The 144,179-nt window shown below is 36.9% G+C and overlaps 2 protein-coding genes and 1 pseudogene across 7 annotated transcripts; 2 read left to right on the top strand and 1 right to left on the bottom strand.

The window, feature by feature from the left end:
- The first annotated feature begins 33,868 nt into the window (after positions 1–33,868).
- On the top strand, positions 33,869–127,090 carry CAMSAP2 (calmodulin regulated spectrin associated protein family member 2). Of its 5 annotated transcripts, none has more exons than XM_081299509.1 (18): positions 33,869–34,903; positions 57,834–58,093; positions 84,177–84,338; positions 89,880–89,963; positions 95,345–95,377; positions 98,649–98,790; positions 99,013–99,152; positions 107,438–107,531; positions 109,798–109,891; positions 112,187–112,269; positions 112,692–112,761; positions 113,479–115,681; positions 119,181–119,317; positions 119,783–120,003; positions 121,400–121,472; positions 122,452–122,567; positions 123,640–123,758; positions 124,143–127,090. In XM_081299509.1, exons 1-18 carry the CDS (start codon positions 34,765–34,767, stop codon positions 124,446–124,448), a joined length of 4,476 nt encoding a protein of 1,491 aa, XP_081155635.1. In that variant the 5' UTR covers positions 33,869–34,764; the 3' UTR covers positions 124,449–127,090. The 5 variants fall into 5 exon arrangements, with proteins under 5 accessions (XP_081155635.1, XP_081155634.1, XP_081155638.1 ...); XM_081299508.1 differs by having other exon boundaries at positions 121,373–121,472; XM_081299512.1 differs by lacking the exon at positions 57,834–58,093 and having other exon boundaries at positions 121,373–121,472.
- On the bottom strand, positions 48,956–49,756 carry LOC308651925 (small ribosomal subunit protein eS1-like; annotated as a pseudogene). Its single transcript has one exon. The product of its transcript is annotated as a small ribosomal subunit protein eS1-like (transcript).
- An 11,119-nt stretch (positions 127,091–138,209) lies between the features above and the next one.
- GPR25 (G protein-coupled receptor 25) lies at positions 138,210–139,384 on the top strand (the record flags this gene model as incomplete). Its single annotated transcript, XM_081300330.1, has 1 exon — positions 138,210–139,384. The coding sequence occupies one exon, from the start codon at positions 138,210–138,212 to the stop codon at positions 139,293–139,295; it is 1,086 nt and encodes a 361-aa protein (XP_081156456.1). The 3' UTR covers positions 139,296–139,384.
- Positions 139,385–144,179: the final 4,795 nt, after the last annotated feature.

Raw genomic sequence — 144,179 nt, 5'->3', positions numbered from 1 at the left:
AGGATTTTCTCTTTTATACTCTTATTGATTTAGCAATCAAGATTTCAGTCCTTTAGAGATAAGATAGCTGGGCCGTGAATCAATTTGAGTCATTTTAAGGATTTGAAATAATGTAAAGCAAGCCTTAACTCATAGCATCTCACTCACTAAAGGTTAAATATTATATCCTAATTTCTATTTCCTGACTCTCAATTAGTCACAGGAAGAAGTCTACTGTACCCTATTTCAGCACAAGGTGGTTTAAGTGTAAGATTGACATTTGCTCTCAAGGAAAGCAATTAATCATATTCCATCTTGAGAAACTACCACAATACACAGAAAAGTGAAAGGCATTACCTGGTGCGTTTTACTTGCCATGTTAATTGTCTGGCTAAGTAGGGAAGAGAAACTCAGAGACTGAATTACGTAGGCACCTGCCATCATCTGAATCGGAGTTTGCTTATTCCACTGATAAATCAGTCAACCATTCATTTTCCTCTTGGTTGTTTAAAACTAGAGCAACAAATCTAATGTCTCTAGTGCTGGTGAGTTCAGGGCTCTGACCTCAGTGAAGGACCTTGAGGAGGCAAAGTCAGACATTAAGAGTGGGCAGAACAACCCAGGATACAGGTGAAGACCACAGGGGCCTGAGGTCAGTGACCCAGAAAAGGGGTCTTGGGAAGCAAAGACAGAAATCAAGGAAAGGTCAGTAGCCCAGGAAAGAAGCAATAACTGGACACCATAAGAAGGATCTGCAACTGTGAATCTGAGATGGAGTGACTGATTCTGATCACAGAGCTTGAGTGGCACATGGCAAGTGGCAGGCAGAAACATCTTATGGTGTGTCATCTCTGAGTGTCATTAGTTACAAAATTCAGATGGAACACCTCAGCTGTCACTTCTTGCAATACAGAATGTTCCAGAGTGTTCTAGTTAAAGACAACAGCCAGTCCCTGATTCAAGAAAGGGAGTAGTATGTTAAAGGAACCAGGGAGATCAGTGTGGCTGGAGGTAAGGGAGTGCAGGGGGTGGGATGGGAGTGGGGGTGAAAGGAGAGGTTGCAGATCATACTGGACCATCTAACTGTTGAGAACAGTCTTTTGAAGGGTTTGCAGCAGAGAAATGATATGATCCAATTTATACATTCAACAGGATTTCTTTGGGAAAATTATATATTAAGGGACTGCAAGAGAATGAGGGAAGAAGCAGAGACTAGGTAGGAAGCTTTCCCAGTATTCTGAAGGGAAACAGATGTTATTAGTACAAGTGATGAGTACAATTTACCCTATTGCTCCTCAGTGAGCAATACATTGGAAATCATATCGTCAGTGATTCTTACTTTGGTTTTTTTTTTTAACTATAACAATTATTCTACTCAGTGGGGACTAATACACCAAAATGTCCAAAGGAAATAATTGCTTTTCGTGTGTCCTAATGAGATAGGGGGTCCTGGATTTTCTTTTACAGTCATTTTCAAGGTGAATTGTTAAGTTAAAGAATATGATTTAATGTTTACGTCTTTGCAGATTCTTTCACTTAAATAAATATTTAGATTAACTCTTTTCTTTCTTTTTTTTTTTTTCTTTCCTTCTTTTGATACTGGGTATTGGACCCAGGGCACTGTATGACTGAGCTACATTCCCAGACCCTTTTATGTTTTATTTTGAGATAGGGTCTCACAAAGTTGCCCATGGCAGTCTCAAATTTGGCAATAATACTCCTGCCTCAACTTCCTAAATTGCTGGGATTGCATGACAGCACCCGGCTAAATTTATTCTTGAATCAGAAAAAAAAAATTGTCATAGCCAATGTTCTGATTTGAAAATATGGTCAAAATATTCAAAATATTATTTTCATTAAAGAAAAAAAATGAAGATTTTCTTTGAGGGGCTCGGATTATGACTCAGCAGTAGAGCGCTTGCCTTGCACGTTTGAGGCACTGGGTTGGATCCTCAGCACCACATAAAAATAAATAAACAAAACAAATGTATTGTGTCCATCTACAACTAAAAAATTTTTTTTTCTTTGGGTCTTCATTCCCTTTGAGGCTTTGTCTTCTTTCATAAAAGACTTGGCTTGATTTGTGCTTCTGCCCCAGACCCCAGGAAGCTGTCTGATGTAACAGATGCCTAAAGATGCAGAATCAGGAGACACAGCCAGTCTCTGACTAACAGCATGATTTGGGACAAGTTGCCTCTCGTTAGGCCTCAGGCAGTCAAGTGTATTCACCCAAGCTGGGGCTGGTGACCTGCCAAGCTCAGGATTCAATAGTAGTTGATGGGGTCTATTATTGAAATCTAAACAAAGAAAAATCTTCAGATGAATTAAGTATACTTCTAAATCATCTACATTTACTTACATATTTTTGTTAGGCAGCTTCTACATCTTTTTTTTTTTTTTTTTTGAGTGGGAGGAGGGTACCAGGGATTGAACTCAGGAGCACTCAACTACTGAGCCACATCCTCAGCCCTATTTTGTATTTTATTTAGAGACAGGGTCTCACTGAGTTGCCTAGCACCTCACTGTTACTTAGGCTGGCTTTGAACTAGAGATCCTCCTGCCTCAGCCTCTTGAGCTGCTGGGATTACAGGCATGTGCCTCCATGTCTGACTCCTACTTCTTTTTTACTATCATATTTGCTGACAGCTAAGATGTGTCTTTCTCTCAGCTGTTATATCTCAACGTTATCCTGAATTTAAACAGCTCATATCTTGGACAGGGAGAATGAAGCCATGTGGGTCTTGTACATTTTCCTATCTTTATTCTGCCCTTGGAACTGCTAGGTCCACCTTAGCCTACTAACTGTAGGACCTATCTCACGGCAGGTGGAAAGCACGAGGCAGCGGAACTTCAAATTGGACCCACACTTCCAAGTGAAGAAAAGACCACTACAAAAGCTGGCCAGGACCTGTGGATGTGGGGTGAACTGGGCAGGCATTTTTGTCTGCTCTGAGATGCCAGGGCTGGCATGAACCAGACATGCATCATTTAAAACATGCTGATGTGGAATTAACAATGCCCAGGAAGGCTGTACTGAGGAGGATCTTTTGTTTGAAGATAGCGATGACTCAGTTTCTGAGGGAGCAAACAGGAATGATGAAGTGAATCCTCTGGATACCAATAGAGACAAAGGGCTTTCATCCTCCAGAGTTGGTAATTTTCTTGCTTTTGAAGAAGAAAGCTAAAATCTTTTTATCACCTCTTAGATGTTTTGTGACTGATTTTACTCCTTTTATATGCAGTGGTATACCAGTTTTTTTTGATTCATTCAATTCCCCCCCTTGGCTCATTAGAGTCTAATAATTCATTACATGAAATAACATCACAACATAGATATCTTTTCAAATACATTACTTTTATTTTCCTTGTGACCTCCCCCCACACACACTTTTTTTTTTAAACTTGAGATATTTGTTAGTTTGCATGAACTGGTACTAGGGTTCTTCATTTCAAGCTTCTCAAACAGATTTATATTAGGTTAATCTCAGTAAAAATGAATTGACTGGAAGTTTATCAGGAGTTCATGGAATCAACAACAAGGTTTAGGACCCAGCTTTGGAATAGGCCAACTACAAAAATTTACCAAAATCCAGGAAGCAGAACCCAGAGGAGCTGTCTCATAGCAGAGATCCTCTGTTCCCTCTGTGATGATGGGGATGTCAACAACCCTGAGTGCTTTCGGTCTCTTCATGCCTCTGATCAAGATTCAGATTTGAGTGGAGAGGAATGGTAGTAATTTTGTTAGACTGGGTCCTCAGAGATGCGCAAAGATTGACATGCAAAGATTATTTTAGGAGAAAAACATGGGAGGAAAATGGGGAAGTGCCGCAGTCTGGCTGGGCACAATTCAGGAGCCACTTGTCAAAAGAAACTAACTTTATTTTTAGAACTACAAACACCAAACAAATCAGCTCCTCAGGAAAAAACCCTCAGAGCCCAACTGCCACCACCGGCTTCCCACAAGCCTCTCACCCCCACACAACCCTCCCCACCTCCCACAATCCTCCTGTTCTTGAGGCCGATTGGATGGGTCGTGTGGGCGGAGCCAAAGAAGTCCCCCAATGAGCAGCTCCGTGGAGGAGCCAATCAGCTAGATGTTGCTGGGGCCGCTGTGAGCCAATCATCAGCTGGCAGTCTGAAGGGCAGGGAAACAGCCCAATGAACATCACCGCAGAGGAGCCAATCAGCTAGATGTTGCTGGGGCCACTGTGAGCCAATCATCAGCTGGCAGTCTGAAGGGCAGGGAAACAGCCCAATGAACATCACCGCAGAGGAGCCAATCAGCTAGATGTTGCTGGGGCCGCTGTGAGCCAATCATCAGCCGGCAGCTGGAAGTTTGCTGGCAGCTGGAAGTTTGCTGGGGCCCCTTTGGCTGTGGCTCTCAACAGGGAAGGATCTGGAAGACTGGGAGAGTCCTTAGATCATGATGCAAGTTTGACCCTGAGTAAAGGAGAGAGGTTAAAAAAAAAAAAAAAAAAAAAAAAAAAAAACAGGGTGGACCATCCTAGATTCTGTGAAATCCAAGGAAAGTTTGGAAAGTCCTTTGGGGAATTCTCAAACCAAAGCCATTAGGGGAGTTTCGTATCTCCTGAGAATGTGCTTGCTATATGGCCTGGGAGCAGCCAGAGAGGAATGTGATCTCTGGGCAAACATGGCCTTATGTCTCAGTGAGCAGCAGCTGAACTTGGTACCCTCCCCCTGAAAAAAAAAAAAAGATGTAGGAGCTGCTCAACAGAAATATGTAAGTAAATACAGGTGATTTAGAAGTATACTTAATTCATCTAACAATGAATTAAGTAGCTGGGGCAGTGGTGCCCATTCTGGTTAGAGCAGGGAAGTCCCTTGGTTATAGTATCAAAGATGAAAGATGTAATTATCCAAAAGGAAACGAGGTTCTGCTAGGAAGGGGAAATGTATGCCAGGGGACCAAGATACAACAAACTGCACTGCATGTAGCTACTGTTAGAAATTCCTTCAACTTCTCATACTTTGCTACTTGTTTTGGGCCAACTTTAAAAAAAAAAGTTATCTAGCTAGGGGCTGGGGCTATAGCTCAGTGGTTGAGTTCTTGCCTGGCATGTGTGAGGCACTGGGTTTGATCCTCAGCACCATATAAATAAATAAATAAATAAAACAAAGATATTGTGTCTATTTACAAAAAAAAAGCAAATGTATCTAGCTAGGCTCAGTTGCACTTGTAGTCCCAGCAACTCAGGAGGCTGGGGCAGGAGAATCCCTTAAGGCTCATATCATGGACATGGAGAACGAAGCCGACTGGGTCTCCTACATCTTCCTATCCTTATTCTGCCATTGGAACTGCTAGTTCCACCTTAGCCTACTAACTGTAGGATCTGTCTCATGGCAAGTGGAAAGCATGGCACTTTCAATCTTTTTTCTTAAATAAGTAAATGGAGTTCTAGACCAACCGAGTAGACTTTGCCAGGCCCTGTCTTAAAAAAAAAAAAAAAAAAAAGTACCTATTTCACCAACATTTACTTTTAGGACTTCATAGAGCTGGGTGCAGTGGTGCACACTTGTAATCCCAGCAGCTTGGGAGGTTGAGGCAAGAGGATCACAAGTTCAAAGCCAGCCTCAGCAACAGCAAGGCACTAAGCAACTCAGTGACACTCAGTCTCTAAATAAAATACAAAATAGGGCTGGAGATGTGGCTCAGTGGTTGAGGGTCCCTGAGTTAAATCCTGGGTACCAAAAAAAAAAAAAAAAAAAAAAAAGATTTATACAAACTATATAGTGTATTGGAGTTTTCCTTTTAGTCATCAATATTTGTTGAAATTTCTACTGGTATTTATTTTTTCTAGAATATGCATTATAAGTGTTCTATTTGTCAGTAAACATGTGTTTTCTTGCCTGTTACTGATATTCAACATTCAACATAAAGTTTTAGCTATGGAATTTTGTACTTAGGATTTAGTCAACTATTGGTGCATGTCTAGAAGATACTTAACTTTGGATCCTAGTATTGTGTATTATATTTACATGATTAAAATTAAAATTATTATTTTAAAAAGACTTCGAAATCACCTTCAGTGCATGTATTATTGCAAGTACTTAATTTTTCCAAAGAAAATTTTCTTCATAAAATTGGAGCATTTTAAAAAATTTTATTTTTAAACAAATAGAGCACAACTTTTCATTTCTTTGGTTGTAATAATGTAGAGTCCCACCATTTATGCAATCATACTCATACATAGGGTAATAATGTCTGTCTCATTCCACCATCTTTCCCCTACACACCCCCCTCCATCCAAAGTTCCTTCATTCTTTCCTCGTCCCCCTTCCTCCACCATTATGGATCATCATCACTTATCAGAGAAAACATTTGACCTTTGGTATTTTGAGATTGGCTTATTTTGCTTAGCTTGATATTCTCCAACTCTATTCATTTACCATGTAAATGCCATAATTTCATTCTTCTTTAAGGCTGAGTAATATTCCACTGTGTATATATATGATAGTTTCTTTGTCCATTCATCTATTGAAGGACATCTAGGTTGGTTCCACAGTTTAGGTATTGTGAATTGATCTGCTATAAACATTGAGGTGTCTGCATCACTGTAGTATGCTGATTTTAAGTCCTTTGGGTATAGACCAAGAAGTGGGATAGCTGGATCAAATGGTGATTTCATTCTAACTTTTCTAAGAAATTTCCATACTGCCTTCCAAAGTGGTCGCACCATTTTGCAATACCACAAGCAATGAATCAGTGTACCTTTCCCCCCACATCCTCTCCAGCACTTATTGTTGCTTGAATTCTTGATAATTGCTATTCTGACTGGAGTGAGATGAAATCTTAGAGTAGTTTTGATTTGCATTTCTCTAATTGCTAGAGATAGTGAACATTTTTTTCATATATTTGTTGATCACTTCCTTAGCCCATTTATTGATTGGGTTATTTGTTTTTTTGGTGTTAAGTTTTTTGAGTTCTTTATATATCCTGGAGATTAGTGCTCTGTCTGAGGTGCATGTGGTAAAGATGTTCTCCCATTCTGTTGCCTCTCTCTTCACTTTATTGTTTCCTTTGCTGCAAAGAAGCTTTTTAGTTTGAATCCATCCCATTTATTGATTCTTGATTTTATTTCTTGTGCTTTAGGAGTCTTACTAAGGAAGTCAGGTCCTAAGCAGACATGATGAAAATTTGGGCCTGCTTTTTCTTCTATTAGGTACAAGTCTCTGGTCTAATTCCTAAGTCCTTGATCCACTTTGAGTTGAGTTTTGTGCAGCATGGGAGATAAAGGTTTAATTTTATTTTGCTGCATATGGATTTCCAGTTTGACTAGCACCATTTGTTGGAGCATGTTTTATATGTCAACAAGTGTAGTGGCTTGGGAAAAGAAACCTTAAAACATTCATCAAACTTGCATTTAATGTATCATGAAACTATAGTGATAAGCTAACTCAAAAACTAACAAGTTCCTAAGAATTTGGTGAGTAAAAATTAGTATTCTAAATTTGTTAGATAAATAGTGGAAAAAATCAAGTGTACTCGGGAGGCCTGAGTAAAGTTGCTGGATCTCTCTGTGAAATTAAATAGGGGTCTTTTGATGAACTCATTGGCTTTTGTACCAATTAAACTACAGATATAGAAATACAACAATCTTAGGTGACAGGCAGCTGTTTATATTCCATGCATTTAATATTTTCTACATATAAGTGCCATTTCTGAAACATCCAGTAGCACTGTATGATCTGTGCATTTTACCTGAATAAGTCTGCCTTTTCCAAATAATATGTACAACAGTACTACCCAGTTGAGTTGGTGTCTCCTATTTCTGAGAACTGCCTCTCCCTTCCCACTCCTTGCTCATTGTTGGAGGTTGGTACCTGTTCCATGCAGCCAATCAGATTTTTTTAATTTTAGAGATTCAGATTATGACACTAGTCAAGATCACTTTCAGACATGTGTAAGAAGTGATTTAAAGCCAGGGCCGGTTGTGGGATGTTTGGCCATGAGCACACTATAGCAAAGGTCTCCAGAGAAAGGCAGAAAAATCAAAGGCAACACAAGAAGCCATATATTTGGGCTGGGGTGGTGGCTCAGCAGTAGTGCACTCGCCTAGCATGTTCGAGGCCCTGGGTTCAATTCTCAGCACATTAAAAATAAGTAAACAAAATAAAGGTATTGTGTTCAACTACAAATAAAGAATAAAAAAAAAGAAGCCATATATTCCCCAGTAAGAAGTATTGAGTCTAGTTTTTAAATTCCTGGTTCTAATCTTTTCTGTAGTTCTATTCTTGGAGTTCCTTGTGATAAACCTAATTATGATGTTTATAAAAACCCATTTTATAATATATATTTTAAAGATAGCTTGAGTAGGTTTCTATTATTTAAAATTTAAAAACTGACCTGATTAAGGAAGCCTTTCATGTCATTGTGAATGAGTATTTAGAAGTGATTTTATCCAAGAATCATTTTTAAAACTTATTGCAGTTTTTTTATTAATATCTTTGTTTTATTTATTTATTTTTATGTGGTGTTGAGGATCGAACCCAGGGCCTCGCACATGCAAGGCGAGTGCTCTACCGCTGAACCATAACCCCAGCCCATTATTGCAGTTTTTATTGTTTAGTATAGATTACTTAATCAAAGTTGTATCTAAATGGAAGTATTGGATATTGGCTATTGAAAAGAACAATATAATTTCATATATCTTACTTAAATGTATAAAAATTTTTAATCCATCCCATTTATTGTCAAATTGTCATATCCTGGTCTATCAAAAATATCCTCCTCTGAGCCAGGCGTAGTGGCACATGCCTGAAATCCCAGGAGCTTGGGAGGCTGAAGCAGGAAGATCATGAGTTCAAAGCCAGCCTCAGCAACAGTGAGGCCTTAAGCAACTCAGAAAGACCCCGTCTCTAAATAAAATACAAAATAGGGCTGGGGATGTGGCTCAGTGGCTGAGTGCTCTGAGTTCAATCCCTAGTACCAAAAAGAAAAAGAAAAAAAATCCTCCTCTGAATATTGAATAGAAAAGTAATTCCAAATTTCCTTTAAAACATACTTTAGAATTTAGGTAAAACAATGATAATTGATATTTAACATTTAGAAATGAACTACAAAATGCATTAAGGTGGTTTTCCTCATCTCCCTTATTCTGTATTATAGGCAAGCACAACAAAAACCTTCTTTTAGTTAGGATTAGGATAATGGCAAAAATATTAATTCTTCTTGTAATAGCTGACCTGTTGAGTTATTTAATTTTCAGGGCTGGGGGTGTGGTTCAGTGATAGAACATCTGCCTAGCATGCTCAAAATTCTACATTTGATCCCACTACTAAAAAAAGAGAGAGAGAGTGAGAGAGAGCGAGCGCACACTAGAGAGAAGAGAAAAAAAGGAAGGAAGGAAGGAAGCCAAAGCCAAACAAACTAAAACCCCACAATTTTCCACGTAAATGTTATTAGAAGACACTTGAGTGTCACGACGGGGCAAAGTTGAGATGTATGCAGTTGAGGGGAGAAATAAAGAATGTCCACGCGCTTCTGCCTCTTTCAATGCTTTATTCACTCAAAATACTCAATACAGTTTCACTCTATAGGTTCTTAATCAAGAAAATGACAATCCTTAATGCTAGGAACTGCAATAAACATAATCAGTTCACAGCAAACAATTCTAGATTAATTAATTCACAGCAAACAATTCTAGATTAATCTAAGCACTGCAAAACACACTTAATCATGATAGGCTAATGACAGACATTCCCTCTGCATGCTAAGTTCAAAAGTCTTAAGCCTTAGGCTTTATGTCCAGCAGATGCACACTCAGACTGCGGTGATCAGGTTGGAACCAAGGCAGGCTTTTCCTGGGGTGTAGTGGACAATCGGTTGAGGAGAGGGTTGTAGGGAGAAGTTGCGGCTCTCACCAAGGTCCAGACGAGGTGGTAGAGTTTAAGAGCGGTGAGGATCACCCAGAGGCTCAGGAACCATGACAAGTGATGGGATGTCAGGTCCTCATCAGGCTCTCCAGCTCGAGTGCATCCTTGTTTCGGCTGGCCAAATCCCTGTTCATTGGCTCTATTATTTATTCTAAATTTTGGGACTTTTGATCCCCCCCCCCTTCAATCCTTATCAGCTACCACTGGATTTCTCAGTGACATCATTTACCCTGGGGTCAGAAACATCTGGTCTGGTGGTCTCCACCCTGATCTTCTCACCTTTTCCTCTTATCAGGCATGAACAGCCTGCCAGGGGCTTCACTCTGTTTATCAGGGTGAGGGGAAGTCACTTGTTTGAGGCCACACTGGATAGCTCTGTGGGTGTGCCTTGTGAGACTGCAGATTTCAAACTGGAGTTTTAAAAATGGAGTTGCTTAGGCTCAGGCCTAAGGCCATCCTAACATTGAGTAATTATTTGAATAAATGTCCTAAATTTAAATAAATATGAAATAACCTTACATCACTTATTTTTAACTGGCAATATTAAAGGATCTATCCTCAGTTCTTTGTAGGTGACATATATATCAAATGAGTCTGACTCAACATTTTGATAGAAAGCATCAGGAAATTTTATGAACTGTTTACCAGTAAATGCTGTTTACCTGTAAATGCTGCCTGCCTGGGTGGAACTCTCTGAATCTTGCCTGGTTTGGGACGCTACCCATTCCATGACTTGTTCTTTGTTCTTATACACTCTGCTAAATTTAATTTGATTTAAGTTTTTTTTCTTTTAACTCCATGGTCTATTCTCTTTTTGAAACTGTCTCCTTGCTTAGCTTCTTGAGAGAGAATATAATGAGGTGGCTGAGAACACAGGTTCTGCAGCTAGACTGCCTCACTTGAGGCTGGCTCCAAACCTTACCACCTGCATTAACTATGTCAATATTGTTTGAATTTTCTGTGCTTCAGTTTCATTGTCTTCGCAATGGAAATAATACTACTTACCTCAAAGGGTTGTTGAAACATCTGAATGACATAATACATGCAAAGCATTTAAATATAGCACTGACAGACTTTAAATAGCTTGTAAATGATTGCTGTTTAATCTAGTCACATTTCTGATTCATATATGAACTCCTGATTGGGCCTCAGTTGTCACCACAGGCTCCTCTTTTTCCCAGTTCACCAAGGATTTGGTTCACAACAATTCTCTTAAGGCTTCTTCTAACTTTAGATATCTCCCTACAGCAACTCTGTCCTTCAGCTTAAATGACTGTTTACATTTTGATGGTTCTGTGGTTTAATCAGACATCCTAGCTTCTCTCAGGAGCTCCATTTTCCATTTTCAGATGATTACTACATCCAGAGGTACCACAGATACTTCCAACTCAATGTCAAAAGGCAAGTTAATTTCCTTCTCGTCTTCGTCTTTCTAAACCTCATGTATTTCCATAACCAAGGAGAATGATAGAAATCAAGGAAGGGTGTTCATTACTAATTTGATAGAAGGTATTGTGACACTATAAGCATGGCCTTGGGCCTTGAGCCTAAGCAACTCCATTTAAAAAATCCAGATTGAAACCTGCAGTCTCACCAGGCACTAACAGAGCCCCCCAGTATGGCCCTCAGGCACAAACAAGTCACTTCTTCCCACCCTAATAACTCAGAGTGAAGCCTCTGGCTTGCTGTCCTCGCCCTGATAAGGGGGAAAGGCGAAAAGATCAGGGTGGGACCACCAGACCAGATGTTTTAACCCCAGGGTAAACGATGTCACTAAGCGACCTGTTGGCAGCTGATAAGGGTTGAAGGTGGGGGGGGTGTCAAAAAGCCCCCAAATTTGGTATAAATAGTGGAGCAAATGAACGGACATTCAGCCAGCCAATACTGATATCCTCATGCTGAGATCCTGATGAGGACCTGGACTGACATTGCGACACTTTTCATCCTTTTGCCTGCTTTCTGCATTTTCCTCACCGCTCTCAAACTCTACAGCCACGTCTTGACCCTTCTGAGAGCCGCAACTTCTCTCTACGACCTTCTCCTCAACTGGCGGTCAGTTCCACCCCTGGAGAAGCCTGCCTTGGTTCCGGACCTGATCACTGCAGTCTGAGTGAGTGAACATCTGCTGGACTTAAAGCCTAAGGCTTGAGACTTTTGATCTGACATTTGAATTTAGAATGCAGAGGGAATGTCTATCATGAGCCTATCATGATTAAGTGTATTTGCAGTGCTTAGAATTAATCTAGAATTGTTTGCTGTGAATTGATGATTGCCGCAGTCTTGGCTGGGCACAGAATCACGAGCCACCACACAGCTTTGTAGATTCAAACAGCAATTCTTTATTCCCGAACTCACACCGGCCTCCACACACGTTCTGGGGCAATCCCAGTTCTGCTGCCACCCAAATCACCTACTCCACGAGGCTCTCTTTCCCAAAATCCTCTCTGAATCTCACGAGAGCTCAACGGGAGTTCAGGCAGCAGGAACGCCCTAATCCCGGCAGCAATAATCCTCAACAATAGAACTTCCCTAAAACCCAAGGTCTTAAACTGGGAACGCCTTAAACCCAAGGACTGGGATACTTCCTCAAACTGCAGGATACACCCTAATCCTGGATCCACCCTCGTCCTTGGGCAGGGTCACCTAACATGCAATGTCAACAGCGAAATTAACATGGGGTACGCTGGCAAGGAAATTTCCTACTTGGTAATGGCCCTCAGCAGATGATGTCTATTGCAGTGCTTAGCATTGAAGATTGTCATTTTCTTGATTAAGAACCTATAAAGTGAAAGTGTATTGAGTGATTAATAAAGCATTGGCAAAGACAAAAACTTTATTTCTCCCCCTCGACTGCATAAGGGGCACTCTAAGCCACAACTAAGCCACATTCCCCAGCCAAGAGCTTCTTGATTGCGGAAACAGACTAATTAGAAAGGGGTGCCTGGCAATATTGAGAAGCTAGTATCAGTCAGTCTTTCCATTGAACTACTCAGATTTACTGAGCTATCTTCTTGTGGAGCTATCAAATGTGGAAAAGAAGGAGTCTCTAGACAATCTGTCTCTCTTGAATAAGAAAGGAACTTACAACCATTTTATGAACACAAAATAGTACAAGATTGGAAAAGATATGCTAGGTAAATGATAATAAAAATAAATTTCCACACTTAAGACAAAAAGCAAGGTGGGTAACTATCCAATGATAAAAAGAAAAATTTCCAGAAATATTTAATGATATTAAACTTACATGTATCAATATCACAGCCTCAGAATATAAAAAACAAAATTGTTCAAACTATGAGGAGAATGACAAATCAATAAGCATAGAGGAAATTGTAATATCTCTCCCAATAACCAAAATACAAAGTAGACAAAAATTAGTCATAGCTGCTTGAAAAACAACACTTTTACAAATAGGCACGTACAGAACCTTGCCAAACATAATTAAATTCCATTTTCTTGGACTGGGATTATAGCTCAGTGGTAGCATATTTGCCTAGCATGTGTGAGGCATTGGGTTCGATCCTCAGCACCATATAAAAATAAATAAATAAAATAAAGGTATCGTGTCTATCTACAACTAAAAAATATATGTATTTTTTTAATTCCATTTTTTCCAAAAACACATGGAAACTTTACGAAGTAGATCACAGAGGAGGCCACAATAAAAATCTCAACAAATATCAAAGAATCAATAATCAAACATAGGATGATCTCTTTCTAGGATGGAATTAACATAGACTCACTAACAAAATTAATGAAAAAAGATATGGGAGAAACAAAGAGAGAAACACAGATACACACAAACACACACAAAAAAATTTTTTTAAAAGATTAACAAGATAGACACACTTCTGGCAAGGCCAAGCAGAAAATAAGAGAAAAAAGCACAAAAAAGCAATATCGAGGAGGAGAAAGGAGACATAAATACACATAAAGCAGAAACAAGTAATGCCAAAATTCTAGGAGTAAGTTCACATCAATACATCTAAAATGTACATGAAATGGAAAAAATTCCTAGAAAATAACTATGATCTAAACTGATTCAAGAGAAATAGAATGCCTTAATAGATATTTGATCTTTAAATAAATAAACTCAAAGGTTAAAATTCTTCCTACAAAAACACTCTCAGGTCTAGATAGTTTCACAGAAAAGTTCTATCAAACCTTCAACGAAGAGATGACCCTTTTTTATATATTCTGTTCTAGATAACAGAAAAAGAATGTTTTTCAACACAATGTATGAAATCAGTATAATCTTTATGCCACAATCAGACAAAGAAAGGAAGTTTAGAGGTAATCTCAAGTATGAAAAGAAATAAAAATATATGGATGTAGCTCATGCCAGAATTGATAATATCCATGCATGGTTAAAGCAAAACAGAAATTCTTGGAATAAAAAGCAACTTCCTTAATCTGACAAAGGTTGCTCCCAAAACTCTGTATAAACAGGATACCTAACTGTGAGTTGTTAGAAGTACTTCTCTCAGTCAAGAACAATCAATCCATGAAAACCTATTTTCCCAACTTATTTTATTTTCATCAGCATACCGGAAGTTTGAGTCAGAGAGAGAGAGAGAGAGAGAGAGAAACAGACACAGAGATGCAGAGAGGAAGGAAGGAAGGAAAGAAGGGTGCAAAATTTAGAAAGACAGAAAATAAACTAACAATTTCCAATTACCAAAATTATCATAGAAAATCCAGAAAAATCAATGAATTATTAGAATTAATAATAGAGTTTTTCAAAATTGAGCTGAATTTTTTCCTTTTTTTTTTTTTCTTTTTGGTATTGGGATTGAACCCAGAGGTACTTTACCACTGAGCAAAATTCCCAGCCCTTTTTATTTTTTAATTTTGAGACAAGATCCTGTTAAGTTGCTGAGGCTGGCTCAAACTTGTGATCCTCCTTCCTCAGCCTCCTGAGTTGCTGTAATTACAGGTGTGTACCACCACGCCCAGCTGAGTTGTATTTCTATATACACCAATATAGCAGTATTGAAATCCATAGCTAGGCATGGTAGCACAGGCCCGTAGCCCCAGCATTTGGAAGGCTGAGACAGGAAGAACACTTGAGTCCAGGAGTTTGAGACCAGGCTGGGCAACATAGTGAGACCCCATCTCAAAAACATATAAATAAATCCTTAAAATTCTTAGGAGTGAATCTAACAAAACATGTCATAAAATGTTTTAGAAAAAAAATTCTGAAACTAACAGGAAGAAATGAAAGGAGACCACATCATTGCAGAAATATACCTTGTTCACTGGAAGATCCAATATTATAAAAATGTACCTTATTCTCCCAGTTAACCTTGAATTCAAACTTCCAGCCAAAATCTCTGCAGAGTTTTGGTAAGTGGATTCTAAATTTGATATAAAAAGATGATTTTGAAGAAAAAGAAAAAGGAAAAAATGTTTTCTGTACCAAAAAAATATCACTTATTAGAAAGCTATGAAAATATGGCTGTGGCATTAATGCAGGGAAATGGATCAACAGCACTAAATAAAGTATCGAAAAATAGGACCTTTCATACACAAAACCTGCATACAACATTAAAATCAGCAGGGAAAGAAGAAATTTGTCAATAATCAGTGCCAGAAAAAAATGATTAATTATATGGGAATTAAAATTAGACACCTACCTCACAAAATCTACAAAGGAAAATTCTCTGTAGAATAAAGATGACTTTAGAAAAGCAAAATTGACAAAGGATATGAGCAGGCGAGTTGCAGAAAAAGAAATTCAATTAACACAAAATTAAAATGCTCAGATTCACTCATAATCAGAGAAAGGCCAATGACAACCAAACTGAACTAGCATTTCATTCTACCAGAAAGTCTGACGATGTCATCAAACACTGGTGTAGATGTGGAACAGAAAAAATTCATGAGCTGCTGGCAGGACCATAGATTGAATCAGCCACTTTGGACAGCAATGTATGTGCATGTTCATAATTCTTAGCAATTCTCACACATGTGTGCCCAAGGAAGCAATTACAAGACTATCAATTCTAACACCATTTGCAACAGTGAATACTTAGGAACCATCTAAATATCTACTAACAGTAAAGTGGATAAATTGTGGCATACTCATAAAAAAATTTTTACAATAATCAAGATAAATCAATTTGGGCAGGGGCTGGGGCTCAGCAGTACAGCAATCACTTGCCATTTAAAAGGAGTTTGAGTTGATCCTCAGCATCACCAAAAAAAAAAAAAAAAACAAACTAACTTGATCTAAATGTGCCAACATAGATAAATCTCAATATTCATGGAAAGATGGTACGATAACATTCATATGAAATTTAAAAGCACAGTGAGTTTTATTTGTTAAACATTCATATGGAATAAAATTATAAAGAAGTGAAAAAAACATCTGGTTTATTACACTGCACACGTGTTAGTCAGGGGGTGAAAACATAGTTTGCTTGGAGATGTACATATTCATAACTCTTATCACCTCCTTCACATGTGCCCAAGAATATATGGCAGTGGGGGTGCCTGTCAGTGGTAGAGCAGAGGTCCTGGGTTCAATCTGGGGGTGGGGCACAAAGTATTTAGATTTAACATAGGTCAAGATTTTAAGATTATTTTTGTAACTTGCTGGAGATTGAACCCAGGACCTTGTGCATGTAAGCACTCTACCAACTGAGCTAAATCCCAGCCATTGAAATATTTCAATATAAGAACATTTTAAATATGGTAAAATCAGGACTGGGGTTGGGGCTTAGCAGTAGAGTGCTGACCTAGAATGTAAGAGACCCTGGGTTCCATCCTCAGTACCACATAAAAATAAATTAATAAAATAAAGGTATTGTGTCCAACTACAACTAAAAAGTAAATATTTAATAAATAAATAAGGTAAAATCAATCCTGCCTGACTTATGCCTTCAAATCTTTTCATTATCATCTTTATATAGTATGCATGATGTTAGATATGTTTTTCTACGACTGTGAACTTGAGTAAAAATGGCCTATGAAATACTGATTTTTTTTTTTTTTTTGGTGATGCTGGGGGTTGAACCCAGGGTCTTGTGCATGCAAGGCAAGCACTCTACCAACTAAGCTATATCCCCAGCCCCCTGAAATACTGATTTAATAACAATTTTTTTTTTGATAACAGGAATTGAACTCAGAGGCACTAACCACTGGGCAACATCCCAGCCCTTTTTATTTTCATTTTATTTTTAGATCATTTTATTTGTTCTAATTAGTTATACATGACAGTAGAATGCACTCTGACACATCAAACATATATTTTATTAGATACAGAGTCTCAGCAAATTGCTCAGGGCCTCCCTAAATGGCTGAGTCTGGCTTTGAACTAGGAATCCTCCTGCCTCAGCCTCTGGAGTCGCTGGAATTACAGGCGTGCGCCACCGTGCCCAGCACATTTCTTACTTATAACAACAACAACAAAAAGCACATTTATTACGTAATGCAGTGTTAGTTCCATTTAGAATCTAGTAAGGAACTCATTTGAAAGTAAGCAGTGCTTTCTGAAATTGCTTCTCTAGGGTTAAGAGTACAGACAGCAGTATTTAGAACAAATGAAGGAATGATCAAGGAAAAGGTGAAACAGACCGAGGGTAGAGCTATTTGAGATAAACTGCTGAGGAACCAGCAGACAGTAAGCAGAAGAAAAAGGAAAAGAATTAAAAGAAGTGCATGCACAAGACAACAGTGACAGAGTAAAGGCCACAGTTCTTTATGGAGGTGAATTTAGGGATGGGGTGTAGCTCAGGGAAGAGTGCTTGCCCCATGGGGGTGGGAAGGGAGAAAGGGTAGACTCAAGCTAAATGTGACTTTATTACTGAGGCCATAGAATTTTGTCATTACTATGGTCTTCTTCAGCACCTTATTGCAGAATGAGGAAATTGAAACTGAGGGAGTTTCAAGTCCATCCCCCTGCACCCCCCCTCGGCAGTGAATTTGGGAGCTAAAGTAGAACTCACCCCGACTTGAAGGCGTCTGGGGGGGGTGACTCTTCAGCTTCAAGCTTCACATGGGTCTCCACATGCTGCGGTGAAGGGGTGCTGGGGGAGAGTGGGGTGTGAGAGAGGAACACCAAAGACTCAGTCAGCGCAGGAAAACTACAGAAATAGTGGCCGCAGAGTGACATGATTATTAACTTTTTATGTCTGTATAATCTTGTTTTTAAGTCTTAAAAAAAAAAAAGTCCTGTGGGGCATGATTCCGCTGTCCTAGGTATTTTAATGGACAAATGATATGGAGAATTTATAATGGAGAACTAAAAATGGAACGTTGTCAACTTGTGTGTGTGTGGGGGGGGGGGGGAATTAGAACCCAGAGTCTATGCTAAGCATCTGGTGGGCATGCCTGTAATCCCAGCGACTAGGGAGGCTGAGGCAGAAGATCACAAGTTCCAGGTCAGCCTCAGCAAGTTAGTGAGTCCCAAGCAATTTAGCTAGACACTAAAATAAAAAAGGGATAGGGATGTGACTCAATGGTTAAGTACCCCTGGGTTCAATCCCAGTGCAGAATGAATGAATGAATGAATGAATAAAATCATATGCTACACCGCTAAGCTACAGCTCCAACCCTATGTACTAATCTATTTTGTGCTATCTTTATTGTTTTGTCCAGTAGAAAATTTTCCCTAACAGTCCTTGACAGTACAGTAAGAATTAAAGAGGAATCTTTTCTCATGAGACCCTAAAATAAGATTACAATCCACAAAGAAGGAATGACTCTATCAACAATCCCATTTTGATCACTTATTCTTTTTTTTTCAGACTGAAATTATGAAATTTGAAAGTAATGGTTTTTAATGTTTGATTTTCTAATTAAGAAGTGATTATGGGGCTGGGGTTGTAGCTCAGTGGAAGAGCGCTTGCCTAGCATTTGTGAGGCACTGGATTTGATCCTCAGCACCATATATAAAAAAATAAATAACATAAAGGTATTGTGTCCCTCTACAGCTAATTTTTTTTTAAAAAAAGAATGATTATGTGCTTGAAGATAGAACACAAAATCAAAGAAAACAAGCCAATTGGTTGTGCAACACGTGGAACTTGAATTTTCTTAGTTTTATTAAACACAAATTGTTTCCTAATGAATCTATGTGCTGAATGAAGTTCTGATCTGTAAAAAGTCTGGTACATAAGATGATGCCAGGTATCGTGTTGTTTCTTTCTACGCCTTGGGGTTTTTCTGACAAACCTCACTGACAGCTGTAGTGAGTTTCCCTGGTGAGACTCAAGCATCAAGTGGCTGACTAGACTCCTGAATGAGTCTTTGTTTAAGCAGTCGCAGATTCATGCTGCAGGGAGGGCACAGTCCTGCCCGACATTTGCCATTTAAACCTCTCTTGGCTGAGATTTAGAACTTGGCTGGAACACTTTATTCATCATACAACTTGGTTTCAAAGGGTTACTTTTTACAAATTCAGAAAACATGTACACACACACCAAGTAAAACAAATCAAACATTTCATGTACAACCTGATTTTCTCCCTCCACAAGTTGTGTTCTCACTTTGGGAAAGGATGCAATTAGCAGAGTGGGTGTTTTCAACAAGACCTTTGATTAAAAACCAATCATACTTTTAGCATTTGTTACATAATGCAGTGTTAGTTCCATTTGGAATCTAGTAAGAACTAAGACATTTGCTTGGAAAAAGTGAGTAGTTTATTTTCAGAGAATTTTCTCAAAGAAAAAATAACTGGGATTCTACTGAATCTGTTTTTTTTTTTTTAAAGCACCTTGTAGTAAAAAAAAAATCTCTTAATCTAAACTACAGTAATTAATTTATTTTAAAAAATAATGCTGCCGGGCTGGGCATGGTGGCTCATGCCTGTAATCCCAGCAGCTCAGGAGCCTGGGACAGGAGGATCGAGAGTTCAAAGCCTGCCTCAGCGACTTCCAGGCACTAAGCAATTTAGTGAGACCCTGTCTCTAAATAAAATACAAAATAGGACTGGGGATGTGGCTCAGTAGTTGAGTGCCCCTGAGTTCAATCCCTGGTACTACTACTACTACTACTAATAATAACACTGCCTGGAGTGGTTGCATATACCTGCAATCCCAATAGCTGGGAGGCTAGGGCAGGAGGATTGAAAGTTGGGAGGCAGCCTCAGCAATTTAGTAAGGCTGTGAGACCCTGTCTCAAAATGAAAAATAAAAAGGGCTGGGGATGCACTTCAGTGGTAAACTCTCCTGGGTTCAATTTCTGGTACCAAAAGAAAAAAAAAAAGGCAAAACCTAACATTTTTGGAACTTCCATGAAACCCCGAGTAACACTAACGTGTTACAGAACTCAGGGTTGAAAGAGACTTCTGAGGTCACTTGGTCCATCCTTCCAGGGAGCGGAACTGTCCCCGGCATTGTTTTCTTCGGCACTTTCTCTAGTCCCATGGAATGTCTGAAACAACACAATACAGTTCTTTGAGTCACAGATTTTTTTGTGACATTTCATTAGCTGGAGTGATGCTGAGTGGAAATGACTTTTTTTTTAATTGAATACTACTTGTAAGTGTCATTACGAAATTTAAAATCAAGGCAGTGACACTTTTTTAAACGTTTGCGTTCTATTTGGAGGTATGTTAGGCAGGTGTGCGTGCCACTTTTAGACTTAGCATTAGTTCAAACTTTTACTACAGTTAGTTATTACATTTCAGGAGAGCGAGCTCTAATGGAGTCCTATTATAGTACATAAATCTTTAATATTTTTTTGCTTTTTTTTTTTTGATCCTGGGTATCGAACCCATGGGCACTTTTTCACTGAGCTGCATCCCCAGCCCTTTTTATTTTTTATTTTGAGACAGGGTCTTGCTAGGTTCCTCAGGCTGCCCTTGAACTTACAATCTTCCTACTTTAGCTTCCTCAGTTGCTGGAATTATAGGTATGTGCCACCATTGAGGTTTTATTGATTTATCACCCACAATTATTCCAAGAAATGATGTCTTCTCTGCATTTACATATTTAATTGAAAATGATGAAAAATATTTCATTGACAGAAATAAATTACCTCAAGATACAGCATATACTATAACTTGATGAATCCTAGTGAATAATTGCTGAGATATGTATTTTAAAAAGCATAAGACAATTGTTACTTGTGTGAATAACAGGTGTAAATAAACAAATTGAATTTTAATCATTTATAAATCATAAGCGTATCATTTGTCTTTTCTTAACATTATTTGAGTTTAAAGTAGAATGGACAATTCTGCAATCGATTTCACAACACCAGTGCAAACTTCTTGAAAAGCAGTAACAAGTAGCTTTTCCTTTGGGTTTTTCAGCTCTTCATCCCATCTGTCAGCAAATTTTCTTCTTGGCAAAATTTATTTAGGGTTTGTGAGTCCATTCTTTTTGTTTGTTAATAAAAATCAGGTATATAATTTGATTTCTTCATGTAACTGCTTTACAATATAGTTGATTTTAAATATTCCCTAAAGCAGGACTCTTTAATTGCTATTTCTAGAAAAGATCTTTGAATCTGGGTGGTGCTCACCCACAATGGGTACAAAAGTGAGCCAAGAACCTGCTGTAGGCATGAGAGTTTTGATGTTGACTGTTCTTAAAGGCCCATGTGTGAACTTGGTCTCCAGGAGGTCTGTTAGGAGGTAGTAAAGAAAGGCTTTGTAGAAGGTCTTCAGATCATTGGGGGCATGCCCTTGAAGGGAATTGTGGGACTCTCCACATCTTCCTCTACTCTTTACTTTCCATCTTGTGATCAGGTAAGTGGTTTTGCTCTACCACATACTCCCTTCATAATATGCTGCTCCACCCAGGCCCAAAGGAACAAGGCCGATCACTCATGAACTGGAACCTCTAAGACTGTGAATTGAGATAAACCTTTGTAAGTTCTCTTTATAAGTTGATTAAGTCTAGTACTTTGTTATAGTAACAAAAAATTAACACAGATGGGTTGGGAAGAGGGGGTGGAGTGTTCAAGTTATCACAAATAACTCTGCATCACGGAAGTGAATTTGAAAGGAGATATGTAATCATCAAACTGTTTCTTTTGGGTATAAACTGGGGAGTGGGATAGCTGGATCAAATGGTGGTTTCATTCCAAGTTTTCTAAGGAATTTCCATATTGATTTCCAGACTGGTTGCACCAATTTACAAAATTATGAAATATGTCATTTGCAGGTAAATGAATGGAGTTGGAGAATATCATGCTAATCGAAATAAGCCAATCTCCCTCCAAAACAAAGGACAAATGATCCACAGTGGTGGGGCAGGGGATGGGAAGATGAGAGAAATGGAGGAATTTTGGATTGGGCAGAGAGGAGTGAAGAGGGGAGGGGGCATAGGGGTGGGAAGGATGGTGGAGTGAGATGGACATTACTAACCTATGTACATGTATAATTGCAAGTGTATACTCTGTGTCATGTACAGCCAGAGAAATGAGAAGTTGTGCTCCATTTGTGTACAATGAGTTGAAATGCATTCTGATATCATGTATAATGAATTATAACAAATTAGAAGACAGTTTTCTTTTCACAAAAAAAAAAAATCCAGAATAATTGACACCATTTTTTTTTTAAGCTGGAGATCAAATCCGAGACCTCATACATGATAGGCATGTACTCTACCACTAAGGTACACCTTATGCAGCTCTTTTTATTATTATCTGATTGGGAAGAGGAAAGAGAGAGAGGGAGAAGGAGAAGAAGGATAAGGACAGAAAGGCAGAGAGGTGAAAATGTCATGCAGAGCCGGATGCAGGGCATATACCTGTAATCCCAGAGACCCTGCAGACTGAAGCAGGAAAATCATGAATTTGAGACCAGGCTGGGCAATTTAGCCAGACCCTCTCTCAAAATGAAATGAAGGGGAGGGAGTGAAATGAAATATGATTGGGGATGAAATTCAGTTGGTATAGTATTTGCCTAAACATGTGAAAAATCCTGGGTTCAACCCCCAGTACCAAAATAAAATAAAATAAAATAAAAACGGTGTTACTTAGTCAAACTAGTTAAAAATAATAGCCACAAAAGAAAATTTGTGGCAGCAGAAGCTCTGATATGTGGACAAAAACATTGTACAAAAGAAATCAAATCTTTTTTTATATATTCACCCAGAAAAGAACTAATATCAATAAAAATATTCTTAGAAAAACAGCAAAAGAAAATGCAAAAATGGGAGTAGTTTCAGAGTAGAGAAAATTGATTAAACAATCAGCTTAATGGCACTCAGTCTGAAAACCATTCTTCACAATCAACATTGTTGGAATAATTCTGATTAAAATGCTTGTGTAAGTACCTAGAATAAAACTGTTTTTTTTTTTTTTTTGGTTGTTTTGTGGCACTGGGGATTGAATCTAGAGGTGCTCTACCACTGAGATACACCCCAAACCTTTTTTATTTTATTGTGAGACAGTATCTCGTTCTAGTGAGACATTTATGTCCCAGGCTGTCCTTGAGCTTGTGATCTTCCTGATTCAGCCTTGGAGTAGCTGGGATTGCTAGTGTGTGTCACTGTGCCTGGCTATAAAACTATTATTGAGATCAAAATGGTGGAGCCTGGATATTCTAGAGACAAAACTTTCACCACAATATCTTTATCTCTATATCTCTCTATATATGTATCCACTTTGGGGTGGGGTTGCTCTGGAGAAAAGCCTTTTCTAAGGCTAATGTCTAAGGCAGGAACTGTTAAAGAAAACATGAACCGATCTGACTACAGAAAAACAAGTCCAACCCAAATCGCTGTAACTAACACTAAAAGAGAAATGAAAAACCAGGGGAAGTGACTGCCTTTGACAAAGGGCTGATATATTTAATATATAACATGTCTTTCTTGCTAAAGGTGAATAATGAAAAAATGAGAAACTGGTTTCATATGAAGAAGAAAAAAGCAAATAAAATTATGAATACATCTTTAACATTACTAGTCAGCAATTAAAATATAAATTTAAAAAAAAAAATTTTCTTGCCGGGTGCATATCTGTAATCCCCGTGGCTCTGGAGGCGGAGGGAAGAGGATCACAAGTTCAAAGCCAGCCTCAGCAACTCAGTGAAGGCCTAGGCAATTTAGCGAAACCCTGTCTCAAAATAAAAAATGAAAAGGGCAAGGGATATTGCTCAATGGTCGAGCTCCCTGGGTTCAATCTCTGGTACCAAAACAACAACAACAACAACAACAAATGTATTCTTACACATTGCTGTTGTAAACACGAAAATGTATACAACCTATCCAGAGGGAAGTATTGCATATAAATCTAAAAACTCATAAAGATGACTCAGTAGGTTATGCTTACAAATTTATCCACATCTAAGAATAATCAGTGAGGTGGGCAAAGACACATTTAAAAAGGTATCCCTTCCAGCATTATTCATAAAAGCAAAAGCAGAATAACAAAAATATACTATAACTGAGGCTTGGTTAAAGTAAAAAAAAATGATTCATTCATACAATGAAATTCTATTATTCATTAATTTAAGATTTTAGGTGAATACTTACTGATATCAAAGAATATTAATATTGTTATTTGAAAGATATAGATCACAAATGGGATGTACAGGACACCATTTGGGTACAAAACAGAAAGATATGTAAAGGATCTCTGTGGAGGATGAAGCTACTGTTGACTATTTATTCCATTTGTTTTTCTATATTTTCTAAGTTATATAAGTGAATCTGGATTGTTTTCATTATTTGAAAAAAATTGTGATTTTTTTTTTATATATTAAAAAACACGTTCGGTCATACCTAGAAGGTGTTTTAATTTTTTTGTTTAATATTGACGTAGGATTTCCCCAAGTTATTTAAACTGTTTTTTCTCTTTTTGATGAAAAAAATAACATACTTAATGGCCAAGATTTGGGGACAAGCTGTAGCTACTACCAGCTCCTGTCCAGCCCACCCCCACATCTCTGCTGCCATCTGGCATTCCTACCCTCATTCTAACAAGTTAAACAGAACAGTTCGGCAGCTCATGGAAGGGAAACAATGAAACTCATTTCAAACAAAATAAAAAGTTAAATGATGTACAGAAATACAACCTATTTGGACCAGTCCCTTTATGTGAATATTAAGATGTTCACGCAAGATATTGTGGTTGGGGGGGGGGATAACGGTTTGCTTTATACATACATCCAGACAGTTCTTAGATTTCTAATCTTACTTGCAAACAAATAAAAATTGCCTAATTTTATCTTAAAATGGTTGTTGCTATTCTGAATTGTGCTCATTTACTTTAATATGCAAACCTATTTTACAATGCAGTGAAAAACGAGCTTAAGCAGATTTAAAATGGATTAGGAAAAGCATTAACGCATTTCTTCTATTTTTAAAGATGCCTCTTTAGTTTGGAAGTGTGAAGGGCTATCTCAGCACATTTTAATCCCCTTCACCTTTTGTTGCTTTTCTCTTCTTTCCAATTTCAGCTTTAATTTTGAATAACCTATTTTTCTTTTCTTTTTTTTTAATATTCATTGTTTAGTTGTAGTTGGACACAATATATTTTTTATTTTATTTTTATAAGGTACTGAGGATTGAACCCAGAGCCTTGCACATGCTAAGCAAGTGCTCTACCACTGAGCCACATCCCCAGCCCAGGAATGTAGTTTTCACATGGCATAAATTCTAAATTCCACAAAGAACATCATTTTGGATGCCACAAGCTTTTTCCTTTTCAAATTCTCAACGTTAAGCTGTAATTTTTCCCTTCCAGTTTTCTCCAGAACCTTTAAATGAACAACATAAGAAACCAAACAGAAAGATACATTTCTTGGATCTAGAAAATGAGGAGGAAGATGGAGAACAGGTGAGAAAATGAAATCAGGGAAGGAAGCCTCTGTTTTGTTTCTGTTAATCAAAACTGCATGTTTGTAGTTGGAAACTACATAATTTAACTGGGATCCTAACTAAAAAGATCAAATATCACCAAAAAGTGCAGTATAGGGGCTGGGGCTGTAGCTCCGTGGTAGAGTGCTTGCCCAGCACCTATAAGGTGCTGGTTCTATCCTCAGCACCACATAAAAATAATTTAATAAAGATATTGTGTGTGCCTCTACAATAAAAAAAAAAGTGCAGTGTATTTTTCAAGCTATCCAAAGGTCACAATGAAAGGAGCAAAATGACCCTTTCCTGTGATCCACTTATGGATCCAAATCTATTTTGAAAGCAGTTCCACAAATGTTTCAACCTAATTCCTAACTAACATTTTAAAGGAAGACTTAATTTGTATTTTTAGAGACTAAAAAAGAAGGAAAATTTAGTCTATATATGCCATTGACTTGTTCAAATACCAACATGTTTCCATAGCAAATACGTGTACACATAATTTTTTTTTTTTGCTTTGTTTTTCTGAATGCTATTAGGAGCTGGGTTTTGTTGTTGTTTTTGTTTGTTTGTTTGTTTCCCCAGAAGCTAATCAGAACAAAGTCACTTAGTTCAGTTATCAGAATACTGGTGTGCAGACTTTAGAATTTTATGAAGCAACCAAGTTTCCCTGAATGAACGACTGAATTGGAGAGAAGTGAGTATGAGGTCATCAACTTTATTTTTTATCAAATGAGGATTCACCAAAATTCGGCCATCATTTACAACTCCTGTTATTTCATAAGAGAAAGGACTTTTTAACGGGGGGGGGGGGGGGGGGGGGCGGGGGGGGAAGCCAGGAAGGAAATAATCTCATCATAAAAAATTATCCTTTGAAGGAAAAATATCAGTTTTATTTTAAAAATTATATTTTATCAGAATGAAGTCCAATAAAAAATACTAGACCAGAATTTAGGAATCTTTGGTATCACTCATTTTTTAATTCCCATATAAGCTAGTTAAGTTACACTGATATATTTCACGGCCCTAGGATGTGTGCTAATGTGATTTTTGTGGTTGTTATACCTGTTAATTCACTGATTTTTGCATTTATTCAATAAATACTTCCAGTGGCCTATTATATATTAGACATTGTCAGTGATTATAGCAGAATAAGATGATCTCTTTCCTTATACTGCACAGAAAGGATTATAATTCAAAGCACAAATGAGTCCAGACAGCCACAGGTGGGCCAGAGAAAGATTCATGGAAGAGGTGCATTGAAGGTAAATACTGAATGATGAGAAGATTTCTGTAGCTTATGTCGGGCTCTCAAAGGGCTTTACAGAGGGAGATTAATAAAATTAGCCAAACCAATAATCCCTGCAGAGGATTAAGTGTGTTCAAGGTCCTGAGAATAGCTCAGCTTGCTATGTATAGGACAGTAGCAGAGAAACACAAATGGAAAGGCCACTTTGTTGAGGATCTTGAAAGTCAAGGCCAATGTTCGGATTGTATCTGGTAAGCAAGCAGGGTAGGGGAATGGAGGAATTCCTGAATTAGAAATCAGGAACCATAAATCTGAGCATCAGCTCTGCTCATTCTCATGAAGCTTTGAGGAATGCCCTTAATCTCTCTGAGCCTTCATTTGCAACCTATAAAATGAGGTTAATCTCTACGTTACACGCTATTTTGTGATTAAGTGAAATAAAATGCAGTATATGAAAGACCTGGGACAATATCAGACACATAACATGAAATCACTAAAGTTTTCTGACTGAAGATATTGGATCATCCAAATTCTGGTAACTTATAAATCCAAAAGGGAGAGAATGAGCAGCAGTGAGTGAGAAGAAATGAGACATTTTAGGGAAAAGAGTAATTGGAAGGGAGAGATAACTGAATTGCTTGGACAGGGTAGAATGAGAGAGGGAGGTCTCCAGGAGGACATATTTTAAGCAGAGAACAGTATCATTAGCAGCATTGTGGAGACATTGTGGAGACTGGACCAGAGAGAAATCTGATGAGGATTTTTGCTTTGTTTTGTTTTGTTTTAATCTGGTTGAACTGAAGTGGCACCCCTTTCTCCACAGAAAAGCCCTCTTCACCATGGCTGATTTTAGGACTGTCAGCAAAAGAGTCTCTGCAAAAGAGTCTAATGTAGATAAACTTCCTATTTTCATGTCACCGTGTTTACTTGGCCACTGGCTGAAAAGGTACCAGCACTCCAGGTGCCGGACACCCCCTTACTAGTTTTTCACAAACGTATCCAGTATAGTACTATGAAGAAATGTGCAAACAAGGCCTCTGGCCTTGAGCTTGGCTTCACAGAGATGTCTACATTTTTAAGATAAGTTACAAATGGGCCCATGGTAACAGCTGGCAGGAGGAGGAAAGAAAGGGGAGATGAAGTTCTCTCCTTCTCAGATGTTGTCCTTGAAGAGTTAACTTGCCCAGAACAGTGAAAGAAAAAGCTGCTTTTATGTGAACTTCTGCAGACTGTGAGCTTCTGAGCCCCTCCCCTTACACGCTGGGTATAAAACTCTGAAACTCCCTGAACTCGGGGTTCAGGGGATTGATTGATTACAGCAAAGGCTGTACCCTCTGAACCTGGCTGCAGCCAAATAAAACTGTTTCCTGCTATCTTCGGGGCCTTGCCTCATTTGTCCCTACAACAGAACTAGAGATGCTAGGACTGTACCAGAAGATGGGTTAAGGGCTGAGACACAGATGAGGGAACTGCCTTCCCAGGGACAAGAGCTGAAGCCATAAAAAAGTCACTGTGATAGCGAGGGAGGGAGGAAAACAAGGACTGAGTCTCACCTGGGGAAGGCCAGCAAACAAAGGAGGTTGGAAGGGCAGCAGAGAGGGGACTGGAAAAGTGAGAGAGAACCAGGTACAGACGGGGGGCCCTGGAACCTGAGAGGGAAGACTGTGTTCAGAACAAAGCGACACTCATAAAGACTACATGCCATGGAGGCCAAAGGAACACTGGCTCAAAGAGTAACAAGGAGCTGTGTAATGACTTTGAGAAAATAGTTTCAGGAGTGTGGTAGGAGCAGAAGCTACGTTGCCAGGAGAGAGAGGGAAAGTGTCAGTTTAAAAAATTATTAGCTGAGGATGTGGCTCAGTGGTAGAGTGCTTTGCCTACCAGTAGTGTGATTCTGGATCAAATCCCCAGGCCACCAAAGGAGGAAAAAAATGGGGCCAGGTGCAGTGGCACATGCCTATAATCCCAGCAACTTAGGAGGCTGAGGCAAGTTTGAGGCCAGCCTCAGCAACTTAGTGAGACCCTGTCTCAAAATAAAATATAAAAAGGGCTAGGGATGTGTTTTAGTGGTAAAACACTTCTGGGTTCATATCCCAGTAACCTCCCCTTCCAAAAAGAAAACTGCTTTATGTTTTGAATAAGATGCAATTTAAATCAAAATTAACCAAAAGTTACCAAAGCATATATATGTGGGCGCGCGCGTGCGTGTATGTGTGTGTGTGTGTGTGTGTGTGTGTGTGTGTGTGTGTGTATGGGGTGTCTCTCATCTACTCTAGTTTCTTGTGTATCTTTCTGAGACTATCCAAGATTTCTCATGAATATTTGTTTTTTAACACCATAAGAAATTCTTTTTACTTGACCCTTTGACATCTTGAGATCTTTCTGGATGATGTAATGGATCCCTACGTACTACCTCATTTATTTGGTCAGTCCTCTTCTATTGGTGGACATTTGAGTTGTTTCCATTAAGTTGATAAAATGAACAAAATCTTCTTGGTTGACTAGGAGACAGTCTAGAACTATAGACCTTCTTGACTTCTATTTTGTTGACGTGTTGACTCAATGCAGTAGGACTTCTGTATTTACTGACAAATAGCTGTATCTGTCCCTTCTGTCTAGAGTCCTTCTCTTTTTGCTTTGGTCTCTGCCTTCACTGGAGGATCCTTCTTCCTGTTCTGCAACTTCCCCTGGCCTTTCTGCATGATCCCATCATGAGGCTTTCTGGAAATAAAAAAATGTAACTCCAGCTCAAAAAGGATTTAAATTTTGAATGCTAGGCGTCCGACTGATTTAACCTTCAGTTTTAATGTGGTAAAATATATAGAAGCCATCTTCTTGACATAGACTATTGGCATTGGAGGTGCCTTAGAAATTGCTTGGTTCTACCTAGCAGTGGAAATCTGAGGGCAGAAAAGTGGCATGATTTCTCTCCAATCACATGTCAGAAATAAAGAACAGCGCTGGTGTCCATTCTGTTCTCTCCCAATCGTCTTATCTGCTTTCAATGGTATTTAAAAATGATGGAAGCTTTGTCCATTACTGGAAGCTAAGGGAGCTTGGTTTGAGCAAGGAATAAATAAAGGAAAAATATCTTAGGGACCTGGGAAAATTCCTGTGCTGTTCCTGGGAACCCGAGGGCCACATTTCTCCATCCAGTGCAGATGTTGACTCACAGAGTGACTCTGGGAAGTTATGTGGCCTCTTTGTGTTTCACTCGTTCCAGCCACACACTCTGGCATCCTAGCACACAGGCCTTGCTGGAACGGCTGTGAAGGTTGATGAGGTAACCCTTATAAAAACCTGCCAGCTCTTAGGATGAAAGCTACACTGTGTTTAGAAGATACACTGGGAGATGCTCAGCACAGGTTCTGCTATCTCACATTGGTTTATGAGGTGCTGCTACACGTCACTCAACTACACCCCTTACTGTCACCAGTTAGCTAAGCATTCCCTACCTCCGAGTCCTAGCTTGGCCTTTCTTTTTTCCTTTCTTCTTTCCTTCCCCAGACCCTCCTTCCTGTAATGCTGTGGATCTAACCCAGGCCTTCTGCATGTTAAGAGCTCTACCTCTCAGCTACCCTATCTCCCCCTGTTCTTTACCTGGTTGATTCAAAGTTTACTTATTCTAGTTCCTCCTACTTTTGAAATAACATAAGGTCTTTTCTTACTTAAGTCCTTTGCCCTGTGATTTTTTCCATCTACCAAATGAGGATAATAATAAGACTGGAGTGAGGATTAAATAAGTTGATACATGTACAATACAGCCCGGTACACAGCAAAAGCTCTGTACCAGTTGCTATTAGTGCAACCAACTGAAAGTGGATGATAGGATATGTATACACACTTCTACTTAAGATAAATCTACTTAAGCGGTCTTGCTGCAGAGCTCCCTGGTTTAGTATTTCTTTGCTTCTGATGGGATACACCAAAGATTTCTATAGGCAAAGTTACAAGGTACAAGGCTTCTAGCCTCTAGAAATGGGACAATGGAGGGAAACTGGGCTGCTTAGGTCATAGGATCTCCAAATTTTATTTACTTCTTTGATCTGTCGTGTTCAATATTGCATCCTCCGCACTTGGGTTCTCAATCAATCCTAGCAGATGAATGGATGAGTGAATTTATTAATTTACCTTAAGACAGAAATGGAGGAAGGCGATAAGGAAGGAGGTCTGGCTGACGTTTTAGAATTTCCAGATGAAAGGAGAGAAATACTTTTCAAACAGAGAGGAGTGTTGTGGGTATAGCTGATGCCCTACGGATGGATGAGACCCTAGATCTGGATATAAAAAATAGAGGGACAGCTGTGCAGTTGGGCAAGCAGGACCAAAGAATCATTGGGTTTTGTTTTTGTTTTGAACAAAGTCACTATCTTAAGGAGGCAGTAGAGAGCATTTCTTTTTGACAGTGATAGTCCACAGAGATTTCCAGTTTTTCAAAGGATCATTCTGAAGGTGTCACAAAGAACACCCTATTAGAGTGTCTGCCTCTCTGAAAACAGATCCTTCTTCTTTGTCCTCAGGGTGTTTCCCTGTTAATAACAGCCTCCTATTATGACCCCAAGTTGTTTCACAGTCTCTCTGAAAGTAAAAGCTTCTCATTGTTTTGATACCTTTCCCCCCACCCCCATTCCCCAAATCCTTTCAAGTTAGGGTCAGAGTAATGCCATCCCTACTAAAGTGTCACCCTTGAATCAAGGGACAAATCAGAGCAATGGTCTTTTTTTTTTTTCTTGCTCTTCCTCATCTTGTTTATTTAGGTTGAAAGAATTTTTAATGAAATTCAACAAGCATTTATCCAGCACCGACTCTGGGCAAAGCACTAGATCACATTCAACATAAAGGTGACAAGGCATGGTTTTTGGCCTTGAGAATCTTGTATTTACTGAAAGATTATTATAATGACAGGTAAAATGTGTCCGTATCTCTCTTCAACCTTTCTGGACTACAGGTTTCTCTTTTGAATATATCTAAACGTATGATATATTCACATTGAGTTTTTCTTACTTTGATTTGTGTACTCTAGAATTCAGTTGAAGTTGAATTTGAGAACATTAAATTTAACATAGCCTCCAAGAAACATTCCCAATCCCTCCACCTATATGTTCTCATTGCACTTTGTATCTGTTATAGACTTCACACTTTTACTTTGTGTCATATTTCTTTAAGTACATGTCAGATTCCATAAAACACAGTGAAGTGGAGACAGAGTGGAGACAGAAGACTGTGTTGAATTTGAAGCTAGACTCTGATACCAATCAACCATGAAATCTTGGTTAGGCCACATAATCTCTATGATCCTCAGTTCTGCATCTAGAACTGGAAGATAAGAAGGCCTGTGTCACAGAATGGGTGTGGAAATCAAATAGTTATCATATGAATGTGCCTTGAGAACTATTATCTATATGCTAATTCTATCATCCCTTATGTGAACTAGCAAAGAGCATTTACATGAGAAAAACTCTATTAATATTAATTAAATTACTGAAAAATTATATCAACACCCCACTCTCCAGTGGCATATTATTATTCTCACTGACATTCTTTCCCTACCCTACATTGTTATCAATGCTTATCTGCAGAGCCTTGCTAGGTTCAGGGAGGAGTGTTTGTAAAGATTAAGCAGAATCAAAGGAGCCAGTTTACTGGTGCAACTGTCCTTTTAGATAGTAGGCTCCAAAGCCTCTCCCCTCTTGTGCCTTGCTTCTACCATAAAGACGGATGATAATAGGGAGGTTCTAGCAGTACAGAGTATGGGCTTTGAAGTAAGATAGTTCTGGGTTCAAATTTTAAGTCTGCCTTCACTAACTGTGCAACATAGGCAATCCAAAATGTCCCCCAAGAGTTAAGTTTTCTGATCTGCAAAATGAAGATAACACAGAATTCTACAATAATTAAAATTAGATAATATGTTAAAATTAGATGTGAAAAATTACTAAATTAAGTAAGCTCAATAAGTGCTAATTATGGTACCATTTACCTTTGGCCCTAAATATTAATTGAGCAACTACCACGGGCTGGTCAACATGCAGATGCTGGAGATGAGCCATGTCATATCATTAAAGGCAAAGACAAAGAAGTAATTGATGATTGGCAAACAGTATGAGAAATGTTATGACATACATAAGAACAGGGTGTTCTGGGAACAAAGGGGAGGCACGTGACAGTCCCCACTGGGAAGTTGTCAGTAGCTATCAGGGCAGGCTTCCTAGAGGGAGTGACTACTGTGGAGAGACTTGGAGATTAAGGAGGCAGTAAGCTAGGTGGACAGAGGGCCTACAATGAGCAAGGACACACAGATCTGAGAAAGCAAGCCCTCTTGGGAAAACGGAGAGGGGTCTGATGAAGTGAAGCTATAAAGCCTTTAGATTTCAGATCCTGAGAGGTATCAGTTTACTTTGTGAAAGGATTTATCTGACGGATGTATGCCTTCTCTTAGAACGTCCCAGTGTGGAGCATCAAGTTAAGAAAGTATCTTGACTTCATGAAATTCCTATAGCTTTGGAGCCTCAAACCTGATTTTCAGACCTGTTTAAGCCCTTAGGATGACTTAACTCACTTCATCTCTCCATAATGTCGTGGTCAACCAGCGATAATACACACCCCTTACTGTTACTGTGAGGACTACATGGGACTGTGCAGGTCAAGTTCGCAGTAAAGTGCATTCCACAAAATAAGCATTTTAAATAAACATCAGTTCTTTTGGTTGAACCACCAGAGAATATTATACAGGCTATGGCTAGGCCTACTCTCTCCTTTTTTCCTTCCCTTTCCTGTTTCGTAGTGTAAGTGGAGCAGCCAGAAGCCAGAGACTCAGAGGACGTCCACCCCAGCGAGAACTCCTAAGTGATGATTAAAAGGCAGCCACCGGAGTCCGGGCGCGGGCCGGGAGCGAGGCTGGGCATGCTCAGTGCGCGGGGCGGCTGGCCGGGACCGCCACGGCCGAAGGGAAGCGGGCGGGGGCCCGAGCAGCGCCAGGGCGCATGCTCAGTCTCCGCATCTGCTCTCTCCATCCAGTGCCGCAGCCGGAAAACCGCAGCGGCGGCGGCAGCGGCGGCGGCGGCGGCTGACGGGGAGCACCCTAGTCCGGCGGCAAGAGGAGGGGGAAAAAATACGAGGACATAACTGATAAGGCAGGAATCGAGAGCTAGGGGTTGGCGGCCTCTTCCAGGCCACCGCCTTGCCCGTCAGCAGGGAGGAAGCGCCGGGAGGCGACTGTGGCAGGAGAAGGAGGAGACGGCGACGGGAGGGGAGCTGAGGAGGGGACGGGCCGCCGGCGGCCTGGGCGCCGCAGTGATTTTGACGTTTTCCTCTGCTCGGTCTCCCGCGGCCCTGGGTGGGCCACCCCCGCCCCGCGCGCCCCTCGGTCCTGCTGGTTCCTCCACCCACCCGCGTTCTGAGGGGGTCTTCCCGCTCTGAGGGAAAGCAAGGGGGAGGCGAGGGCGTGCGGGCATCGCTGTGGCGGGGACATTTTCCACAACGTGATTGTTAAAGACTACCCCCCCCCCCCCGCCTTAAAATTCCGGGCCCTTCCAGCCTCCACCCTCCCCCAAGCCCGTGTGACTAAACCGAGACAAAGGGGAGGCGGCCTCGCTCACACGCGCGCTCGCGGGGCGGGTGGCTCCGAGGGGCGCGGGCGGACGGACGGACGACGGACACCGCGCCGCCACATTCCTATGCCCGGGGGCAGCGGCGGCGGCGGCGGCTCCCGCGGGAAGCGGCAGGCTCGCGGCGCGCACAGCTGAGCTTCCCTCCAGTCGGCGCCCGGGCGGGCCTCGCCCCGGCCCCGATGGTTTGAGCTCCCCTCCCCTCCCCTCCCGACCCCAGCGGCGGCGAGGCCACACCATGTGAAGGTTAGAGCCCGGACATCCCGAGGAGCCACGGTGAAAGATGGGGGATGCTGCAGACCCCAGGGAGATGAGAAAGACGTTCATTGTTCCAGCCATCAAGCCCTTTGACCACTATGATTTCTCCAGGGCCAAAATCGCCTGCAATCTGGCCTGGCTGGTGGCCAAAGCCTTTGGGACAGGTAAGTGGTGTCTTCCCTTACCTCTTCCTTCCGAGGATGTCCACATCCCGGTTTTTGTTCCCCGATTCGCGAGTCTCCATGCGTGGCTTTCCCTACCGGTTCAGAGAGATGGTGGGAGACTAGGACGAGGATAAAGAGAGGAGAAAGCAAGCAAGCAGGTTGGATTGTAAATGAAGGGCCCTGGAGTGGTCAGGGGGATTCGGCCGGATTCCTTTTATTGGACAGCAAAAGTGTTCTCCCCCCCCCCTTTCACTGAGCAGTTTTTTTTTTTTTTAAATCAGTGAGCAATTTATGTAGAGTAGTTTTAATTTGTGGCACTTTCCTCATTGTACTGCATACATTCCCCCCTCAGTCATAATTGTGATTACTCTACCAAGAAATCTGTGTTGGTTTCTTTATTTTTGGAAGAAGGTAGATGGTACATAGTACTCTATTGATTTTTGACATTTGTAATGGTGGCTGCTGTTCACACTCCGTAGGATGGAAGGTGGCTTGTGTTGAAAAGCAGTATTAATTTTTGTTGTCATTCTTTATGCCTGTATCAGCCCTCTGTACACATTTCACGTTATTATTAAACCATCTATTAAAGCCAGTGTGTAAGTTTGCTGACTATACATTGCTGTTTTCATTTTGTATAATCAGTGAGGGGTCTTTCTTTTTATAAATGTATTTTGGCTTTACACATTAAGAGACACAAAAACTCCCTACTTGGGATTTTTTCTTAGAAGCTTTTTTTGATGATATGTGCTGTTGACACAGAAATTCTGTAGTACAGTCACAATTAAGCACTCCCTCCATAACCCAGTCTTGCAGAATAACAGGAAAAGGGCCTGTTCTTTAGCTGTTGATTTAGGAGCCCAAGCTGTGGAATGCTTAAAAAATTAGGGGCTGGGGATGTGGCTCAAGCGGTAGCATGTTCGCCTGGCATGTGTGCGGCCCGGGTTCGATCCTCAGCACCACATACAAACAAAGATGTTGTGTCTGCCAATAACTAAAAAATAAATATTTAAAAAAAAATTAGCTGGCTTTTCTTTGGAAGACACTTCTGTCATTTACTGTGATAACTTTTAAGAGTAATTTTTGTAAGATTTTTATTCTACTGTAGTTAATAAATTTGGATTCATAAAATATTTATTGAAAAGCTCCTTAGTATTTACAAACTTTTTTCTGGATATTAAATACAGGATTTTTTTTTGGAAGATGATGGCTGATTTCTGAGTTAGGACTGTGAAAATATATTGGTAAATGGTTTAGTTCACTTTTGCTGTTTGAACATATAGTTGAGTGTTTTCAGTACTTGCATCTTAATTTACAAGCGGATGAACTTCAATGTTTGGAAAATTGAATTAGTTTTGGAGGAAATTCACATGGATGTAATTTTATATTTATGACAGCCTTAATTTTATTTGAATTCTCATGTTTTGGTGTTAGACTGGCACCAGGAATAAATGTAATAAATCTTTTGAAATAATTTAAATTGTAAGATTTCTTTGAAACTGAATATCTAGAGTAACAGAAGAAAGCACAAAGTATTATTATTTTACATTTCCTACTGATGTAAGCAATAAGAATAACACATGTGTTGGGTTTTAACTTAAGTAGCATACTGAATGTAATATCCATTTGAAAGGTCAGTGAAGGCTAGTTAAGTATTTAGGAAAGAGGAAAATTTATATAGTAACCTATGTGTAAAAGTAATGGATACAAAATGGAAGGTCGGTAGAAACAGGAATATTTTCTATCAGAAACTGAGAGGATTCTTAGAATACAGATGTCAAAATTTTGCTGTGCATTCACAAAGTCTAAACCAGAAAATGGCCTATTTTCTGTATATGTGTCAGGCCAGTTAGTAGATTCTGGGTCACTTCATGAACACACATAGAGCACATTGGAGAAGAAAGGAAGTGAAAGGAATACAGTATTAATGGAATCTTATTCTTTTGCCAGGCACTCTGCTAGATGCTTGCATTAAGTTGTACATTTGGGATTCACAACTCAGTGATGTCCATAGTGTGTTCCTCATTTGAACAAAGTGAGGAAGCCAGAGAGATGAAACAATTCTACTGTCACACTGTCAGTAAGTGGCAGAGTTTTCATTTGAGGTTTGACTACAAAGGGTAAGACACTAGTGAAGGTGGGACATACCTGTTACCTATTATGTTAACAACATTATTTCATTTATTCCTACAGTATCCTTATAGATACTGTTGCTGTTTTTCAGATGAAGGAGGCACTGTTTTTCAGGCTAGAAAGACTAATTTGCACAAGATTAACATCTGACAAGTGATATATTCAACATGCCAGCTCAGGTCTTTCTGACCCTGAAGTCTTTGCTTTTTGCTGTAACCATTCTGCAGAATGATCCTTTTATCGGCAAGTGTGGAAAATGTGCACATAGTACATGTTCATATCTAATATTTTTTCAAAGATTGGACAGATCTTAATGAACTTTCAAATGGTTTAGAGGAATATTGTTGGTACTTGGTTACTTTTGCCTTGGCAGCAGTTGAAATGGATTAAAAAGATCATATTCAAGATGAGATGAAAAAATGAGTTTAGAAGGCCTTCAGAGTGTGACTTTGTAACAAGAAATTAATACATTGTTAAGAATGTTATGTTTGTACACTTTTTTTAAAGAGCTGATGTCATTTTTTTAAAAATATTTTTAGTTGTAGATTGGCCCAATATCTTTATTTATTTTTTTATATGGGGCTGAGGATCGAACCCAGGTCCTCACACATATGAGACAAGCGCTGTACCACTAATCCACTATCCCAGCCCAAGAGTTGTCATTAAAAAAAAAAAAAAATTGTAGTTGTAGATGGATAGCATACCTTTATTTTATTTGTTTATTTTTATGTAGTGCTAAGGGTCAAACACAGTGCCTCACTCATGCTAGGTAAGTGCTATGCCACTGAGCTACAACTCCAGCCCTGTTTGTACATTTTGTTTATTGACAGTTTTTCATAACAAATTTCTATGAAGTGAATAGAAAAAATAAGTTTTTTTTTTAAATAAATAATCTCCATTTGCTATAAATGCTTACCAGAAAAGGTTAATGTACAAAATATTTCAAAATTGTTGCCCAGTTGTATTCATTTATTCAAAAAATTAGCCCAAGCCTGGCTCACTGGTGCAGGCCTGTAATCCCAGTGGCTCTGGAGGTTGAAGCAGGAGGATGGTGAGTTCAAAGCCAGCCTCAGCAATTTAGCAAGGCCCTACGCAACTCAGAGAGACCCTGTCTCTAAATGAAATACAAAATAGAGCTGGGGATGTGGCTCAGGGGTTGAGTGCCCCTGAGTTCAATCCCTAGTACCCCAAACAAAACCAGAGACAACAAACAAATAACCCAACTTTCAGTAATGATTTACTAAAGTCTCTTAACAATAATATATAGGGTTTTTCTGTTAGAAACCTAACTTTTGACATATAAAAAGTAGTTAGTTTTAGAACCATATGTTGGAAAAGTAATTTAAAATGGTAGCTAAAAATCAGTTGTGGATATAGAATGAACTAATTGAACTATAATAAATGAAGTATAAACATCATAACAACTAGGAAGCAGATGTGGAATATTTAATTAATTTGAAGTATTATGTCAAGAGCTTTGACTCATATTCTCTTTATCCTAAAAATATTCCAAATGGCCTGTCTTAATAGCTTATTTTGCAGAATAATGCCACTACAGTTTTAATCAAATGAATAAGTTTATGTAGATGAGTTTGCAACAATACTCTAGTTACTTTAAGTAAATTGCAAAAACAGGAGGAAGTTAAACCATTGTGGGGCTCCTGTTGAATTTGAATAGCTGAACTTATTTAAGCAATTATAAGACAGAGTTTGCTTTAAATGTCCTGCTCCCTTAAATCTCTTGGGGAGAATTCTGGATGCAGAACCTCTTGTACACTCTTTGTTACTAAATTCTTAAATTCGGAGTACTTAACATGGAATTCAAGGCTCACTTTCTGATGTCAGTTTATCATTTAAACCTTATCAACCATCATTCCCTTTTTTCAGATTATTTTAGTTCAGTGTTATAAACTCATTTGTTGTTATAACCTTGTTATATTTCTTTGTATATCCCAAGAGATCTTGTCAAAATCCTATGTATGATATGATCTGACTCTAAGGCCATGAAGACTGTAAGAACAGTGCTTAGTAACTGTGGTTAAGAGAGGCTTGGAGTAGCAGTAGTGAGGCCAGTTTGGGACATTATTGTAGGATTTCTGGGCAAGAGGTGATGAGGGCTTGAAGTGGGGTGAAAATGACATTAAAGCTGCAGTTATCCAGCAGTTACTGTGGGTCAAGCACTTTACACATGGTATCTCATTTTAATCTTCATGACAGCCTTATGAGGTGGAAACTGCTAATCATTCCAGTTTTGCTGATGAGGAAAGTGAGGATCATGGGTTTAGGAACTCATCCAAAGCCACCCAACTAATGAAGCTGGGATCTGAACCAGGGAAATCTGACTTCAGTCTGTGCTCTTAACCATTATACTAAATGGGTGGAAGTCAAAGAAATGGAAAAGAGACAGATGTTTAAAAAAATGTTGCAGAAATTTAATTTTTAGTATTTCTAAAAGATTGAATTTGGGATGCATGGGGAGTGCTTTAGCTGAAAATAGAATATTTAAGAGGATAAGGTCACCTGAGGTTTTAGGGAGGATGAGGTTACCTGAGACTTTCAGATTTAGTGACTAGGAGAATTAATTGTGATGCTGTTAACTGAGAAAAAACAGTAAGCTGGAATGGGGAAGGCAGCTTTATTTTCAAAAACCTTGAACTTGATGTGTTGGCTAAATATCTTCTCTGAGAAATCCAATGAAATAAGTAGCTATAAACGGAGGTAGTAGTATGATTGAGAAATTAAGGATAGAAATAATAATTTGGTATTTTGTGCATAGCAGTGTAATTGAAATTGGAAGTAGATATGACCATAGGAGAGAAGAAATTTGAGACAGAATTAAGGATAGTGAATACTTAGAATGCAGGGAGGAGGCTGAGGAAAAGGAGGCAGAATTAGAGCAGTTACTTAGGAAGAGAATTAAGAAAGCATAACACTGAAGCCCAGGAAAGGAGAAGTTTCAGTGGAGAGGTCTGATAAATAGTGTCTAATGCTGTAGGTTTCAGCAATGCTGGTCTTAAGAGCTTATGCTTTAGTAGAGGAAGATGTGATAAATGTATAACTACGTAGAGTTCAGGAAATCTATGTTAAGAGTCATATAATGGGAGCAAAGACATTCAGAGGGAGACTGGTAGGGGTAGGGGTAGGGGATGAGTGGTGGGGAGAGATCACTTTCAGCTTAAGTAGTCTGTGAAGGAAGAACTCATACTGGAGGTGATATTCAAGCTAAATCCTGAAGAAAATCAAGCCAGATAGAAAGTAGGCATTGTAGATGGAGGAAATGGTTTGTGTGTAGGCATGGAGTAATGACACCAGGTAGTGTTAGTGAAGCAACATAGACCAGGTAAATTGGAGGAGGTTTTTGTAATAAAATAGTGAGAGACACAGCTTGAAAGGTAATTTGGGACATAATAGTATGTAAAGCTAGGCTAAGGAATTAGGTGTTTATTTAGTAGATAAACAAATTATCTAAATATATTGGATACAAAGAAGAAAAAAAAAGCTACCATTACTAATTTATTATAATAACAGGACTTTGTGCTAATTACTATTCTGAGCATTTTACATGTAGTTTTTCTCTTATAATTCTTCAAACAACCCTGTTAAGTCAACATTGCTTTATTTTTTTCCTCATGAGACTCTAAAGCAGGATTTCCCAACTGCGGAACTACTGGTAAGATAGTTCTTTTTTCTTGGGGGCTGTCCTGTGCCTTGTAGAATTTTAGCAGCATCCTTGGCTTTTACTCATTAAATGTCAGTTGTATTCCCTACCCCTGTTTCCATCTCTTTTGTGTCAATGGTCTAGTCATTGTGAGATGTCTTCTGGGGAGCAAAAGGACCCCAGCTTAAGAATCACAGCTATAAAGGTCATAAGCTATATTATGATTTAAAAGATACTTTGCACATTGAAATACAAATTAATTGTAAGACATCCTGATTTCACAAATACTCAAATTGGAAAAAGAATTTAGGAAATATGATAATTGCTTTTTTTTTTAATAAATGGGGAAACAATATAGAGGGGTCAACTATATTGTCCATGATCATCCAACTTGTTAGCAGTGGAACTAAAATTAGAGTCTAAGTCTTTTTTAAAAATATTTATCTTTTAGTTGTAGCTGGACACAATACCTTTATTTATTTATTTTTATGTGGTGCTGAGTATTGACCCCAGGGCCTTGTATGTGCTGGGTGAGCGCTCTACTGCTGAGCCACAACTCCAGCCCTTCTTTATGATACTAAAATTTGCATCTTAATCTGTGTTATATTCTTCATATAATACATTACAATCTTATGTTTATACTAGAAATGAAGGCATACAAAAGCATGAAGACCTTTTAGTCAGCCTTAATTTTTTTTTCTTTGCAAAATTTAGAAATATGTTTCATTTTTCTTCAACAAGCCTATTTATATTTGGATAGTTAGAGCAGAAATAGGAAATGTATTTAGCCTCTGTCATTTTTAGGGTCTCCTCCCTCCTTCAGTGGATCTAGTTTGCCATGTGTACATACTACTTTATGAACCCTTCAATTAGTAAATTATAAATAATGATATTTAAATGAAATATTATATACTTATTAATACCGACAAGCTTGGTGGTTTAGCTAATAATCATTTCATTAATCACATTTATCACTTTTCCCACCCCTTAGCTTCACATATTTTTTATTTTCCTTCCTCCGGCCCTTCATTCCTACCTTTCTACCACTGAGCCACATCCCCAGTCTTTTTATTTTTTATTTTATTGTATTTATTTTTTGGACAGAATCTCATTAAGCTATCAGGACTGGTCTTCAACTTGAGATCCTCCTGCCTCAGCCTTCTGAGTAACTGGGATTATATGCCACTAATACCTGTGTTTTTCTTTTCTTTCTTTCTTTCTTTTTTTTTTTTAAAGCTTGTCTCTTCATCATATATTTTTAATTTAAAGGCCTATACAGTAGCATCTTTCCAGTTTTCCTTCCCCACCTGACTTCCTTCTTTTCTGGAGCATTTTCCTGAAGTGATTTGTCTCAATTTTCATGTTAGCTGAATAGTTGTGATAGTAATACTCATAAATCTTTGAGTTGTTTAGAAGGAACACATGTAATTACAAAATATTCATTTTATTACTTTCACATGTAGGCTGCTATTGGATATTCTATTTTCTATTGTGGAATGGGATTTTATTTCTTATTGTTATATCAATGAAAGTTTTTATTAAAAATATTTTCACTACAAACTAGAAAAGATAAAACAAGCTAGGAATACAGTGACAGAGAGGAGCCTGAACTCCCTTGGTAACCCTTGTAGTTATATACTGTAGTGTTATATCCAGTAATATTCAACAATTTTGTGTGTGGGGGGGAGGGTGCTGGGGATTAAACCTTGTGCATTTGAGGTAAGCACGCTACCAACTGAACTATATCCCCCAATAATATTCATAAAGGACTTGTATTGTACTTTCTAGAGATAAAGAAGTGGAATTTTTTTTGTGGGGGGGCGGGGAGCTACTGGGGATTGAACTCAGGGGCACTTGACCATTGAGCCACATCCCCAGACCTGTTTGTATTTTATTTAGAGACAGGGTCTCACTGAGTTGCTTAGCACCTTGCTTTTGCTGAGGCTGGCTTTGAACTCGAGATCCTCCAGCCTCAGCCTCCTGAGCTGCCAGGATTACGGGCAGAAGTGGAAATTTTAATTGAAATAATCTTCATCTGCTTCATGTCTCATACATCTTGGTTCCTGGGATCTGTATGTGTGATCTTAAAATGTTATTTTGAAGCTGTCATGCTTCCCCTTTCTCATCCTTTCCTTCAAACCATTTTCTAACTCTAAAATGAGAATTGCATGCACATTTTAAGTACTTAAGGCTCTTGAAATAAAGGACATTTGATTGAAACATTTAAAATGTTTTATAGACACTTGTCCTCAGTAAAGGAAAGTTTCAAAGTAGGTAGTTTCCGTTTTTTAAAAATATTTTTTAGTTGTCAATGGATCTTTATTTTGTTTAGTTATATGTTGTACTGAGGTGCTAAGAATCGAAACCAGTGCCTCACACATGCTAAGCAAGCGCTCTACCACTGAGCCACAACCCCAGCCCCCACCCAATTTTTTTTTCTTGATGCCATTCTACTACTCTAAAGGTTATCTTTTTTTAGCCTTTTATTTTCCATGCCTCCCACCCCCACTGTCTAAAGGGGATACTATTTAATTATATAAAAGGCAGGTAATAAAATACATTTCTCTCTCATATTAGGCAGTGAGGCATAAATTGTTGGGACATACAGCTTGGGGTCCCTGCTGTCTGGGATAGAAACACTGGCATTGTAGTCTGTCCAGAAACCTTAATATTCTTGTCTCTTTTTTCCTTGTTTTCAAGGAAATAAATAACAAGTGGTACCCTTCCTCATGGGTGAATTTCATCTGACCCAGCGTTCTTGTTCTGAAGCAAAATTTTTAATCCAACCATCTCATCAGTGTTTCTAGATATTTTCAGTGTTTGTTCCTCTTTCATATCTTCTGCAGGGTACTTACCAAATTCACCACTGGTTTCAATGTTGGGGAAGATTTCCTCTGGCTGTTCAGTTTCCATTTTCTTGTATTAAATGAACATACCAATTAGTTATTATGTATCTTTACAGAGCTGAACTTTAGTGTTCTGGGTAGGACCAACAATTGACACCATACTATGCAAATTTGCTCATCCTTTTTAAAAATGATATTTGTATAGACTGTTGACCATGTAAACTTATTCTCCATTTTATATGTTTTGTAGAATTTGTATTGTGACACATTTCAAAATGAGAAATAATATCTTTAACCTCTTTTTATAATTTTACATAAATGCTAGAGGTCTTGATTTTTATAGGTTTTTGAAAATCTATTGATGCTTAAAATATTTTTTAAATAGGTAGAACAGGCACAGATTCAAAATTCAAAACATGTAAAAGAGTAGATTTGGTGACAATCTTCTTCCTACCTTGACTCCAAGTCACTTAGTTTCTGTTTTAAGCAAGGTGATATCATCAGAAGTCTCTTTTCCAAAAGATCTTTTGGAATACATTTAAAAATGGTTGGCATGGTATGTTTTATATTATGTGTATTTTACCACAATACAAAAAGTCATGGAAATAAGATGGGAAGTGGGTTGGAGTAGGACCAAGAGTCATGAAGGGGGATCTATTTGGTCCAGGTCCAGATGATAGAACTTGAATAGGAATGATTTCAGTGACTATGAAAGTGGATGGATGTAAAAGATAAGACATGGTGATTGACTTGATATGTGGAAGGAAAGCTGAGATCTTGAGAAATGTTAAGATTGAATCTATTTAATGAAGAAGGGAACAGTAGAAGAGGGTCAGATTGTGTGTGGAGGGTATAGCATTCAGTTTGAGGAACATCTGAAATGGTAGTAAGTGCTTTAGACCCTTGGGAATTCATCTGTGGAGCTTAGAAGATCTCATGAATGAGATCTCTCATGATAGCTGATAATGAAAATCAAGAAAGTGGATGACCTCCATTCATTAAGGGAGGATATGGAGAGAGAACAAGATGGAAGATGGAGATTCAGCAAAAGAGTCATGCATAGAGTATCTAGAGAGGAAGAAAGAAAATGATGAGGAATGTGGAGTCTCAGAGATTGGGAATAGAACACTGAGCATGATAACATTTAAGGTGCAGCTGAGGAAGATTTAGCAATTAGTTCCAAAAGGTTCATTGGATTTAGCAGAAAGGAGTTATTGATGATTTTACTGATAACATTTTGAGTTAATGAAGAAACAAATGTGACTAGGTTGAAAGTAAATGGGAGATTGTATCAGTTGTGGTACCTTCATTTGTAGTAACAGAAAATCCAACTCAAATTGGCTGACTATTGAGGATTTATTAGTTTATAAAAATGAAAAAGTCCTGAGGTAGGATGGGTTTTGGATTTGACTTGATCAGGGCTCCAGCTCCATTTAATTCTGTCAGTGGTGCCCTTTCTCATGGGTGGATTTCATCTTCAGGCTGTCTTCTCCATGGTGGAAAGTGGCTGTAGTAGTTCCAGGTCTCATTCCCATGTACTACATCATACAGAGCTCTTTCCTGATTGTTTCATGCAATTTATGTATTCTCTTCTCTTGCCTTTTTCTTTCTCTTTAAACAAAACCATTTGATTATATCTCAAATATATACAGTAACTATAAGCTTTCATGTATTTGTTACCGAGCCTCCATAGTTATCAACTTGTGGCCAATCTTGATTCATCTGTCAGCACCCCCACCTCTGCCAGTTATTTGAAGCAAATCCTAGATATTGCATCACTTCCATCTATAAATATTTCACTATGTATCTTTTTTTAAAACTTTTTAAATATTTTATTTTTTTTAGTTTTCGGCAGACATAACATCTTTGTTTGTATGTGGTGCTGAGGATCAAACCCGGGCCGCATGCATGCCAGGCGAGCGCACTACCGCTTGAGCCACATCCCCAGCCCTCGCTATATATCTTTAAAACCAAAGATTCTCTCTCTCTCTCTTTTTTTTTTTATCAAAAAGCTTTTATTTATTTTTATGACTTTATTTATTAATTAATTTTGCATTACAATTCTTGATGCGCCATTATACAATAATTTATCATATCTTTGATTATATATAAGGTACATTGACACCAAATTCACATCTTCATACATGTATTTTGTATAATGATGAAGGTCTCCTTTCACCATCCATGCTATTCCCCTTCTCCCTCCCTTTCTCTCCCACTCCTATTCCCTATCTAGAGGTAATCTTCCTCCCTTGCTCTTCCTCCCAACCCCATTTTGAGTCACCCCCCTTATATCAGAGAAGACATTCGGCATTTGTTTTTTTGGGATTGGTAACTTCACTTAGCATAATCTGCTCTAATGCCATCCATTTCCCTGCAAATGCATGATCTTATTGTTTTTTATTGCTGAGTAATATTCCATTGTGTATAAATGCCACATTTTTTTTTATCCATTCATCCACTGAAGGACATCTAGGTTGGCTCCACAGTTTAGCTATTGTGAATTGTGCTGCTATAAACATTGATGTGGCTGTGTCCCTGTAGTATGCTGTTTTTAGGTCCTTTGGTTATAGACCGAGAAGAGGAATAGCTGGTTCAAATGGTGGTTCCATTCCCAGTTTTCCAAGGAATCTCCATACTGCTTTCCAAATTGGCTGCATCAATTTGCAGTCCTACCAGCAGTGTATGAGTGTACCTTTTTCCCCTGCATCCTCACCAGCACTTGTTGTTGTTTGTCTTCCTAATGGCTGCCACTCTTATTGGAGTGAGATGGTATCTTAGAGTAGTTTTAATTTGCATTTCTCTGATTTTTAGAGATGATGAGCATTTTTTCATATATTTGTTGATTGACTGTATATCCTCTTCTGAGAAGTGTCTGTTCAGGTCCTTAGCCCATTTATTGATTGGATTATTTGTTTTGGGGTGCTTATTTTGTTCAGCTCTTTATATATCCTAGAGAGCTCTATCTGATGTGTGAGGGGTAAAAATTTGTTCCCAGGATATAGGCTCCTTATTCACCTCACGTATTATTTCTTTTGCTGAGAAAAACTTTTTAGTTTGAATCCATCCCATGTGTTGATTCTTGGTTTTAATTCTTGTGCTATAGGTGTCTTATTAAGGAAGTTGCGGCCTAGCCCAAAGATTCTCTTTTTAAACATAAACAACACTGCCATCATCACAGCTCTGTCATTATCACACCATAGCATCAGTATTAACATTTATGATTGCCTTTTAAATACTTTTGCTCATTTTTATTTCTTTTTTATAGTTTGTTCTAGTCAGGATCTAAGAACCATGCTTTATAATTGGTTGGTATGTCTCTTTAAGTTTTTTCAAAATATGTAGGCTCCTCCTCTATCTCATTTTATCTTTCTTTGCAATTTATTTGTCAGAGAAAAGCAGACTATTTGTCCTATAAGATTTCTCATAGTATAGATCTCCATGTCATTGTTTAACAAGTTTCTCTTGGTTCTCTGTATTTCTTACAAGTTAGTAGTTGGATCTAGAGAATTGATTGCATTAAGGGTTGAATTTTCTTTCCTTCTTTCTTTATAGGTGGCTTGTACTTCTACTAGGACTCACTCAATGTCTAGTAATCTCTCTGTCATACTTCATTTATTAGCTGGATTACTCCTTAGAATTCCCCTTTATTATTTGGTATGGGAAAAAATTACTTTGATGCATTGGTAACCTCCAAGTATGTACCTTCAGCACATATCCTAGAGGTCATGGAACAGGAAGCTCACATAACAACTTTAAATGTGCAAATTATCTGACTTGTTATATCAGTTTATATTGAGAAACAATCAAGATATGGGGTGAGTTTAATACATTTAAGCTAGTGTGGAAGCAAGGAGGAAGGACCATACAGTGGACAATGTTCATATGTTCATCTCTCTTTTTTTGGTGTGTGTTTCCTGGATGCTTTTAATCCGTGTTCAGAATGTGTTACAAGAGAGTTTAGCTCAAGAAAACTGTCCCCCCTCCATTGTGTTTCTTCATTTTTGACTTTGAGTCTGTCCCAAATGCAGAATTTAAAAATTTTACAAAATCTGTTTTTTTTGAGTTAATACATGATGCTAGACTATATTTTGAATATTTATATAAACATAGAGTACATTTTATTCTAATTAGGATCCTGGTCTTGTGGTTGTACAGGATATGGAAATTCACTCTGATGTATTTATATATGTACATAGAAAAGTTAAGTCAGATTCATTCCATTGTCTTTCCTTTTCTTGTCCCATGTCCATCTCTTTTTACTGTGTAGCCTTTTCTGCTGATGATGTGGTCATCAGGAACAGAATAAGGTTCCAATAAGGAGGCTCACAGAAACACAGACCAGTGACATATACTCTATCAGAGAGACACAGGGAATTAGCATGCCTGCCACAGCTGTAGCTTGCCAAAAGCTTGATGAACAGCTATGGGTTTTGTGTTTCTTGGGCAGAAGACACAGGACAAAGTGAGCATCATCAATGGATGAGTGAATTAAGGACTTGTGAATATTAAGTGCTCATTGACTCTCTGTTTAGTCTCATGTATATATACTATATCATAAATATTAGTACCTAGCATGTATATGTATCATGAATATTTAATACCTAGTTAGCTCATGAATAAGTAGGTATCTTCCCCCCATTCCTTTTTATGTTTACCATATATATATGCTACTACTTAAAAATCAATTCTATGTCTAACAGGCTTTTTGCTTACTAACTACTTATCGTACTTAAAATATCTTCAGACATTTCAATTTGTTTTACAAACTACAAACGCATTCTTTTTTTATACCTTTATTTTGTTTATTTATGTTTGTGTGGTGCTGAGGATTAAACCCAGTGTCTCACACATGCAAGGCAAGCACTCTACCACTGAGCCACAACCCCAGCCCCAAACACATTCCTTTTTATAGAATTGAATAGTTTCTCAAGAGTAAAAAGTACATGGAGATACAGGGAAGGCCGGATAAATACTATATTCTTTCCTTTTATTGAGGGAAAATTGGATCAAACTGAATGGGTCATTGGACCCCAAGAATCAGAAAGAGTAAAAAGAATAGGAAGAAGGAGCATTCCAAACCAAGTGACCAGGATGTGCAGAGGCTTTGCAGGAAGAGAGCATGGTTTCCAGGAACCGAATGATTGGGGGGATAGAATCATTTCTTTTTTTTTTTAGGTCAGAGAAAAGATTTTTTTTATAACTTTTTTTTTTTTTGAGAGAGAATCTTAATATTTGTTTTTTAGTTTTTCGGCAGACACAACATCTTTGTTTGTACGTGGTGCTGAGGATTGAACCCGGGCCGCACGCATGCCAGATGAGCGCGCTACTGCTTGAGCCATATTCCCAGCCCCGAGGAAAGATTTTTTTTTCCCTACAAATAGGACTTTTTATTGGTCACTATTAAAAATTTGAAATTTAAACAGATTCTTGAACTGATGGTTCATATCCATCAGCTCATTCAACTTTAGTACCTGTCTCATCTCCTGTACTTTTCCAGAACTACTACCTTCACCATGAAGCTCCATGAGTTTTCCCAATTCAAACTTGGGCTTCTTCAGTATTTTTACTTTTCTAACAAAGACATCTTGAAGAGGATAAATTGATTGGCAAGCCTTCTCTATGTCTTTCCCAATGCTGTCTGGAATCAGTTTGTTGACCACTTCTTTCAAGTCATTTATCTGCACTTCCTGGGTCATGATTTCCATCATCATCTTCCGGATTTGGCGGATCTGCTGGTGCTGAGCGAAGGAAGTCTTCTGTATCTGATTGTTGCTTTTTTAGTAAAACCAACACAGAATAGACGCAGCAAATAACCTTCAGTAGTCTTGACATCAACATAAGCCTCGATTATCGTCTGCCATTTTTTGACCAGGGAACACATTTTGTTATGGGTAAAATTCATGCCATAGAAGTTGGTCAGGCAGTTTTTTCCCTGAACGTCCTCAGTAATTAGCTTGAACTTCCTAAACGCAACTTCATCATTCTGTAGATCAGCAGGACTCACTTCAAACACCTGACCCTTGAGGCCATCAGACACAATTTTGGTTCCCTGGGTCCTGTTGACTGATGTTTTTCCAATATTTCTTATATTGAACATCGCTGGTGTTTTCACATCATACCAATCTTTCTTAGAATATGGATCAAACACTTTCTTCTTGGCTCTCTTCTTGCCGCCTTTTGTAAGTTCTTGCCTACCGCCATGGTGCTGCTCAGAGAGCCAAAAGCAAAAGATTTTAATTCTTAGAGAAATGAGAAGTCATTGAAAACCCTTGAGTGTGGTGGTGGGGATGGCGGTGGTGCTTGTGAAATGATCAAATTTACTTCAGGGAAGTAAGCAGGATTTGGCTAGAATAGAGAGTGATTTGGAGTAGGAACAAAAGTGAATATGAAAAGAAAAAAATTAGGAATGAATGCAGTAATTGAGATGAAAAGTACTGATCACCTGGACCGTGGAGATGTGATTTGAGAATGTGAAGAAGGGAGCAGGGGTTGGCCTGGACTTTTTTTTTTTTTTTCTCCTGGAGAATTGAGGGACAGAAACATTAACGATGGCTCCTATGTTTCTGACTTGGGCAACTGAATGAATGGTGGTCATTCATTTATGTAAGGAATTCTGGAAGATAATCAAGTTTGGGAAAAAAAGATTGGTTTTAGGCATTTTGACATTTTATAACATTTTTCAATATAATTTCAAATGTACAAGAGTTGTACCGAAAAACCCCAAATATCTTTTACCCTGATTGACCAACAAATTTGTCTCATTTATTTTACCATTCCCTCTTTCCCTCCTAGCCCCTCCTTCTTACACAAATACATGTATATATTATAATATGTATGTGTGTATATATACATACATACATAAATATATACAAATTAAAATATATGTATGAGGGGCTAGGGTTGTGGCTCAGTGGTAGAGTGCTCACCTGCATGTGCAGGGCCCTGGGTTTGATCCTCAGCATCATATAAAAATAAATAAATGAAATAGAGCTATTGTGTCCAACTACAACTAAAAAAATTTTTTTAAAAAATATATATGTATGATATATTTGGAGCCATTTGAGAATGCATTAGGGATGTTATGTCCCCATTCTCCCTTAGTATATATCTTTTAAGATGAAAAATAGTTCTCTTACATAAAATTAATTAAAAATCAGGAAATTTAACCATGATATAATATTATCTAATCCACACAGCCCCTATTCAGTTGTTTTAATGTCTATTATTGCTTTTTATTTCCCATTTCAGGATCCAGTCTAGAATCATGCATTGCATTTAGTTGTCAAATTTGTTTAGTGTCCTTTAACCTGTAGTAGTTCTTTAGGCTTTCTTTCTCCCTTATGATATTAACATTTTTGAAGACCAGGTACACTAAAATATATGCTGAGTTGAAAATCAGTCCCCTTGCCTGGCTCCTACGTAGATCTTATTAGCTCTTGCCAAATCTCCTTTACCCTCTGTGCCTGGTAAAAGCAGCCAGTTGTCCACAGGGGCTAACTGGGTCACCTCTTTCTATATGTTCCTCTGCAGTACTTTGGAGTGTTAACCCTGCATTCAGCAGTTGTCTCCCTCTGTCTTTGGTCTGAATGACTAGAAGGATGGTGACATCCTGTGATGGGTGCTGGCAGTGTCCCAGTAGGAATGCCTTAATGTATGAAGAAAAACAAAGTGCCAGAGACCTGCCCTCAGAAAAGAACTGAGAGAGACCCAGGACCTGGAGACTACATTGTAAATCCCTGTTATTCCTGCCTTCTGCCATCCCATTTTCTTTGACTTTCTTCCTTCTTTCCCACATTCCTTCTTCTCTCTCTTCCTTTTACTTCTCCCTGACTCCCTCTGATTAACTTATTACTGTACTTCTCTCATGACTTCCACTACCACCACCACAACCACATCTGTCCATCTCTGCATTCCACAGGATACTTGGGCAAGAGTGCCCCGTTACCCAGAGACAAACTGGTTGGCAACCTGGCATCTCCAGAGGAAAGACACTCAGATAGAGGAGCATTTCTTTACCCATCTGTTCCTCCTAAAGCCAGAACAACTTAAGGTCCTCTTTCATACACAGTGATACTAGAAAGCTGGGTGGGATGTGTGGAGAAATGGGAAATCCTCCTTCCTAGTCTCCCTCAAATGTCTAAGCATTCAGTGTTGATTTTTTCCCTCTAATAAAGTATACTTTTAGAAAAATGGACCAAATGCTTTGTAGAATGTCTTTCAACTTGTATTTGTCTGATGTTTCTTTTTTTTTTTTTTATTTAATATATTTTTTTTTTTAGTTCTCGGCGGACACAACATCTTTGTTTGTATGTGGTGCTGAGGATCGAACCCGGGCCGCACGCATGCCAGGCGAGTGCGCTACCGCTTGAGCCACATCCCCAGCCCTGTCTGATGTTTCTTAATGATTAAAGTTACATAAGTCTGTCAAAAAACTACCACAATAGTAATGTGTTTTTAGTAAATCACATCAAGAGGTACATAATGGCCGCTGCATTCAGTGGCACACGCCTGGGATCCCAGCAGTTTGGGAGGCTGAGGCAGGAGGATTTCAAGTTCAAAGCCAGCCTCAGCAATTTAGCAAGGCCTTAAGCAGTTTAGTGAGACCCTATCTCAAAAGAAAAAAATAAAAAGTGCTGGGGAGTGTGTCTTGGTGGATAAGCATCTCTGGGTTCAATTCCCAGTACCAAAAAACAAACAAACAAAAAGATGTACATAATGTTTGTTCTAGTATTGGTGAAGTTTACTTTGATATCTGGTTAAAGTGTTATCTGTCAGTTTTCTTTACTATAAAATGATTGTTTTTCTATTTGTAATTAATAAGTAATTTATGGGGACATAACTTAAAATATCGTGTTCATCAGACTTTTATTCACCATATTAGCATTCAGTAATGATTCTTGCCTGAATCAATTTTTACTGTTGATTATTGCCATTAGTGACCCCCATTTATCAGTTACTATTCCAAAAGGAGGAGCTTCCCTTCTTTTCTATTTATTTATGCATGCATACACACACACACACAGGTTCTATACTCACTTTGTACTTTCTCTGTTCTTTCTAGCAATGGAAGTAGCCATTTATTCATTATTCTTTTCCTTTCAGTGGGAAGTTTATTACAGATGGTAGATTTATTGCTTTTGGAATGTTATTTAGCAGACAAACACATATATAATGTATACCTACATCTATTTTTTTTCTCTAGCTATTTATATATAGAGATAGATAGATATTGAACAACAATGCTTCCTATTTCATCCAGCAGCACCAGTAGTCTTTTTTTGGTACTGGGAGGGTAGAACCTAGAGGCACTTTATCACTGAGCCACCTCCCAAGCTCTTCTTAACTTTTTTTTTTTTTTTTTTTTGAGACAGGTTTTGCTTAGTTGCTTAGGTCCTCACTGAGTTGCTGAAGCTGACCTCAAATTTGGAATCCTCCTGCCAATAGCCTAAGAGTTTCTGGGATTATAAATGTGTGCCACTACGCCCAGCTCTTTGTTATATTTCTAATTCCTCTGGTCACTGAGAAACTTGGTTTCCATTTGAATTTGAGGTTTCTTTGAGGTACTAAGTGAAGAGTTGAGTAGAGGCCTGGGAATGCAGTTTAATGGTAGATTGCTTACGTGGCATGTGTGAGGCCCTGACATTGATGCCCAGTACCATGAAGAAAACAAAAGAATGAAAGAAACAACAACAAATGAGAGTTAAGTAGGCTGTGGCCTATGTAAGGGTTTGGAACTCTGAAGAGCTTAGGTCTTGGGGGGTAGCGGGAGGAATGGGGGTAATAATTTAAGCCTAGGATTGTCATACAGCACTTAATGCGTTGTTTGGTAACAAAGCAGAGGGAAGGAAGAACCTTTTAATTGGTACCTTATATGAATGCAAAACTCTGTGTTTAGGGATTTAAAAATTATTTTAGTAAGTACTTGAGTTCCTACTCTGTCAGGCATAGTTTTAAGTGCTGGTGACATAGGACAGAGAAGTAACTTGCTCTCCTTTGAGGCATATTATAGTGTGAAAAGGCAAAAATAAAAACAAAATATTATAGGATAGCAATAATTGCTATCTAGAAAGTTAAAATAGGATGATTGGGTTGTCAGGGAAGGTATGTCTGAGGAGATGACATTTAACTGAGATGTGAATGGAGAGAGCCAACCATGCAACTAGGAGGGGAATACTAGAGGCAGAAGGAACAGCTAGTACACAGGTCCGTAGGGCTGAACTTAGTGTGTTTGAGCACCAGAAAGACTTGTGTGCCTGGAGTATAGTGGGTCAAGGAAAAGAGGTCATTGGGATCATAGTAGTGGGTAGTGTACTTGTGGAATATTGGGAAACTAGAACTCTGGAAAGTTAATTACTGCATTTAAGAACCCATACGACTAAGTGGTAGAATTAGAACTCTACCCAGTCTTTTAAAATCAAGCCCATACTTTCCCAAAGTCCAAAATTTCCCCAAATTTGGACTGAATGTAAGTAGTTATCTGAACAAAGGTTTTGAGAGGGAATGCTGTTACAGAAGTGGAGATGGCCCAGGAGAAAATTAGTATTTTTCAAAGCAGGTACAGATTAAATTATGGTTAATAGCACAGAATCAGGAAGTTAGTTGAGGGGAAATTTGAAATTTGGGAGTTCCTACAGGAAAAGGCTACTGACAAGAATTTTTTTAAAATAGCATTTTTATTAATTTATTTAAAATTTACTGAGCACTTACCATGTACTAGATAGAGTGAGGTGCTGGGATCCTTATCGTTAGATACATGGTCCTTTCTCTTTGGTTATATGAGGGCATCCTTTTTGTAGTACATTGTCAGCAGTAGGTTCATGGTTTATTTTTTTAAGTTTAAATTTTTTTTTATTTTTTGCCATTTTGTAAAAAAAATATTTTGTAACTTTTCTTTGATTACCCGTACTGAGTTGCATGTAATTTCAAGTTCAGAGTCTGTGGAATCCTTTCAGTTGGTTTTTTTTTTTTTTTTAAATTTACAAGTTCTGTGTTAGTAATTGTTTTAGAAACAATCTTTAGATTTGAAAAATACAGTAGTGTTTCTAATTTTTAGTGTGAGAGTATTTCTTTTTTTAATTTAATTAATTAATTAATTAATTTTTTGGAGGGTACTGGGAAATGAACTCAGGGACACTCAACCACTGAGCCACATCTGCAGTCCTGTTTTGTACATTATTTAGAAACAAGGTCTCAATGAATTGCTTAGCACCTTGCTAAATTGCTGAGGCTGGCTTTGAACTTGAAATCCTCCTGCCTCTGCCTCCTGAGCACTGGGATTACAGGTGTGCACCATTGTGCTCACCTGGCAAGGGTATTTCTTTCTTTTTCTTTTTTCATGTCTTGGGAATTGAAAACGAGTGCTTTAATGCTCAGCTACATTCCCAGCACTTTTTTTTTTTTTAAAGAGAGAGTGAGAGAGGAGAGAGAGAGAGAGAGAGAGAGAGAGAGAGAGAGAGAGAGAGAGAGAATTTTTAATATTTTTTTTATTTTTTAATTCTCGGCGGACACAACATCTTTGTTGGTATGTGGTGCTGAGGATCGAACCCGGGCTGCACGCATGCCAGGCGAGCGCGCTACCGCTTGAGCCACATCCCCAGCCCAGCACTTTTTATTTTTTATATTGAGACAGGGTCTTGCTAAGTTGCACAGACTGGCCTCCAACTTGGGATCCTCCTGCCTCAGCCTCCCTAGTCACTGGGGTTTTAGATATGCACCACCCCGCCTACCTAGTATGATGATGTTTTCAAAGTGCATTCCTTCTACCTCCTGACACTTCATTGTTTTAAATAAATCTGTACTACTTTCTGGGATATGGATGCAACTAGTACCTAACTCAGCTTTATAGAAAATTGTTTTTAGCAATACTGTTTCTACTCCCTCTACCTGTACCTCAAGCATTTCAAATTAATGTTAATTTCAAAACTTGGATCTAGTCAGATTTATAAAAACTTGATTAGGATAGGTTCTGCTTAAATCCTGGTATACAAGAAAAACTTGTTTCTTTTCTTTGCAGTTTTAGGAGTGATATTTCACTCAGCCATTTCATAGTTATTAATTTCTTAACCTTTTTGTTCTGGAAGTTAAGAATAAAACCTCTTATCTTTGCTTTTGTGTATATATTTTTTTCGTATACTGTCTCATTGTTTTTTTAAAAAGTGATGCAGCTCCAATTTGTTTTTTTTAAAATAATAATGTTGATGAATTGATAAGACATTTTGAAAGGATTCTCTTGAGCACACCTAGTTTTTGAAGAGCTTTTTTTTTGGGGGGGGGGTACTGGGGATTGAACTCAGGGGCACTTGACCACTAAGCCATATCCCCAGCCCTATTTTGTATTTTATTTAGAGACAGGGTCTAACTGTGTGCTTAGCACTTGCTTTTTTGCTGATGCTGTTTTTGAAGTGACCTATTTTGTAATATTTAATATGGAATTTTGCATTCTTTTGGAGGTTGAAAAATGATTTTTTATCATATTCTTGAAACATTGATTTTCTAAGGATCCTTTCCCTTTTCCTTGTATTTAGGGCTTTTTAAAAACTTGTGCTTTTATAACTTAAGTTTGTGGGTATGCCTTGATAGAATGAAGATGGTCCCTGGGCTCTACGCCTTCCACCTTCCATCTTTTATCCTTGTCATATTGCATGCTATTGAGTCTGTTTAGCTAGATGGTTTAGAGCTAGAATTCTGCATTTACTTTTGGGCAAGATAACCTTTCTTGAGTTTCTTATCTGTCAAATGAGGTGTAAAAGGGTTGTTTAGGATTAAATGTCGGAATTCATGTTTAGGACAGTGCCCACATGTAGAAAGTCCTTTGTAAGTATAAGTATATATTTCTATTACTTATCTGTTTATTATTATTTGTTGTCCATTTCACCAAAATGTTATAAAGATCATGTGTAAAAATGGGTAGGAAAGCAATGAGTAAGTAAATGTTAGGTGGGTGTATAGGTATGATAGATAAGTTTATAATCCTGATAATAATCACTGACTTTCCTTTGTGCAACTGTTCAACTATAAGTTCATCTATATTAATGATTTTTATTGATACAGGAAATAAAATCCATTATTTATACATTTTTAATAGCTTAAAATAATTTCCCTTTTATGATTGTTCCACTCAATAGCTTCTGTGTAGTTCCTCTAATACTAAAATTTAAGTGAGTCCCAGCATATATTCTTCAGTTCACAATACTGAGTCAAGTAGTTGAAGTATAAAGCTGGCTCACTACTGGGTGGTGCAGCTACAAAGGAAGAAAAGTGTTTTCAATTATTAAATGAGGATATTTTTAGGTGTCTCCAGAATCCCAAATTAATACATTCACTCTGACCTCTTTCTTGAGTCCTATATATCCTGCTGCTTTTGGATATTTCCACTTGGATAGTTTTTCTGTCATTTCAAACTCAAGATGTCTAAAACTGAGTATATGGTTTTGCTTTCAGAATTGACTCTGCCTCTTATTTTTTTTTTTTAATTTTTATGTATTTTTTCCTATTCATGCTATCACTGTTTCCCTGGCAAACCGTTCTTGATCATCTTTGATTTCCATCTTGACCTCTGTCTCTGCTCATTTCTGGACCCTTTTTGTTTTTCTTTAGCAATCTCTTCTGTCCTTACTTCCTGATTTTACTACTGTCTTCAAACTTCATTTCCTTATTCCTATTAAATAATCTTTCTTCTATCTCTGATTTTTATAGCCATCAGTATTGAGTACCAGATTTCAAACAGGGAATCTTTCCTAAATAATGCCTACAACTTTTCCTCAATAACTTTAGCAGGCTAATCAAGAAGCGGGAGAGAGACCTAAGGCCTTGAGGTAGAGGGACAGAATAAGAGACAGTCTCTGTTCTGCAATTCTGTAGCTATAAAACTTTAGGCAAAGGATTTTATCCTTTCAGGCAGCAAGGCCTAGTAGTCTCCTGAAGTATTATTGTGGTGCATGTGCTTGCATGTGTGGTTATTCACTGAAATTAGTTTTTAGGAGTTTCATAGTTTCTTCTGTGCTTTTGACTCTGCATGTGGAATCATTCCCCAGAGCCACTAGACTTAGAAAACTTCTCCTTGTTTGCTTAATAGTCTGTTTCTGGAATATTCTTAGAACAGTATCTTCTATAAAGGAAATTCTTTCTTTGTTCTAGATGATGTGCCACAGTCTAAATAATTTCTTTTTCAGTTAAAGGGATATTATTTTGGAGGGAATCTTAAGATCTGTGATGAATAATAATTATTAAATAAATTTTGTGTTTCTCTTATAAAAATCTTGTAAGAGATTTTTTTCCCCCCTTAATCTTATAGAAAATGTGCCAGAGGAACTTCGAGAACCATTTTACACAGATCAGTATGACCAGGAACACATCAAACCACCTGTTGTTAATTTGCTTCTGTCAGCTGAACTGTATTGTCGTGCTGGAAGTCTAATTCTCAAGAGTGATGCTGCAAAACCCCTTTTGGGCCATGATGCTGTAATCCAGGCTTTAGCACAGAAAGGTCTTTATGTCACTGACCAAGAAAAATTGGTAACTGAACGAGATCTCCACAAGAAACCCATACAGATGGTGAGTTTTTGTATGCCCAAGATTATTTTAAAGTTTGAAGTACATACTATTGAATGTGAATTGATACTATAAAACAGTGGGAAGTATGTTTTGCCTTTTGATTATCATTACTACCTAGAGTTTAAAAATTATCCTTTTTTTTTTTTTTTTTTTGGTAAATCTTGTTTCTAAGCAAAGGAAGATATTAACAAACTATTTTGGATTGTTTGGTGCCATCTAATATCTGGAAAAAATTGTGTAGTTCCAGCTTCTTTAAAGTAATTTTAATTTAATATAAAAAGTGTTTTTTCCATCATAAACACAAACTAGAAGAGATGCAAAATGCATCCTTGACTTTATTTTCATTAGGCAAGAGTTTGAAATTTCTAAGTGTTCATTTTTGTGTTTGAATAAGTGGTGAATTTCTGCATGTTAGATATTTTAGTTTATTTAATAACTGTTAACTCATTCTGGTAGAAAATACTTGCAGAAGGATTCTAAACGGGCCTGGGACTAGTATACAGGAACTTTTGTCATGGATAGTCTCTGACGACATTAATCCAAATGTTTAAGTTTATTGTATGTTATTTAGACCATTGTAACTGCTTTAGCTTAGGTTTCACAAAACACAATTATTATCAATAATGCTATTAGAAAGTGGTTTTGCAGTTTGATTAAATCATATTATCTTTTGTGAGAGTACTAGTCTTGCTTGGGAAAAGGGGTAAGGGTGTACATAGAAGACTGTATTACAAAATTGTGAAATTTAAGATGGTGAACAAATATTAGTTTACCAAATTTAGTACTAAATGAGGTGATGACCTACTTTGCTTTCTACCTGTTTTTTCTTCTTTTAAACTTATTTTAATACTTATGAGGAATGGAATGTACCAGAGGAACTTCATGAATAATTTAGTTAATGGAAATTAGTTATGGGTTTATAATAGAATCAGTTAAGATAACTGAGAATGTTGATCTATTTGTTGTCAGATATGAGATTTTCAACTTTCCTTGATAACTGCAAATTCAACTATAGTTACTCTCTGACTTTTGTATACCTACTTTATATATATGTATTTGTTTGCCAGTACCAGAGGCAAGCAAAATTCAACTAAGGTGTTGAATACCATACTATCTGATGTCACATTTAGCTCCTCCAGAATCACTCCACTAGTTGAATGCTCCCACCAATTACTTCCACTTCTTGGCCAAGTGAATAGTTACAAAGCATGATTAATGACTTTGAGCAGTAGTAGTTGCTTTTTCAGGTACAAGTAGATAAGCATTTTATAACCTAGTTATCTTTAAATTAGGTTATCTATTTTAGAATAAGAATGAAACAACATACTTTTACATTTTTTTTTTCTAGTGCAGTTTCTGTGTGTGAAGTATGAAGATATGTGCAGAATTAATTTAGAGATAATGGGTTTGGTAGACTACTAATTGCATTACTTATATTTCTTTCACACTGTACTGATAATGCTAATAACTTTAAATATATTTAAATAATGTTTAAAGGATGTTATTTAAACGATACAGAAAATTATTTCCCTATTTTTCTGGTTCTAACTTTTACTTTGGGTTGTTAGAACTTGAAAACATGATACCTGGCAAGCTCATTTTAACATTTTGCAATGAAACATTTGCTGACCTGTATTTTAATTGTGTACTTTCAATTTCAGTTACAATTTAAAGTTTTTCTATTGCTATGACATTTTGGTTGATATTGTAATACTATGTTACCCTTTCTTAAAACCCATGTGATAAAATTTTTCAGATTACAAGTCAAAGCTTGTACCTTAAGAAACTTTTTTTTTTTTTAAGAGTTTTTGCTGTTCGGAAAATATCATAGAAAATAGTTTCTTTAATTTGCATTGAGTATATTGACTATCACCTACCACTTTTTATCTATAAATTAAATTAGTAATTTTGGCATGTTTCATTTCTGTATTCTGCTTCACAGCTTTTTTTGGGGGGGGGGAATGTATGGTGGCAACAAAAGTATCATTCTTATTTTTTAAAAAAAATAGCATTAGTACTACTTCTTTTTGATCTGTCTTAGTATAAAGTGTGGCACCTTAATAGAATGAAAACAGATTCCAAGTCAAATTATGTATTTTAAGATAGTGATTTTTATTATTTATTTATTTATTTTGTGGTACCAGAGATTGAACCTGGGGGTGTTTTACCATTGAGCTACATTCCCAGCCCTTTTTACTTTTTATTTTGAGATAGGACCTCACTAGGTTGCCTAGACTGGTCTGGAACTTGTAGTCTTCTTGCCTAAGTCTCCCAAGTTGCTGGGATTACAGGTGTGTGCCACGTACTGCACCTAAGAGTGATTTTTAAATGAATATATGCCAAATTATTAAATTTAGTTTCTTGTGGGATTAATATGGACTTGGAGGGATGAAAGTTTCTTTTTTATTTGGTGTTTTCTCTTTTAACTTTTTTGTATTATTAACATTTTTATATTTAAAAACTTACAGAAAAGAAACTTAAATTCAAATAGAAATAATCTTTTATCTAAAGTGCCTTTTATGTATATTAAATATTTCTGAGAGTCATATTTTTAAAGATAAATGGGTATCTTGCTATTAGCTTTTAAGTAAACATAGGAAATGAGCAAACATTGAAGAATTCTTTAAATGATTGAATTCAGGGATCTCATAAATGGCTTTCTGAAGCTTTAATATATCTTTTCTGTGGTACATTTTAGTAATTCATCTCTAAAGAGGAAAGATGTATGACTTAGGCAAATTTGATAATAAGTAGATCTCATTATCAACTTTGGAGTGGAAATGGAGAGAATTTTTTTAAAAATGAGAATTCATGTTGGAGAATATATATTTTCATTACATTGCTTTTTAAAGAGATTTTGAGAGCATAGCTTTAAACTATTTTGGACAGCAATTGATTTAGAGAACTATAGCTTTTAAAATGTGTTCTGTATTTATATAACTGGAAAAAGTATCTTAAGACCTTGTGTTTTAAAGACAATATTTATTATTTTATTTCAGCACATAAACATTACCTGTGAGATTGCTAGAAAGAATTGTAATTGTAATCTGCCTATGAATATGACAAATGTGTTAATAAAGAACAAATATAAAAAATATATAGTCAGCCCATGGCATTCAGAGGTTCCACATCAGTAGGTTGAACCAACCAGGAATCATTAGGGGGTAAAAATTGGGTCTGTACTGAATATGTACAGACTTTTTTCTTGTTGTTATTTTCTAAACAATACAACTATGTGTATCATTTATGGTATATAAGGTGCAAATGACCTAGAGAAGATTTAAATTAAGGAGGTTATGTGTTACATGCAAATACTACACCATTTTATATGAGGGACTTGAACCCCAAGATTTTAGTATCCATGAGAGGTCCTGAAACAGCCCCCCAGGATATAAAGGGATGACTCTACAGTTTGTGAGAATTAACAGGAATGTATGCTTTAATAAGCATTAAATATATGACTAAGAAGTAACCAAAGCAAAAAGTGGTGTCCGTTAAAATCACAAATGAACATTTTTCAACCAAAAGTATGTTTTGGCCCAAATCATGTTATCTATCAAATCATCAGAGTAAATACTGGAACCCAGAATGATGTGAAAATTGAGAGGCTTGTAGGCTTGTAGCAAATGAAACCAAATGCTGCAATATATGTATAAATGTGAGATGAGGCTAAAAAAATATTTCAAGTTAGATTATAAAAAGACTTTGGGTTCCAACTAAGGATTTTTAACTTTTTTTGTGGGTTACAGGATCATGGAATAAATTATCACACTATTCTTTGTTTCTCTCCTCTGCCCCGGTTATTAGTTTTGTTTTTTGCCCTGCCTATATAAAACAAAACTTTGCAAAAATACTTTGTGAACTAATTTACTGTCAGCTTAAATTATGACCATCCTACTAATTCTTAGATCTTTATGATTTGCATATATTTGTTTACCTTTCTACTTATCAGACTATTTGGTAAGCTCTTTTTATTTAGTGTGCCATATGCTAGGCAATGTTCTTACACTTTATGCACTATCTCGTATAGTTTAATTCTTAGAACAAATTTAAGAGGAAAGTATTGTTTCTGTTCTGTTGATGAAAAAAAAAACTGAAACTTTGAGAACATAACTAAGGTTACAGAGCAAATACAGTAAGTAATGAAGGCAAAATTCTGTTTTAACTATAAGTCCTATGTTTTTAACCATAAAATTGTATTTTTGCCTTTGCCTAGGTAGGTAGGAATAGGTGGGTAGAAAGTGATGAGGTAGAAGGAAATAGAAATGTTGTGCTACCTGGAAATCTGCCTGATGGTTTGTTTGCATTCTGGGTACTTTGCCCAGTCTTCTTTGCAAAACAATTTACTGTTATTCCTATTTTAAAGGTTATGTTGATTTCATTTACATGGAAGTGACTGTAGTGTTTCAGTAGGATGGTAAGTAGGATGAAGGTATAAAGGGTGAAGCAGAGAGGGTGAGACAGTAGGTTAGAGCCTGGATAGACTTGAGTTTTGTGATGATTAAAAATATACAAGGTGATCCTCTAGTTAGCATTATTTTTGCTGAGCATATGAAAGATATTGAGAACAAAGATAATCTTTAGAAACACTTGTCCTTTTCTTCCTTTCTTTCTGCCACTTTGCCCTTCCTTCTTCCCTACCCCTTCTTTTATTTTTTTTCTGTCCCTTCTCTTTCCTTTCTTTCCCTTCCCTCCTTTCTTTACTTCTACCTCTCTACATTATTGGTCCTGTTTGGCAGCTGTTCTTATGGATTTCCATGGTTCCACCATCTGTTGGAACCCAGTATAATTTACTCATGTAGAGACTCAAAAAAAAAAAATCTTCTTCCTGATTAAAAATTTTACTGTAGAGAACAAGGATTAAAGAAATGTAGTATTACAGTAGAGTTGAGAGATTAATTTCTTGTTATTCTTGTATAAGAGTTCTTGCTTTTAAAATTTATGAGCAGAATTTGTCTTTGAAATTTTATTTTAAATTCTCATAGCTGTTGTTAAACATGGTTTTTTCTTTACATGCAGTAGTGGAACTTACTTGTCTGTTTTCCACTCATCATAAGCCTACTTGGATTCCATTATTTCTTTTTCTTTTCTTTCTTTCTTTTTTTAAAAAATTTTAGTTGTAGATGGACACAATACCTTTAGTTTATTTATTTTTATGTGGTGCTGAGGATTGAACTCAGTACCTCACATATGCTAGACAAGTGCTTAACCACTGAGCTACAGCCACAGTCCCATCCCTTATTTTTTAGTAGCATACCTCTGTACAAATTCAGATTAACTTTTGATATCTTACAACCATGTTTATTATGTTAGAGTCACTGTTTATTTGTAATCATTTATTTGGAACTCTTAAATTTATTGTCAAGTTAAATGGTGCTTATTTTATCAGATGGCCTCACAGAAACTTTTTATATTATAAAACTGAATTCAGTCAGACCATTTATTAATTTGGCTTATTTAAGGATCTTCTGTAATGTCCTTTGTACTGTTTCCTGTGATTTTATAAAGTTCATGTTCTCCAGCGTCTTTTGTGTGTGTGTGTGTGTGTGTGTGTGTGTGTGTGTTGCTGGGGATTGAACCCAGGGCCTTGTGCATGCAAGACAAGCACTCTACCTACGGAGCTATATCCCCAGCCCTTCCAACGACTTAATTTCTAGTGGGGATTGTAAAAATTCATCAGATTTTATTTAGGAATATTGAAGCACCAAAGTCAGTCCTGCTCTTTTTGGTGGGGCGGACAGGGGTAACTGTAAGGTTAGGCAGCAGCGACCAAAAGGAAGCAGATTTTAAAAGGCTGCTGAAGGAGGCTTTATTGAGGTTTCACTCCTGGGGGAGACCCTCAGACCAACAGGGTGGGTCTGAGGACAAGCTATCAGGGCTCAACCAACTGGAATTTTTATTTGTTTTAGGGCGGGAAGGGAGGGCTTGGGTCAGGAAAAGGGGTTTTTAGACTCCCTTGTCCTGTTGACTTTGGTGGTGGTGGGGTGCTGGCTAAGATCCAGGATTGGCCAGTAGACCCTGCTGATTGACAGGCAGTTCCATCAGCACCTGATTAGTGTTTCTTTCGCACACACGGGTTACTTGGTGCTTTGTTCCTCAGCCACCTCCATGGATCTAACATCAACCAGGGATTGAATCCACAGTACTTAACTACTGAGCCACATCCCTATTTTGTACTTAGAGACAGGGTCTCCCTGAGTTACTTAGTGCCTCACTTTTGCTGAGACTGGCTTTGAACTTGCTATTCTCCTGCCTCATCCTCTGGAGTCTCTGGGATTACAAGCGTGTGCCACTGTGCCTGACTTCTTTTTGTTTTTTATTTTGAGACTGAAAGGCCAGTGACTCAACCGATATGGAGATTTAACCAAGGGATTTTATTGGGGGGCTGCCTGAAGGAGAAGAAAAGGAGAGTCAGAGAGAGGAGAGAGGAGGGCAGAGAGAGAGAAGAGAGAAGACAGCGTGTGCTTATAAGCTTCAGCTTAAGAAGGGTTGCATAGGGGACATGTTGGGTGCTAATTGCCAGGGTAACTCAGAAACAGCGAGTGGACACTGTGTCCTGTGGGGATTGGTGGAGGAAACCTTTGAATTTGGCGCTGTTGGCTTGGGGCCCTTTGGAGAGGAGGGAGAGGGGTAAGGGATTCCATGATGTTCTCTGAGAAGGGGGAGTCTCCCACACACCAAACAGAGACAGTGCCTCACTAAGTTGGATGAGGCTGGCCTTGAACTTGGAATCCTCCTGCTTTAGCCTCCTGAGTCGCTGGGTTACAGGTGTGAGCCACTGCACCCAGCTCAGTCCTACACTTAAGACAGTTTTGAAGGATGTGAAGGAATTGAAGTAGGGAAAGGAAGGCTGTGCTGTAAGGTATTGTATATGGAAGTAAAAGGGAATCTTAAGAGGAGCATGAGAGCATGACACACAAGGAAAAGCGAGGGCTTTAGTTGTAGCTTTAGATGAGTAGCATACTGCTCTCAGAGAGAATGAGATCACATGGTAGATGGAGATAGGGCCTCTATGATCTTTTATGCTATGACAGAGGTGTATGTTATCCTGGAAGTGATAGGGAACTGCTGCATGGTATAGGATTTAAACCCTACAGAGGTTGTCATTAGACTGGTGTTCCAGAGAGTTACTCTGGTGTTACTGCTCAGGAGGCTGATGAAATAGCTTAGGGCCTGAGTTAAGGTAGTGGCTGGAGAGATGTAGAAGTGGGTGGGAAAGGCATTTTTAAGGTAGGTAGGTAGGATAGAGATGACTTTTTCACTCATTAGAGTTGGGAGATGAAGAAGGGATCCTAGAATAGGCTGACAAAAATATATTTTATCGCTTATGCCAACTCTAATTAATTAATTAGTAGTTAACCACTAGAAACTAGGAAGAACAAGCTCTTTGGTTTTTACTCTCTGGAATTCTTAGAGTCTGGATGTTCACCACCTGTCCTCTGTTGCTTTTTTTTTTTAAATGTTTTTTTTTTTTAAGTTGTTAATGGACCTTTATTTTATTTATTTATATATGGTGCAGAGAATCAAACCTAGTGCTTCATATGTGCTAGGCAAGTGCTCTATCACTGAGCTACAACACCAGCTCCCTCTGTTGCTTTTGATACTTTGGATCCCTGATTATTTTACTTATTTTATTTGGAGGTAAGAAACAAAACAAGTAATGAAACAGCTTTATAGATTTAAAATCTTGAGCTAATGTCCTCCCTCCCCTTTCTTCTTTTTTTTTTTTTTTTTTCTTTTTCCTTATCTTGACCTGATGACTTTCTTATTGGTACAGGGGATCGAACCCGGGGTGCTTTATGACTGAGCTATATCCCCAACCCTTTTTATTTGAGACAGGGCCTTGCTAAGTTGCTTAGGGCCTTACAAAGTTGCTGTGGGTGGCCTCGAACTTGCCATTCTCCTGCCTCAAGAGTCCCTGGAATACAGGTGTGCAATACTACACCTGACTTGAGGTGATTTTGTGTGTGTGTGTGGTATGCTAAAAGAATATAAATTTATTTGAAACCAGCTCTTGGAAAACCTTAACCAGTCAGACAGTAATATCTAATAATACATTCTCAATGTGTATACATTTAATGAATTTTAGAATTATCGTCAGCTTGGATATTCTGGTTTCTGTATTAGTACAAACTGAATTAAATCTGAAACACAAGAGGAAAGGCCAGTGTTCTGTGACTGCACCGTCCTATATAGTAGCTACCAAGCCTTGTGGATATTTAAAATTAAATTCATTAAAGTTAAACAAAATTTAAAAATTCATTTCCTCAGTCGAATTAGCACATTTCAAGGGCTTATTAGCTATCTGTGGCTAGTAGCTATAGTGTTGGATACCAAAATACATAACATTTTCATCACCAAATTGAGCTGATATTCTTTTTTAAATTTATATTTTGATACCTAGGATTGAAAACAGGAGTGCTTAACCATTTAGCCACATCCCCAGCCCTTTTTAAATATTTTATAGAGACAGGGTCTTGCTGAGTTGCTAAGTGCCTCACTGATCTGCTGAGGCTGGCTTTGAACTTGGGATTCTCCTGCCTCAGCCTCCCAAATTGCTGGGATTATAGGTGTATGCCACTGTGCCTGGCTTTTTAGAGCTGATACTCTTAAACCTCTTATTTTTGTTTATGTTTTTTTTTTGTTTGTGAGAGAGAGAGAGAGAGAGAGAGAATGAATTTTCTTTTAATATTTATTTTTTAGTTTTTGGTGGACACATCTTTATTTTTTTTAATTTTTATGTGGTGCTGAGGATCAAACCCAGCGCCTCGCACATGCCAGGTGAGCACGCTACCGCTTGAGCCATATCCCTAGCCCAAACCTCTTATTTTTTTAAAAATATATTTTTAGTTGTACTTGGACACAATGTCTTTTATTTATTTTTATGTGGTGCTGAGGATTGAACCCAGTGCCTCACACGTGCTAGGCGGGCACTCTACACTAAGCTACAGCCCCTACCCCTAAACCTCTTATTTTTAATGAGAAAGATAAAGGCTGCTCTCATAAGTGTCATCCTAGGTTTATCTCTTTTTATTTTAGTACAGTTGTAAAAGATTGATTTGTATATAAGTGAAGGGTCATTGTGTGTACAGAGAAATGAAATGAGATTGAAATTATTTTGGTGGAATATCCAGTCTTTTTAGTTTGTTGCATTATGTATTTACCATGAAGATTTATGGACATTCATATATTCAATAGATACTTAATCAGCTCTGATATTGGCCCTGAGCTAGATGTTAGTGATAGAGAGATGATCTTGGCCCTTCAGATGATCTTGAAAGAATTAATGTGAGTGGGAATGTGGGGTTGAAAGAGATGAAGTGTGAAATAGCATAGGACTGAAGGTACAGAACTGCGGTGATAAATTGTTAGGAAAATTTAACACCTTACAGATGTTAGTTATTAATGTGCATTGCTTAGTTATTAATGTGCATTGCTATCTTATAGGTGAGAAACTGACCTATAATTCACCCCACAAGGTAAGCTAACTTGCCTATAGCCAAACAGGTAGTAAGTGATGATCATAGGATTTGAACTTGTATTTGGGGACCCCAGAGCCCATTATTGTCCCCCCTACACCATATGACCTTCCAGAGAAATGAAAAAGAACCGACAAACAAATATCTTGCTATTTCTGTAGTGATTAGTAGCTTATAAAATGTTTAAAAATATTATTATTTGGTAACAGTCATAGAGACAAATAGGGCAATTATTATCATATGCTTTTACAAGTAGGAAACTTTATGGATAGATGGATTTAATAGTTACTTATTTGGTTCCTGTTGGAAGAAGTATAGAAAGAAGAAATGATAGCTCATGATCACAGAGATCATGGCTAGTGACAAAAACACAGATAAATTTCTGATTTCTAAGTCAGTGCTTGTTCTATAAATACATTGTGCTACCTTTGTTTCCCTGTCTTTGTAGATTATACCCATCAGTGTGAAGTTAGGATATCAAACAGTGAGAGGATGTATAGCAGTGAAGGGTAGTACGATCAGAAGGGTGCAGAGTAGGAATCCTAAGAATGGTAATAGGAGAGAGATAAGGGAATTATTTTGTTACCAAAGGTACTCTTATGTAGACAATAGGTCTCATTTAATGACCACTGACATAAAAATATACAGCTTTACAAAAATAGACTGATTCACTTCGCAAAGTGAACAGAGGGAGAATCACAGATCAGTGATAGATGGTGGTTGGAACCACACTTACTACTTTATGAAGGCATTGCCCTTGGGAAAAGCCTGTGAACTCCTGCTGCTTGCTTTCTGTGCTTCCTGGCTTTGGTGTTTCAACTCTTCCTTAGCTAATGTGAACTACTTCATTATCTTCTCAATAAATCGCACTTATTGCTTAAGTTAACAGAGCTAATTCAACAGAGTTGGTTTCTTTTGTTTGCCATGAAAAGAACTATAGCTAAACATTAAAGAAGATCTACTCATTGATATTTTTCCCCTTTGAGGACATAGAAGTATGGTTTTAGAGTCAAAAGAGACCCTAACAATCATCTGGTCTTGTTTCTTGAAATTCTTTTGACTGTGACCTGTTAAGAATACATTTTATTGCAAAATCCACACCTGGTTTATCTAGTCACATATTATAGAAACAAAAGTACTTATTATTGTAATTTGATTTTTTTTTCTATTCTATTTGGGAAAAAATATGACTTGTCACCAACTAAGTTGACTTTTTTTATATTACCCACAAGGATTATAAACCCATGTTTTAAAAATAAATTGTTTTATTTTTTAGAGGAGAATGGTAAAATGACAGTGTTAGTTCTAGAAACTTAACTATACCTATGTTTTTCTTTTTAAAAATGTATTTTCATATACAAATCACTTCATTTAAAAAGTACTATGGGACTAGAGTTTGTGAACTTGCTTCCTTAAGATTTTTCTAAGCTCTGTGGTATACATCTGCTAGTTTAAGTTTTCTAAAATATCACTTTTATATTAATATTATTTCCCAGTTCAAAAACTTATTTGACTTGAATACAACATGTTTTCCGTTGCATATCCTTTTAAAAAATTTTTATTTTTTAGTTGTTGTTAGACACAATACCTTTATTTTATTTATTTATTTTTATGTGGTACTGAGGATCGAACCCAGGGCCTCTCATGTGCTAAGTGAGTGCTCTATTGCTGAGCCACAATCCCAGCCCCCCCACAATTTTTTGTTCTAATTTGTTATATATGACAGAATGCATTACAATTCATATTACACATTTAGAGCACAATTTTTCATAACTCTGGTTATATAAAAAGTCTGTTCACACCATTTGTGTCTTCATACATGTAGAGATGTATGAAGTAATGTCCATCTCATTCCACCATCTTTTTTACCCCCCTTTTTACTTCTCTTCCTTCCCTTCCCTTTGCCCTATCTAGAATTCGTCTAATCTTCCCATGTTCCCCCTCCCAACCTCACTATGAATCAGCCTCCTTATATCAGAGAAAACATTCAGCATTTGATTTTTTGGGATTGGCTAACTTCACTTAACATTATATTCTCATGGCATTTGCAAGTAAATGGATGGAGTTGCATATCCTTTTTAATTTGTCCCATTTTCAGAACTAGTGATTCTGAAATATGAGGGAATTTGCTATACTTTATGAAATAGATGATTTAATTTTGAATAATGAAAGTTTTATATCCTTTTTATTTTTAATCTCATTTTCATAAGAGAACATTTAAAGTAGCAAAAACTAAGGTATTTACAAAGTAATCTGATATTATAGACCTGCCAGCTCCAATTTCTTTTTTCTCAAATATATCAGATGGGAGTGAAAGACTTAGTGTTGCTCCTCATTGTTAGTCTGCTGAATTGTTATCATTGTTGTGCCAGCAATAATTTTTTATGATTACTGAAAATGAATTCATTATATGTTAACTAGAAATTCTGCAATGTATACATGTATTGAGATATTACAAATTACCTCATTAATTGTTTTTTTGTTTGTTTGATCTGAGTACTGGGTATTGAACACAGGGGCACTTGACCACTGAGCCACATCCTCAGCCCTATTTTATGTTTATTTAGGGATAGTATTTCACTGAATTGCTTAGAGCCTTGCCATAACTGAGCCTGGCTTGCGATTCTCCTGCCTCAACCTCCAGAGCCGCTGGGGTTACAGGCATGCACCACTGTGCCTGGCTGCACTTTTAATTTTTTAAGAGAGAAAAAGGATAACTGTACTTTCAGTGTGGGTTTCTAATTAAATAGATGGTACGGTAATTTATCTCTAGTTTTGGGATCTGTCTTGTTCTGGATTAACAGTGTTTTTAAGTTTAGGTATCTGACTCCGTCTCACCCCCATGATACTGACCCATTTTTGTAGTTTAGCAGATTCTAGCAGTTTAGCAAATTGTTTTTCATTAATGTCAGTAAGGCGATTTAATAAAATCAATGATCATTAAAATAAACTTTAAAAACTTCCATTTGTTTGCTTGCTTTGTATTCAGATACTTGCATTTCTGTAACTGGAAAAAAAAATCTTTGTTCAGATTCTTTCTGAATCTGTCTTGTGTGATTGAATAGACTGTTACAGTGAGCTTTATTACAAAGTGAGGTGTTACAAAGTTGTCCCAAGGGCCTCTCTTTTCAGGAAGTTCTTTTGATGTTCTATGAGAATACTGATTATTGGTTTCCTAAGCTGAAAATGTTAGTTTGTGGTAAACAAACAAGTAACAAAATAACTTTAGAGAGGGTGAGAACTATGAAAAAATAAAAATAGAATAATATGACTGATTGATCTGAAGGAATTATGTGTTTTTTGTTGGGAGTGGTTAAGGGGAGCCTTACACAGAACAATATATTTGAGCAGAGGTCTGAAACATGATGAGGAGCCAGTTAGACAAAGATAACTGACAGAGGAAATAAATACAAAGCCACCAAATTGGTAGATATTTCAGAAAATAAATAAATGTGTGGATGATAAAGGTCTTGCTAAGGATTTCCTGGAGGGAACATTTTCAGGAATTTGAAATTTTAGAACCACATTTATTTACCATGAAAAATTTAATGATATGAAGTACTTGACTCATTCAGTGAGATCACTAGTAAACAATTAATTGATGATAATTTCAGAAAATGGTACATACTATGAAGAAAATAAACCAGGAAGAGGCTATAAAAAAATGGAACATGCTATTTTTATGAAAGGTGATCAGGGGAGCACCTGTCTAGAGAATTGACATTTGAACCAAGAACTAAATACTAATAACTATAACTAGCATGTGACTATCTAGGAAAATAACATTCTAGGCAGAAGAAACATCCCTGATATATAGGAGTGAGTTTAGTATGTTTCAGGAACTGAAAAAAAAAAAAAAAAAAAAAAGGGTAAACAGGTTGGTGGTGAATGTAGCCAAAGCAAGTAGAATCCCATAAGCCATGATAAGATGTTCACACTTGATTCAGTGTACAAGGAAGTCACTAGAGGATACTTTTTTAAAAGTTTCTTCTGGTTGCAAAAATAAGTAAATTAAAAAATTTAACAATTAATTGTTTAATACATAATGCCTGAATTTTTACCACTTTGTTTTCATAAAGTGAAACATGTTTGAGATATAAATAGATCCATTAATACCAAGAATGACTAGGAACTAAATCCAGTTATATTAGATTTTAGGTTGTTGCTCAAATTCTTTTATCATACAGTTACATTACATTGGATTTAGAAATCTTTTAATTATAAAAGTTAATTGGGGTTTCATTACATTTGGCCAAAAGCAAGAACATAAAATCCAAAGAATAGCTGGTAATCTATGGCATGGTGCCAGGCACAAGATGATGAATGAGGTCAGATTTTTTGCCTCCAAAATCTGAGCAAATCATTGAAGGAATTTGAAATTCAGCAGTCATGAGGTAGAGTTAGGGCTGGAGAAGCCATGGGAAACAATGGACTAAAGTGTGGGGAAGGTACCTGGAAATATTTCATAACCAACTTTTTATATTAATGAGCATAAATTCATATCATACTTTGAAACTGCACAACATTTTGTAGTATGAAAATGTCATATTTTATATTTGCCTAATCCTTTATTGATGGATGTTTAGGACCTCCCCACACTAAAGGGTTTTTTTTTTAATATCTATTTTTTAGTTGTAGTTGGACACCATACCTTTATTTATTTTTATGTGGTGCTGAGGATCAAGCCCAGGGCCTTGCTCATGCTAGGCAGGCAATGAGCCACAACTCCAGCCCCAATAAAGGGTTTTTAATCACAATAATGACATGATCAGAGTTCCGTTTTGAAAGAAATAATTAGACTATATAACCTAGACTAAGCAGACTGTATATTTTAGTGACCTTTACTGAAATAGGAAAAAGAGGAGAAGAAGGAATTGAAGTAGGAGAAATGACCATGGTACCGTGTAAGGGTGAGACATTCAATTTGGGACAGGAGATGCCAGCAGACATAGATGCTCAGTGAGGTATGGACTGGAAATGGATTTGGGAATCTGCAGAGTGGTAGTGGTTATTGAAACTATGGAAATTGAGATGCCCAGGGAGGGCATGTTTAGGGTAAAAAGAGAGGGCAAGCAATAGAATTATTAGAGGCATGGATAATAGAGTAATACACAGAAAATACTATGGAGAACTGCTCTAGTTTTAAGATAAATAATCGAACAACTCTGAGTAGCGTCATGATCTTCTTGTTCTGTATGTTTAGGAGGTCCTAAACATCGGTATATTTATTTATTTTCTGGTGGCACTAGAGACTTAACCTGGGAGTGCTCTACCACTGAGCTACTTTTTATTTTTCATTGTGAGACACCATCTCACTAAGTAACTGAGGCTGGCCTGGAACTTGTGATCTTCCTGCCTCAGCCTCTTATGCCACTGGGATTACAAGCATATGCCACCATGCTTGCTTTGATCCTCCCCCATCATTTTGATAGTTAATCATTTTTGGAGTCTTGTATCTCAGATTAGGAAAATATTTTAGCTGACTGTTTAATGATATAAAACATTGTGTTGCCCAGCTTCTGTTGCTGTGATCAAAATACCTGACAAGAATAACTTAGAGGAGGAAGTTTATTTTTTGTCACGGTTTCAAAAGTTCATTCCATGGTTGGCCAAGTCCATTACTCCAGGCTGAAGGTGAGGCAGAATATCATGGCAGAAGGTTGTGGTAAAGGAGTACTATTCCTCTACTCTACATGGCCAGGAAGCAGAGAAAGGGGAAGGGAATGGGTCTTGGGGAAGATGAACCCTTCCAGTGCACAGCCCCAGAGACTCACCTCCTCTAGTCATGTCCCTCCCACCTGTCTACAGTTATCACCCAGGTAGTTCATTCAGATTAGAATGAACTGATTTGGCTACCGCTCTCATAATTTAATCATTCATCTCTGAATATTCCTGCATTAATATAGGAACTTTTGAGGGAGACCATGAAAAATGATATTTTAAGATAATCTCATATTTTTCATAGTTTTGAAATAAAAACAGAAATTTCTACTTTTATAAAAATTTAAATGATGTGGGTGACTGGGGATATTACCTCAGTTGGTAGAGTGCTTGCCTTGCACGCAGATGACACAGGTTCAGAAATTCTTTGGATAGTTTGATGTTTTATCAAAACTAATATTTTCAGTCTTTATTTTGTTAAATGGCATTATTATTGATAGATAATAGCATTATTTATTGAGTTATTAATGTCTACAATTAAAATGTAGGTTTAAAAATGTCAACAGTTAATTATTCATTACAAATTAGTGTTTTAAAAGACTTGTATATAAAGTGGCCTACCGAGGCTGGGGTTGTGGTTCAGTGGTAGAGCACTCGCCTAGCATGTATGAGGCACTGGGTTCAGTTCTCAGCACCACATAAAAAAATAAATAAGTAAAGATATTGTGTCCATCTACAATTAAAAAATGATAATGAAAAAATAATAAATAAAGTGGCCTACCAAAATTATAGAGGTGATATTTCATGTAAGCAGTACTTGGCAGTTATTTTAAAAGTTGGTACTAGTAAGGTGTTACCAGCTGAGAGGGTTAAAAATTAGTCCTTTTTTTTTTAATCCCTTTACATATATCTTCACCTTAGCATTAACCAGAATGGAGATTTGATAGTTTTACTGTAGGTAGAAGCATTTCTTGAAAATTATGTCATCAGGTCAATTTTTGCTTAACTTGAGGGAATAAAAATCTAACTGCTCTGTGGCTAACAACATCCAGTATAGCACACTGGTTCATAGATTCAAATTCTTTTCAAGTAAGCATGTGTTTTCCTGCCAGCTCCTTAGTGAAGTAACTCCCACATTCTTTACTTTTTCTGATAGCTATGGGGTCTGGCCAGTGTCTGCAGAGGCTATGAGGTGATGGCCTGGGTAAAGTTTGGTTTCTTAGCTCCACCCCACTGAATGCTAATATGGGCAATGCTTACCAACAAGCAGTGATGTTGAAAAAGACATGTGTGACTAGTAGACATTTGGTAGGTTGACGGACAACTGTTTCTACTTCTTGTATGTTGTTTGAGTATCTGCCATGACTGTGTTAAACTCTTGTGAACCTCGCTGCTATTTTTCAACTGAAAATTGTCTGTGTAGTTTATAAAAACCTGGTATGGCTAGTTACCATGGGGAATATTATGACCTTCAGTGTTCTTTTTTTATACAGTGTTTGGGAAATGAAGCCTAACTGGGTGGTAGAGGCAAATTAGGGAACAGCAGTGATTATGTCATAAGCTTAGTGGTTCTGTTTCTTTTTCTTCTGATAAAGTTAGTGCTGTCAGGCACATTTTCCATACACACCCAGCTGAAAGAAATTTGCTGACAGACTACTTTCAGGCAATTTTTTGAATGTTAACTGGAGCTTTTACTGACGGTTATTTTTATATGATAAAATATATATCAATGTATTTTATGTAACTTGTTTTTGATTTTGAGATTTGAAGCACAGCTTTTGGCATAGGACCAAATATGCCTGGAAAACTTTCAAATCTGAAAAGCTGTAAAACACAAACATACTTGGGAGTACAACATATGTGACTGGTTAAAAAATGCTAGGAATGTCATATTGGTTTGCAAATGAAAGAACATAATAATCATTTTACATTGTTGGCATAAAGTAGCAGCAATTATGTTGAGTGGTGGTGGATAAGTCTGGGCTGCCATATATAAACTATCATAAAAATAAAATTTTCCCAGGTCATTATGGGTAGGACATAGAAAATACATGTTCTACAATTAAACCTTGATTTGTTAGATATAATCATCTACTTTAGTGGGATTTTCATAAATCCCATGTTTTATGATTTTGATGGTCATTGGGTTTTTTCCCCTGCGTACATATCTTTGATGGCTCATTAGTAATTCCATTAATTCCCTAAAAGTATTAATTGATATAATGTTTGGGGAAAACATGAAAATAAATTATTATAATGAAGTATAAGGTCTGTGATCAATTTTGAATTAGTTTTTGTGAATGGCATAAGGTTTGTGTTTATGCTTTTTTGTTTTGTTTTGTTTGTTTACATGTAGATGTTTAATTGTTTCAGCACCATTATTGAAAAACTGTCTTTGCTCTCATTCTATTGCCTTTACTCTTTTGTCAAATATCATTTGTTAAAGATATTTATGTGAGTCTATTTCTTGGCTCTACCCTGATCGATCTGTTGGTCCATTCTTTTGCCACTACTTCACTGCCTTGATTACGGTCGGTCGTTTTATAATGAGTTTTGAAGTCAGGTGGCCAGTTCTCCCAAGAGTATTCTTCTCTTTGCCCATTGTGTTTGCAATTCTGAGTCTTTTGCCTTTCTGTATAAGCTTAGATATATTTGTCAATATTCACAAAACAATTTTTTGGAATTTGACTGGGGTTACATTTGAATATGTAGATCAAGTTGGAAAGAACTGAACTCTTTTGACAGTATTAAATCCGTATCCGTGGGCATAGAATTTCTCCATTTACTCAATTCTTCTTTCATTTTGTTTATCAGAATGATAATGTAGTTTTTCTCACATACATCTTGTGCCTATTTTGTTAGATTTATATTGGTGTCTTTCAAATTTTCAGGAGTTCATTGGTAGTATATAGGAATGTGATTGACTTGTGTGTTATCTCTTTATCTTGCAACCTTGCTATAATCACATTAATTCCAGGAGTTGTTTTTATTATTATTATTTTTCATTATTTCAGATTTTCTACAGAGATGATCATATTTATGACAAAGACAGTTTTGTTTCTTCCTTCCTTTGTATACCTTTAATTTCCTTTTCCTTTCTTATTGCATTGGCTGGACTTCTATCTAGTATGATGTTGAAAAGGTGTGGTAAAAGGTGACCTCCTTACCTTATTCCTGATCTTACTGCAAAAGCTTCTAATTTTTCACTGTTAAATATGATCTTATTTGTAAGATTTTTGTAGATATGCTTTATCAAGTTGAGAAGGTTCCCCTCTATTCTTAGTTTTCTAAGAGTTTTTGTTATGAATGGGTATTGGATTTTGTCAAATGCTTTTTCTCTATATGCTGATGTGATCATGTGATTTTTTTTTTTAGTCCATGTGATAGATTACATTAATTGATTTTCAAATACTGAGTTAATCTTATATATTGGGGAAAAATTCCACTTGGTCTTGGTGTATTGTTGAATTCCTTTTGCTAACTTTTTTGTTGTTTGTTGAGGCTTTTTGCATCTATGTTTATAAGAGATAATGAGCTATACATTTCTTTTCTATTAATGTCCTTCTCTGGTTTTGATATTAGGGTATTGCTAGCCTCATAGAATGAGTTAGAAAATATTCCCTCTGCTTTCAGCCTGTGAAAGAGATTATAGAGAGAATTGGTACGATTTATTTCTTAAATGTTTACTGGAATTCATCATTGAACCAATCTGGGCTTTAATACTTTGTAAGATCCTACATCATGATGTACAGTTTCAGCTTATAGAGCTTTGGAAAAAGTAGTTTCTGTTCTTAGTTGGAGAGTTGTAGCTAGATATTAAATTAGAATAATTTAGGATCCAGGTAGATAATACAAAAGTTGAAAAAATGAACAGAACTATAGTTTAATAATTTTTCTTTTTAGAAAAATGGCATTTCATTTTGATTCTGACAAATTTTATAACCCCTAACCTAATTTTTTATACAAGTTATATTATTTTTAGGGCACGAATTGTTTTGTACTGTTATTGTTCCCTCATTTTACAGATAAGAGTATTGATGCACAGAGAAATTAGGAATTTGCCAAAGATCACATAGTATGTTATAGTCAGGATTGAACCTGGCATTTTGGTTGTATAGTCCTAACCATAGTAAACTATGTTGCCAGACCTTAAGATTTACAAAGAGTAATAAAAAATAAGACCTGGAAAGAGTGATTATTTTAAGATCTTGAACTTGAATATTACATAAATACTTAGAACTTGTTTCTTAGGTACAGGAAGGAAGTCACTGAAGGCTTTTGACTGTAGAGCAATATGATTGGAAATGTGCTATAGAAAGGTTAATCTCTTGAGAATGTGAGGCACTCTTAAAGGCAATGGTGCCTATTAGTATGCTATTCTTGGGCTTCTCAAAAGGGATCTAATGACTCAGTCTCTGAAGTTTGAGGCCAGGGAATTTGTGATTTTTTTTTTTTTTTTTGATGATCAGCCATATTTAGAACCCCTGCTTTAAAACTATTTACTGTTTACTATATTCATTCAGCTACTACTTTGTGATTGTTGTATGTGTCTATCCACAATAGCCATATTTAAACATTCTTAACTTGCCTTCTGAGGTTAAATGTAGTCTGGATAAAGTCGATGGATCTGATTAGTAAATAGTAATATCTTCCATTAATTTGAGCTTTGCATTTCAATAGACGTTTGGGCTGTACTATTTCTTGTGTACATTAAGTTTGCAAGATAGCTTAATATTTCCATTTACCATTGTCTTTAAAACAGTTCTCCATTGAATAATGTGATTATTAAATTCACTAAATGTTAATGACAAAATATAAACCAGATATTTATTATGCATATCTGAAGGGATTGAAGAGAACTCCCAACTGCTCCATTGTGTTTTTCCTAAAAATTTGGACTGACAGTACCTAACAGCTATCATTATGATGATACTTACATTCTAGTGCTCATACTTTTTCATTTGTCTGTATATTTTTTTCACATATTTAACCAGGGAAATCCAAATAAAATAACACTTTGTGTGGTCAGTTGTTTAAAGGATGTCATATTATTAAGATTTTCTATCTCATGAAAGAGGTATTTTGAATTTCTTTACCAGAGCTGTCACATTCACCAACCACTTGGGTATAGCAGACCATTTGGTCCTGTGTTAACATCTGGAATAAAAGTGTCATAATCCTCCTATAGGTTAGTCTAAGAAATATTTGCTGATCAGTGAGTGTTCCTGACTTTATTTTTAAGGTTCATGCTTTTTGCTCCCTTATACTGGCCTGCTTTGGTATGTGTTAAATTTTCTGTTCTCATACCAACTATAGAATAATATATCTCCTTTTTAAACTTATTTATTTATTTTTATTTGAGCTTTACAGTTATATATAGTAGTTGGGTTCATCCCAACAAATTCATATATGCATGGAAATTGATTTTGGTTCAAGATTCCCCCTTTCTCTCATTCTTTTACCTCCACTCTTCTCTCCCCTCTCCCATTCTCTTTCCTCTATTCTACAAGACTTCTTTTCACTTTAATTTATATTTGATTTTTTTTTATGTTATCTTATCCTTCCCTCCCCCTTCCTTTATTTTACTCTCGTTTTTGCATCTAAGAAAAAACATTCCACCTTTGAGTTTCTGAGTTTGCTTATTTCACTTAGCATCATGTCCTCCAGTTCCAGCCATTTACCAGCAAATGCCATAATTTCACTTTTTTTAATGGCTGAATAGAACTCCATTTTGTACACACAAAATGTGTGTGTGTGTTGTATGTATGTATGTATCACAATTTTTTAATCCATTCATTTATTGACGGGTATTTGGGTTGATTCCATAATTTAGCTATTGTGAATTGTGCTGCTGTAAACACTGAGGTGGCTGTAGTGCTCTAGTATGCCAATTTTAAATCTTTTGGGAAAATACCAAGGAGTGGGATAGCTAGATCATATGGCTATATTCTTAATTTTTTGAGGAATCTCCATACTGCTTTCTAGAGTAGTTGTACTGGTCTGCAGTCCCACCAACAATATACAAGTATACCTTTTCCCCTACAATCTTGTCAGTATTTATTGTTGTTTGTATTCTTGGTCATTGCCATTCTGACTGGAGTGAGATGAAATCTTAGTATAGTTTTAATTTGCATTTCCCTGATTGCTACTATATATAACTGTAAAGCTCAAATAAAAATAAATAAACAAGTTTTTAAAAAAGAGACATATTATTCCACAGTTGGTATGAGAATAGAAAATTTAACACATACCAAACATTTTTTTTTCATCTATTTGTTGGCCATTAGTGTTTTTTTCTTTTGAGAAGTTTCTATTTGGTTCTTTCGGCCATTTATCAGTTGGGTTGTTTTTCTGAAGTTAAATGTTTTTAGTTCTTTATATATTCTGAATATTAATCTTCAATCAGAGGAGTAGCTAGCCAGGATTTTCTCCCATTCTGTAGGCTCTCTCTTCACACTCTTAATTGTTTCCTTTGCTGTGCAGAAGCTTTTTAGTTTAATGGCATTCTACTTACTGATCCTTCCTTCCTTCCTTCCTTCCTTCAACCCATCATTCTTTCCCTTTTTCTTCAGTAACCCATCTTTGAACTGCTGCTTTTAGATGTTATGTTCTGTTCTGCCACCTGGTGGCCTGAAAATACACTATTGCTTCTGTTATTGCTGCTGTTGCCACCTACTGTGGTACAGATAGTGATGGTATAGGATGTTTTGATTAATTTTGCAAGTGTGATGTGAGATGATATGGGTTCTGAGTCCAGACTTCTAAGTTTGAATCCCATTTCCTCCTAGTTGTTTAACCTTTGAAGCTGGTTACACACTGTCCACATCGGTAAAATAGTGTTTATCTCTCAGGGTTATTTTGTATTCAATAAGTTTAATACAAATACTGAAAACTTAACATGCTGAAAACTTTATATAGTGAAAATAGTATATGACAGCAGAAAGATGCTGAACACAGTACATGGCATATAATACTCAGTGTTGGGTATTATTATTCTGATCTTAATACTTTGTTTTAATAAGAAAGTAAATGTGTATTATAGTCAATAGCTCCAAAATGATTTTGGCCTTGAGTTTTTTAAAATATTGATCTTTTCTAGATCCATTATGTATATACTTTCTCTTATACATAATTTTCAATTCAACACCATCTTGTATATTAAATATTGAAAAACATAATAAAATGTGAGTGATCTTGGGGCTGGGGATGTGGCTCAAGCGGTAGCGCGCTCGCCTGGCATGCGTGTGGCCCGGGTTCGATCCTCAGCACCACATACAAACAAAGATGTTGTGTCTGCCAAAAACTAAAAAATAAATATTAAAAAAATTCTCTCTCTCTCTCAAAACAAAAAAAAAAAACAAAACAAAACCCAAAAAAACAGTTGCTTCAGCACATGTGTTTAATAAAAATGTGAGTGATCTTAAAGTGAGTGAATATCATATGGAAATAATTATATAATAAAATTATTTTTTTAATTTACAAAGTTTATCAGCAAAATGAGGTTCATTCTAAAAATGTTATTAATTATATTATATTAATTATATTATCCTATCCTAATCTTTGAAGTAAATTTTAGATTATATGTCTATATTTTACATGCTAAAAAATTATTTTGTAAGTTTTACTTTTATTCATTCCTTTTTCCTTCCTGCTTCCCATGTATCTATACCTATATATGTACATACAACATCATCATAATATCTCTTTTTTCCAATCAATATTATATTATATATATATTTACCTATTGTAAAATAGCTAAATAGATCATAAATTACTCATTATGGTTGAATGTTTACATTATTTTTGTTGTAAAATATCATAATGATCATTTTCATTTATATAGCTATTTTCCCCCTTTCATATATCTGTTAAGAACAAATTGCCAAGATGAATCCTAAGAGTATATGAGTTTTTTTTAATGACTTTTGGTGTTTTTCGATGTCTTTGCTAAAAACATGTTTTTTTGTGGTTTTTTTTTTTTTTTGGTGGTGCTGAGAATTGAACCCAGGGCCTTGTGCGTGTAAGGCAAGCACTCTACCAACTGAACTATATCTCCAGCCCACGTTTTGCTTTTTAATGTTTCCAAATGTTGATTTGCAGTCTGGAAAAGATTTCATGGAGGTGGTAGAATGTGAAGATATTATTTTAATTTGAAATAGTTATTAGTGTTTAATTTTGTTGCTTACTTATTATGTGTGTTTATTATTTCCAAAAAATATTTTTTTCTTTGCAAATAAATGAGTTAGCTCCTGCTAACTGCATGATTACAATAGAGCACGTAGGTTTGGACAAACTATTTAAATTTTTAAACTTCAGATTCCTCGTGTATAAAATGTGTTGTTTTTTTCTTTTTTTAAGCATCTGGGTCTGGCTGCATTGTCCAGACTGGTTTAGAACTCTGAGTTCAAGGGATCCTTAGCCTCAGCCTTCTGAGTAGCTGGAACTACAGGCATGTACTACCATGCCCAGCTGAAATGCAATACTTCCTTCTGAGAGTTCTGAGGATTATAAAGTGTATTTTGTCTATTCTTATCAGTCTTAGTTCAAAAAATATTTGAAGTGAAAGAGGTAATACAGTAATAAAATATTTCACACGCCATCTGGCACATAAATTATTTTGTAAGTAGGAGTTACCAATAGTTTTATGATTGCCGGTATGAAGTTTTTTGCTTCAGACAAAGCATCTGCTTTCTCATACATATTGCTAAGTTTTTCAGAGACTACACCCACTACCTCCTTCATTTCTTCAAACTCCAGAGTAAAGCCAGCTCTTCAGTTCATAGTAGCCAATAAGCTTACTTCTTTCCTTTTTCTTCCCTTCTGCCTCTGCTAGTTGCCAGGCACTTTGTTAAATGTAGGGAATAAGAATATAACAAGACAATGTCCTTGCCCTCAGGAGTCTTACTGTCAACCTAGAGTATTAGAGTCATATTCAGGTGACTATACACAGATGAGATAAATTAGTGGGTTCCATCCCTGCTTGCTCATTAGCATTATCAGATGAGTTGTTTAAAAATACCACAGCCCATGCCTTATTTCAAATAATTAATTTAGAATCTCATGCAAGCATAGACAATATTCAGTAATAATCTGTATCTATACTTTTATTTTGTTTTTAAGAATGAGACATTTTGATTGGAAAGGGAACAGGAAGAGCTTCACAATGGAAGTAACATTCAAACCAGTGACATCACTTAGTCTGTATTGTATGGAGGGCAACAAGAAGTCAGAACATAGAAATTTGAAAACTGGTAACAGCAGTCTTATGTGACTGTTTTGAATAGATGGGGAAGGAAATTGATAAATTATCAAGCTAGACTGACAAATATAAATGAGCTCATAAGAGCTTTACCTCTGTTAAGAAGTTTAGACTATTAGGTAGAAAATGGGTAGACTTTATGTACTGATGATATGATGCAGTCTCTGATTTGAAAAAGCATCTAGTTCCTACTTTATAATATCTTCAAAAATAAATTCCATTTGGTTTTAAAGTAATAGAAAAAACAGGTAAATTACTTTGTAAGTAGGAATTACCATTGGTTTTATGATTGCAGGTATGAAGTTTTTTGCTTCAGACAAAGCATCTGCTTTCTCCTAAATATTCTATATTCTCAGGATGAAGTACACCTTTGTAAACATGGTATAAACTTCAAGACATAAAGGAAAACATTGAGGTTGACAGATATTACCAAGAAAAACTAGGAAAAAAATATTTGCTACTTGAATGGCAGTGTTAATGTGCCTAGTATATGATGAATTCTTAAAAATCCATTAACAAAGATAAACATTCCAAAGGAACCAATAAGCAAAAAAATATGAGCATGCAGTTTTCCAAAGAAGAAATAACAAATGGTTGCTAACCACATAAAACGATGCTCAGTAATAATCAGAGAATTACAAAAAAAAAAAAGTGGAATCTTTTAACCTTTTATAAGAGACACAAATAAAAAAGTGAATAATATCTAATGTTGGCAAAAATGTGGAGAAACAGGCATACTGGTAACATTCTTGGTGGTAAAGTTGGTATAACCTTTCTAGAGAGCTGATTAGCAGCTATCAGAACTTTAAATGTGGTTACCCTCGGACCCAGTAGCACTGTAACTACAATTATTCCTGGAAAAATAGCATTGTTTGTAACGTCAAAGATTGGAAACAATGGAAATGTTATACCTATTTGACATTAAGGTTTTGTAAAAATACATATCAAAGTGAAGATATTGCTGGGGGAGTTGAACTGGAAGAGGGGCACTATCCACTTTATTTACTTTTGTAGTGTCTGGAAAAAAATCAAGGAAAAAAGAAAAGCGAGAGGAAAAACTTGAAGTCCTGTTCTGGATGAATTAGATGATTAGGAAATTGGAGACAGGACAATCTATTAAAGATTTTTTTTCCTTGTTTAGGTGTGAGAAATATTTATAGTCTGAATTGGAAGTGTAGCAATCAGAATGAGAAGGAGATTTGAGAAACATTTTAGAAGTAGAGTCTGTACATTTCTACTATGTGGATCTGAAAAATGAGAAAAGGTATCAAAGGTGACTCTACAATTGTTTTGTAAATGATGTATAAGGAAATGATGATCAGGATGGAAAAAATTAGTGAGACCCTGTCTCAAAAAATAAAAAAGACTGGCAATATAGCTCAATGGTAGAGGACCCTAGGGTTCAATCCCTAGTACTGGGGGAGGGAAGGAAGAGGAATAAAAGCATCTTTTGAATAGAAGACAATGAATATCTTAACGTAAATCCTCAGTAAGTATTTCTGTAGTAAATTAATTTGGTTCAGTTAACTTATCTTTAGCATGAATGATTTATGCTTTCTTTTTAAGGCCAGTTTTCTGTAGTCTTTAGTTTTACATGTCATTTGTTAGGACATATTGATAGTTTAAAATGTATAAACACATTTTTAGTATAATTTTTAAACTATTTGTTCTTTTGTGTTTACAGAGTGCACATTTGGCCATGATAGATACCTTAATGATGGCTTATACTGTAGAAATGGTCAGTATAGAAAAAGTAATTGCATGTGCTCAACAGTATTCAGCATTTTTTCAAGCCACAGATCTACCCTATGATATTGAAGATGCTGTTATGTACTGGATAAATAAGGTAGGATTATATTTGTTTGAGTAACAATTAGTCTAATAACCAGAAAAAGTGAAATCTTAAATTATACATTCCCATTCCATTACTTTTTGTTTTAAATCAAAGTGAAAGCTGAAGATGTGCAGTTTACTTAAAAAAATTACAAAGCTAAAATGATAAAAATAGATGTTTTAATATTCAGCAGTATTTATAACTGCATTTAATGATTAATCTAGTTCATAAGACATTATTACAAAATTCAGATAATTCAGGATGGAAAATATACACAGTGAGTATTCAGTAGGATTACTGGAATTAAATAACTTTCATACGTGTCTGACTAGGAGGATAGGTTATCAAGTTGCACAGAATCATATTGATTGTGGATTCTTTTTCTTGGAATTTTTTATGGACCTGTAGTTGTGCATTGAAGATGTTTAAGTCATCAGTTTATCACTCCCTTTGTCACTTTAAATAGTTAATTCCTCTTGATCTACTTTTTAATTACAACTATCACCATAGAAAAATTTAAGCCTGATTTGTGGACAAACACTGAACAGATTTAAAAATAAGTTTTATATTCTGGTGTCCTTCCCTGAATGTTTGTTTATATGTGGTTTGTCATAAGAAGCTTAATTTTAAAATGATCATATCTATCATCATTATCCATAATATCTGTACCAATATAGAAGACCCACTTAATATTCTGCCCCTGAAATTCTCTTATTTATTCATCTTCAGTGATATTTTTCTCCATTCCTCAGCTTTACAGAAAGAATGCTTTCTCTAATCCTCAGACTTTCTGGAACCTTTTCCCTGTTACTGTCAATTTATCTACTGCTGTCAGCTTAGCTTCCTTACTTACGTCATCCATTTTTGAGACCAGAGATGGGAAGCCACTCAATGGGAATTATCTCTTCTTACAACCAAGTCTCTAAACCTTTCTGCATCAGTATTCATTATTTCCCTTTTCCTGCCTCTACTGTTAGATTAGAGAAAGTTTCCCTCTTTCTGTCAAAGGGACTTTCCACTACTTGTTGCTTTAAAACTCCCCTTCTTCCCTTTGCCAGGATCATTGTTTCTCTTCAGGTCTCCCAGTTTAATGTGCATAAGAATCACCTGTGCACTTGTAAAAATACAGGCTCTGATTCAGTAGGACTGGGGTGGAACTGGAGAGTCTAGGTTTCTAAGATGCTCTAGGTGATAACTAACGTTGCTTTTCCACAGACCACCCTGTTATTCCTTTACTCTCCTATTTCATCTCATTCTCACTTCCTTGGATCATTCTTCCATGACTATAATCTTGCTCTCGTTTCCCATTCTACTAAACAAAACTCCCCTATCCAGATACAACCCTCATTTCTTCCAAGATCAGGACCTCCTAAGAGTTACTTATTCATTCATTAACCTCCTTTTTTCTCTATTCCACCCCCGTTGTTATCCTAAATTGTTCTTACATTGATCAACTGAGTTTTCCATGCTGACAAATCCAACAGATAACTCTCTGTCCTTAACTTAAACATAAGCCACCCTTTTGAAGTTCTGGTGGAAAACCCAAGGTGTATACTAGGGCCTCCTCAGCTTGGGGAGAATTGAACACTAAACCATTTTCCCAGCAGTGGCTCCTTCTTCCACCCAGCAGTTTTGTTTTTTTTTTTTTTCTCCCTGAGCTCCTTGGAGTCTTTCCTATATGTGTATAGTCGCAGCCAAGGTTTTTAAGTTAGTTTATATGCCAGTTTTGGATCTCCCCATTAATAGTGTCATCTTTCCCTAGGATATTCTTACTTTCTATACAGCCACTCTGATAATACCAGTTTTTCTTCCTTTCTTGATTCTTTTTTCTTTCTTTCTTTTTTTTGTTTTTGTTTTTTTTTGTTTGTTTGTTTGTTTGTTTGTTTGTTTGTTTTGTACCAGGGATCAAACCCAGGGGGATGATTAACCACTGAGCCACATTCCCTGCCCTTTTTTGCATGTTTTATTTTGAGTCAGGGTCTCGCCAAGTTGCTTAGGGCCTCAGTGACTTGCTGAGACTGGCTTTGAACTTGTGATTCTCCTGCCTCAGCCTCCCAAGTAACTGGGATTACAAGTGTGTGCCACCATGTGTGGCTCTTTCTTGATTGTTGTTGTTTTTTTTTGTTTTGTTTTGTTTTGTTTTTTTTGGTTACTGGAGATTGAACTCAGGGGCACTGGACTACTGAACCACATCCACAGCCCTATTTTGTATTTTATTTAGAGTTAAGGTCTCACTGAGTTGCTTAGCGCTTTGCTTTTGCTGAGACTGGCTTTGAACTCAATATCCTCCTGCCTCAGCCTTCTGAGCCAGGCAAGCACCATCGCACCTGGCTCTTCCATGGTTCTTCAAGCCAACACGGCTACAGTTTTCTGATTGAGTTTCTGCTACTCTGTGCTGTTATGAATTGTTGAGAGGGCAGTATAAACATGGATTTTATTCAGTGTTTCCCTTTTTTTCTAAAACTGAATTCTTTATTGTTTCTGTTTGCTTTTGGTTGTTTGCCAGTACCTCCAACAATTGCTTTATATCTCTTTTCCGGGGAAAGGCTACTGAGAGTGAACCTAGGGCTTTGCACATGCTAAGGATGTGCTGACCACTAATCTACCAAGCCCTGCTTTGTGTTTTCTGTTCAGACTTTATAATAATTGCTGTCTCTGAAGCAGGCATGGCTACTTTCCTCTTTCTCATCCCCTCACTTCATTCCAGCTGTATAGCCTTTGTAACCCCTGGACCATGATGCTTGCTGTTTATGGGCAGCTTATCTCCCAACCTTTCTGCACGGGTTGGTGCTGCTGCTCCATCACTTCTCAGCTTGGATAGCACCTTTTTCCTCACAACCCTATTAAAGTAGGCACCTGTCAACTCTTATTTTCTATTCTAACACTCCTTCTCTTCCTTACATAGCACTTTACAGAGTTACTAGTTACTTTGCCGAGTCATTTAATTTTTTAAAATCCATCTTTCTTACTTGAATATTTTACTTGAGGATAGATACTATGACCATTTTTTTTTTATTTTTAGTTCAAGGGCCTAGACTAGACAGTGTTTGGCAAAGAGATGTTATTTAATAAACATTAAGTAAAAGGTGATTTAAGCTTACAAAATTAAGCTAGACACTTGAGAACTTTAGAAATCTACACAAAGAAGGAAGTCAATTAAGAATGTTCACCATTTTATGCAGTTGTATCGACCCTATTTAGTTTTTCAATTAAGTTTAAAACCACTTGATTCAACCCAAATCTCAGTGTATATTTTTTCCCTGTTGTAGTCCACCAGCCCTTACTTCATTATTTATTCCCATTATGACTATACCCTTGCCTCTCAAATTTGGTATATCTCCTTCTGATCTTATTTTTGTCTCAACCTAATTTAATCCCCCCACCTCCATAACTTGTCCACGAGTATAAAAGAAATTTGTTGTAGAAAACTAGGAGTATTTAGGGCTAAAATAATTATCAGCATAAGTGACTAAAATGAATTTAAACTTAAAAATAAAACAACAAAATCACAGAAGATTATGTTAAATCATGCAAAGGGACACATAATTTGGAAGTTTATATTACTCAGTCCTACCTCTCTTTCAATCTCATCTTGTAAGCCCTTTGAGTTCACTACATTCTAGTCATATTTTTCTTCATTCAGTTATTCAGACACACCAAGTATTTTTCCTACCACAGGGCCTTTGCTTGTGTTTCTTATTCTCTATACAGAATACTCTTTCTTCTAATGTTTTGTAGCTCACTAGCTTTTCCTCTTTAGGTCTTAACTCGAAGTTATCCTTTGAGGAGGCTTAGTCTGTTCTGGCTGCTCTAACAAAATACTTTAGATTGGGCAATTTACAAACTACAGAAATTAACTTCTTGTAATTCTGGGAGTTGGGAAATCCAAGATCAAGATTCCAGGAAATTCAGTGTCCCATGAGGGCTTGCTCTCTTCAGAGGTAGTGGCTTCTTAAAAGGGACAGGATTCTTCCTTCAACCTCTTTTATAAAGGCTCTAATCCTGTTTATGAGGATAAGGCCTTATGACTTAATCTCTTCTCAGAAGGTTCCACTAAGTGTTAATTTTCAGCATAAGAATTTGGTGGTGGACCTTCAAACCACAGCAGAGGCTTTCTCTGATGCAACCACCTTTTCTAAAATAGGTTTTCCTGCTTCTGTTATTTTCTGCTTACTTTTTGTTCATTTATAGCATTTATTATCTTCCTCCTCCTCCTCCTCCTCCTCCTCCTCCTCCTCCTCCGACCCTGCTTTCCTTGCTTTATGAGGATAAGGACCAATTTAGCATTGTATTCTATTTTATCCCTAACCAGTTAGTACAGTGTCTGGCATATAACCAACATTTAGAATTATCTATTGTATGTGAAAATAGATAAATACATGAGTAGTGGTTTAAAATGTTAATTTGTGACTGGTTTGCTTTTTGGACAGAATTGGATAAAAAAATCTAAAAATAATGAAGATAATCTACAAACTGACAGATTAATTATAACTACTTGTCAGTGAATTATAAAGCATTTCTTTTTTAACTTAAAATAATAATAATAATAATAATAATAATAATAATAATAATAATAAACCTTGTCAGGTTTTAGTCCTGTATTCTTCTTCTCCCTTCATTGGTTAATAGTCCAAAATGCTTAAAGATGCATGGGAGCTATAAAGCTGCCTTATATACATACATTATCAAAGCAGAAAATATTAGTGATTTGGCACCATGTCAGACTGTTCCACCTAGATGATTGTTAAAGTTAATTAGAAAAATTTTCTAGTACAGAGCTGAGTTCAAAGAAAGAAAACACAGTTCCCAGGAACCAGTAATAAAGTGGGGACTGAAAGTTTGATAGCCAATGTCATTAATATTTTCTAGCGTGCTGTTTTTAAAGTTTTATATATTGCTACCAAAGTGACCTTAAAAATCATTAATTGGAAATCCAGAATTATCTAAAGTCCCTTCAAGAAATAATTTATTCACTAGACATACTATGGCTTAATGTTTTAGGATTATGGGCTATTTTAGTAATTTGATGTGTTAAATGAGGCCTTCTCCCCAGAAAGTTCCTAAGTGCAAAAGTTTGTGTTTTAACTTGGCTTTATGACTGCACTGAAACTTACCCATGACCCTATGAAGGACATGTTTGTAAAATCACAGCTTAAGAACTCGATTCATAATGTTTTCTATTGATAATAAAAATATTTAATTTTAATGATCATAATATAATATTCATTTCCTAGTTGTAAAACAGATTGTAAACTTTTTGTTTTAAAAATGTAAGCAACTTAAGCATTAAAATCAACATTTTCAGTTACCTTTTCTTTCTAGTTTCTAGCATTAGTACTTGCTCAACAAAGTATTTGACAGATTAATTAATAAATTTCAGAATATCAAATAAAACCACCTGTAAGATTTTTTTTATGGTTGTGAAAATGAAATTTTCTTCATTTGAATGGTACTCATATTTGACACTAGGAATCCGACCATAGGCATTGTAAGGTACATGTTATTTTATTGTTATGTTTGAATATAAACTCAAATTACTGTTTTTATATTAAGGTAAATGAACATTTGAAAGACATAATGGAACAAGAACAAAAACTGAAAGAACATCACACAGTTGAAACTCCTGGAGGTCAAAAGGTATAATTTCAATTAAAAAAGTGTTTTGTGTGATACTCTGTATTACGTCTTTGGTGTGTTTGTTGACATATGTGCTGTTTTAGGAATTATTAATAGTAACGTTATTAAGTATTTTTAGTACTGTTAAATATACCTTAGGAAGCCATGCCAGTAGATTCATGCAATGAAGTTTAACTGGATAGTGTCTGTGAAAAAATTGTTGATGACTAGTTCCTAATTTTTGAGGTTCTTCTGGCAAAAATAACAAGAGAACAATTTTAAATGTATTAACCTTTATAATGATTTGCTGTGAGATTAACCTTCAAAACAATATTCCTGGAATTTCAAGTTGAGCAATATGATTTTTTTCTGTAAAGAATCAATCATTAGCATAGATTCATTATTTTAAAATTCTCAAATAAACTTCTAAAATTTTCTTGTTTGAAAACTGAATTGTTTTTTGTGCACAGCATTTTCAAGTATACCGTAATAAGTGTGCTTTAAACATGTATAATACTAGAACTGAGATATAAGAAATTGTAAATATTCAGAGGCCCTGTTTTCTATTTTAATTATTTAGGTCTTCTCATTACAGTCCTTTTATTCATTTTGAGCTTTTCTTATTGGTCATTGATACCGACCTAAAGAGAAAACAAAGGAAAGGAAACTTTTATCTGTTACCATATTCAATAGAAAAATTTAGTGGAGCACCACCTAAATTTTTAATATAATGTTTTGGGATCACAGTGATTTACCCCATCTAACTTACTTTACTGACTAGTTTCTGAAAATGTGCTCTCTGCCTTCTTCATGTTAACTTTGTTGAAGTCCTTTCCCCTAAAGGAGTTCTTCTTTTTTCCTCTAGATTACATATTTCATTTTCCTGCCTTTGTTCAACTTCTGTCCCTGTCTCTTTCTTCTCAAATCCCCAAGTCTTTAACCATTAGTTTCCCTCCCTTCTTTTTTTCATAAAGTAGGAGTTCAAACCTTTGCCTTGGAGTTGTATAGAATTCTGCCCTTCACTTTTGTTCCTAGCTCTTAGGTATAAGGCTAAGGTGGTGTCATTCTAAATTTTAACACTAATGAAAATTTTCCATAGAAATCTAATTTATTATATATAATAGTTAACTTCTAATCTATTATACATACATTAAAAACTAATGAGAATTTTATATGCTGACATAGGTAGGACCAAGTAAACATTATCTCTGTGGAAAAAAATGGCATTTGTATTTCAAACGACCAGATTGAATAACCTTTAAGAAAAACTATGCAATCTAGATACTACTTGTATTACATTGTTTTGACTTTTTCATAGCACTTAACCCCATGCAGTTGTACATATTAACCATATAATATACATATTAATATACTTGTTGAATAAGTGAGTGAGTAAACAAGTAACAAGACTGTTATTCATTTTTAAATATTTGGATTAGTACACATTTTTATGTTAGCACATACACAGCATTTAAACCTTCATATTTCAAATAAGTTTTACCTTTTTTTCCATTATTAAAATCTTTGTGAAAATGTTAATTTCACATAGTCCTACTGCATATATGGGTAATTATTATGAAGGAAAACAATGTCACAGAATAAACTAGAGAAAGAAATCTTGCTCTGTTACCTAACAGTGGAACTTTTTGGAATTTGAACTACTTACTAATTAATGTCCTGTGGAATTAGTGTTCTTTGGAGCATACTTGGAAAGCATTGGTTTGTAACCTATAATTTTAGTACTTGATAGAATCCTGTTCCTAAGATTTTGTTCCGTGATTACACATCTATCCTTGTGTGGGCTTCTTTGATCAGGGCTAATGCATTTTATTTTTTTATACTTATTTTTTATACCTTTTCTCTTGTGTAACAATTTTCTTGCTCTTATGGGAAAAATAATACCCCAATCTAGATAGAATATGTCCCTATTTAGTTCTCAACTCGTATAGTATAGTTAACTAAGGAATTTGGCTTTTTAAACATTTTTTTTTTGTATTCAGATATGTCACCAGGATTTTAATCTTTGTATAAGAGTGTTATATAACCATTTTTCCAATAGCTTTATAGATTGATAATCTTGTGGATTGGAACATAAGACCATACAAAGACTTGAATTGTTATAGACATAACTTTTTAAGAACATTTATTTGGAAATAATTTTAGACTTATAAAAAGTTTCAAGAAGAATTAAAAAAAAAAAAAAGACTAATGAACTCTTTTCCCAGATTCATCAGTTTGTTTTATTGTTCTTTCTCCACACACATGTGTGCATATACATATTCACATATGTAAAGTTTTCTAGAACATTTGAAAGAAGCCTGCATGTATCATGCCCCTTTACTTATTAATAGTTCAATATATATTTCCTAAGAACAAAACTGTTTATTTACATCACCACCATATACTTGTTGAATAAGTGAGTGAGTAAACAAATAACAAGACTGTTATTCATTTTTAAATATTTGGATTTAATTTAATGTCAACATAATACTTAAATGTAACTTACAGTTTATATTACCATTTCATCAGTGGTACTTCATAATATGTTGTTTCCATTATAAGATTCAGTCTGAGATTATTAATTTAGTATTTACTTGTCATGTCTCCAGTGTTTTTTAGACTGAAACAGCTCCTCAGCTTTTCTTTTTCATTCATGGCCTTTACATTTTTGAAGAATACAGGTCATTTTAACAGAATACTCCTTGATTTGTTTTTTTCTGATAATTCCTCATAATTAGATTAAGGATGCGCTTTCCAGTCTGAAGCACTATGTAAATTGTGTAATTCTTGCAGTATTGTATCAAGAAGCACATTATATTCATTTGCCTATATTAAATTATGTTAATTTTTTCTTTTTTATTTATTTCTTACATATATGACGATAGTGGAGTGCATTACATTCATAATTATTTAAATTATGTTAATTTTGATCAGTTAAAATATTGTCTTGTTCCTTGACTACATGGTTATTTTTTTCCGTTTGTAAAAATGATTTTAGAGGAGATAATTTGATACTGTAAATACCCTCTTCCTCTTCAGAGTTACCCCCCTCATCTAGATTTAACATTCATTGATGATATCCACCTGAATAAGTTTTACCATAATGGTTACAAAATGGCAATATTCTATCTCCTTTATTTCTTTTCTATTTATTAGTCAATATTCTGTTATAAGCAAGAATTGACCTATCTGTTATTTTAACTAATGGATTCTTATTTTATTTAAATGGGTCAAAATCAATTTCTGTTTTTGTGTTTTTATTTTATAAATAAATTTACTTGGGGATAATTTTAGGTTCATAGGGAATTTTCAAAGATGATGTAGCTTTACCTATTTACCCGAAATGTTAACATCTTACATAATTGTGGCTCATTTGTCAACACTGAAAAAGTATCATTGGTACATTGTATTGCCTGCACTATAGACTTTATTTAGATTCCACCAGTTTTCCTACTAATATCCTTTTTAAATATTGGTTACATGTTTTGTACAAAGTCCCATAATTTGGGTATGTCTGATATTTTTTACAATTAGATTGAAGTTACAGGGTTTTTTTATCTGCGTGGACTCATCCATATTTGTTTTATACTTTGAGTTATAATACAGTACTGCATTATTTATTTTGTCACTCACCATTTCCATGTTTTGCCTTTAGGAGATCTTTCAGGTTGGGTATGTCCTATCCTTTTGTTTTTTGAACTCTTCATTACTTTTTGGCACTACAGGATATTCCATCTTGTTTTGCCTTGCCTCAGCCCTAGAATCGACTGTATTTCTTTCTTTTTTTTTTTTTTTTTATGCCTAAATTGTCTCATATTTGGCCAGTGGAAGCCCCTTCAAACTGAATCCTATACCCTTTGTCCTTCCTAATTTCCTGGCTTTACAAGATGTTTAAAGCACATTTTGTAGCTTCCTTATCATATCTCTGGAATCAGACATTTCTCCAAGAAGTCCTGATTCCTTTGGAGAACAGTATTTATAAACTATAAAATCTGGGCACTAAGCTTCTCATTGCTAGTGGAGTGCCATTACTTCTAGGCTGTTTCAGCAGAGAGCTCAGAAATAAACTTAAAAATATATGATCATGAGCTCATATTTAAACTTCTGATTCCAGTTCAATTTTTCAATTTTCTTTCTTTCCCCTATTCCATATCTGACTCTCCCTTCCACAATGAGAATTCAGACTTCCAACATCAATATATTTTTACTTTTTGCTTGATCCATTACAACTGCTACAAAAAATCTGGACTTGCCAGATTAGTCCCTGCCATACACAGAGACTTAATACAAGTTTTTACCTATTACTTGTGGTTTTTGAAAACCCTTGTTTCTCATAACTACTTTTACATCTTAAAACAGGACTCAGGGTTGCAGTTTTACCAGTACCTTCCTAGGAACTAAAGAAGGGGACTATTGCTGGTCATTTCAGAAATGCAGTTGCTCTTCAGCAAGGAAATTGTGTTATATATTTGAACTTTTGAAGCCTGTGTATATAAACATGTATAGAATAAATATTTGTTATTCTAGGACTTTATTTGTTTTGGTCATTTTTACTTCAATTGGCCAATCTATATGGTTTTCCTTTTTTCCCTAATAGGATGCTACTACCAATTTAGACCAATGAAGAGGTAGAAGAAAGGCCAAAACAGTTTGAATTAGTGAAAAAATCTAATTAAATATCTTATAAGAAATTTGGAGTAACTTAAACCATTATATCTGAAACTTTTACATACCTGCTATTGGGAATAGTCCACAGTAATTTCTTACTATTAGTTTCTATGCAATGGATTCTTCTAGTCTAAAAATAACAAAAGATTGGGAACTTTGACACATTTTCAGTGGCTTCCTGCTCTTTGATCCTGTTCTTATACTTTTTGAGGCTATTATAACTGCAACTGCCAAAAATTTTCTGTTAAATGGGAGATTAAATATGTGTAAGATTAACATACATGCAACAAAGTCAATAGGGTCATTCTTCCAGTGCTGTAAGAAAAATCTAAGGAAATGTTATCTATTTGTGGGGGCTGATTTGAAGATCTAGCCCTAGAATTGTTTTGCTTACCTTATGTGATATAGATTTATTTATTTTTATTTTCAGTATGACATGTGATTCCCAAACTCAGAAATAAAATTCTTTTTTTTTCAAAATATGCAGCAAGCATATCCTGAGTATCCAAAAATGAATTTCTATATATGTGAGAAGAAGGTGGTAGTCTTTATTATTAGGAACCTTTATCTTCTTAATTGAAGTAATTAATTAGCATGTGAAAAAATGTTCTGAGAATTATAAACTTGGAACTCCACTATCAGAAACTCTACTATAATTTGTTAATTGAAAATAATTCTGATGAATTTTCCCTTTACCTTTTGCTTTCACCCTTTTTCTGCTGCTTCCTCTGAAGTCTCCTTCCAAATGGTTTTGGAAACTGGTTCCAGTAAGTTTGCCCAGCTACTTCAATTTGCTTTCCAGAATTGCAGTTGTAGAATGATATTGTTCATATCTTGCTGGTATAATCATTTCATATATTTCTGTTAGTGACTGAATAGAGATTTGGCTTTAAGATATTTGATCATGAGGCTGGGCGAATAGCCCAGCTGATAGAGTGCTTGCCTTGCGTGCACAAGGCTATGGGTCCAATCCCCAGCACCAGAAAGAAAAAAAAAAAGATATTTGATCATACTGTAAAATGGAAAGATAGTAGATCTAGCCAAAATTTAGATTAGAAATTTTTAAAATAATTTAAAGAGCATCATTTTGCTAATCTTTAACAGTATTCGAATTCAGTAAGTAAGTAAAACCAATACAAAAACAACTAATAGATGTGGAGTGTTATGAATTTTAAGTAAATTTGAATTGCTTGTATAAATTGTATTTTTAAAGTATCTTTTTGACAGAGTCATTTTCTATTAAGCCTGAATTATAGAGGACAATCTTTTGTGTGATGAGAAAGTAAAAAGTTCTCTGTGTCCTCAACAGTATTGGATCTAATCTGTATTGAATTCTGATTTGACTTGAAGAATTGATATTTCAGGATTAAGTCTGAGGGTTATACCAACAAGAATAAAAATATAATTTAGAAATATATCATAATGTTGACATAGAAAATGTGGTTCTCCTTTTAAATACCAAGTTTTGTTTGTAGAAAGAATAGGAAATAGTTTCATTCAGTGAATTTTATAAAGCATAGAGTATGTTCAAGTATAAAAGGCTGGATGATTTTCTTGAACTCTAGGCAAACTGAGAGTTGTGCATAACCTCAAGAATTAAAAGTTGGTTTACCTTTTGTCTCTCCAAGAATATAATCCTCACACAACTCATAATTTTCTGATTGTCTAGTCTAAATCATAGACATTTATTTCTAACACCATATGAAGCTGCGCATATGTGTTAAGCTGTATATATACACATATACATGCACACATAAACACAAACACACACACACACACCTTGTCCAAAAGTACTGCTTGGCAGAAGGAAACAGAATAAATCACACAATTCACTTCTTTATTCCATGACCCTTGGTAATGGGTTCATTTCAATTCAGATTATAGGCTGAAAACAATTTAATCCTAGAAAAGATCTGGGAAGTTTGGGACTGAATCCAGTCCAATTTAGAGGATGTCTGAAAGGCAAACGTTTTGATTCCAGCTAACAAAGAAAAGAGGGTAAACATCTGGAACAGTGCTTACTAAAGGTAAGAAAGGTAACTTAAAGCTAGAAGATGCTACCGATTGAGCCAGGCATGGTAGCCCACACCTGTAATCCCAGCAACCCAGAAGCTTGAGATAGGAGTATTGCCAAGTTTGAGGCCAGTCTCAGCAATTTATTGAGACCCTATCTCAAAATAAAAAGGACTGGGGAAGGAGTATTGGAGTACCCCTGGGTTCAATCCCAGTTCCAAAAATAAATAAATCAATAAATAAAATGCTACTGTTGATTTCTTTTTTCTCATTCCTTTTTTTTCTTTCCTGTCCCTCTAACTTCTCTCCTCTCCTCTTTTCATGGTTGATTTTTAAACTGTCTCCTAGCAACAAAGTGAGGAAGTTTTCTAAGGATTATGTAAAAATCAGTATTGAAAGACTCTATATAGTTCATGTAAGTAATTATGTTCTGAATATAGGTATTCTAGTTAGGAATATACCATTGACTATAGATATCTAGCTTTCACTGATCAATAAGAATAAATTCTTCCAAAAATCTTCAAGAGGATAATATGTTCCAAGAATCTTGTCCTTGGGTAGCCATAGAGAGAGAAGCAGAAATAAATATCTCTTTCTTTATTAATGTATGTTTTTCTGAGGGATGTCATTCAAAACATGTAATTTTACCACCAAATAGTTAAATGTTCTTTTCAATAAATTTTTCTATTTTATTCTTACAAAAATATTTCTCATAATTACATTTTAATTATAAAATATAGTGATGGCAGTTTAAATGCAAATAAAAATAAAATTAGTCTCAATTACCTCTTTTAAAAATGACTATTTAAACACCTATATAAATTTTGCTAATAAAATACTTTAATATTCACCATCACTAAATCTTGAACATTCTATTTCTCGGCTTTAGGAAAGCTACTAGCTACTAACAGCTAACTTTATTGATTGCTCTGTGTGCCCAGCAGTGTGCACAGCCCTTTATGTCCATCATCTTTTTAATCCTCCAGTGGTTCTGTGAAGTAGGTCCTGTTATCCCCATTTCACAGATGGGGAAAATGAGAAAATAGAGTTTTAAGTAACTTGTTCAAGATCACAAAGCTAATAAGTGGCAGAACCAGGATCTGAACCCAGGTAATCTGACTCAATCATTTGTTCCCTTAACCAGTTATACAGTATGTTTCCTCTTTTGAGAGCTCTCCTAAAAACTTATATCCAGCCACACCAAACAGTCTTTAGAAAACAAAGTCGTCTTCTGTTTTTGAGGGGGAGCACCCTTATGCTTGATTTATATATTGGTTAATGTTACCTGGATTGGGAGTTTTTTGTTTCAGAGTTGTTAGCACTTCATTTGTATTATTTCTCCATTGAAATGATGAACCAGAAGAGTATCTTGGTGCTTTGATAACTATTCTTCAAAGTTGCGTTTCTTATCTCCATATTTCTCTTAAGAATAGTATATTCTTTTACCTGCTCCTTTTTGATAACTCTAGTAACTCTCTCTGCTCAAATAATACTTTTTGCTCTTCCCATTTAAGAACTTTCAAGGGCTGGAGATGTAGCTCAGTGGCAGTGTTTGCCTCGCATGCATGAATCCCTGAGCTCAGTCCTTAGCACCACAAAAACAAAAAACAAAAAGAACTTCTGGCCTTTCTGTGTAAGAACTTTCAGTCTAAAGTAAGTCTTAGTATTAAAGTAAATGAACTTTGTGATCTACAAATGAACAGAATTGGTGATTTGGGTATAAAGTGTCCAAATATGTTTTGTGATGCTTTTTAAGTATTTAACCAAAGTGTCATTTCATGTGAATTAGTAATATGTTATATTAAATATTTAACTTTGAAATTATACTGTTATTGCTGTGTATTTAACTTGTAATATCTGGTATTATTTAGAAAAGAAGGATATTGGTGAATAGTTATCACTTCTCTTGGTTTATATATTACTATTTGATATGTTAGAATCTTTAATTCTGAATTTTTTTCCTGTATGTTGCTTAGTACTTGTTTATTTTTATCTCCCTCTTTTCTATGTATATATATATTGTAGGCTCGTTATAGGAAAGAGCAAACATTGCTTAAGCAACTGCCTTGCATTCCATTGGTAGAAAATTTGCTGAAGGATGGTACAGATGGCTGTGCGTTAGCTGCCCTTATTCATTTTTACTGTCCTGGTGTTGTCAGATTAGAGGGTAAGTGTTCCAGTGAAATATTTTTATATAGATAGTAACAAATATTTAACATAATATTTAATAAGTATTGAAGGCTTAAAAAAAGAACACTTTGTAATGATCACTTTATCTGTAAATGTGTATTAAAGAGATTCTATATATTTGGGTATTTGAACTATCACTAATTATGAAATGTTTGTCAAATTAATCCAAAGTCATTACCTTGCTTTTTTTCTATTTAAGATATTTGTTTGAAAGAAACTATGTCTTTGGCTGATAGTCTATATAACCTGCAGCTGATTCAAGAATTTTGCCAAGAATACTTGAACCAGTGTTGCCATTTCACCCTGGAAGATATGCTATATGCTGCTTCATCCATAAAAGTAAGTTAAATTATTCTCTTTGCTTTTTTGAAGTTTGTATAAGAGGAACATACAAGATATATAAATGACCTTGTTACTTTAAGCTTATAGTTTAACTGTATCAATCAAGAACTTTTGAAAAAAATAGTTTGATTTTTCTTCTTATATATTTTTTAATATTTATTTAAATATATTAATAGCTACAGATTTCTTTTACAATGCAAAGCCAGACAAAGTCATGTATAAAATTGATCTGTAGCCTTAATGTTAACAGAATAGAACATGAGCCATTAATATTTCTAGACATAGATGGTAATAAAAAGTGAGATTCTTCCTTTAAAAATAATGAAGGATTTTTTTCTTCAAGAATTTTAATTTAAAAAAATATAGAAAAATAAGGTCATATACTATTTAATTATCACTTTGCATAAATATGTGGTATAGTTATATAAAATGGTATCTGCATGTTTCTATATATGTAATGAGCATGAAATTGAAATTTAGTTTATTATCACTAGGTCATATGAATAGTTATTTAGTTATCAAAATATTAAAAATTTATCACCTTTATTGTCTTTCCATCAGTGTTTGCTTTCAGATTTCATTAAAAGAATGATAAAATTTTATTTAAATTAGTGATGTTTCATTGATTGTAAGTCAAATATATTTATTTCCATTGATATTAAATGTTAAGGATAATAATCATGATTAGAGTTTTGAAAACTGCATTTTGTTCTGAATTTTGAAAATTGGGTTGTTATAAGTACTGTATTTTTAATACTTTAAGGATTGTTTCTTATTCTTTAGAGATTATTTTAGTAGTATATTTTATGTGAGTTATTAATATAAATTCAGAAATTGTAAATGTTGTATAATTGATTCATACACACAGTTTTATAAAACCTTGAACTTTAATATTGTAGTATAATTACGTATATAAGAACTTTATAGGTTTTTTTCAATTCCTAAAGAAAAAAAGTATTTAAAATAGTAATTTATTTGTGCCGGGCTCTGTGTTGCATGCCTATAATCCCATGCTCCAGAAGCTGAGACAGGAGGATCATGAGTTCAAAGCCAGCCTCAACAACTTATCGAGGCACTAAGCAACTTGGTGAGACCCTGTCTCTAAATAAAGTACAGAAGAGGGCTGGGGATGTGGCTCAGTGGTTGAGTGCCCCTGAGTTCAATTCTCAGTACAAAAAAAAATAGTAATTTATTTGAAGTTTAGAGTTCATTTATATTACATACATGATGAGAGTCACATGTTATAAACACAGATAGCCCCCATGGATATAATTTACATTTCTAGGAAATGATTCAAAAGCAGATTATGAAAATGAGTAGGGCCATCTATTACTTTTTGAGAATTTTAGGATTTGTTTGCATCTGCTCTTAACAAGTGTAACATGAGTATTTGTAGAACAAGAACTCTAATTAAGACATTGTCTGTGCCAGGTATGATAGCACATGCCTGTAATCCCAGCAGCTCAGGGGGCTAAGATAGGAGTATTTCGGGTTCAAAGCCAATCTCAGCACTTTACAAGACCATAATCAACTTAGTGAGACCTTGTCTCAAAATAAAAAAACATGAAGGGCTACGCACATTAAGAAAATGAAAAGAGAAAGGGTGTCATGGTGCCCTCCTGTAATCCCAGCTACTCATGAGGTTGAGGAAGGAGGATTGCAAGTTCAAGACCAGCTTTGGTAACTTAATAAGGTCCTGTCTTTAAAGAAAAGAGAAAAAGTGTTGAGGATGGAGCTCAGTGGTAAAGTGTCCTGTGGTTCAGTTCTAGTCTCTGTCTCTGTCTCTGTCTCTGTCTCTCTCTCTCTCTCTCTCTCTCTCTCTCACACACACACACACACACACACACACACAGACACACACGAGCCAGCATTGTCACAAAAATGTAATATGGCAAAAATTGAAGTATGTCAGGCACTGTACTTGGGTATTCATTCATTTATTCACTCAACAAATATTTATTGAATCTTCAGTTTTCAGGATAAAGCAGTGAACAAAACAGTTCTGCCTCTCTGCCATCCCAAATAAAATTGCCCTAATGGTGTCTACAGTCCTGAAAGATTTCCATTGGCTTAGCAGAAGAGACATGTTGGTAAACAAATAGGGACAATTCTATGCTGAAAGAAATAAAGGAACCTAGTATAGTGGGAGTAGAGAGAAGGAGGTGATCACTCAGCATTCAGCAGGATTATGGAAAAAGTCAAGAAGGAAGGGATCCGTCAGATCTCACAACAAAACCCAAAATGGGAAAGAAGGGGGAGGAAATATTGTTTGGAAATAAACCTTTTAAAATGCCATTGTATTTGCCCCTTATTTTAGAATATGCACTGCGTATTGGTGTTAGGCCATTCCTTACTGCTAAGAAGTATTTTATCTAGTGACTAGTAGTGTGATTAGTAGATGGTCATTTTTAAGGACAGTTTGTCATTATCTAACCTGATTTAACATGTTTAGAAAATACAAGTCCTTGTGTTTGATCCTAAGCACAGCAAAAAAAAAAAAAAAGCAGAAGGCTATATAATGATTGTTCATGGTGGTAAAAAGTTGGAAATTATCCTTATTGCTAAAGTCATAATTTTAAATGTTTTGTAGTGTAACTGAACTGTTTAAAGGAAGGAAGTAGAGATATTTCTGCTAAGGTAGAAGGTATCTAAGACATTATGTATTGAAGAAAGCTTTTTCTTTTTTCTTTCTTTTTTTTTTTCTTTTTCTTTTTTTTTTTTTTTTGGTGGTGTTGCTGGGGATTGAATCCAGGACCAGTAAACCACATCCCCAGCCCCCAGATTTTTTATATGTATATGCAAAGATGTACATATATAGTCTACCCTCTGGATCTGTGGGTTTCACTTCTGTGAATTCAACCAACCACAGATGGAAAATATTCAAAACAAATTGTGTTTATACTGAACATGTATAGACTTTTTCATGTTATTATTCCCTAAACAATTCAGTATAATAACAGTTTATATAGCATTTAAACTGTATTAGATATCGTAAGTAATCTACTGGTGATTTAAAGTTTTGTGTAGGTTGTACACAAATGATACACTATTTTACATAAGGGACTTGAGCATCTACAGACTTTGGTAATAGTGGGGATCCTGGTGCCACACCCTTTTCCTTTCCCACCCTGGTAGATACTGAGGAGAACATCATAGATGCACAGAGGAAGGTCTGCAGAAGGCTACAAACAAAATAATAGTGATTTCTCTGAGTGTGGTATTAGGATATGGGGGTTGGTTAAGGCATAATTTACCTTTTATTCTATATGATCTAAATTTTGTATTTTTACATCATTTTAATATATAGCTATATCTGACATTCTAATAACTAAAAGAAGAAAAGAAGCTTTTAAATGAAATTAATGTAGTATCATTGATGGAATAGGGTGACAGATTTATTGCCATTTAATCATGATAAATTTATAACAAAATAATCTTCATGAACTTTGATTATTGGGAACATTATTGAGCTCTTAAGCAGTGTTTTTCCAAAAGATAAAGTCAGCTTTCAGCTAACTGTATAAGTAGAGTGGAACACAGCACCAATACTTACAAAGTATTTTATATTTTGGCTTTAGAAAGTATACTGTAAAGATCAGTATAAAGGGAAAAAAAAAATATATATATATATATAAATTACAGTAGTTTTACTACCTGAGATACCTCAGCCAATGTTTGGATCCTGTGCTGACTAGTCTTTTGGTGTGCATATATTTATTAATTTATGTTTGGTCAATAGATATTTATTGAGTATCTATTATGTTGTAGGCAGTGTTGTAAACAACTGACCATGTAATGATAAGCACAGACTTTGTCTGGCAAAACCTTGTAGTCTGGTAGGTAAGATGAGAAACCCTGAAGAATATGGTACTAGATAAATCTGGAGAAATGAAAAAGGAGACCCAATCAGGTAACCTTCTGTAGGCAATACAAGGTTTCTCTTTTATCTCTAGAGCAATGGAAGGGTGGGTAGGGGTTGCATTTTGAAAAACTTGTTCTTAATAAGCCATAGAAAAAACTTTGTGTTCCAAAGAAGAATCAGCATCATTATGATAAAGATGGAGAGCAGTTTGAATCAGAGTTTTTATAATGAAGATGGCAAGAATTGGATAGATTGCAGAAATATGTAGGATGTAGGATCTGCAGGTTTGATGATGAGTTGGATACGAGGAGGGAGAGAGAAGGAGGTGTTAAGAATGACTGTAGGTTTCTGATTTGCTGAAATACTGGAACACTGGTACCATTAAATGAGACAGGACTGGACTAAGAGCATATTTATGGGGAAAATGACTATTACACTTTTGGACTTTAGTGCTTTTGAAATATCCCAAAGAAAATGCTTTATAATCCAATGTTATATAAGTATAGTCAATACATTTGAGAGCCATTTGGTTATGTGGTCATAGGCATTATCAGCATGTCAAAGAGGGGAAAAATGAAGAATATCAGATACTGCTGGGAGGTTATATGAAAATCTGTTTGATTTAGCAACATATTTAAGTCATTGGTGACTTGAGCAAATGCTGTTTTGGAGAAATGTGGCTCAGTGCCAAACTGGAATGGATGAGGCAATAGTAAGGGATGGAATGAGAGTGTCCGTGTAGACCCAACCCACTCTTAGGTAGATTTGTGAAAAGGTAAGAAGGTAGATGGGGAGAAATGGGAGAATGATGGTTTATTGAGGAAGGTCTTATTTTCTTTTGTTTTTTAATAAAGAGAGATTTGAGCATGTTTTTTAATTTGTTTTGGTATTGGGGATTGAACACAGAGTTTCTTTACCACTGATCCTATATACTTAGTGCTTTTAATTTTTTATTTTGAGACAGGGTTCTGCTAAATTGCCCAAGTTGACCTCAAACTTTCCTCCTGCCTCAACCTCCTGAGTTGTAGGGATTATAGACATGGGCTGGCTTTGAGCATGTTTAAAAGTAGCAAAAATTCAGTTGAAAGACAGTATAAATATAAAGGAGAGAGGAATATAATTAAAAACATAAAGTTGGGTGCTGTGGTACATGCCTGTAGGTCCAGCTACTTGGGAGGCTATGGCAGGAAGATAATTTAAGCTCACAAATTCAGGATCAGCCTGAGCAATATAGCAAGACCCCATTAAAAAAATAAATAAGTTTTTGTTTTCAAGAGCCAGCAACTGTGGTGCACACCTGTAATACCAGAAGCTAGGGATGCTTAGGCAGGCGGTTCAAAGCCAGACTCAGCAACTTAATGAGGCCCTAAGTAACTCTACGAGACCCTGTCTCAAAATAAAATATAAAAAGAGCTGGGGATGTGGCTCAGTGGTTAACCACTTCTGGGTTCAATCCCGGTACCATAAATAAATAAATAAGGCTGGGGATGTTAAGCACCTCTGGGTTCAATCCCTGGGTACAAACAAACAAACAAACAAATAAATAAATAAATAAATAAGGCTGGGGATGTTAAGCACCTCTGGGTTCAATCCCTGGGTACCAAAAACAAAAAGTTTTTTGAGAAAGCAACCAGGGATGAGATCCACTGCACAATCTGTGGAATTATGAACATTCTCATTACTTTTTAAAGAAAAATAGTATGCCTTTACATATAAACATTTGAATATCCTGGGAATTTATAGTGTAAACACTGAGAGTAACTTAAGAAAGCTGCCAAATTCTGTTCATCAGTGTGCATTATCCTCCATAATGCTCCAGACTCTCATATTCAGCCACCTATATGTAGGTTCACTTAAGGGTCTGATGAATATCTTAAAGGTAATAATTTATGATTTCTTGTGTTACCTGTTTCCCCCAGTCTTCTCCATTTTGTTAAGTGGCAAAATCAATTGCTTCAGAAAAGAAACTCTTGATTCTTTCCTTTCTTTCACATTCTGGATACATAAAGAGGTAAATATTTGAAAGTCACCAACTTAAATATGAGAAACAAAACCAATAGAGCCCATGGTCTAAGGGAAAGTATATGTAGAGCCTTACAGATCATTCATAGTTAGCAGATAAGAGGAAGAAGGCAAGACATTGTAGAACACCTACCTGTATATCCAGTGAAAATTTTTAAAACAAATTTAATATGAAATAAGACCTCACTCATCAAACTTTTAATCAATATAATAATTATAATAATAGTTTCATTAGGTACCAAATACCCCAAATATTTATATTTATATTTATTTTGTATATATATATATATATTTTTTTTAAGGTATATATTAAAAATAACTCTGAAAACACTTTTTTTTTTTTTAGTCTTTACATTTCTTTATTGAATCTTTGACACTGTTTTTTATAATCAGGTCAGTGAAGACTATCTATCAAAAAATGGTTTCCCTGAAGGTGTGTATACATGTACATATATTTTAAAAAAACAACAGCAACAACAAAAATCCTCATTTTTGCTTTGAAATTTCAAAAGCTATCACAATAGCTCATAAAATCTACCTATATACATAGATGAATTTATACAGATCTATTGAAAACATTACCAGTATTTCTATGACAATGATTAGCTTTACACATTTTAGAACATTCCATGGCAAATATTCCTCTGAAAATATTTATTAAGTACATGAACATCAGGACATACTTCAATGTAATGTAGCAAACTTTTAGGTGTATAATATTTTACATCTATTGGACTTTCTAGGTTTGATTCATCAATTTTAAGCAGCAATATTGTTTTTATTTTTATTATTTTTAAAGATTACTTTTTATGATTTAACAAGTAAAAAGAGCTATGTAAAAGCTTAGGACAAGGGGGAAACCATGAATGTGTTAATGCATTTTTATGAAAAAGGCTCTTTGAAATAACAGTATTGATTGCTCCTTATCATCTAGGAAAAATATGAAATTTTATTACTATTTGTTTGGAAAAAAAATAAGGACACAACATTACATTCTCATTGATTTAATAACTATGATTCGTTGAGCTTATTGATGTTGCAGGAAGTTTGCATTATGACCTTGCTCTATGGATGGCTGGAGAGAGAGAAAACTATCACAGGGGAGGTCACTTATAAGCAGGGAGTCAGAGTCAAAATGGTAATTCAGTATGTCAAGCTCCACTCTTCAAATTTGCTTTACATAGTATTGAGATTTCTATTTTTTTTTTCCAAAATGCATTCCACTACCATGTATAATTAAAAAGAAAAAATTTTAAAAATGAGAGAATAAAAAAAGTCAAAAGGTAAAAATCTACATTATTTAGTGGTCTGATACTTTACACTTTCCAAGGATTTTTTTTTTAAACATCAGAAATTTATTAGTTGCTCAAAACATTACATTGATCTTGACATATCATATATCATACATTTGTTTCAAATGGGGTATGAATTCTTATTAAAATTATTTTTAAAATACTTTATTTGTAGATGGATACAATACCTTTTATTTATTTATTTATGTGGTGCTGAGAATTGAACCCAGTGCCTCACATGTGCTAGGCAAGTTCTCTGCCACTGAGCCACAACCCCAGCCCCTGAAAACAGATTTTTATATAGTCCTATTTTAAAAAAATTTTCCAAGTATCTCAGATTAAAATAATTATGTGTACAGCTTTTATGTTATGTATATTTAAAATATAAAGTTGTAGTATAAATGTGTTTTTGAGGAGCCTTTTAATTTCAAGCCATTTAAAAAGTATTTGCATTTTGAAATATAAATAAAAATATTGTTGACTTATCCTTATTAATAACTTATCAAAGTTAAATGGATGCATTAAATTGTATGAATAATGTTTTTTGTACATTTCAAAATTATTAAGGCCTCCCCTTAACAATCTAGAGTTTGGGTGTTATATAGCACCTAGATTACCATTGAGTTTAGCATTGTCAAGCACATGGAAAACAATATTTTTTTAACTATATGCCTAATTACTTTTCAGGGAAATTTCCAGGACTCTGACTAGAGTAGCTTAATTTTTTTAAAAATTATAACTGCTCTTCAGGATATCAAAAGATTGAATACGTATTTGGTTGATTGTGTTTACTTTGGAAGAAAAGTACCTCACATATTAGAGTTCTACACAGCTAGAGATGTTAATACCTGCTAGATAAATTGGACCACCATTCTAGAACCATAAATAAAATCACCAAAGAAGTTTTGAACATTCATAATGTTTACCCACAAGTGCTAATATTTTATTACAGAGTTAATAGCCTATAGTAGAAATTCTTCAGTAGTGAATGAATGAGATTTAAGCCTACATTTAATAGAACAGATCATAATTCTATTTATCATTAATTCATGATCAAGTGTTACTTTATTTAGGTTTTTTTTAATTTTCTTAACTTCCTTATATAGAGTAATTATTTGGTGTTCATGGCAGAACTCTTCTGGTGGTTTGAAGTTGTGAAGCCATCGTTTGTACAGCCTCGTGTTGTTTGTCCACAAGGAGGTAATCAAGTCTTTTTTTTTTTTTACTTCTTTATTCTTAACATAGCAAATGTGGAAAGTTTTTATAACTTCACCTGGTTATTCTTCTAGAAGGAAGCCTGTTATTGTTTTAGATTTTAGCTATTAGTCTTGGCAGATTTTGAGTATCCTAATATTTAAAGTCACTAAATCCTGTTTGAGAGACAGATGATTAAGAATGATTAGGAGAGGAGAAGAGAAAATGGAGAACGTGACTCTGAATTTGAAGTTTTATGTTATGAAACACTTAGTTTTAATTGTGTCCCCTTTACTTCTCTTTGCATCTATTATTCCTATCCCAACCTTTAATTTCCTATTATAGTTTTAAGTTTTGACATTTTACCCAGAATCCACTCACATTATGCCTTGGCTTTAACAAACCTAAAACTTGAATTTGCCTTTCATTAAACCTTTAATAAAAAGGCTTGTGGCAGGGCATGGTGGTGCATGCCTGTAATTCCAGTGACTTGGAGGCTTAGGTAGGAAGATCTAAAGTTCAAAGCCAGACTCAACAATTTAGTGAGGCCCTCACTCAAAATTAAAAATAAAAAGACAGCTCAGTGGTTAAGTGTTTCTGCATTCAATTCCCAGTGGCCACCCCCCAAAAGGGACTCATGTATGTTTTTAAACTTGGTATGCTTTTTGATTATTACACTATCATGATTTATTGATTGTGCAAAATATGAATAAAACTAATCAGAAATAAGGAAGTTACTATAAACATCCCTAGGAATAAAGAATAAAAATTCTTTCTGAATTTTCTCTAAAGCAGAATTTTGCATAGCAAAACAAATTTTCAGTTGATTTTCTTTTTATTTATTTATTTATTTATTTATTTATTTATTTATTTTTTAAATTTATTTTTTAGTTATCCGCAGACACAACATCTTTGTTTGTATGTGGTGCTGAGGATTGAACCCGGGCCGCGCTGCATGCCAGACGGGCGCACTACCGCTTGAGCCACATCCCTAGCCCCAGTTGATTTTCATCTTAAATCCAGGGAGTTATTTCTACAAGGAAAAAAAAAGACCCTAAATTATAGGTTTAGCTCCACTAATGAACTTTTTTCCATCTTAAATTATGGGACAAGTTCTTTCTGCTACCTTTGACTGCCCTGCCCAACACAAAATAAAATTGTTGTGCATCCCAATTAGTTAGCAGATTTGGCTCTAAATTATATCTTTATAATCCTGTAGTTATCTCCACCCTTCCAAAAAGGTAAAAGAAGAGAAGGAGAAGGAAGAAGCAAAAAATATTAGCCAGTGGAGAAGCATATCATTCTAGTTGATAGTGAGCTTACCTCACACAGCCAGCACACTGCATCTCATGCAAAAATTTGTGAATACACGATAATGAGTATTTCATCTGTTTTAGTGCCTCTATGTTTTTTAAAGTAGATTCTAAACATTGAGACATTAGATAACAAAGAATGCCTTTAAAGAAACTCAGATTCTTCCTGAAGGCTATTAGGTAAGGTTACATATCTTTAGTAATTATCATAACCAATATTTGGACAGAGTTTTACAATTAACATAAGGTTTTCACCATTATGGTTTTCTGTAATTTCATCTGGGAAGCCCTCTACTCAAAATATTATGGCTGTTGCATTAAATGTCAGAGTCAGAAAGTAAATTGGTTTCCTTCAAAGTTATTTATAAAAATGTAGACTACTGGGCTGGGGATGTGGCTCAAGCGGTAACACGCTTGCCTGGCATGTGTGCGGCCCGGGTTCGATCCTCAGCACCACATACAAAGATGTTGTGTGCGCCAAAAACTAAAAAATAAATAAATATTAAAAAATTCTCTCTCTCTCTCTTAAAAAAAAAATGTAGACTACTTCAGCGGGTCTGATTATTCTCCAGTGAAATTCCAACTTTTATTAATAAAATGCCAGCTACTTCGTAAAAAATAAAGATGGCCATATGTTTCTGAAGATTCTATGAAAGCTTTTGCAAAATTTTCATTTTAAATGTCTGTATTTATTCTGTGGGAGGCCTTTTTCCCCCAATTAGCCTTAATCAAGTAAAATTTAAAGCATCAGAATATTTCAATAAGAGTTTTAAAGAGAATTTGACTCTTTGAAATTTTAAGAAAAAAATAAAAAACTTATTGCATATGCCATGATTTTTATATAAGCAGTAAAGGAAATAGAGAATGAATCATGATTATTTATTTGTGGCCCATAATTCCTGAAATAATGTTAGAAACATGCTAAACATGTAATTTTAAGGTTTTATCTTTTATTCTAGCTGAACCTGTGAAAGATATGCCATCAATTCCTGTCTTAAATGCTGCCAAAAGAAATGTCTTGGATAGTTCATGTAGTTCTGACTTCACTTCAAGGTAAGATTCCACAATGACTACATTTTTACTATTTCCATTCTGTTTACTAATGAAATCACATATTTTATTACATTAAATCAGTTTAAAAATTTTTTGTTTAGATATTGAGCTAATTTAAAATTAGCTTACCTGTTAAAGCCTGTTTTAACTTAAATATAATTGAATTTTACACTGAAATTATGAACCATACTGAAAAGTGGGAGATTATATTCTGAGGTCATAATAAACAATTGAAATCAAACTTTTGCTCTATAACTTGATTATAATTGAGAATTACCTAATAGTATATTTGTTCATAGTTGTCTACTAGTGTCTAATAGTCTATGAGTGTGTTTTGTGTCTAGTTGGTGACTCAGCCCTCAGGGAGAAATTTTAAGATTTTATTTGGATTTTTAATTTTTTTTTTAAATCGTTGAAGCAGCTTTTACCACTGTTTTATTTTATGGTTACTATGTCTATTGAGAGATATAGCAAGAGAATATCTGTTATAAATATTGAATAGTGAATGCATTTAGCTTTTAATACCAGGAACTGAATTTAAAAGCAAAGTAAAAATTTTCTTCCATTCAATATTAGGATAATCCTGACTATTGTTCCAAGTAATAGTCATGAGTTTGTTAGGGACATGAGTTTGTTTAAGAATGTTTTTGGCAGATCTTCCTGGAAGCAGCTTTTCATTTGTGTTTATTAGAACCTGAAATTTACGTTGACTCTGGACTCCCCAGTCTACCTGGTTTTTAAGTTTAAAATTGATATGTTTTCTGAAATTTTAGAAATTCAAGCAGATCAATCAAAATACATTTTTAAAATGATAAGCAAAAAGTTCAAAGTACTTTCTGTATGAATTATTGGCTTAACGTAAAATTATTGTGTAGCTGTCACCTACTCCTCACATTTAAGACATTTTTCTCTCAAGTGTAGTCCAATGAATACAAAACCCAAGGCCTTTTAATACTTACTTACTTTGCAGGTCTTTTACTGGTGTGAACTTTCTCATGTGTACAAATCATTTCTTACAAATTTAGAAAGCATTCCCTTTCCTTACCCTCTAATTTACTACTGAGTTTTCTTACTACTTCCATTAAGTTTTCTATTCTATAACTATCTACTGTCTCTATGGTTTTGTATAGAGGTGTTAAGTTAGAACATTGCTGATAGAAGAATTTCAGTGTATTTTTTTCATGGAAAACTTCTAAATATTATTTTCTCAGTACTTTCCTGGTTTGTTACATAGTGATACTTCCTTCCCTGAAACTTTAGAAAACCCTCAGTGTTCCACGTCACTCTTGTACTATTAAGTAATTTGATTCCACTTTAAAGATGAAAAGTAAGACTTGCTATATCTAGGAACCTGATTGAACAATGTTCTACATTCCGACACTAGAAAATGTTTTCAGTTAAGTCTTGAGTCTTAGTGGCTGCTTTTTCCTAGCAAGAACCTTTTTATAACCAGATATCTAAATCCTTTTCCTTGAAGGGTTATTGTGCAATGCCATTCAAGGCTCCTAGTCATCCTGTTACTTATTTATGTGTCCAGTAGGTCTCCAACATTGTAGAACATTCAAGGAAGGATTCAGTAATTTCTACTCATCCTGGGAATAATATAGTCACAAACTACAAAAGTCCCTACATCTTGTTTCCTAGCTTCTTCTTAGCTGATTAGGGGTGGGAATACCTAACTCCTTCACTTGACTGCAAGGAGGGACACGGCAGACTTAAAGCTTGATTATGCCAAATGTCATAATTTGAGGAGATTATCTAATCCCCTGAGTTAAATAGAATATGGTAGAATTAAATAGGGAGAAATAACAGGAAAAGTTCGTATCTTTATAGACAAAGAGGTCTTCAAGATGAAGCTCACTGTCTTAATGTAACTGTTAGATGTGTGTGTGTACAGGCACAAGTCCATGAACAGGGAGACTGTCAGGGTCTCTTATAAGGGTTTATTATGCATGTAGTTTTTAGAAATTTAGATTTGACCAAAATATTTCAAATTGGTGATTTAATTTATTTTGTTTTTCTTTTGGTAAGGTGAAAATAATATGCCATATCTTGTTCCTTAAGGACATTGAGATATATATGAAAGTACTTTAAGTTGTTTAGCTAAAAGACATAAAATTAATGTACATACATTTAATTATAGCCATTATTTGATTTAAACAATAGATTATTATTTTTTATAAGATGTAGAACCAGAGGTGATAGTATTATCTTTTTAAGTTCAGCCATTCTGTATGAAATTTATATTATATTAAAGAGCTAAAAAGAAAATTTTAAATGTATTCTACATTGCAGTGGAGAAGGAGCTACATTTACACAGTCTCATCATCATTTGCCTTCTAGATACTCACGACCCCAAGCTCATTCTTCAGCCTCAGGTAGTATATTTGAAAAAGCCGAGGGAAAATGTTATTTTAGAAAGTTACCTGAGAAATGATTGAGGATGAATGTATTTAGACTTTTTTCTTTTCCTGTGGAGTGACTGTTATGCCCTATGCTTACTTTTCCTAATAAAATGAAATACTTCATATATATGTAACTTCTTACTTTTTTGAAGTGGGGGAGCAGTACTGGGGATTGAACCCAGGGCCTTACTCGTGCTAATCATGTAGTTCTACCACTGAGCTACATTCCTGGCCTCTAAAATTTATGTGAATGTGCGTGTGTATGGGGAGGGGGGGTATCCTGCTTACTTTGTAGCACTATTAATGAACCCTCACATGTGAAATCTGTTAAATTACATATAAATTAAGATTTTTTTTTACATGATTTCATGGCTTTTTCTTTTTCTCATTTGAAGGAGGAATTAGAAGGTCTTCATCCATGTCTTATGTTGATGGCTTCATAGGAACGTGGCCCAAAGAGAAAAGGTAAACTGAATTATTCTTAGGATATTGACATTATCAAGAAATGCCACTGTGTGTGGTGGCAGAACACTCGCCTGGCATGCATGAGGCACTGGGTTCAATCCTCAGCACCACATAAAAATAAAATAAAGGTATTGTGTCCACCTACAACTAAATAAATAAATAAATACATACATACAAACAAACAAAATAGGGCTGTGGATGTGGCTCAGCTGTTGAGTGCCCCTGAGTTCAATCCGTGGTACCCACAAAAATAAGAAATGCCAATTTTATCTTTATCTCTCTTTTATTTTTAGCCAGATCACCAAATCTAGAATTTTGGTTAGTACCTAAATTTAAAAAGGACAACACAGCACAGGCCTATAATCCCAGCAACTCTGGAGGCTGAGGCAGGAGGACCATGAGTTCAAAGCCAGCCTCAGCAAAGGCAAAGCGCTAAGCAACTCAGTAAGACTCTATCTCTACAAAAAAAGGGTTAGGGATGTGGCTCAGTGATTGAGTGCCTCTGAGCTCAATCCCTGGTATATCCCTTCTATCCACCCAAAAAAGAGACAACACAGACAAATGCTAAAGAAGTCAAAGAGGCTAAGTTTAAAAGGTAGCTAAGCTAGGCATGGTGGCTCATGGCAAAATTCCCAGCAACTCAAGACTATGATTCTGAAAAATAAGTAAAGAAAATAAATAAAATTTTAAGATTTTTCTCTTTAATTTTTTCCCCAGATCATCAGTACATGGTGTTTCATTTGATATTTCTTTTGATAAAGAAGATAGTGAACAAAGATCCACTTCTAACCGAGGAATCACTCGTTCCATTAGTAATGAAGGACTTACCCTGAACAATAATCGCGTATCTAAACACATTAGGAAAAATTTGTCCTTCAAGCCAGTAAATGGAGAAGAAGAAGCAGAAAGCATTGAAGAAGAACTTAATATAGACTCTCAGAGTGACTTCAAATCCTATGTGCCCCTTAATACAAATGAACTAAATTCTAATGAGAATATTCATTACAAGCTTCCAAATGGAGCTTTACAAAATAGAGTACTTCTAGATGAGTTTGGCAATCAGATTGAGACACCAAGCATTGAAGAAGCATTACAAATAATTCATGACACTGAAAGATCTCCCCATACACCTCGGCCAGACCAAATTGCTAATGGCTTCTTTCTTCATAACCAAGAAATGAGTATCCTAAATTCAAATATCAAGCTAAATCAATCTAGTCCTGATAACATAACTGACACAAAAGGTGCCTTGAGTCCCATAACTGATACTACAGAAGTAGACACTGGAATTCATGTTCCTTCAGAAGATATTCCTGAAACTATGGATGAAGATTCTTCTTTGAGAGATTATACTGTAAGCCTAGACTCTGACATGGATGATGCATCTAAATTTCTTCAGGATTATGATATAAGAACCAGCAATCCCAGAGATGCTTTGAGTCCTTGTCCAAGTACCATAAGTACCAAGTCTCAGCCAGGTAGCAGTGCTTCTTCTAGTTCTGGAGTTAAGATGACCAGCTTTGCTGAGCAGAAGTTCAGGAAACTAAATCATACAGATGGAAAAAGTAGTGGAAGTAGTTCTCAGAAAACTACACCAGAGGGCTCTGAACTTAATATTCCTCATGTGGTTGCTTGGGCACAAATTCCAGAAGAAACAGGCCTTCCACAAGCACGGGACACTACACAGCTGTTAGCTTCTGAAATGGTGCATCTTAGGATGAAACTAGAAGAAAAGAGGCGTGCAATAGAAGCCCAAAAAAAGAAAATGGAAGCTGCTTTTACTAAACAGAGGCAGAAAATGGGAAGGACAGCATTCCTTAATGTGGTAAAAAAGAAAGGAGATGGGATTTCCCCTCTTCGAGAGGAAGCAGCTGGTGCAGAAGATGAGAAAGTATATACTGATCGAACAAAAGAAAAGGAATCACAGAAAACTGATGGACAAAGGAGTAAGTCGCTAGCGGATATAAAAGAAAGCATGGAGAATCCTCCGGCCAAATGGCTAAAGTCACCAACTACACCTGTTGATCCTGAAAAGCAGTGGAACCTGGCTAGTCCCTCAGAGGAGACTTTGAATGAAGGAGAGATTTTAGAATATACAAAATCCATTGAAAAGTTAAATTCATCCCTGCATTTTCTACAACAAGAAATGCAACGCTTGTCCCTTCAGCAGGAAATGTTAATGCAAATGAGAGAGCAGCAGTCATGGGTGATTTCACCTCCACAACCCTCTCCACAGAAACAGATTCGAGATTTTAAACCTTCAAGACAGACAGGCCTGTCGTCAGCTATTGCACCGTTCTCTTCAGACTCCCCTCGTCCTACTCATCCATCTCCACAGTCTTCTAACAGGAAAAGTACATCTTTTTCTGTTAAAAATCAAAGGACTCCTAGGCCAAATGAATTAAAGATAACACCTTTGAATCGGACCTTGACACCCCCTCGGTCTGTGGATAGTCTTCCTAGGTTACGAAGGTTTTCCCCAAGTCAAGTTCCCATTCAGACTCGGTCATTTGTATGTTTTGGGGATGATGGAGAGCCTCAGTTAAAGGAATCCAAACCTAAAGAGGAGGTTAAAAAGGATGAATTGGAATGCAAAGGAACTTTGGAACAGCATGGACATAATCTTGAAGAGAAGGAGCTTAAACCTTTTGAGTCAACAGTTTCTGAAGTCCTGTCACAGCCTGTCACAGAAACTGTATGTCTGACACCAAATGAGGACCAATTGATTCAACCCACAGAACCACCTCCTAAACCTGTTTTCCCACCTACTGCTCCTAAAAATGTTAATCTGATTGAAGTTTCCCTCTCAGATTTGAAACCTCCTGAAAAGGCTGATGAATCTGTTGAAAAATATGATGGAGAAAGTGATAAAGAACCACTTGAAGATGATCAGAAAGTATGCTGTGGATTCTTTTTTAAGGTAATATTAATCTGCATCATTTGGGACATCTTTATTAGATGGGTGTGTGTATGTATATTTTTATGCTTATTCCTTTAGTAGGAGTCCCCTTTGTTAAAAGTCTGCCATTAATTCTAAAACTTATTTTGGCACTGCTCTCTTGGTGGACTGTGGTAATATTTAAGTGCACTTGAAGCTGTAACAAATCATTTTATCCTAGTCGTGACACAGATATATTATTCCCTGTTTTTGCATCTCTACCTCTCACTTTCTTTTTTTTTTTTTTTTTTTAAAGAGAGAGTGAGAGAGAGAGAATTTTTTTTTTTAATACTTATTTTTTAGTTCTCGGCGGACACAACATCTTTGTTGGTATGTGGTGCTGAGGATCGAACCCGGGCCGCACGCATGCCAGGCGAGCGCGCTACCACTTGAGCCACATCCCCAGCCCTCTACCTCTCACTTTCACAAAGGCCTTTTTGAAACTAAGTTATTTAGTCTTCAAAGGAATTTGTAAAAAAATTCATAACTGAGCATGTGTATAAGTATACATTAGGTTTTCTAAAACCTTGACCATCTTTCCTTACATATTTTTATTTAAAAAAAAAATCTTTTGAAAACTAACCAGATACAATCTTGAAAGGGAAACATTTTTGAAAGCAGATAGCCATGCATGGTGATTCACAGTGGTAATCCCAGCCACTCAGTAGACTGAGGCAGGAGGTTTGCAAGTTTGAGGCCAGCCTGGGCAACTGAGTGAGACCCTGTCTCAAAAAAAGCCTATAGCTCAGTGATAGAGTGCCCCTGGGTTCAACCCCCAGTTTGGCGGGGAAAAACAAGAATACATAGTTTGAGTAGCTGTCATTGAAATAGCTAATTTTGTTGTTGTAGTGCTAGGGATTGAAACTAGAGCCTCGCATGTGGAAAGCTCTCCACCACTGTAGAACCTCAGCACCTGAAGTAACTCCTTTAAAAGCATTGGAAGAAGCTGGGCATGGTGGTGCCTGTAATTGTAGCAGCTCAGGAGGCGAGGCAAGAGGATCACTAGTTCAAACCCAGCCTTAGCAACTTAGCAAGGCACTAAGCAACTCAGACCCCTTCTCTAAATAAAATACAAAATAGGGATGGGGATGTGGCTCAGTGGTCCAGTGCCTCTGAGTTCAATCCCCAGTATCAAAAAAAGTAAAAATTAAAAACAAATAAATAAAAGCACTGGGAAAAGGACATATTCTGTTGGGTTTTGTCTGTTTTATTTATAGTATAAATCTTAGAGCATTATTTTTCTATAATCGGGACTATATTATTGTGTTATTTGTATTTTTTTATTAAGGAACTAAAGTAGATAATCTCTAATCTTACATAGGTCTACAATTTAGAATATAAATCTTAGTATTGTTATTGGATGCAATATATTTAAATAATACTGCAGCCAACTAACACAGGTATTGAATGGTATCACTTCCTGATGGTGAAAATTTTGGAATTTATCGTAGATAATAAAGTAGAAAAGCCAACTAAATTTTAATTTTTCTCTACTAGATTTATCAACCTTTTTTGATCTTTATGGTTTTCTAAAATTTTCAAATTACCAGATGGAAAAATATATTCCTATATAATCAGAAACATGTTCTTCAGACTTCTTTTTTTTACATTAAGGGACTAACATAATCTTTAATCCTATGTATTCAAAATTTGGAACATAAAAAGAAAAGACAACACCCAATAGCAACAATTTATAATTTTAAGATTTTAAATTGAAGTAGTGGGGGAAAGCCCTAGAACTAGCCAGGCCTAGTGGTACACACCTGTAATCCCAGCCACTTTGAGAGGCTGAGGCAGGAGGATCACAAGTTCAAGGTCAGCCTTAGCAACTTAACCAGGCACTAAGCATCTCTGTCTCAAAATAAAATAAAGGGGCTGGGGTTGGGGCTCAGTGCTAGAGCACTCACCTAGCATGTGTGAGGCACTGGGTTAGATCCTCAGCACCACGTAAAAATAAATAAAGGTATTGTGTCCACCTAAAACTAAATTTTATATATATATATATAAAAAGGGCTAGGAATGTTGTCAAGGTAGAGAAGTTTTCTAGTGTGCACAGGCCCTAGTCTGTCCTTAGGAAAACAAAAAATAAAGCAAACACCAATACTATTGAAGTGATTACAGTTGCTTTTTTAGATTTGATTGTTTAATGCTGAAAATTTGTAATTTATTTTAAATTTGATCCTATGGTGATTGCCCTTAGAGATCTTTTTCCACACTTAGAAATTAGGATGTGAGTCATGTTGTCTCTCTTAATCATGTAAAAATGTCATTTTTTAATAGAATGCTATTGACATAATGGGTAAAGATACCTATTAAAGACCAATTTTAGAGACCTTTGCTACATCTCTTCCTTGAAGAAAAAGGAAAGCAGAGGGGGAAGAATCTTTAGTGTAAAACAGGCAATGTATTTATACCTTCCTTTACATTCCATATCTCTTATTTCATTCATTTCCGTGTCTTTACCACCCTAATTCTCATCCCTTGGACTATGGGGATAGCTTCCTAAATGGGCTTTCTGCCTCTAATTATACCGTTCCCTCTTTATACTGCTAGTTGTCCCACAAGTGAAGCTCCAGTTGAGTCTCTTTCTAGTAAAAATTCTAGTTGCCTGATGAAAAAAATCCAAACCTTTAGTTCAGGGACAGTTGCACAATAGCCAGAACCTGTTTGTCCAGCCTCTTCCCCATAACTTCTGATTTAGACTGTTCTTTACACAAGCTTCATCTAAAGTCTGTCATACTATCTTAAGTAGAGGTTAAATATTTCCTCCTTTTTGTCTCTGTTATATCCTAAACATATTCATGGTATAGACCTAAGACCCAGAGTTTTAGTTGTTTTAATTCTTATCTGCTTTATCTCTTAGACTGTGAACTTCTAGAGGGATTGCATCTCCATTATGCATTGACAAAGGAAAGTAACAAGCTGTGTAAATAGTTGTCTAAATGATTTCTTTGTTGATGCTTATTTTGTTAGTATGTAATATATTCACAACATAGTGCTGGATATTATAGATAATAAACATTTGAAAAAGTTATGGCACCTTGGGTCACATATCTTAAAAATTACATGGAGAAAGAAATACAAACAAATTGCTTTGCATAGGAACCAGAGAAAGATTTAATGAAGAATGGAGAAAGAAGATACCATTCAGAGCATCAGTTTACCTATTCATATGACTATTACCTAACAAACAATAACCACTTCCTTTATTCTGGGGGTAAAAAGATGCACTTATTTATTAGGGTCACAGAACCTTTTTTCTTTTGATGGCCATTGAGTCTTAAAAGGTTTTTTGTTACTTAATAGAACTGCTACTGCTTTAATTTAATTCTTTGTAATTTCTGAAACATGTCCACTTTTAATAGGGTTGTAATGGTTCAGATTTTCAATTATAAGAGTAACCATGAAATATGACTACAACAACTGAAAATGAGAATATTTGTACCTAAAATTCATCTGTTTCAATGAAATTTATTCTTAGGATGATCAAAAAGCAGAAAATGATATGGCAATGAAACGAGCAGCTTTGTTGGAGAAACGACTAAGAAGGGAGAAAGAAACTCAGCTTCGGAAACAGCAGCTGGAAGCAGAAATGGAGCATAAGAAAGAGGAAACAAGGTAAAGGACGTGGCTATGCCAATTCTAAATCAGTGCTAATGATGCACAGGCATATTTACAGAAATTTTGGTAAATAGTCCTCAAGGAGGCAATTTCTCATTAATCTTTTTTATTAACAGATTTCTTTTCAGAGATGTTGGCAGTCTACACAGACAACTGGATCAGTGCTGACTTAAAAATAACTTAAAAAGTTATTTTCCCAAGTATTACCTGATTTAGTATGTCAAAGTAAAGTTCTCCAGAATCATTAATTTAAATGTTTGATAAAAATAATTTAAAATAACTTCACTAGAAGATACACACATGTATATGTATAGCCTAACTTTTCTCAAGTACATTTTAAATGAACCATTTTTCCTCAAGGTGCTGAAATATATTTCTTCCTTCTCACATAAAACATGTAACTCTCCAGTGTCACTTGTCTTTGGTAGACAGAATGAAAAATTTGACCATTTTATTCCTTAGGCGTAAAACTGAGGAAGAACGTCAGAAGAAAGAAGATGAGAGAGCACGCAGAGAATTTATTAGGCAAGAGTACATGAGGCGAAAACAACTGAAGCTAATGGAAGATATGGATACTGTAATTAAACCCCGTCCTCAAATGGCAAAACAGAAAAAACAGCGGCCAAAATCTATTCACAGAGATCATATTGAATCCCCCAAAACACCAATAAAAGGTCCTCCAGGTAACACAGCTTATTATGAGGAGTCTGTTCATAAAACAACACCAGCTTGGTTTTGTCATACTAACTTGATTGTGCTTTGATGTGCTAAATTGGATACAGAATTTGAGATTATGCATATTTAACTTTTATTGGAAAATAAAAATGAGCAAATGAAGTTTTTTTAAAGAGTTATATGTATTATGTGTATATGCATATATTCAAGAGAACAAATGTGAATGGTGAAAATCTAATATAAATACTAAGTTATAGCTGGGCACTGTGGCTCATACCTGTGTTCCCAGCAGCTCAGGAGGCTGAGGCAGGAGGATCAGGAGTTCAAAGCCAGCCTCAGCGATTTAGTGAGGCCCTAAGCAGCTCTACAAGACCCTGTTTCTAAATTTTAAAAAAAAAAAAAAATTGATTTATTAGGCAACTCTGCCCTCAGATTAATCTCCATGACTTATTAACTACCCTCTAAGTACTTGTAAATTTAGGATAAATGTTATATGCCTGAAGTATATGTGAAACATGTCTGTAGAAACCTGGGCACAGTGGTGCATGCCTGTCATCCCAGCTACTTGAGAAGCTGAGGTGGGAAGATCGAAAGTTTGAGGCCAACCTGAGCAACTTAGACAGGTCCTGGTCTCAAAATAAAATATAAAAAGTCTGGGAATGCAGCTCAGTAGTGTAGTACTTGCCCAGCACACAAAAGGCTTAGTCCCCAGTACTGAAAAATAAATAAAAAACATGTCTATAGAATAAAGAATATAAGATCAAGGGTTCAGAAATCCCTCCTTTACAATAGAAATAGTCACCTGGGTGTGGTGGAATGTGCCTGTAATCCCAGCAGCTTAGAAGACTGAGGCAGGAGGATTGTGAGTTCAGAATTCCTATAGTTATTCTAAGCCTGAGGAAAAATAACATAACATTGACTGTTGAAAGATAACGATCTTTTATAGTCAATGGAACTTTGATAAATAATATTGGCTAAAATTAGTATATTTTCCAGCTAGGAATTAGGTGTTACTAAATTTATTTTTCTTTCTTGAAGGTCAAGGTATCATGTCTCATTAACACTTTCCTTTGGGAATAGCAAGTTAGCTTTATTATTGTTTTCTAAAAGTAAGTTCTTGGGCAGAGGGAGTGCTGGTTTAGCATGCATGAGACCCTGGGTTCAATCCCCAGTACTGCAAAAATTAATAAAATAAAAGTAGATTCTCTGCTAATTTTAAATAAATTGTGTATATATGCATGCAGTCATGTTTAGAGTGAGTGTTTAAAAAAAAGAAGAAGAAACTACAGAAGCTTAATTTTCACATGCTGGTGTTATCTAATGAACAGACTCTTTGCTAGTTGCTCTTTTTAAATTTCTAATTTTGTTTTTGTTCAGGATCACGAATTTATCGTGTTTTTTCAGTCTCTAGCCTTTCTTTGGCATCGCTGAACACAGGTGATAATGAGAGTGTTCATTCAGGCAAGAGGACACCAAGGTAAATCCAGAACATATGGTTGTTTTTCATAGAAAAAGAATATGGTAACTGCAGTTACACAAAACTTTAACTAAAAACTCTTTAGCATTTTTATTTTATATTTCATAATGACCAAATCATGAGTTTTTCTGATTTAGTACTGTTTGGGTTTCTGTTAAGAAATTATATGAAGATGGCTGGGGGTGTGGCTCAGCTGTAGAGCACTTGCCTAGCATGTGTGAGGCCCTGGGTTCAATCCTCAGCACCACGTAAAAATAAATAAACAAAATAAAGGTATTGTGTCCAACTACACCTAAAAAATAAATATGTATATAAAAAAGAAATTGCATGAAGAGGTCTATTCATATTAAAATATTCTTTATCTTTTAGAATTTAGAATTATTGACATTGATAAGATACTTTTTATAAGCTATATATACTTAACAGTAATTATACATAAAGTAGTTGCTAATGTGATTATGATTAAATCACGGTTGGTAGAAACAGAAAATACGTAGTTTATCTATAATGTCAGCCTCTCTAGCTTATTTCCCATTGAAGATAAAGGAGCTTTTTATTTTTCCCCCTATTATATTAATTCCTAAGGATGTTGCCTACTTGAATTTAAGACATTGATGATATACTTGGTCTTTGAGATACAGATTAGCAGCTAAAAATCATTATTTCATTACCATAGATTATAATGCCCAAATCAGAAAAAAATATTTCTAGCAATAGTCATCATCTTAGAGTTCTAATCTTTGTTTTACCATCTTATTGTGTTAGTTGCCAGTTTTCATATGGAAAAACATTAATTCTTTCAACAAATATTTAGAGTACCTGCTATGTTCTGGGAACTTTTATATGTAGCTATAAATAAGACATACAGTGTTATCACCATCTATTTTTAAGGCTTTTATTGGTTTTGGTTGATACTCTCACATATACTCTGGCCCCAAAGCATTCTTTTGAGATATCAAAAATATTATTTACTATTTAGATCAGAGTCTGTCGAAGTTTTCTTGTCCCCAAGTCGTTGTGGCAGTCGAAATGGAGAAAAAGACTGGGAAAATGCATCAACAACTTCTTCAGTGGCTTCTGGAACAGAATACACAGGTTAGTGTATATTTTTAGGGAAACATTTAAATTTAACGCACTAATGAGAATAGATGAAGGTAATATGAAAGAAAGTTTTATTGGCTCACTTTTTGCTCTGAACACAGGAGGCTGATTTTTAAAAATAAAAAAATACTAAACAAAAGTGGTCACTTGCAGGTAGCTTAGTTTGGCAATAACAGCTTCTTTTAGGGAGGCAGTGACTTGTGCCAGATGAATAGAAATAGGTTTCTAAACAAAATTAGTGATGTAATTAGACATCAATTCTGTCTTAGAATTATATGCCTTCAATGTGCTTCTCGCCTTCTTCTTGCTCTAATTCTGTCTTAAAATTATACACCATTTTTGTGTGGTCATTTGGATCTAAAGAAGTTTTAGTGAAGTTCTATCAGTAGTATGAAAGTCCTTCATTATTGCATAAAGGTTAAAATCCAGAAATCCTTTAATAAGTATCAACGAGCATATAAATGACAAGAAGGATACATTATCTGGGCACGGGGGCACACACCTATAATCTCAGTGGTTAGGGAGGCTGAGGCAGGAAGCTTGCAAGTTAAAACCCAGCCTCAGCAAAAGTTGAGGCACTAAGCAACTCAGTGAGACCCTGCCTCTAAATAAAATACAAAATAGGGCTGGGGATGTGGCTCAGTAGTCCAGTGCCCCTGAGTTCAATCCCCGGTACCCTCTCCCCACACCAAAAAAAAAGAATGCATTGGATCCAGAGTGTAACCAGCCTCACATATTCCCACCAGCATCTCGTCTAGCCTCTGTTCAAGTGGGCATGACTGGAGTAAAAGTGAATCAAATAGAATGTAGGTAAGGATACTTCTAAAGAAGGTCAAGCAGACAGAGTGACAGGGTGAAATCTTACTTCCAGCATTGTTTTCACAGGGCATCCTTAGACCATAGGAACGTCCTCCAGATGTATCCCTGTGTTGTAAAGCAATGGTTTGATTGGAGTGCCTCAAGCACAGAATTAGAATCAGTGCAGGAAGAATTACATCATTTAAAAACAGTAGTATTTCTGTCTTACAAATGTTATTTTTATTATTATTTTAAATCTTTGCCACAGGACCAAAGCTCTACAAAGAACCCAGTGCAAAATCCAATAAGCACATAATACAAAATGCTTTAGCTCATTGCTGTTTGGCTGGAAAAGTAAATGAAGGTCAGAAGAAAAAAATATTGGAGGTAAGTATGTTTGCATAAAAATTAAATTTAGCAATTTAGGTCTCCTAAAATTTCAACAGCCTATAAAAATCTGAAAGTAGTGTTTTAGTTACTAGATTGAGTTAGGTTTACTCTCGAGTTGGTTCTAGAAGACTAAGAATTGACTTCAAAAATTGTCATGAAAATAAGGCTCAGGTGTAGCTCAGTGGTAGAGGGCATGCTTACAATCTCTGAGGCCCTGGGTTTGATCCCCAGCACTGCAAAAAATAATAAAATAAAATTGGTCATTAAAATATGTCTTGAAATTTGATCATGAAATGTTATATCACTGCGTACACTTTATTCAGCAAAATATTTAAAGGTTTCTATTGTTACCTTGTTCTGTTTTTGTTTTCTATTTTAAAGGAAATGGAGAAGTCAGATGCCAACAACTTCTTAATCTTATTCCGGGATTCAGGCTGCCAGTTCAGGTCTTTGTATACTTACTGCCCAGAGACTGAAGAAATTAACAAACTGACTGGGATAGGCCCTAAGTCTATCACTAAAAAAATGATTGAGGGACTTTACAAATATAACTCTGACAGGAAACAATTTAGCCACATACCTGCTAAAACTTTATCTGCCAGTGTTGATGCAATTACTATTCATAGCCATTTATGGCAGACCAAAAGACCAGTAACACCCAAAAAACTTTTACCTACCAAGGCATAGGAGTTGGGAAATACTTGCTTCAGAACATTCATGGTAAATTTGCACTTCATCTTTCCTGCCTAGAGAAAATCTTTGTAATTGCCAACAAGAATTTTATTAATTAAAACTGGACATTAACTCTGTTGTCATGAACAACTGGAATGTAAACCACAGTATTTTGGAATGCAGAAGATTCTCACTAAGGTGGTAAGTCCAAGTGATGAAGAAAATGTTTTAATTCCCAAATGGAGATTTGTATGTGCTACCAGGTTTACCTGCTTGATATAGAGACGATGAAGCACTGAATTCTCATGGACACAGTGGACATATGGTTGAAATACAGCTAGGATTACAAATTATGTGTTGTATTTGTTGTTGTTCTTTTTTTTAACCTTTTCTGTATATGCTTGTCTTTGGATGGTGGTTTTTTTTTTTTTTTTTTTTTTTTTTGTTATTTTTCTCTCCTGGGGGTTTATTCTTAGATACCTTTGTATTATGTTTCATGTGGAGATCATGAAAGTAGTAAATATACCTTCAAAAGTAACTTGCACCTTTCTTATGATGTTAAGAGAAACACTAGTGTTACATTTTACAGTAACCCTCATGTTTTAATGGTATTAGAGCATTTGCAAAAATTATTATTCTAAGTATTTACAATTATATTTATTATTCACTCAAGTATTAACATTTCTCTATTAAATAAGAGGAGGTGTTGTAAAGAGCTGCTAGTAGGTTCGCTTTAAACCACATGCGCTAAACCAAGAATATGTTACTAAAAGTTGCTGATTAAATCAGTGCTGTTTTTACACCACTTCTGGCCAACTCAGAGTAATTTAGATTGTTCTTTTAACAAAAAAGGCTTTCTATCTCTTTTAAAGTCACTTTATAAGCTGGCAGAAGTGAATGACACTTTGAGAGTAGTCAGTCTGAAGATGTAAGACTTCTGAAGCAAGTACCTGGGAGGTCTTTACATTATATTTATAACTGATATAAAAATTATATTTAGAATTTTTAAACATGTACAAAGGGCTACATTTTAATTTTAAAATAGCTTTATGTTATCTTACTTATATTGGGTTTTCTTTTCCTTTTTAATCCTTTTCAAGTGGAACAGCTTAGATAAGGACACACTTGAAATCTCCTCTACATGATCTTTGTTTTTTAACAGTGTATACCAGAGGGTTAGTTGGGGAAAAACTTCATTCTCAGGAAAAGACTTGAATGATTATGTGACCCTGTTATGTTTCAGTGTTGTGACAACTGTGTAAACTAGGGGGGAAAGACAGTATTGTATCACAAATGAGATGCATAGTTTGTTTTCTTTCGTGGGAAGTAGGATGAAAATATATACATTTCTTTAATTGAGTTGTTTAGAGAGAGAACTAATGTCTCATATGATGTATTTACTTATTTAAAAAAAAAAAAAGACTAGGAATGAGATGTCCCTGAGCTGTACTTTTCTATTATTATAAGGCCTTTTAGGCATCAATGCATCTGGGTTATCAACATTTTCTCAAATGCTGTCAATATTTTATTGTAATTTATGTTCTTATATTTATGTATATTTGTTAAAACTGTAAAAAAAAAATTCACAGATTTTTTTTCCAATACCTGTGCAAGATATATGTGTAGCTCAAAACTATTTGTGATCTACTGTTTGCATGTAAGAGACCAGGATATGTAACTCTTATATTTTAAGTGTATACATATTGTGTATATAAAATCTGAATATTAAACATGGGGAATTGCACATTTTACCTTTCAGACAGTTTCTACCACAATTAGAAAGAAATGATCATTAAGTGTATGTCTAGATTAAGACTAGTTTAAAAAATTATAAGAAATCTAATCAAAGTGTGGATAATAGTCAAAAAGAATTTAATAAGCATCTTATATTACTAAATTTGTTCTTTTCAATTAAATTCCCTTATCAAAGCTATTTTCTTCTTGACATTACCTGACGATTAAATAAAAGAAAATTTATGTAATACGATGGAGGAACTTTTTAACACTAAACAGGACCACCCTTTATTCTTAAATTTGAGTATGTCCAGCAATTGAATTGAATGTCTAAAGGTAGAATGTGAATATTGCCATAGTGTGCATTGCTCTCAGTAAAAGATTTTACTCTATTAATGCGAAAGGAATATGGATATATTTCTTTAAGTCTGCAGAATTTTTTTATTATGGCACAGCTTTTTTAAATTATGTTTTAAAATTATAAAAATGAAAAATATGCTATTTCATAAAGTTTGAGGATTTTTGTCAACTTTACTGAAACACACTGGTGCTTTCATCATTGGTGGTCAAATTATGATCATTATTTGGTTAAATTTGCCAAACATTTGTCATGTTTACCAGTGTAGCCACTCAAAATCTGAAATTTGACACAGCTTTGGAAAGCTTTTTTCTTCTCAGTTTTTTCAAGTTTGTTTTAGAATGACTGTTACAGTTTTTATTTGGCTGTTTAAAGCCAAAGTCAGCTATGTGATTATGATTTCACGGATACTGTTGGGCAATGTACAGTGTATGGTGTGCTTACCTGTCCACTCTAGAGCATTGCTTACAGGTTTTTTAAAAGATGCTGTGCTGTAAAATACTGTCATATTTGCTATTTCCTGGTAAAGTGTAGTTTTTCCCTTTCATTTGAATAAAAGCATGGCACCAAATGACTCCTTTTCTGTTTCTTAAGTAGAATGTCTCTTTTTGGTAAAATTATTTGAGCTCATCATATAGTTTCTCTATCCCTTAGCCTATGTTTACATCTAACAATTTAAATATAAGAAACAAATTTTAGTAATATTAGCTATTGTTTAAAATTTGTCTTATGGTAATAGTAAAAAAGTCTAACTTTCTATGCTTGGCTCAAATGTAGTAGTATGTAAGTGCTTTGCTCCTTTTACATTAATCCTATTCATATTAACTCACTATCTTTTGGTGAATTAATAATCAAATTGTGTCAGACTTAATACTTTGTTCCTTTGAAATTAAGTGGCTGATGAACTTGATTTTCTTCTTTAACCATGAGAAGACAGTTTTTCTTTTATTGTTGTTGATGGACACAATACCTTTATTATTTATTTTTATATGGTCCTGTGTATCAAAACCTCACACATGCTAGGCAATTGCTGTACCACTGAGCTATAGCCTCAGCCCAAGAAGGCAGTTCTTGACTGTTACTCCATAAGTTTAACTTTGATTTTGCTGATTCTGCTTATTTAGACCAGAGTAAGGAAATACACCACACACACACACACACACACACACACACACACACACTCTAAAATATCCATGCATAACTATATATCTGAAGAAATATCTGTTGTTGTCAGACATTAATATGGTCTCCACCTTGGGACTTCTGCCTTTTGGTAGGACACTCAAGCTTCAGAGTAGTTATACTTCCACAATATTTTCCAGTACTTTAAATTTCAAAAGTAAAAATAACTCTAAAACCCAGGCATATTAGAGAAATATTCACAAACCATGGTTCTCTTGCACCCACACACAAGAGTACCTTCCCTGACCTAATTCATGGGTCCTAGCTGGAGCCAAGGAAAATATTCTGAAGTGGACAGGTACAGCCATCTTTATTTCATAACCTTTCTACATATTGATAACAAAATAAAATGTAGCAAAGGAAAAACAACTGTAATGCTGCAACCTAAGAACTAGAGATTGAAAAAAAAATCTATAAGTGTGAAATTCTACCATCCTTAGGGATCTGTAGATGCTTCAGAAATAGATTGGTGTCTCGTTAGATGGCAATTTTGCTTTTTAAAAAGACATGAGAGACATTATGACTACCCATTATGACTGTGTATAGTTTGATGGAGGGTAGAGGTGTGGTGCAGAGGTGCAGGGGTTGGTGTGTCAGAGTTGCTCTTCAGAGGAGACCCAGAACCCAGTTTCAGTCCTCTCCTTTTTGTACCTGTGGGTACATATGCCTTCTAATACCTCAGTGTTCCCAAAGTCAGACAACAAAAGTTAAGTTTCTTGCATGTGTTTAATATCACCTTGGTATCTTAACTAAAAGTGATCTCCATCTACAGTGGCTTATATTTATGTCATAAAAAGTAGAAGGAAATTATTTCTTTGCATTGAAAAGGATAAAAGCAAATGAATTCACACAAAAAATTTTAAGACCCAGTAAGATTTTTTTTTTTCCTTAAAATGTTAAGCAAAGCCACCATGTTACCTTGGCTAGTGATTTATTTTATCCTTCTTAACTTCAGTCTGTTATTTTAGGTGGTTGAATCAGTTGATATTAGAGGCATCACAAGGATACAGGACAGCATGTGTCATTAACAGTGTGTTTAGTGTATAGTTTCACTCAACTGCACTGATTGCTGGTCCCACCCAATTTTCATATTTTAGAGTTTGCACATTTATATAAGGAAAATGTTAACTCTTAACCCCAAAACAAATAGAAACTCTCCACTTAAATATTGCTTTACAATTTAAGTATCTTTAATTTGTTTTCTCATTTAACTTACTGTTGTCTTTAAAGATTTTCAGCCCCATTTTATAGATAAAGATGATGCAACTTTGAAAGATTAATAAATAACTGTCCAGAGCTCAAGGCTAATAAGTGGCAACATTACAATTGGAGTCTGAGCCTTGATTCATCTCTTCACTGGTCTGCATGGTGCAGAGTTTCCCCGCTGCTATTGTGGATATTGTGGAATAAGAATATATTTAGATATATTTAGAGTTAGGAGCAGTGGTACACGCCTGTAATCTCAGAAACTTGGGAAGCTGAGGCAGGAGGACTGCAAGTTTTTTAAAAAAAAGTTTTTTTTTTAAAGGCCTGGTAATGTAGTTCATATAAAAGAAGCAGAATGTGCAGTCTCATTGGAGGGCTCACTGAATTCTTAGTAACACCACAGATATATTTGTATACAGTAGGAATTGCGTGTGTAATTTGATTCTTTACCCTTATAATTGGTGCCTCAGCACAATAGGTAGTCAATATGTGTGGAAGGAATGTGTGAAAGGGCTACCCAGTCCTGGTCCAGAATTCACAGTCAAGTCCAAAATGTGAGCTTTATTTCTAACTCCTACTACAGATATTTTATCCCTTAGTTGTAAACCCTAAGTTAGCTTTCTCTGATTTGACTCCCTCCGGTTCACATTTAGCATTCCATAGGACTCAGATGTGGCTTGATCACCAGACATGGGGTTCCAGTTCTCCTTTGCCTTTTCTCTGGGCCCACTCAAGCCTCAGTTTTTCACACTCTGCCCTACTTCCACCCTCCTTTCAGGGAGGCTTTCGCTGTGCGCTTTGACTGCTACCTCCACACACAATCCACATCTGCTTCCTAAGTGCTCTCTTGGCCCCACCCATGCCTCCAGCTGCTGTCATTTTCAACTGGAAGGTCCAATGTCACCCCCAGCCCACCTAGTTAAAAACCCAGTGTCAACTGCCTAGTAAAGTCAACTTTCCTTCCTGACACACGTCTAGTCCCCAAGACTAAAACCTTCAAGATCTTCCCTTCCTCCCTCTCTGTCCAACACAGAAGAACCTAGTGCCCAGATGCCACAAATTTGTTTTGTTCAAATTTGTTCTTTCAGTTTGTTCATCCTTTCTGCCACCAGATTTGTGTCCAGGTTCTGGTAGCTCATGCTTTACTGCAGAGCTTTCAAGTGGTCTTTCCCTCCTTGCATTTTTCCCCTCCGTACTCTCCTGTTACTCAGTTTTTCTAAAGCATTTGTCATCTGAACTAGACAAAACTTCTTTGGTGCTTTATTATCGGTGTAAAACTCCAGAGATAAGTATTTAAAGCCCTCATAGATTTATCCCCACCTTACCTTTTCAGCAATGCCAGAACATCTGATAAGGAAATACTCACAGGCACATCAAAACCTGTGACATGTCAGGTTATCTCATTAGCTGGGTGTGGAGGCACATACCTTGTAATCCCAGCAATTTGGGAGGCTGAGGCAGGAGGATTGCAAGTTTGAGGCCAACCTCAGCAAAGTCCCAAGCAACTTAGACCCTGTCTCAAAAAATATAAAGGGCTGGGGATGAGGCTCAGTGGTTAAGCCCTCTGCATTCAATCCCTGGTACCAATAAAACAAAAACATTATTGAAGTAGTCATGAAAAAAAAGCAAACTGCAAGAACTTCCTTATTTTCTAGTTCAGCATTATTTTTTATTTGAATTGCTGGAGGGGGTGAGTTGAGGTGATGGTAATCATCTCAGTGTTTGGGACCAGGCTGCTCCTATCCACAGACATCTCAGAAAGGCTGTCTTGCTTTGACATTGATATGAAGCAGGATGTTACAATCTGCCTTTTATCAAGGTTATTTGTACATTATGGCTCACCTCCAATAATGTATGAACTGCTTGAGAGGGAAGCACCGAGTCTTACTTCTTGTGTCTTTTCCATTTGCTGATCTGGGCTTGCCCAACAGCTGGAAGGGGCTGGTCACAAAGTCAGTCTGAGTTGAAGGTGACCCTAAAGATTTGTTTCATTGATCAGTGGCAAGATCACAGCATAGGAAGTGGTGGGTGGTGGGGACACCCCACTACCACTCATGCCGAGAGGCTGCTGCTACCAATAACTAGATTTCACACTACATTCTGTGAAATCACTGAACAGTGATGGTAAGTGGTAGTTCAGAGGCTTGTGTGGGCAGAATAGTTACTACAAAGATAAGAAGTTACTTCTTTTCCAAGCAGCTATGCTGGGGCCATTTTTATACTGAGGGACTTCCCTATTGCTTCAAGTTTCCGATGGGTTCATTTTTTATCTTTAAAAGAACACTTGAGCTGCAGCAACCTGCAGTGGAAGACAGGAGTCTTACTTTCCTTGAAAGCTACGTTCTCTTCCCCAACCCTCTAGTTCTGTCCCTGACTCCCTCCCCCATGTCCTCCAAGGACTAACGGTGACAATGACATCTGGGGTAGATCTAGCCCTGAGACAATCACATGGCAGAAGGCCACAGGCTCTTTCACATTGAGTGGTCCCTTCCAAGATGGGGGCTGGAACTGAGTGCTCATGTCTAGCTCAGGCAGTGTCCTCTCCCAGCTAGCTACCCTGTGTTCAGTACCTAAAAGTTTCTACCATAGTTGAACATCTGAAAAGTTCTTCAGGGTCTCTGGCATCCAGGGTGGGGCCCGTTGCCTGATGTGTGCCAGCCACATCCCTTAAGTGGTGAGGTGTCAGGGGAGGGACCAGAGCTACTGTTGCCTTCTGTCCTGTCCCCCTCTCCACCACACACACACACACACACACACACACACACAAATACCCCCACACACAAAGTTTCAGGGGTAAGTGGACTTTGGGAACATTTTTTAAAAATATTTTTTAGTTGTCAATGGATATTTATTTATTTATTTATGTATATGCAGTGCTGAGAATCAAACCCAGTACCTCACACATGCTAGGCAAGCACTCTACTACTAAGCCACAACCCCAGCCCCTGGGGGAACATCTTAATAGCCAGTAAGTAAAACAGCTGACTCCCTATTCCTAGTTCAGTATTTAACAAAGGGCATTGGAACAACACAGGTTTTTGTGGTTTTCCTCATATTCAAGGAAGGACCGAAGTTGACCTGGCAGACTACAGTCTGTCTGTGCTGTAGTCCTGCCAGCAGATTCTCTGCACAATCTAATCTGTCACCTTGTGGAATTCACCAGCAGGTGACACCAGGCACCATGTACTGTGATGGATCAAGTCTTGAAGATCTCCCAGATGGAGATTCTCTCTTTGTGGATTCCCAGTGCAATGCCCCAAATATTTACCACCCACCCACCACATGTAAACAAAGCACTGTATCCAGGAGAGGAGAGGCAGCACAAGCCCGGGGAACAGCCAGAAATAAGAGCAGGCCTGCCTATGTGAGGTCACCATCTGAGGGATTGAGTGGGTTTTACATGCTCAGACCCAGAATGGGAGGGCACTCCATGGGAGCTGTCTCATTTGATCCTCACTGGACCCCTATCAGGTAGATATTATCATGCCCATTTTAAGATGTGGGAACTGGGGCCCAAAGGACAGCTATCAACTAATAAAGCTGACATTTAAGCCAGATTGTCACCACTAATGATCTGTTTTTTAACTGATCAGAGATAGATGGGATGACATGTAAGAAATCTGTCATAAATTTGACATCACACACAAAACAAGTTTCTAAAACATGTATTTCAAATGTAATTATTAGGAGGGCTGGGATTGTGGTTCAGTGGCAGAGCACTTGCCTTGCATGTATGAGGCACTGGGTTCAATCCTGAGCACCACTTAAAAATAAATAAATAAAATAAAGGTATTGTGTCCATCTATAACTAAAAAAAAATTTAAAAATAGTGTTAGGAAAGCTGTATAGAAATCTAAAAAAGATTACACATTAGGTGGATTAAAAAGGCCAAGAATATTATTTTTGACAATAGAACTGAATGTTCTTATATCAAAAAGAAAATTAACTTTCTAAATTCTGAAATTTCTAATAGCAATAAATTTGATAATATGAAAGCATAAAACAATAAGAAATAGCTAATAAAAAGTTTGGAAAAATATTTGAACCAAACAGGATCATCATTTATCCTAAATGAATAGTTCATACAAGTTAATAGCACCTACATAAGATCATAATAAATATGTGAATGACATGACTAGAGAGTTCACATTGTGTGAGGAAGTAAATATGAACAGATTTTTCCCATCTTATTTGTAATCAAGTGTGAATTAAATGAGGTATCAGTTTACCTATCAAAGTGGAAAATATGTTACTGATGAACATTTCTAACAAGACTGTGTTGGAACCTAATACCTTCATAAAATGCCGGTGACATCCTAAGTTAATATTACTGTAAAAACATTTGTCTTGGGGCTGGAGTTGTGGCTCAGAGGTATAGCACTCGCCTACCATTCGAGAGGCACCACGTTTAATCCTCAGCACCACATAAAAATATTGTGTCCACCTATGACTAAAAATGAATATTTTTAAAAAAATTTGTCTCAACCAATGAAAATTTTCATAACCTTTGACCTATACAAGGTCATTTATATTATGAAAAGAGTCTGAAATAAAGAGGTCATAAGTGCAACTATTCTAGTTAAAAATATTAGAAACAGGCCAGGTGTAGTGGTGCACATCTGTAATCCCAGCAGCTAGGGAGGAGGCAGGAGGATCGAGAGTTCAAAGCTAGCCTCAGCAAAAGTGAGGCACTAAGCAACTCAGTGAGACCCTGTCTCTTAATAAAATACAAAATAGGGCTGGGGATGTGGCTCAGTAGTCAAGTGTCCCTGAGTTCAATCCCTGGTACCCCCCTCCCAATATTAGAAACAACCTCTATATTCAAATTTAAGGGTTTTGAAAATTAAGCAACATAGAAAAATGAGGATTTATATAGCATTGAGAATAACAGACCACAAAACTATATACATTGTGAAAAAATATATGTGGAGAATATCTGATGTAATATGAAAAAAAATCCAAGAACAATGGGATTATAAACAAATTCTTTACTTTTGAAAATGTCAGGGCTGGGGGGCTAGGGCTCAGCAGTAGTGCACTTGCCTGGCATGTGTGAGGCACTGGGTTTGATTCTCAGCATTGCATATAAATAAATAAAATAAAGATCTATCAACAACTAAAAGAATGTTAAAAAAAAAATCAGGGCTGGGGTTGTGGCTCAGTGGTGGAGCACTTGCCTAGCATTTGTGAGGCACTGGATTCGATCCTCAGCACCACATAAAAATAATTAATAAAATAAAGGTATTGTGCCATCTACAACTAAATAAATAAATATATATATATATATATATATATATATATATATATATATTTTTTTTTTTTTTTTAATAGAAGAAAGTCCTTCCCTGTCCTTCCCTGGCTGGAAAGAAATTCACCAACATGTGAAGTACAGTTAGTTGTGTTGAGGTACCAAGTCTGGGATGACTTTCCTTCTCTGTTCCGTAACATGGTTATATGGCTTTTGAGATGAAAGAGGCAAAATTCAAATATTTTCTAAAAGGTTAGGTTTATTTGTACATAAAATAATATGGGTGAGAAATTGTAAGAGCTTAACTATAGCCCTGACCGGGCAGAGGTAAACCTCCTGAAAGCCATTATGACCAAAGCATTGGATATTTATTAATCTAAGTGTCGCCTCTGTTCTCAGGCTTGTGCCAATCACAGTGATGGATGGGGAGAAGTTCCTCTCACCTCAAAGACATTATAATCCCATGGGCAGGACAAGACGGACCCACACAGCAATGGGATAGGTGGCTCCAGTTATGCACAGAGCGGAAGGCCGGTGAGCGGCAGGGGCCAGAGAAGCCTCCTGCAGGAGGACGGAGGAAGGACAGACAACTTGGGCTTAGCCTCAGAATGGCTGGGATCAGAGTGGCTGGGATTCTCAGCCAGGAGAAATGAGTGTTTCTATTGGTTGACTTGAGGAGTCCTCCCCAGGAGCAGAAGAGAAAGCAGCGTCACAGAGTTAGCCTGGGTCACTGAAACCACCCTGGGCACCCCAGGAGGCCAGGCCCAGGGCAGTGAACCTGCCTCTGGTCTTCGTTGCTTTCTCCCACCCAGACAGAGTTCAGTAAGGCCCACCGGCCCAGGCCCCCGGCACAGAAGATTCAACATAGGCTCTTGGCCACAGACTTCGCTTGAATATGAGACCACAGCCCAGGAAGCAAGAATCTCTGTGTTTTTAAAATAAACAACCTACTTCTACTTCCCCTCAACCCCCTGCCTATATTCCCCTCTTGGGTTGCTCACCCACTGTTCTTTTTCACCTGGTGGTTTCTTCGCTGTTCATCTCTAGCTTTCAGGATCACTCATACTCTCTGAGCCCCAGACTGAGATGCGCCCATGGAAAGTGAATTCCAGCAGCACTGGGCCTCCCCCTGATTATCGGGGTTCCTCTGTGCTGGCTTTCCAGGGAAGGAGGCTGCAGCCCCCTTAGACCACCCAGGATGTGGGCACTGCTCACCAGACATGTGATCAAACATTAGAAAAACTGTTCTGAATCTCCAGCAAGCTCCTCAGCCTTCTCCCCTCACGGGGAGAGGGAGGGTGTTCCCAGGAAACCCAAGCTTGGAAGTGGCAATGCCCATGGAGGGACAGACCTGTAAGCCATTTACTCATTCCTTAGCCTCTTCTGTTGCCTGACTTCTCCCGTTTGTAATTGGTGTGGGAGAAAAAAATTCTTCACACAAACGGCCTAGAAGCATGCCCAACCCTCCATGGACTCTGGAACCATTTTCTAACTCCCTGCTGGGAATCTCCATATACCAGCAGGACTTTGACCTAGGGTGTCCATATGTCCCTGTTTGCCAAGAACAGTCCTGGTTTATGACCAAGCTAATTATGATAGTACCTCTTTCACTCTCAGAAACATCTTGTTTTGGATAGTTAAATCTATTTCATCAGGCCACCTCAAATCCACATGGAGCTGGGCACAGTGGCACATGCCAGTAATCACAAGGGCTCTGGAGGCTGGGACAAGAGGATTGCGAGTTCAAAGCCAGCCTCAGCAACTAAGCAAGGCCCTAAGCAACTTAGCAAGACCCTATCTCTAAATAAAATATATAAAGGGCTGGGGATGTGGTCCAGTGTTAAGTGCCCCTGCATTCAATCCCCAGTACTCCCTCCCCCCCAAAAAACCCACATAACCCTGAACACATTACAGACATGCTCCTCCTCTGTGTTTTTGACTTCAGTTAAGGGGACAACATCCACACAATCCTCTAGCAGAGGAATCTCAGGCCTATCTTAGTTCCTCTCTGTGGACACCTATGATGTTACAACTCTCTCGAATGGTTCCTCTCCTTTCTGCCCTGTCACTAACCTATTTCAGACACAATTAAAACAGCCTCTTTGGCCATCTCCCTGGCTTGGGGCTCCCTCCTCTCCAACCCACAGTTCTGCCAGTGATCTTTTCAAAACACACTGAGATCTGGGGGCGCTCCACCACCTACAGAATGACATCCAAACCCCTTCATGATCTGGCCCCAGTGACCTTGTCTTCTTCATCCCCTGCCACTCTCCTTTCTGGGCTCCGGTCACACTTAGACTTGTGTCACGGCTTGTGCCGTGAAAAGTTCATGTTCCTGCTTGCCTCAAAATGCTTGTTCCTTTTACTCCCTCTGTCTAGTCTGGCCTTTCCTCTCTTTTCTGTTGCTATTTTTGGCGGTCATTCCTAGAACTGACCTCACATTTCGTCTCCCAGGAAGCCTTTTCCAGTTTTCTCCTCCCACCATAAGTAACTGTTCCCGCTCTGAATTCTAAGTGGATAGTTTTTAACATGTACTACAGTTTGCTGGCAGTCTGGCCACTGCCCAAGTGTCTGCCCTGCCTCAGCAATGACTCTGTAAAGTTATGAGTGGCATTGTGACACTACTGCTACTTCACTGTTAATGGGATGGACTCAAATAAAACTGATAATCCACTTTGAAATTTTTAACACCAGGTTGATCACTGCATAAGTCACTCATTGCAGGTGACAGTGGGAGTGACTCTGGGAGGATACACCATGGCAAGAGTTTCAACACAGCATCTTGAGGGAGGGACGTCTGTTTAGAGGAATTCAGGTGTCATGAATACACCCTCCTTAAGAAGGAACATGCTCCAATCAGGGTCAGACTTTATGCCCACCCTTCTCCATGAATCCTTCCCTCTCTCTCAGTCCAGAAGGGATCTTGTTCCTTCCAAGCTCCCATCTCATAATTTAGGACAACAAATCTGATATTTTGTTAGTTGCCACCTGGTGTCATCTTTTGCACTGAAATTATAGTGTTGACTTAATAAGTGGATTTTACAGAATGGAGGAATGTGGGGAAAAGCTAGATTTGAATACCAGGCTCTGGGGGCTGGGGATGTGGCTCAAGCGGTAGCGCTCGCCTGGCATGCGTGCGGCCCGGGTTCGATCCTCAGCACCACATACCAACAAAGATGTTGTGTCCGCCGAGAACTAAAAAAATAAATAAATATTAAAAAAAATTCTCTCTCTCTCTCTCCTCTCTCTCACTCTCTCTTTAAAAAAAAAAAAAAAAATACCAGGCTCTGTCCCTTTTTCCTCTGTGGCTTAATACCCTTCTACATGGCTCCGTGAGGATTGGATTTGGACAGAAAAGCCACCAGAGTTAAGACACTTAGCCCTCCCTCTCAGCAGGCTTACAATAGTCCAAGAGCTCTGCTGGCTAATTCCTGTTCAGGAGCTAGACCCCCAAGGACAAGCTCCCGGTTCCTCCAGTCCACTGTGTACCCAATAGCAGGGACCCCTTTTTTAGAAAACAGGTGAATGAGAGGGGGCTATAAAAGCCATATCCCAGGTTCTGTCTCTTCACCTCTAGATGCAAAATAACAGCAAGGGGAGGCAGGATGGAGGAACCAGAACAGATGAAGATTCCAATGTACTTACCACCTCTTGCAAACTGACATTAGACCCTCCTCATCAGACAAGTACCCTGATTTAACAAACTGAGTGATTAATAGAGGAAGCGATGGGCCACCTCGCCCTGGGAGGCCGCACAGGTCTCCCAGTCCTGAGGACTTTTCCTTGTAGAGCCAGCTATGGAGCCCCCTCTGACCTTCTCTGCCCTTCCCCAACTCAGAGGCCATCATCTGTACCACAGGAGCCTGCCCCTCCCTGCCCACACCCTCCCTCCCCACCTTCCTGTCCACCCATTCGCCTCACCTCCATCTGGGGTGGCAGGAAGGGAGGTGCTGGGCACCGGCCGTGAAGAGCCAACCCCCTCCTGCTCAGAGCGACTGCGGCCTGTACGGAGCGAGGCCTGGGACCACGCAGGTCTCAAGGCCAGGCCATGAACGCCACTGAGGCCTGGAGCCCCAGCCCGGATGTGGTGTCCTGGGACTACTCTGGGTCGGGTGCCCTGGAGGAGCTGGAGTTGTGCCCTTCCTGGGACCTGCCCTACGGCTACGCCTACATCCCTGCGCTCTACCTGGCGGCTTTCGCAGTGGGCCTGGTGGGCAACACCTTCGTGGTGTGGCTGCTGGCGGGGCGGCGTGGGCCGCGGCGGCTGGTGGACACCTTCGTGCTGCACCTGGCCGCCGCGGACCTGGGCTTCGTGTTCACCCTGCCACTGTGGGCGGCGGCGGCGGCGCGCGGAGGCCACTGGCCCTTCGGCGAAGGCCTCTGCAAGCTCAGCAGCTTCGCGCTGGCCTGCACGCGCTGCGCAGGCGCGCTACTGCTGGCCGGCATGAGCGTGGATCGCTACCTGGCCGTGGTGAAGCTGCTTGAGGCGCGGCCGCTGCGCACCCCGCGCTGCGTGCTGGCTGCGTGCTGCAGCGTTTGGACCGTGGCGCTTCTGGCCGGCCTGCCCTCCCTGGTCTACCGAAGGTTGCAGCCCCTTCCCGCGGGCTCCGGCAGCCAGTGCGGGGAGGAGCCCTCCGACGTCTTCCAGGGCCTCAGCCTGCTGCTGCTGCTGCTCACCTTCGTGCTGCCCCTGGTCGTCACTCTCTTCTGCTACTGCCGAATCACGAGCCGCCTGCGCAGGCAGCCACACGTGGGCCGGGCCCGGAGGAACTCGCTGCGCATCATCTTCGCCATCGAGAGCACCTTCGTCGGCTCCTGGCTGCCTTTCAGCGCCCTGCGAGCCATCTTCCACCTGGCGCGTCTGGGGGCACTGCCACTTCCCTGCCCTCTGCTGCTGGCGCTGCGCTGGGGTCTCACCATCGCCACCTGCCTGGCTTTCGTCAACAGCTGCGCGAACCCGGTCATCTACCTCCTGCTCGACCGCTCGTTCCGCGCCCAGCTGCCGCACGGGGCCTGCGGGAGGGCCGGTCGCCCAGTGCGCAGGATCAGCTCGGCCTCCTCTCTCTCCAAGGACGACAGCTCAGTGTTCTGGGGACGTCCCCACGCCGCGAACATGGCCCCGGCCTCCTGGTAGCTTCTCCAGGCGAGCGGAGATGGGCAGCAGCGGAGCACTGACGGCACGGGGGGCCAGACTCGGCTCTCCCCACATGTTTTGGCCGCAGCAGGCTGCTCCAGCCACCACTGCCTCCTGAGCTGCCCGCCTCCTGCATCAGCTTTCGCAGAACCTCATAGAGGTGATTGAATTCCTCCAAACCAGGCAGCTGAGGCCCGGTGTTCTTTCTGCCGGGTGGAGACCTGAGCTAATTTTTTCCAGTCCAAGAAAGGTCCCATGAGATTCAGTAGACAGCAACTTGGAGACCCACGGATTTACCAGAGAGAAGGGAAGTGGGTTTCCTTCTTTGCCCCATTCAGAATAGCAGTCATCAGAATATCTAGTGCTGACGCCCAGCTCTCTGGTCATGTTTTCTCTGGTCCCCTAGAATAGCCTTTGCCTTCTGAGAAATTCCTTCTGCAAGTCAGACTGCCTGGCCCTCTCACTCTTAAACAAATTAATTAAATAAATAAATAAATAAATAAATAAATAAATAAAATTCTAAAGAACATGAGAATTGACAGCCCTTTTGTACTCTATCATCTTTATGACTGTGTTGGCTGTATCATTAATCACCATCAATTCAGCTTTTCATCTTAAAAGCTTACCAAGGGCTGAGGTTATAGCTCAGTGGTAGAGCACTTGCTTAGCATGTGTGAGGCACTGGGTTCGATTCTCAGAACCACATATAAAATAAATAAATAAAGGTTCGTTGACAATTATATATAAAAACAAAAACAACAACAACAACAAAAAACTCACTAAAGATGTGGAACCAGCCCCAGTGTAAGCTACCCAATTTGTTTCTTCTGATAGACTCCCAGGGGTGACAACCTGTCCTGGTTTTTTGTATTTAGTGACCCTTCTCCCCTCCCTGGCAAAGCTGTAGGACTTACCCTGAAATCCATCTGGCCTTCCCTCTGGATAGAAGGATCTGACATCTCTCACCAGTTCTTCAGATTCCCCCTCATTTAGCCACGAACCCCGGATTTTTCTATGGGACTTCACCTTTCTCAATAAACACTTTTGCCTAACCCTGGCTTGACAATGTGTCTTTACTTGAGCAGTGGGACTGAAATGAGTGTCAGGAGGCGGGTCACCAATGCAGACAAAACTCAACTCAGTAGTTGAGAGTGACTTCAGGGGGACAAGTATTTTGTGTGCCGTCGGCACCGTGAGAGCTAGCTGCACTTGTGTGTGCAGTTATCCCTCAAGGGGGTGGCAAATTGTTTATTCTCATTATTTTTAAGGACAGTTCACATTTTGAAAGTAACAGAATGTTTAGAAACGTGTAAGAGAATGTACCTGCCAGGTCACTGTGCCTGTCATTTCAAAGATATGCGATTTTGATTTTCAAATGCATATTGGATCTTTTCTCCTACCCTTCAGGAGACCTCCCAGTAAAATGGTCTGGAATTAGCTGTTTACAGACTCTGATTTATCTTTTGAGGTTTCTAGAGGGTTTGGAAATTCTCTCTTTACACTTTCGATGTAAGAAGATTTGGCTTAAAGAGATTTCCTCAGTGCAGGGAGAGGGACTCAGTGCTGCTGCTCTTCTTTGGAACCACGTCCTAGCCAGATCCCCATGAGGCCAGTCTGGAAGGACAGGATCTTGGGAAGTGGCACTCAGATCAGCTCTTCAGTGCCTGGTTGGGTCTGATGCCTGACATTTTTTTCTCAGGCTGTTTAATCCCACCTCCAATACCACCCATTTAATACCATAACTGCATTCTCTTCAGCATTTGGGATATGTTGGGTTGGAGCAGGTTAAACATCACAGCCCACCTTGACCTTACCTGTCTGCTGCTCCTAAGTCAAGCTGAAAAGTGCATCTATGTTTGCTTCTCCCATACAGCCTGCAAGGGAAGCCATGCAACTGGGGTCACTGCACCAGCAAGATGTATTACAGACACTTTCATGTTTGGAAGTTCGGTAATATCATGGCCCTTCCTATCCTCGCCATTGCTCCCTGTGGTAAGAAGTTATTCTCTTTTCCAATGGCAGAGGCCCCTGAACTTCCAGAACAAGGAAGCTGACTCTTATCTGGGAGTGTGTGGCCAAGTCTCAGCTTACAGAAAAGGCTCTATACTTGGCTGTTGGGATCAATCCCCACCTCTCTATCTGTCGAGTTCTCCCTAAACTATTGGTACACCCTGAAGACAGAGAGGAAGAAGACTCCTCCCTACCCCAGAGGGTTTTCGTCTCCCTGAAGCAGTAATTATTGAAACTCAGCATTTCCCTCCACCATAGAACTATGAGAGGTGGAGAGAAATTCACTCCCTTTGCATAGATCACTGACGTGGTTTATTATGTGTTCCTTGGAAATGTGTTATATACCAACATGTTCTCCAGATGAGAATGAGCTCCTATTTCCCACTGGAAAAGATAAGGAACAAAAATGCAGGAACTGGCTCAACGAGCACTCTCTCCTATTTTGCTGGTGGCAGTACAAAGAGATTCTTTCAGAAAGCAAATGACAGTCCTATCATCTCCCCCACGACTGTTGATGTTCTTTCACTCTGCCACTCCTCTAATGCAATAATACTAAATAGTAAAAAATGAATGCACTAAAATAGAGAGGTTTCTTTTTAAAGACTTTAACCTGGAAGGTAACAACCTAAATATCCAACAACAGTGGTGTATCTGCTGGGCACAGTGGCACACGCCTATACTCCCAGGGGCTCAGGAGGATGAAGCAGGAGGATAGCGAGTTCAAAGCCAGCCTCAGCAAAGACGAGGTGCTAAGCAATTCAATGAGACCCGGTCTCTAATAAAATTCAAAATTGGGCTGGGGATGTGGCTCAGTGGTTGAGTGCCCCTGAGTTCAATCCCTGGTTTTTAGTTCAATCTAAAAACTAAAGAGTGCTATATCTTCATGAATATGATAGAGTATTATGTGAATTTAAAAATGTTATTTAAAGAGAGGTTAGAAGATGTTGATGAATTAAAAGGAAAAAAGGTAAAATTACATGTTAAACACATTCACACATGTCAAGTCTAGAGGTTATAAAATTGTTAACTCTGGTTTTGTTAAAGGAAAATATTACATGGTCTTTTTGATAAAAACTATCTTTTGATCTTTTCTTTCTCATCTCTCAAGTTTAAACATCATAAGTGTAGTTCTTTCCTCTTAGTGCTCAGTCATGGAATGCCATATGTTTTATTTTACTTATTTTTATTTTTTGGTACCAGGGATTGAACCCAGAGGTCACTGAGCCACCTCTCCTCCAGCCCGTTTTTGTATTTTATTAGAGACGGGGTCTCACTGGGTTGCTTAGTGCCTTGCTACATTTCTTTTTGAACTTGTGATCCCTCTGCCTCAGCCTCCTGAGTTGCTGGGATTACAGGCGTGCCCCACTGCACCTGGCTTTATGTTTTATTTTTGTGTTGATTGTTCGTCTTGCAGCAGAACAGAGGCTCCATGAGTATGTGAAACAGTGGCTGCTTTGCATCAGGCCGAAGCCATCTGGTGAGATGATGTGATGGAATGTGAAGAGTAGAAAAAAGGAGGTGGCGTTTTATGTGTGCTATAACAGCTATGCCTCAGAGAAGGGCACAAAAGCAAGGCTACACGGAAATACAATAAATGTGATCATAATTACGTTAGAGTAAGAGCATTATGATCCTTTCCCCATTAATTTCTTTATTCTCAAATTTTTCTATAAGCGTTTTTTTAGGGAGGGTACTGGGGGTTGAACCTAGGGGTGCTTAACCACTGAGCCACATCCCCAGCCCCTTTTTTTATATTTTATTGCAGACAGGGTCTCGCTAAGTTGCTAAGTTGCTGGCTAAATTGCTGAGACTGGCTTTGCACTTGCGACCCCTCTGCCTCAGCCTCCTGAACCGCTGGGATTACAGGCCTGTGCCACCGCACCTGGCTCTATAAGCATTTTTTGAGTGCAGTTAACAAATAACAAAACTGCTAAAGCACAGGAGCCAGAGCAGTCCTGGGTCCAGGCTTCCACTCTGCCACCACAAGCCGCCTGTCCCTGCATATCCCTCAGCCTCCCGAACCTCATTGTCTTCACCTGAAGAATCGGGTTGATAAAACCCGCTCCAGCTCCCTCACAGATCAGATGCTCATGTTCTTGAAAGCACTGGGTAAGCGGAGGGGTTTTAGACAGACCACCTGGAGGTTGGCCTCAGGATGGGAGTGTCCCAGGCCACCCTTCCCATCCGTGGAGGGGAGGCGAGGGGAGCTGCTGTAGGTTCTGAAAGGTCAGCATCTGGGCAAAGGCTGGCACGAGGGCTGTGTGGGTCTCTGCTTTGCTTCTTGTGACTAATTTTGAGCCTTCTCCTAACCTCTCTCGACCCCGTGGGTCTGTTCTCAGGGCACAGTGTGGGAACCACAGCCCACGGGGCTGATGAGTGATCTGGGGAGTTCAGAAGGCTGGCAGGGTTCGGGGAACGGGAGGCACTTGGTGAAGTGATATATGACTCAGCCCCCATCACCACGCTGGGGGTACCCTGGACACTCATGAGGACATCTTGCTTGTGAGAGCTCATCAGGACTAAGTCACTGTCCTGTCCTGCCTTGGGTGAGTGGCCTTCGGGAAGCTTCTTGTACCACCCACCCTCGCCAGCCTCAGTCAAATAGGGCACATGATGACAAGACCAGGAAATACTGGTCTGAAATACAGGAAATACAGGTAACTGAAAGAAAAGGAGAAAGCCACGATATGAAATCACTCTTCCTCTTCATTATCTTCACAATCAAAAAGTACTTATTGAGTTTGTGATTATATCTTCTGAGATTTGTATTTACATATGTCACAGGGCTGCAGAGCTAGAAGTTTGTTTTGTCCATTCTAAGAGTAAGGACACTGTGGGAAGTGGTGGCACACGCCTGTAATCCCAGCGATGAGG

Source organism: Spermophilus citellus (assembly GCF_964194105.1).
Source record: "Spermophilus citellus genome assembly, chromosome: 6".
In the NCBI taxonomy this organism is placed as follows: Eukaryota; Metazoa; Chordata; class Mammalia; order Rodentia; family Sciuridae; genus Spermophilus; species Spermophilus citellus.
Note: the sequence above shows the minus strand (reverse complement) of the source record. Positions and strands in the feature narration are given on the sequence as shown.

Bases quoted from the DNA above. Each gene is read 5' to 3' on its own strand.
- CAMSAP2 (XM_081299508.1), top strand. From the start codon at position 34,765: ATGGGGGATGCTGCAGACCCCAGGGAGATGAGAAAGACGTTCATTGTT. The intron at 34,904-57,833 runs GTAAGTGGTGTC...TTAATCTTATAG, and splicing joins GGCCAAAGCCTTTGGGACAG to AAAATGTGCCAGAGGAACTT. The intron at 112,762-113,478 runs GTAAACTGAATT...TTTTTTCCCCAG, and splicing joins ACGTGGCCCAAAGAGAAAAG to ATCATCAGTACATGGTGTTT.